The sequence below is a fragment of the Callospermophilus lateralis genome, chromosome 6 (assembly GCF_048772815.1).
Source record: "Callospermophilus lateralis isolate mCalLat2 chromosome 6, mCalLat2.hap1, whole genome shotgun sequence".
NCBI classification, from domain to species: domain Eukaryota; kingdom Metazoa; phylum Chordata; class Mammalia; order Rodentia; family Sciuridae; genus Callospermophilus; species Callospermophilus lateralis.
Genome location: NC_135310.1, coordinates 18,407,663 through 18,551,841, shown reverse-complemented (window position 1 = coordinate 18,551,841; position 144,179 = coordinate 18,407,663). Strand labels below are relative to the sequence as shown.

At 45.9% G+C, this 144,179-nt stretch overlaps 1 long non-coding RNA gene and 1 pseudogene across 2 annotated transcripts; both read left to right on the top strand.

Annotated features, from left to right (window-relative positions):
- Positions 1 to 48,118: 48,118 nt before the first annotated feature.
- Positions 48,119 to 74,870, top strand: LOC143637796 (protein unc-93 homolog A-like; annotated as a pseudogene).
- A 2,056-nt stretch (positions 74,871 to 76,926) lies between these two features.
- On the top strand, positions 76,927 to 143,362 carry LOC143641770 (uncharacterized). Of its 2 annotated transcripts, XR_013155495.1 has the most exons (4): positions 76,927 to 76,998; positions 142,027 to 142,143; positions 142,238 to 142,316; positions 143,258 to 143,362. It is a non-coding gene; the product is annotated as an uncharacterized LOC143641770 (long non-coding RNA). The 2 variants fall into 2 exon arrangements; XR_013155494.1 differs by lacking the exon at positions 76,927 to 76,998 and having other exon boundaries at positions 141,316 to 142,143.
- Positions 143,363 to 144,179: the final 817 nt, after the last annotated feature.

Here is a 144,179-nt window from a genome sequence, read left to right as displayed (position 1 = left end):
ACGTAGTCACTACACAACACGATAAGAGAAAACATGAAGCTATCCTGAAGATTTTAGTGTACATACACACACAATACAAACCATAAACAATGTTCATTTGGCATGGGAATCTCCCACATTTCCACAAATGAGGAGAAAAATTCTATCAGAATCTGATCACTTTTCATTCTCATCCCTGCACCCACCCTAGTTCATCCACCAACTTTTACCTGATGCCTGTTACTATAGCAACCTTCTAGGTGGTCTCTCACTTCATTGGACTGTGACCTTTATTTTAAGAAGCAGAGTCAGGGCAAGCTTTTTTGAGATATTTGCATACCATCTGATGTTCACAAACATAAAACTGGCCCTTTTACAATGTTCAATTCAGTATGTTCTTGGGTATATTCACAGAGTTGTGCATCTGGTTTTGCTACTTAATTCGACAACATTTTTATCATTACGAGAAACTGAGGCCAAATCTCTAATGGAACTCACATATTCACCCCCTCCCTGTAGCACCTGGCAACCAGTAATCTACTTTGTCTCAATGCTTTTGTCTATTCTAGACATTTCATATAAATGGAATCATACAATAAGTTGGTTTTGTGATTGACTTCCTTCACTTAGTGAAACTGTGACTTTGATTTGTATTTTCCAAATACTAATGATATTAAACATCTTTTCATGTGATTATTAATGACTAATGTATCCTCTTTGGAGAAATGTCTAGATCTTTTGTGTATTGGGTAATTTATCTTGTTGACTTTTAAAAGACTTCATATATATTCTGGATACAAGTTTCTCAGCAGATCTATGATTTAATAAAGAATAATAAAATTATGGAATTTAAAATAAAGAATTATGAAATTATGGCATTTGCCTGTAAATGGATGAAAATGGAGAATATCCTGCTAAGTGAAGATTTAGAGAGACAAGGGTCAAATGTTTTCCCTCATATGTGGAAGATACAGAGAAATAAGCGAAAGGAGATGGTGAGGAGGATCAGGTATCAAAACAATACAGGAAAGATCAGTGGAGTAGAAGGAGATAGGGAGGGAGGGGGGACAGGAAAGGGAGGAAATTCAGAATTAAGTTAACACAATCATGTTATATGCATGTATAAATGTAACACAGGGAACTTCTCTTTTATGTGTTTGGAAAACATCAACCATGGATGGTAAATGGGTGAGTATGGGGAGGTTCAATGGAGGGGGAGTAGGGGAAGGGGGAAAATAGGGACCAAATTGGAGTGGGTCAGATTCCCTGCATGTGTGATTGTGTTGGGATGAATCCAGCTACCATGTATAACTAAAATGCCCTAAGAAAAATAAAAAAGAAAGGATTTTGAAATTTACAGAGATATGTAAGTTTAACCTGCTTTAAACATTATATAAAGTCTGCTCTCAAGGTCACCAGTATTGTCTATAAGTTCATTGGTGATGATTGCTAAAGGCTGTGGTCTATGGTAGAAGTTGGATTTCAGAACTGGGGTCCCAGTAGTAAAGGAGAATAAAAATGCTGATAACATAGACTCCAAATAGGCAATGAACAGGTGGAAGAAAAGTGTGTGCAATGGTGCAGACACTGAAAAAGGAGGAAGTCAGCCAGGGACCTGACACTCAGGGAGCTAAACCCGGGGTTGAGAGATCACAGGGAACCTCATGGCAAAGTACCTGGGCAGGCAACTCAGATTCTGCCTGATTTCAAGAAGTGAAGCAAACCCAAGGATGGACAATCAGGCGGCTGAGTGTTGATACCCACTCAAAGTCTGGTTATTGGCTCAGTTTCCAGACCTGGGTCATGTCTCAGAGCCCGAATTCATTCCTAGGAGGAGAGGCCTGGCTCCTATCAGGAGGGACCCTTCAACCCCAGAGCCAGTTCAGTTTCCCTTTTCAGCCTGTCCCACAAGGCCATATGCCCATTCACATGGGACTCTGCATAGAGAGAGAGAGAGAGAGAGAGAGAGAGAGAGAGAGCATTCATTCATCCTGGAGACAGTGTGAGCTGACCTCATGTCCAGGCATCTGAAGCATCACCATGGCCCCATGGTACTGACAAAGGTGCATGTGGGGCCAGGAAAGAATGAACCTGTCCCAGGTTCTGCTCATAGGGGTCATTTCAAATTCCCTGAATTTGTAATAGAAATGAACAATCATGGGCTTGGTGGGTCACATGTGGAGTTAGAGCTACCCTAGTAGAGAAGGCCAAGGAATCTTCTGACACTGTCTCCCCCATTTCCCAGATACTATATTTAAATAATATCTCATCCTAGAGAACTCATGGAGATTTGTACCAATCTAAAACCTTGAAAGACACATGTAGTTCAACTTTATCCTTTCCAATGTTATTTCCAGCCCAGACCCTGGAATTTTCTGTAAAGGGCTTGCTATTACATATTTTAGGCTTTGCAGTCCTTGTTACAACCACTCAACTCTGCTCTTGTAGCTCAAAAGCAGCCATACTAACATACATTCCTACCAATCTTGTATATGTTTTCTTTTCCCCTCTCCTGCCCCTGTACATCCTCACTGGCTTTAATTGTGATTTTGTACTTGATGCTTGCCATTCTAGTTGGAGATAAAATCATTGTGTAGTTTTTCATATATTTCCTGCTCATCTGTGCTTTTTTTTTTTTTTTTTTTTTTGAGAAACATGTTTATTTCATTTGCCCACTTATCGGCTGGGTTATTTGGAAGTCATGTATTTGGGAAATTAGGAATGAAACTACCATATGATCCAGTTATCCCATTCTTTGGTATTTATCCAAAAGAATTAAGCGAGTATACAATAGAGATAAAGGAATATCTATGTTTATAGCAGCACAATTGACCATAGCCAAATCAGTGACCCAGCCTAATTTTCTGTCAACAGACAAATGGGTAAAGTAAATGTATATATACACCATGGACTTTTATTCGGTTCCTAAGGAAGAACAAAATTATATTGTTTGAGAAAAATGGATGGAACTGAAGAGGACCATGTTAAGTGAAATAAACCAGACTCAGAAAGTTTGGGTTCATACATTTTCTCTCATATGTAGAGACCAAAGAAAAAAAAGGAAACAACAACAACAACAACAAATATCATGAAAATAGAAAGGAGACCAAAAGTGTAGAGAAATAGGATGAAGGATTGGGAGGAAGGGAGGAAAGGGATCCTACTCAGAATTGCTTTATCTATTCTGGTTCTTTTACTCTTCCAGATGAATATTATGTCTGTCCCCCAACACAGTTTTATGAAGGTTGTCATTCATATTTCAACGGGGGATTTCATCAAGTGTAGATCACTTTTGCAAAATTGGCCATTTTGACAATATTAGTTCTGCCTATTCATCTTCTAAGGTCTTCCATCAACCCCGGATCTGGTGTATGTAGCCTACCACTGAGCTACATCCCTGTTCCTATTATGGATAATTACAATGCACTAATTAAAAAATAAAAAATATGGGCTTGGGATACAGCTTACTTAGTCGCGTGCTTGCCTCGCATGTACAAGGCCCTGGGTTCAATCCCCAGCACTACACACACACACACACACACACACACACACACACACACAAACAATTTAAAGAAAATTCTATTTTTTCACATTACTCTTGTTATTTGTCAAAAATACAAATGCATCTCAGATGTACTTTATGACAAATGAATAATTCTCTAGTAGAAGAATTTACCATACTTTAGTTAACTGTTCTCTTACTGATTGGAATAGGAATATTTCAAATGTAAGAAATCCTTTTGTGATATTTATCATTTTAATTTAATTCCCTATTTTTATTGGTGCATTATAGTTGTACATAATGGTCGCATTTGTTGTTACATATTTGTAAACACACAATATAGCAACAGAATTTGGCCAATATAATTCCTGTGTATTTCCACTTTCTCTCCTTCATCCCAGGAGCAGTGCAGGATCCTGGCAGCTGTCAGAGCCCAAGTCCGAGGCCCCGCCCCCAGCAGCACCCAATTCCTGAGTCTGGGTGTAGCTTCCTCTATTTGTCACCATCCTCCCTCCCCGCCCGCCACAGCGCACGCCCTCCTGCTGCCTGGGCCCTGGTGTCCCAGCTGAATTGTTGTTCAGATCTCTGTGGTGGCAGAATCTCCACTTCCTGCACGGAGGTAGCACTGGGGACCTATTCTACTGATCTCCCTTTGATTTTCATGAGATACCTCCCCCCACCTTTCTTTCCCTTGAAAAGAAAATTCTAAAAAGTAGATATCCCATGAACTTGGAAGGGACTGGACCTGCCACTGTGACTCAGGACGACTTGTGATAGAGACTTCTGTGCTGGGCCAAGGGGCCTTGAGGAGTTCAGGGCAATTCCTCCCTGGAAACGCAGGACACCGCCCCTGGAGTCCAGAAGTGAATGCCACCCGCAGCGGGAAAAGGCACACCCTTTCATAGTGGCTCTTTCCTGCTCCTGGGCCTCTAGACGCTCTAACCCCCCTCCCCCTCCAAGGAGTGAAGACAGAAGTGGCATCCGGGACCTGTACCAACCCTTCTTCCTCTCTACTGCCATCTCGCTCCCTCCCATCCCTCTTGCCCCTGGTGACTGGACAGACACCCGCACCCGAGGTCTTGCAGATGACCCTAGGAGCAAGGGCCTGGTGACTTTCTGTTCACTCCCCACCATCTGGGCAGCAGGGAGGGCTGGAAAAGCCCCAGGATCCTCTGGGACCTCCTGCTCCTGTGGCCCAGGGTCCCATGGAGCCCTGTGGAGGGGTATTGCACACGCACCCTCTGAAGCCCAGTCCCACTGATGATCCCGCACACTGGGACACTTAGGAAGTGCAGCCAAGAGCGTGGTATGTCCCAGTGACTGGGAAGGGCAGTGAGGACCTGCCCACCTCGGAGGCCTCCCCACCTCTCTGCCCAGGGAGTTGTCCTCTCTGGCCACAGATGCACCAGGGCGCCCTGGAGCCCAACCAAGGCCTCTGAACGAGTGAAAGACCTAGGCCTCCCCCGCGGAGCCCTTGCCTTCTACCTAGTGCAGACTGCAGGACACCCAAAGCCACCAGGGCGGACTGAGGAGCTGACCCTCGCGTTCCTGCTGGCCAGGGAGTGGGGGCCTGCCCTGTCTCTGTCTGTGTCCCACCTTCCCTACTGCCAAGCCCCGGCTGCCAGTGGAGGTCCCGTCCCTTGCTGTGCACAAGTCACCACGCCTGAGGCACTGAAGCAAGGAACCCAAGATCCTGTTCAAAAGTCTAGGTCTCCAAAGTAAGGACTCTGGCCATGAAGGGTGCCAGTGGTCCTGGGCTGAGCTCCAAGATGGACAAGCTCAGCGGGCTGGAGCCTCAGCCTCAGCAGGTCCCATGTGCAGGAGGGAGACCTGTCTTCACCTGGGAGCAGGGAACCCCAATTGCTTCCTTAACCTGCCCTGCCCACTTGCTCCTGGGGCCGGCAAGATTGGCAGCAGGCCATCTCAGATGGCCAACAGAAGAGGAGATGGAAGACAGGTCTGGTGGTGGTGGCTGCCTTCCAGCTGGTTACCTGCCCTGCGACACTCCCAGCAATCCCTGTGTGTGCACCTGGACTCCTCGCAGTGGGCACTGTGCCCGCCCACAGGAGCCGAGCCTCGGCAGTTCTGCTGAAAGGCCTCGACTTGGGCTGAGCCTGGCTGAGGGCCTCCCGTGACTCATCCCCGCTCACCCCACTCGTCCACCTCACAGGAGTGTGCTCCATGGTACACACACATGCTGAAGACCTGTGAGCTGGTCCCTAAGGTGTGGGCAGCTCACGGTATGGACCTTGAGCCTCAATCAGAAGGACAAAGGTCCTGAGCTGCTGGCTGTGTTCACACTGCGGGCTCTGGCCCCCTGCAGGGGCGGCCTCCGGGGGGCCTGGCGCGGTATCACCAGGGCTTTGATTCACTCTTCGCTTTGAGGCCTGGGGAGTCCCTAACCAGCAGGAAGCCGAGCACCTCTGGGCCACGAGGGAGAAGCACCCCGTCCTACAGCATGTGCGGGTTCCCCTGCCCACTGTGACTGGCCACCTCCTTCCTGGGGAGCCGCCCCGGCACTCCAGGCCCTACCCTCAGGTCCTTGAAATCAGGCTGCATCTGCACAGGCACCCGCCTTGGCCCCGTAACTGTCACACTCCCCACATGACAGAGCCCAGCAGGCTGAGCGGGCAGCTCTGTGTGTCATCTGAATGTGTGGGTGCACAGAAATGTACACCTCACACACGCATGTGAGCACCACCCACCTTAGACCACAGGCTCACACGTCACACATGCACATACCTCAGGCCACACACGACCACACCACACGAGCACACACCACAGGCCACGCATGGACACACCACACGTACACATGCCACACGCCACAGGCATCGCACAGACACACCTCACACCGCACACTCAGCACACTGCACACTACCGACCACCCACTTTGCAGCACACGTGCACACACCACACACACTGACACACCCAACACCCTGTCTGTGGTTGTCCGCCCAGAGCCTGACCCCAGAAGCCCAGCAACAACGGGGGGGGGGGGGGGTGGAAGGAGCAGGGGGGCCTGAAGGTGGGACGGCAGCACTGCTCACCTCTGACCACGCTGAGGCCGAAGAAGCGGGCCTCCCGGAGGCCCAGCACACTGCACACCTGCTGGAACAGCTCCCGCGCCGTGGCCCTCACCTGCAACAGGGGCAGTGCTCAGGGCGTCCAGGACTGCCCTGGACAGGCTCAGGGGACCCCGCTTCAGGACGTGAGCAGTGGCTTGTGCTCAGGGCCAGGGTCACTCACAACCCCACAGAGCTGCTTGGGAGAGGGAGGTAGAGGGGTGCGCCTGGATTGGACAGAGCACCCTCCACCCTCCCCATAATGTGCACCACCTGGGGGCCCGCCTGCTAGATCCTCCTTACCCCACAAAAGCATGGCCCTGACCACCCGGGAATGGGCATCTGTGGGTGGGGAAGACACCTGATGTTCAGGGGAGGGGGCCGAGGAGGGGCTGACAACACTCAGGAACACACTGCCTGCCCAGCGCTCTGCAGATCTAACTAGCAGTCCCCGTGCACAGTCTGAGCCGGGCCCTGGGCCCCTGAGGACATGTTTCACTGTGCAGTCTGTGCCTCGGCCAGCTTAGCCATTGGGCACACGACTCCTACAGCTGGCCCTGGGGGATCCTACACTGCACCCCCAGACACCACTGGGCAGGCCTCACGCCCAGGGCCAGTGTCCATGCTGCTGCCCAGGAGGGTGCTTTCCTCTGCGCGCAGGTGAGGCCTCTCTTTATGGCACGTCCTGCGGTCTGCTTCATGTGGTCCCAGCATGGCTCCCTGACGGACACTTCACAGCGATCTCCTCAAACCCCTGGTCCCGTGCCAACCCCTTATGCCTATTTATTGACTCCAAGCCTACAGAAGCTCCCGTGCTGGCCTAGGTGATGTCCCTGCTCCAATCCGACCTTGAGCTTCCTGCGTGGAATCCTCTCAGATGCCACCGTGTACGCGGGCGGACAACACCGTGGCACCTCAGCCACTGCTTCTGCTCAACTTCCTGACAGACTCGGCTCCAGGCTGGCAGTGCTGTCCTCACCCCTGTGCCTCTCGGCCGGGGGACAGCCACACATCTCCTGCTGGTGACTCAGAGACACCGTGTGTGCCAGCTGGCTATGGTAGAGGTGTGTGGCGGTGGCCCCGGGCCCCTGTGAGGCCCCTGACCTGGCCTCCACTAGAAACCCAGAGCCCCGTGGCCTGGCCGTCTGCTACCTGTGCCTCTGTGTCACCGGAGCGGCACGGCCTGTTCCTGCTTTTGGATGACAAGTTACCGAAAGGTTGGCTCATTAGCATCAGTTAACGTGGTGAGGGCCACCGGGACTGGGACGTGCACTGGGAAGGTCTTCTCAGCCCACGCTCTTCTAATGACTGCAGTGGAGCCACACACAGGGGGACATGGACGCCCATGATGGCTCCCATGGTCCACAGTGCCTGGCTCGCACCTGAGGGCTGGCCACCTGTGTCCTTACCAAGCAGAGGGCCCGACTGGGCGGGTAAGAGCAGGAGACACCCCTCCGGAGCCAGAGGGTGGTAGGGAGGGGAGGTAGGAGCAGGAGACACCCCTCCGGAGCTCCATGAAGCCCGAGCGTGACCTCACACTGTGTTCTGGGTGCAGCCTCCCGCTGAATCTCACAGTACAGCTCAGGGAGGGAAACAGGTAGAAGACGCCCTGGTCACACAGGAGGAGGCCCCAGCACGTCCACTGCAGGCCTCAGAGGGCCCCAGGACCCTGACATCCCCTCCTCAGGTGGGACCCCAGTGCTTGGGGCACTGCCACAAACCTAAGTGCCAGCACTTCCTACGGAAACGCAGCCCCAGGCAGACACCAGGTTCCCAGGGGACCCGAACCGTCATGTCCCAGCCCGTCACTGCCTCAGAGAGCACCAAGCTGTCCACAAGGAGACTCAACAAATTCCCCCTGGAGGGACCTGTCACTCTGTCAGACACCTGCATTTCAATCCCCATTTTCACCATTCACACTTACAAAGGTGGAAGGACTGCTCCTGGTCCAGCTAAAAGCTGGGAGCTGACAGCTTCTTCCTGCTCAGACGGCCTGAGGAAGAGCCTCCCCTAGGCCGCCGCGGCTCGCCCAGAGGGCCCCAGAAGGAAGCCAACCGCAGGGACCCTGGACCTGGACCAGTGAGTGCCTGGATTAGTTCAGGGCCCGAGCCCGGACACTTCCCTTCCTCCCCAGGGCAGGGAATGGGGAAGGGCTGGGTCTGCAGCAAACTGCATGACCCTGCTGTCCCTCAGGTCACAGTGACCTGAGGACCATGACCTGGCCACACTGCCCCGTGATGGGCGGCAGGGGGGAGCTGCAGGCGTCGAGACTGCATCCACCCAGGATGCCAAAGTCCTCACAGAAGGGTCACGCGCTGGCTGGAGGTCATCTGTGCCAAGGAGACGGCCTGCTCCTTAGTGTCCCTCTCAGACCCTAAATGCCAGGACGTGACCAGGTTGTGCAGAGCTACAGGGTCCCCAGCGACTTCTGGCAGCCTTCCGCTCCTCTGTGTGGTTTCACAACCTGAAGTTTGATCCAAAGCCGTCTGTGGAGGCTGTGGCCGGGGTCCCTGGACCACGCCGGCTCTGTCCTGCGGGCCAGGCCTCCTCTGGGGCCGGCAAGCGCTGCTCCTAGCTTAGTTCTCTCACCAGACGCTCTCTTGAGGGGAATCTGGTAACTCTGGTGACTTTGGGCACAGCCCTTGGCGCTGACCTCAGATGGAAGGGGAGGGGCTTTCTATCAGCCAGTGAGGGCGTCCCCACTTCTGAGGGTGACAATGTGATCCATCATCCCCAGGGGGATGGTCCAGCCATGAGGGTCCTCACCAAGTGGAGGGGGAGGCCGAAGGGTGGGGCGGAGGTTGCAGAATGGGAAGAGAGGCAGGGGTCCCGGGGGAAGAGGCCCTGCCCGTGACAGTCACAGCCGGATGACGATGCAGGGATTTCAGAGGGGCCCTGGAGTGAAAACTCGGAGAAGCCAACATTTCACTAAAGCCCAGTGTGGAGGACAGGGCAGGACCGGAGGGCGGCAGGGCGGGGGGGCACGCAGAGCCACCCAGGGCCTCCAGAGGGAGGCCGCTGTCCCGGGTGAACTGTGCCACCAGTTTCCTGCTCCCGAGGCACCGTTTCTTCATCGGCCTTTCCAGTCCAGCTTCTCCCACAGGAGGGACACCCAGGGATCAGACAGGTACCCTGGGACAAAGTCAACCCAGGGAGGCATGGATGCTGTGGGAGGGCCAGGCAGCCCAGGACTCTGGATGCTAAAGGGGACTGGGCAGCTCTCAGCCCCAGCATGCTACAGTGGCCCGCATCATAGTGAAGTGGTCATTTGATGTCTCCTCTAGTCCAGGTGCCCCCAGTGCATAGCTCCTTCTGTCCCCATATCACTCTCTGGACATGTGGTTCCCACTGTCCCCCAGTCACCCTCTGGACACACAACCCAACTGTTCTCCTGGCCACCCCCTGGGCATATGCCCTGCTCACCCCTACTGCCAGCCGCAGCTGCTTCTGGGCGGGCAGCAGCACGAGGACATCCCTGTGCTCTGAGGTCATCTTGCTGTCCCCAGGGTTGGCTCCACTGGGCTGCGTACAAGCCTCTCTCAGGACCAGCCTCTGCTGGCCAAGCTCCTGTAGGGGAGAGGAGTCAGGGTTGTCCAGGGGGAGTGAGCGGCTGGAGCCCCGCCTCCTCTGGGTGGCATCTCTGCACCACCGTCTCTGGTCTCCCCTGGTCATCAGCTCAGGTGGACACTGGCCCTCCCACTCCCAGCTGTGCCTTCTGTGCTGGTGTCTCTGGCACTCGCCATAAAGGGCCAGGAACTTGGTGGCTGTGCAGGACAAGGGTCAGGCTGTGAGCTGGGCGTGTGGAGGATGACTGGATGCACGGTCCTGTGGCCACCTCACTGTACCTGGGCAGGGGCAGCTCCACTCCAAGCCATAGACAGGGACCACTGTGTGGCCCCTATAGGAAGGGCCAGGACCCCTGCACCACAAGACGTCTCCTGCAGCTCTCAGAGGACAGAGGGGCCACACAGACCCCTGGACATAGACTCCAGAACCAGGGTGGCCCCTGGTCACTGGAGCAGCAGGAGGGCCAGGAGGACAAGAGGCAATGGGAGAGGAACGTGCCCCAGTCCCAGGACAACACCTCCTGCTTGTACTGGCCCCAGAGCCAGGAACGTGCTGGAGTCACAGCTCCTGGAGGGACCTTGCCGCTGGGCCCTTTCTGTTCCGCTAGCTGGGAGCTGAGGACTCCTCTGGCCAGAGCCAGCTCATCGGCCCCCTGCAGCAGGCCGGGACAGCTGGAAGTGGGCCATGGCAGGCACATTGAGGGTGTGGACTCTCAGAAGCCAGCAGTGGGACCTCTGCCATCAGTCTGAGGCACCGTGGACTCTCCAGGCACTAGCAGGGGCCCCCGGAGGCCACTGGCCGGGGCAGCCAACACTGGGGGCATTTCAGGTCCAGGAGATTTTGGACCCATGGGCCTGGCTTGGGGACCTCTGTCCTCAGCCAGGGTTGGGGGCCTCTTTCCCGTCCCTGAGTCTCAGGACCTCCTTGGAGAAGTCCCTCTTCCTGATCCCGAGAGGCTGCTGGTGGAGGAACCCAGGAGGGCCCTAAGGGGCAGCTGGCTGGTCTCAGGAGGTCCACACTCCAGCACCCTCAGGGCTATCCAGGGCTTTGGAAGATTAGCAGGCCCAGGGACAGGGGGCTCCACCTCATGTCTGCCCACCGCCCCCTGCACTCAGGCTGAGCCCTCCCCCGGGGCTGCTTTCTCTGCAGGGTAATGCGAGGCTCCTTGTCACAGGAGAGCACGCGTCCCTTCAGCCAAGGCCAACTGCTCCGGAAGGTGGACACTGGGTTCTGATCCTCACTTCAGGCTAACTGCTGGCTGGATGCTGGTCAGGAGGTGGACGGACGCCTGCCGCAGCATCACAGAGGAAGCAGCTACTGTCTTCCTGCAGTGTCTGAGCACAGGAGGCCCCCGAGGCTGTGGGACACAGGAGGTAGTGATGGGGAGAGAGCCAGGACGGCTGGGCGGGGGTGGTCGACGGCCACGGAGCCTTGTGGTGGGTGTGGGTGCCCATGTGTCATAGGTGGTGTCTTCTCCGAGCCAAAAGGAAGAGAAACATGTGTCGTCACTGATAAACGATCCATGGACCCCAGCACAGTGGCATGTCTCAGGCCCAGAACCCAGAGCTGCACGGGCTACCCAGAATGCCCTGCAGCCCAGCAACACCTCTGAGGGACAGTCAGGGGACACTTCATCAAGAAGACAACAGCTTTCTGTCCTTTGAGAAAACAGAAACATGGCAAGATACCCCAAATCCACAGCACTTGTAGGTACAGTTAGTTGGCCTTGCTATCTGCAGGAACGGGTTCCACACACTGCCCAGAGCCCCAAGTTGGTGACATTCAAGCTCCTTGCTTAAAATGGCACTCATTTTGTGAATAACTAATCACTTTGAGGTGACTTATTTTTTTTTTAAAGAGAGAGTGAGAGAGGAGAGAGAGAGAAAGAGAGAGAATTTTTTGATATTTATTTTTTAGTTATTGGCGGACACAACATCTTTGTTTGTACGTGGTGCTGAGAATCGAACCCGGGGCCGCAGCATGCCAGGCAAGCGCGCTACCACTTGAGCCACATCCCCAGCCCCTGAGGTGACTTGTAATGCCTGATGCAGAGTGACTGTGCCGATAGCTGGGACCGCAGGGCTAGGAAGAGAGGCCAGGAAGCCTCCACCTCCCGGCCAAACGCAGTGCTTCCCAAATATCCTTGATCCAAACTTGGCTGGTGCACAGATGTGGGGCCACAGGAGCCCCGTGCTGACGGGGTGCACTGACCCCTGGACTCTTGTTCAGTTACTGGCCACGGCTGGGATTTCAGGTGTGAGGGGCTCCACATGGAGATGCCAAGGCAGATGCCAGGCCTCTTTCCAGACGGGCACTCAGTCCTCCTCCACCCAGTTCTCCCTTCTTCTGGACAGTGGTGTCATCTGGTAGATGGGCTTGCTGAGAATGTTCTAGAACTCAAGCTTCTCAGTTCTTTACGTCCATGAGGGATAGGCTTTGAAAAAGCAACACGGGAATACCTTTCAGAAAGACAAAGGAAGGGGGTGCTCTGAACTCCCGTGGCGGACTGAGACTGCCATGCCAAGAGGGCAGCAGCCAACAGGACAGGTCACATGTGGGGACTGCACTAACCAGGTGCCCTAACCTGAGCCGGACAACCTCGCAGGTCCATAAGGCTCCATGGGGGCATCTGCGGGTGGGCTCCGACTCCCACGCGCCTCCCTTGGACCCTCCGGGCTGGGCAGGACCTTCCAGAAGGGTGCAGGAGCCCCGGGCTGGGGAGTCCTCAATCTTCAGTCCTGAGTCGCGGCTCACGTTTGGGGCTGGGGACGAGGTTGCCGCAGGAAAGAGCCACCCAGGGACTGTGCCGGCGCCATGGGCAGGGCCCGGTGTTTGTCTCCTGCCTACACAGACCTGATCAGGCCCCTCGGCCCCAGTGACAACCCAAGGTCCCACGAGCAGGACGGGCCCCCCACAGCCCTGGCTGTCCTGCCCCTGGAGCTGCCTCTGCCTTTCTAACTGACCGCGGTGGCAGGGCTGGGAGAGGTCCCACAGGGGTCAGCCCTGCTGTGGACAGAGGTCAGCAGGTGTGGCATTCACATCCCTGTTCACCTGGCTGGCCACCCTCCTTCCCTGCAGGTGGGAGTGCCGTGGGCAGGACCTGTCCCCACAGGACAGGGACTGCAGAGCCACTGAGGGGCCAGCTCCTCTCCTGGACCTACAGAAGACAGGGTCTGCCTCCAGGAACCATGCCAAGTGACAGAGAGCCCAGGTCACCTGCCACTCGGGTGGCACTTAAGTGTCCAGGCATCTGGACCCATCACTAGGGGTGGAATGGGTGCCTGGTCAGAGGGCAGCATTTTCTAAGGGGTGGAGGAAGGCAGCAGCTGTCTGCTATAGGCACCAGGGCAGCCATGTCTGAGAGAGGCGGGCGGCTGTGAGGCTGAGCACATCGGAGTGTCCGAGAGGCCAAGGGAGGAGGACGAGAACTCTCGCTTGCTGCCATGTCCTTGCTTACAGAGACAGGGCACGGGGACTCTGGGACTGGCATTCAAGACCTGAGGACAGGGTGTGGGGTCCCTGGGCAGCATGGGGACCTGAGGACCAGGGTGGACCCTGGCCTGGACTGGCCCTCCTGACCCTCTCCCCTGGAGTCATGCTCTGGGCTGTGTCATCTACGCGGGTGGAGCAGGACCTGTCCCAGCCCCACCCCTCCCGTCTCGGCCTCGGGATCCTGTGCCCAGGCCCCTCCTCCCCCACAGGCTTTCGGGGGGCACCCGGAGTGCAGGCTTTGGCCTCCTGGAAAGAAGCCGAGGGGTGGCAGGGCGGGAGCAGTGGAGAGCAGGGCCAGCTGGCTCCAGGGAGGATCAGCCCCTGCCCTCCCAAGTCCTTTATTGCTGGTCTCAGCTCAGGGACTTTCCCCTGTCAGCCCAGAGGGCAGATTCTTGGAATTCTCTGCCTGCTGGGTCCTGGCACCCCAGGTGTGACCCAGGCTGCAGCAGCTGTTAACTGGGGGCGTTAACCCAGAAAGAAGATACACGTGGTGTGGACAGGCGGCCCACGATGGGTGCCCACTCTGAGAGACCAGAGGGCCAGAGCACATGAGGCTTGCAGACAGACAGCCGGACAGACAGGGCCCTCTGGGTGCCGGGCTGCCCACACCTGCACACACACACCTGTCATGCCAGCCTTCAACGCTTTGTACAAGTCCCACACTTTCACACGCACAGGTTACCTGAACAGACACCCGTCCACCCACCATTCGCTGGTGTCCATCCTGGGAAGCTGCCGGCCACTCCCGTCCTCCCATTTACAGGACCCAGAGCTGTGGCTCAGGAGAAAGACACATTTTGGAAAGTAAGATACATTTGGCCAAAGCTGCCTGATGCCAGGGAATAGGGGTGGAGGGGCGTCCAGCCTGCGAGCTGGTGCCGGGCTCAGCGGGGGACCTGTGGCCAGCACACTGCATGTACACTACTGTGGTCACTGTGGTCATGCTCAGCAGGGATGGCGGGGCCCTGAGCCGCTGCACCTGAGTCCCTCAGCTGTGTGCAGATCCCACACTGCCTGTGCGTCCTGTGTCACAGTCCTTGGGACAGGGTCATGGGAAAACCCATTGTAGTTTTCCGAGAGACCCTGTTTGTATGGCACTGGGCAGCTCCTGTAGCCCTCGCACCTGGAGGGGCCAGCCTCAGGAATGTGGCCAAGAGGAGCCCTAGGGCCTTTCCTGAAAGGGAGGATGGGGTGGGGCATTGCTGTCAGCACTGTTTAGGGCCATGCACCGGGACAATAAAAGTAGACTGGCTCTTGATGCCTTTCACTGTCGTCTCTGCAAAGTGGGCCCCTGATGGCACAGGGTGACCCTCCTGAAACCCGAGGCATGTTTGCAGGGAGGGGAGGGAGGCAGGCCGCTCCCCACTCAGGTTCATTAGGAGTAGGCTCTGCCCCCGTGCTGAACCCAAAGCTCCTGGCCATGACGCCAGAGCCTGTGAGCAAGACACCTGCTCCCACAGGGGCTGCAGTCACACCATCCTCAGCAACCTGCATGCCTCCATTTATCCAAGAGCTATTTCCTGGGCTGCTGATGAACTCTAGGCACTGTCCTTGCCCCTGGGAGTCCACCACAGGCCTGCACAGGGGACCCTGATGGTGCCACTTTCCAAGCACATCAGCACCTCCCAGCCATGCTACCACCTGCATGTCCACCAGGGCCCACCCGGCCGTCTCCAGCCTGCACTGTGGCTTCAGGGACTCCTCTCCTCCATCCTCAGCATGCAGTCGGGGGCTACAGCTGCACCAGCCCCCAGGCCTCTGCCTGCTCCAGGCAGCAGTAGTGTCAAGGCCAAAACACCACTTGGTCCAGAACTTCTGACCAGGTTCCTAGATCTCTGTGTAAGCAAATCTTGGGGCCAAGAGGCCGAAGAGTCTCTTGGACAGTTCAGAGACTGCTCACCAAGCCTGCATTGGGAACAGAGTGAGTGTGCTCTGGACCTCACAACTGGATTCTCTGAACAGCCACCCTGTCCGGTCCTTGCTAAGTCTACCTTGTGCTCGTCCTGCTTCACTTACAGAGGAAGGAGAGTTCCACAGCAGGAGGAAACCTGCACACTCCTGTGACATGCCCGGGCCCTGGTAGGCAGCTGAGAGTCCTCAGAGATGGTGACCCATCTGATCCACAAGAGGGAGCGGAGAGCAAGTCACACACTGCCATCTTCCCATGATTCTAGTGTTAGAGCAAGCTGTGAGTCCAGCCCTTACCCAGCTGCCAGGGAGGGATAGCGAAGGACTTACAGATGGGCCTTTAAACCCCGCTGTCATTCAGCTGTATTCCATTATCTCTAAGTTGGCACTGTCCCCAGCAATGGCTGCTGGCCGCATGTTGCTCTTGAACGTTTGCAATTGGTCCAAGTTGAGATGCATGTAAATGGAACAGATTTTGAAGATTCCGTATGAAAACAGATCGTAGAATGTTGTTGTTTATGTTAAGATATTGCTACGTGTTGAATGGTAGTATACTGTATTTCTATTGAACTGTGCCCTAAAAGCAGAGAGACACTCAAACCAACCTGAACACTGGGGGCCAGGGCCATGTGGTGGCAGCAGAGACTGCAGTGACCTGTTTACAAGCCAAGGGCTTTCAGGAAGAGCCGGTGGCCATCCGAAGCCATGAAACGAGGAAGGGAGTCCACCTAGGGACAGACGGGTCCATCTCCCTCAGTATTTTAAAGGTTTATTGACCAGGCTTCTGGGTTTTAATAAAACGGGATTTCACAAACTCTTAATTTAGAATAGTAAGTGGAAAATAGTAAAAATAGATTTCTACTAGAGAAAACTTCTGAGTCTGCAAATAATATTTTGAAAAGAGGGAGACATTGATGGGGGTTGTGGTGGGGGGGGACAGAGAAAGAGAGGGAGAGGGAGGGAGAGAGAGAGAGAGAGAGGGAGAGAACGAGAACACTCTGCAAGGTCAGGTGGCCTCGATGGCCAAGACTAGTTCTCATGGACTGGGCGCCTGGGGTGGAGCAGTGGAGACTGTGGCCATTCTGACAGGTCTGAGGATGCAGGCCCAAGGTCCAGGTCCTCTGTGCGCAGTGCGGAAGTGGGCAGCTTGGCCAAGCTGCAGGGATGGTGAGGGCACTGCTCAAATTGGGAAGGGAGGTGGTCACCCTTCAGATTCTGGGAAACCAACCACAGTTTCCGGTTCTTTAAGTTACTGTCCTGGGAGAAGCCTTGCTTTGACCTCACAGATGCAAACTATAATTGGTGGCACATGGCATTAGTCTCCTGTCGCTGCTGTGACAAAGGACCCCAAATCAGGTGGCTTAAAGCAGCGGGAGTACACACCCCTGTGTGCTGCAGGCAGGAGTGGGGTCAGGCTGTGGTGAGGCGCGCTCCCTGCCAGGTCCTCAGGAGGATGCTCCTCACCGCCTCGGGTGTCTTGATCGTAGTCTCCTCCCTCGTCCCAGGACCAAGGCCTTCTGTGTCTCTTTCCCCCCGACAGGGATGCTGTCGCATTGGACAAAAGGCCACCCTGGGTCAGTGCCCTCACCCTAAGTGATCACGTCCAGGAAGGGCCTGTTCTGAAGTCCTGGGATGGCTTGCTGGTACAGGGTCAAGAGTCGGCGGGGGGCAGGCTAGAGGGGAAAGGCCCATTTTTGATTTCCCTCATTTTCAGGCTCACAGCAGAAATTTGTCAGCAGTACCACAAGTCAGGTGCCCCCATATCTCCCAGGCCACGTGGACGTTTGACAGGATTTTCTAGGAATGGACCTGGCTTCTGGCCAGCTGAGCTGAGCGGTCAGCTGTCAGAGGATTCCATGGCTAGTGGATGGCTCCGGAGCTGGCGGCTCCTTGGTTGTGATAGGGGTACCGCCTTCACCTCTTCAGTTGGCCCATAGGATAGGTGGCATAGGGTGACACTGCCAGCTGAGAATGACGTCATCAACACCATCAGATCCCAGCAAGTGCCCAGGTGCAAAGGCAAGGTTCCAAGTGAAACTCCAGTTCTGCGCTCAGGGGCCGAGGTGGGCTCCAGAGTGGCCGTGTGGGGAAGGCAGCCTCATTGTCCTGCCACAGAGAGGAGCGTCAGGCTGAGGCCGGGTCTGAGCTTCCGTGGGACTCAGAAACAAGCCAGATGGAGCTCACCTCCAGCCTCGTGTCCAGAGCAGAAAGCTTGTCTCAGGCGTCCCCAGGAGACTGACCGACTCCTCCACCAGGACACGGAGTCTCACAGGCTCAGGACTTAACCGCCACTGTCCGTGAGAGACGGCAGGAGTGGGCCCACAATCCCCCTGGCTGCAACCAGGGTCCAGGTTCCTTCCCGCAGGCCTCTGGCAGACACACACAGGTACTTGGTATCAACCCTTCTATTAATTGGGCTAATTTTCACAAGTTTGCTCCGAGGCCTTCAGAGGTTAGCAGGGTGTCTTGCACAGAACGTGCTCGCCCAAATGGCCCCAGGAGGCTCTTGCTTCTTAAAAATATTCTTTTTGCCCTAGCTGTCTTTCCCCCACTGTTAGCCTGTGGGTAATCAGCACCTCTCCTCTCCCCTCTTCACCTCCCCTTCTACTCTGCTGCCGCCTGGCAAATCAACCCAGGAAGGCCATCGAGCTGGACCTGAGGTGGGGTTTGGCTCTGAGCAAACGACCAGCTGCGTTTGGCTGTGTGAAATGAACACCCTTCATGTTAAAAAGGCTTCTGGACTATGTCTTATTCTCGGCTGAGTGCTGGGGGCTGCGCTTGCCCAAGGGCAGAGGGCATGATGTTGGCCGGCATTGGACTCCCCCAGCCCATGCCAGCCCGTGCTCTTTCCAGGCCAGCAGCAATGTTTTCAGTGCGACCATTTGCTCTGCTGCACCCAGCAAAGGGGCACCGTCCCAATCCCAGGGGCTCGATCGTTTCAACACAAGAATCCTGGCAAGAAATAACGCAGTGCTGGGCTCTTGGTTCATTGTACCATCAGGGAGAAATCTGGAGGAAGCGAGATGGAAAGTAGCAGGGGAACCTACCTAGATTTGTCACAGAAAATGAAACTTGGACCCTGGTCTGTAAATGAGTCCCCAGTCTTGTTCATCAATGTAGAAATCACACAGACAGCTGTTAGGGGCTGCAACAGGGTCCAGTTCCTTCCCGCAGGCCTCTGGCAGACACAAACAACCTGGGCGTTGGTCAGCTTCACGTGGCCACACAGGCACCTGAGACAATCACTTATTTTGGCTCAGCTCTGGAAGTTGCGGTCATGACCAGTGGGCCCCACGGCTCTGTCCCTGTGGCCAGGCAACCCTTCCCCCATAAGCTCAGGGCAGAGCAAAACTGCTGGCCTCACACAAAACAGCAGAGCAGGGGCAGGGCCCCAGATCCCCCAGGGACCTAAAGACCTGCCAACTGGCCCCCTAAATGTCCCCCACCTCCAGACACCATGCTGGGGACCAAGCCTTTAACACTAGATTTCTTGGGGGACACAGGATCCAGACAATGGCACCCAGAGAGGGCTCCTCACAGGACTCAGTCAGGGATAGTCACCAGGGCGCCTGGGCGGGGTGGAGGGGGCGCATCGCCAGCTGGGTGGCTGCAGACCCTGGACAGCCATCAGGATTCGAGCTGACCTCCCCAGGCCTTGCTTTCGGGCTCTGGCAAGACAGCTATGGACTTGTGTGGCGATGCACCCATGCTCCTCTGGAGACTGAGGACAGGAGGCTGCAGGCTCCACATGGCCCAGATTACACCTCCACCCACCTTCAGCGTTTTCTGTTCAGCTCTAATCTGGCACGCTGCTTCCAATAGAACGAACATTATACAAAGTTCAGCAGGAAGCAGACTTCAACATCCACAGTGCCCTGAGAATCAAGGAAAGATTATGAAATTATTTTAAGAAAAGGAAAGGACTATGTTTAAAAATATTATTAATATTAATAACATTATTGCTATTATTATTATTTTGAGCAACTTGTAAAATGTCATATTGAAGCCAGTAAACCAAGAAGTGAATTTAAAGAACGCTAATGAAAGCAAGACATTTTTATAACATATTATAAAATATGACTTTGAGTTTCTTACCGTGACTAAAATTAAAATTTTCTATTTTCCTGAGTTTAGTGATCTAGCCTGTATACTTCATGCAGAAAGACTTTGTATGTCGTAATAATGGGGCCAGCGGTCACCACCCTGAAATAGACAGCCTTCTAATCTGAAGCAGAATCATCAAAATAAATTGGCCAATAATCTAAGATAATCATAAAATATCAAATCAGCTAAAAAGACATTACGACTGCGAAATAAAAACAGGAAACCACAGGAGAGAGCCAGTTGTGGGGCATGAACTCTCAGGAGCGGAGGCAGAGGAGCTGGGAGGCACGTGGTTGGAGGAGGAGTGAAAGCCCCCTCTGAGGCAGCAGGAAGGAGCAGAGAAAGAAAGTCACCTGAGAAAACCAAGACCAAGGGCGGATGGGAGAGCTCATGGCGAGGGCCCCGCAGGGCCAGGTTCCAGGAGTCCCCAGAAGAATGACTTTAAAAGAGTGACATAGGTGAACTATTTTGGAATCAAACATCTTGAGGCCTCTGGTTGACAGTAGGGGTGGGCCAGAGACAGCAGTGAGGTCACACCGGCTGTCACCGTGGAACAAGAGCATGTCACAGGCCTGGGGAGGCCACAGCTTCCTGGAGGAGGTTTAGCTTCAGGGATAGCCCCGGCAGCTGTGGGGGCTCCCCCGTGGGTGTCCACCGCCTGTGGCAGCCTCCCTGGAGCCCAAGGAGGACGGGAGTCTGCGCTGGGGAGGTGCCTCACGGCCCGCGTCTGTCCAGCCTGCTGGCCTCCTTGTCCTGGCACCCCACCCCCCTGTGATGTGGCCTCAGAGTGACCTTGGCATGCAGGGTCTGGCTCAGGCTCAAGCCCCCAGTGCTACCTGGAGCGTGGCTGCCACGTGGCCAGGGGCAGGTGGAGAGTGGCCCGCGGGTTACAGCCTCTGCTCCCGTTATTCCACCAACATCAGCCTCACAGTCCCGGCTGGTTGCCGGGGCAGGATATTGTGGTCCCCCATGTGCTCTGGGTGACAGCTGGGTGCCAGGGGCAGCATGAGGGACACCCACAAGAGGCCCCGTGTGTGCTGCCCTTGTCTGCACCACAGAGAGGGGCCCCACCTCAGTGGCCCTGACTCAGGGGTGCTCTTTGGAAAGCTGGACAATTCAGAGGGGTGGGGTGGCTCCAAAGGACCAAGGTCCCCCTCACCAGCTTCCCCAGCTGACATGGCCCCACGTGTGGACGTGCCTGCTGACCCTGGGCCCGGCAGGAGAGGCTCCTGGACCAGTTGGACCTGCGGGGAGAGCGGTGGAAGACCCGGCCAGTGAGTCCGATGCTTTCCACGATGACAAGGTCATCAGGCTCCGCGAGCTCCGGAAGCACTGGGTCCCCCCTTGCATAGCCCACGTGGGCCCCTCTCCCCCCAGCGCTTGAGTGCAGCTCAGTGACCCAGAGAAATCCCTGCAGTTGGCTGAAGTCAAGTCAGAGCAATGTGATGAGGTCAAGGGCAGGGCAGGGCAGAACAGAGGCTCCACCACTCTGGAGGAGACCGTCCCTGACTGAGGACAGTGACATCCGCGCCCTCCCCCTCAGTGGCTGATTCCTGACTCCACAGGCTCTGCAGGGGGCTTTGGCCAAACAAACAAAAACCTCTCAGCCTTTGCTGGGAGTCCACCTGGGCCTGGGCGTGATGGGCCGGGAAGCTGTGGGTCTGGGAAGGACACCTGTGCTCGGCGCTTTGGTGTCCTGAGGTTCCTTTCAGGTGCCCTCGCCTGGCTGGGCTCCTCCTTGCGCCTCCTTGGCCCTTCTTACGTCTATCCTGCAGCTCCTGCTTCCGCCTCCTTGGCCCTTCTTACGTCTATCCTGCAGCTCCTGCTTATGCCTCCTTGGCCCTTCTTACGTCTATCCTGCAGCCTGGTGGCTCGGGGATCATGGCCCTGCAGCCCCAGTTCCCAGGTGGAGGCTGGGGTCACTCTACCCCAGAGTGGGCTGCAAGGCCAGCAGAGGCTCGTCCTCCTCCAGTCTCCCCTCGTGAAATGAGAGGGGCAAGCAGAGCCTGAGGAGGCTGGATGGTGCTGCCGGGCCTCCACTCCCAGCCTCCACTCCCAGCCTCCACTCCCAGGTGGTCTGCCCTCTGCCATGTGGGGACACACCACACCTCCTAGGAGTATCTGCCGCAGGATTCATATGGAAGTTTCTGGGGAGAAAGAATGGCACCCTTGTTACCCCAGGACTGTCCCCTGCCCAGGGAACCCCAACACCACCTGTATGACGCACAGACTCAGCACAGGGATGCTCCCAAGGGAACCGACGAGGGTGAGGGTAGGAACAGGGAAGCTTCTGGAAAGTGAGCTTCAGGCTCTCGGGCTGGGCCCCAAGGAGGTGAGGAGAAGGCAGGTGTCTCATTCCCAGACACAGGGGCCTGGGGCAGGTGCCTCGGGAGCTGCAGTTGCTGGGGCCCCACTGCCGAGGGCCCTTGCTCTGCGTGGGGTTGGTGGCCTTTCCCCAAATCTGGACTAAAAGGAAGGGGGCTGATGGGAAGGAACATTCTACTGTTCATTCCACTGCTGCATTGAACCCCCTAGCTCTGACCAGGCCCTGCAGAAGAGGTGCATTGGTGGAAGTCAGAGGCGAGATGACCAGTGCGCAGTACTGGTCACATGCTGAATCTGTCCCCGGATTCATGTGCTGAAGTCCCAGTCCAGAGCTCCTCGGAATGTAGCCTTGCAAGGCAAATTAGGCAAAAAGGGTCATTAGGTAAACTGAGGTCACTTGAGTGGCCTTGAACCAGCGGCTGGTGTCCTCATGGAAGGGTGACTTACGGTCGTCCACGGCCCAGAGGCCCTCAGAAGGAACCAGCCCTGTTGGCACCTTGGTCTCCACTTCCAGCCTCCGGGACCTTGAGGAATGGTTTGTATGACTGGAAACACTGTCTGTTGGTGTTCTGTTAGGGACACCTAGTGGACCAGCACAGTCCTATTTGGGGACAAGCTGGCAATTGCAAAGAGCCATTAAAATGTCCACACTCTGACACACCAATCCACTTCTGGATATTTATCCTCAGCAAATAACATAACGAAACCTTTAAAAAATTACATACACAAAGATGCTCATGAAATTGAAGTTTCTAAGGCAGTAATAAACTTGCTAACAGTGGGAACATTATGTAGTTACAGTATAAAAGAGCAATGGAACATCATGCAGTGTTTAGAATTAAAATATGAGGACAATGGCTCAGGATGAAGGTTGAAAGTCATGCATAACAATTGCAAGGGAAAGGGGCACAGCTGGATTCTGCACACGCCTAGCTGTCGTTAAAGTTATGTGAAAATGTGTTCACAGAGAGTGAAGAGCTGACAGACCCAGGCCAAATAATGTTGGGAAAAAATGTGGTAGTTTTATTTCCTTAAAAACTTCTTATTTTATAGAAGTTTCTCATATACAAAACTGTTTTTATAAAGTGGAATAAAAATGGAGTCAAACCAGGTGCAGTGTCGACGCCTGTGATCCCAGCAGCCCGGGGGGCAGAGGCAGGAGGCTTGTGAATTCAAAGCCATGTTGGCAAAAGCAAGTTGCTAAGCAACTCAGTGAGACCCTGTCTCTACATAAATACAAAAAGAAAAAAAAAAATAGGTTTGGCGGTGTGGCTCAGTGGTTGAGTGCCCCTGAGTTCAATCCCCAGTACCAAAAAAATAAAAATAAAAAACCTGAGTCAAGAGGATTCCTCAGAACTGTCTATGGAGCTGTGTCCTGTTGGCTTGTGTGCACATGTGCTTGCAGATAAGCCCCTGTGAACAGAGCACACACGAGCACATGCACACCTGTCATGAGTATATGTGCATGCATTCTTGCACATGGACACACACATGCACATGTAACACACTCACTCACATGCACATGACTGTATGTGCATGCACTCCCATGCATGCACCCACATGCACTTGATTCCTGCACAGGTGCATGCACATGCATGGACACATACACACATGTATGCCCTGTACACATGCCTGCTGTAGACTGTACATTTGTGTACAGTAATGTGCTTTTAAAACCCTTCAGTGTATTCAAAGAACAATCTACTATGACTCTGTCCAGATTATGAGTGCGGCTCATTGTGGGACAGTGCTTTAATCCAGTAACTTAAAGTAACAGGACAAGGCTTGACATTGTGTGGTTATTTGTCACCTGATCTACAGCTACTTGTGAAGGTTTCAAATGTTTTCTGATACAAGCATCTGGCAGAGTTGGAAGAGAAGGACACTCTCCTCAACAGAAGACTCTTTTAGCCAGGTGACATCATCTGGAGAGTGAGGTACCTGCTATGGACACTTTGAAGTTCAGGAGGAACTGTGTTTATGACCGTGACCGACCAGCCGTCACCCGGTCCTGGAGCTTCTAGAAAGGCCATCAAATGTGAGAAAGAAGTCCTGGCACCACCACTGGGAGGAAGAATCCAGACTGTAGACGGTTGCAGGCAATATGATCACTCCGTCACTCAGCTGGGCAGGAAGCTCCAGGGTCTACCTCTTCACACAAACAGCCTGGAGGTGCACAGAGTTTCTGATTTTAAAAATCAATTTTAAAAAATGTTGCAAGAAACAAGCAGATGAAAACAACCCTGGGAAGGCTGGAGGAGACAGGGACAGGGACGGGCCACGGTCGCTGTGGGAGGACCCTGCAGCTGCAGCCCGTGGAAGGCTGAAGAGGTCTCTGGCACGTGCTCCTGCCCCCTGTGGAGAAGCAGGTCCCAGATGCAGACCAGACTGACCCGTGAGGACACAGAACCTTTGGAGCATATGAAAGGTAGGTTCTTCCTTCACACTCTCCACCAAAACAAATGCCACGAAGTACAGAATGCAAAGCTGCACAGCAGTGGCCCAGTGGTTGACAGTGCTACCCACATCTCAAGTCTCAACACCTGCTTACCCAGATGTTTACACAGAAGAATGCACGCTGCACTGTGATTTGAAGATTATGAGATTAAGAATTTGGAAAACCATTTATGGCTGACAATGTAGAATTGGTTTGAAAACATTGCATTGCATCAAGACAACAGACTATTTTTGAAGATCGTAAAAACTATTTTAGAATGTTTTTTTCCACATGTGAGTTTTTTTTTTGTTATGTAAAGGTACAGGATACAAAACTATATAATATTGTCCAAACTTTATCTTTGGTAAATGGAAAGAAATACATTAAGATGTTAACAATAAAAATTAGAACTAAAAATTCTGTTTTCTGCATTACATTTTTAATAAAAAGTTGTGACTGCCAAACAAGTTCTCTTTCCGGTGAATGGCTTGCTGTTTAGAAAATAATTAATTCCTTTGGGCTTAAACACGTGATGGCCTTCCATCTAAAATTCTCTGAGTTTGTTAGAGCAAGCAAGTTGCTCTCAAATGGAAATGTGGCGTGTTGACTCGAAGTCCTCCTGCTTGACTCCTGCAGACCCACAGCCACGGCCAGCGCATGGCAGCACACGCCTCATCATGCTTGAGGCTGGCAGCTCAGGTTGGAGAAATCCGCCGGGCACAGTCCCAGCCTGGCGCTCAAGGGGGCTGTCTCTGCAATGTGCCAGAATGTGCTCCTGCAAGTATTTGCTGGTGAGAAATGGATGGGGGATCATCAGGTCTTTCCTGCAATCCCAGGTTGGCAGAGGCGTGGTTGGTGTGATTTGTATTTACCAGGGCCGGATTTCCCACGTCTCAGAATTTTGTATTTATGCAGATACAAGCTTTGACACAAAATGCTGAATCTGCTTTGATTCTGTGACTGTTGGTGTTTCTTGGGTGTGATCTGAGGCCTGCAGACCTAAGAAGTGGGGTGGGGGGCTGCAAGGGGCCCCTGCCCCAGCCCCAGCCTCTGGGGGTTGGCTGGCCTCCTGGGTGACCTTGGTCTCTAGAAGTGTCCCTCGAGCTCGGCGTCCACCTGCACATGGTGTGTGTGTGTATCCATTCTTCCTTCCTCTTTCCATAAGGACACAGGCCAGGTTGGTTGGGACCCACACTCCGGAAGTGTGACCCCAGCTTAACTAGTTACATTTGCACTGAAGCTGTTTCCAAATAAGGTCACGTTCTGAGGTACTGGAGGTCAGAACCTCAACGTTTGAATGTTGGGAGGACCCAATTTCATCCAGAATAGTGGTTTTTCAAAAGTTTTTGGTAAAATTAGATTAAATAAATGAGAAATGAGTAAAAATGTTTACTTTAAAAGACTATCCTTCAGTCTGAGATGGTGTCTTTTCTTGCAATTTGTTCCAAGGAGATGGATGCTGTGGCACACACCTATAATCCCAGTGACTCAGGAGGCTGAGGCAGGAGGATCACAAGTTCAAAGCCAGCCTCAGCAATTTAGCAAGACCCTGTCTCAAAATTTAAAAGATAAAAAGTACTGGGGGTGTGGCTCAGTGGTAAAGTGTGCCTGGGTTCAATCCCCAGTACCAATAAATAAATAAATTTAATTTAACTTAATTTCAAAACTTTCTCTAAGGTGCTTACGTTGGCAGTAATACCTTCTAAAGCTCTAATGTCCCTCTTTGGTAAAGTGAAAGCTGCCAGGTTTATGCCCCCTCCCGAGGGGGACAAAGGACAGTCAGTGTAGGTGGTGAATGGTTGGGTCAGGAAGATGGGGGTGGGGATGAGTCAAGAGGACATAAAATGCTGAAACCAGCAGAGCTGCCCCCCCCCCACCTTTGCAAGGTTACTGCTCCAGGGAGTGGCCCTCCCCAGGAGCTGTTCAGGAAGCACCTCCTGTGGCCCCTGCCAGCCTCTGGGCAGATGAGCAGCACCTGGGAGGCTTTTCCCTTCTGACCTCCCAGGCAAGGAAAGGGGAGGAGGGGCTCAAGAAGAGAGGCTAAAGGGGCAGGAGGCCCACTCCCCAGCACCAGCCTGGTCCCCTCCTCTGCAGGGGGTCTCCGTCCCTCCCTGCTCTGTCCTGCTATCCTAACCCTCTGCTCTCGCCTCGGTGTTTCTCCGGTGTTCAATCTCCAACTGGGGGAACAGTCCGGACTCTGATTTATCCTCAACACTGTACCATCCCTGGTTTCACTCCCCTCTTCTTATTTTGTGGCCCTTGGCTTTACATAGTCTGGGAGCCTGAGTTGGGGACTGAGGGCCTTGGGCAGCACAGCCAGCAGAGCCAGGCAGGACGGCAAAGGTTTTGATTCAGGGCTGTGCTGTGTAGGCGACCTGTCCCCTCCCCCAGAGTTCAGACCTTAATAGTTTGCAAACCTCCATTCCATTACCACGGAAGCACACTGCAGCCCTGCACGCGCAGGCTGTCTGGTTTTGCCATCACATCCCACCCCCTGATTTTGAGATCCTTTTATACCCTTTTAAGGGTTTTTGTAACTTCAGTCTCAGAGGCAAAGCCCTGGAGCATGCAGAGCACCCAAGGCTGTGCAGGTGGCCCACGCCTGGGGCAGATCTGGGCAGGACTTCTGCATCAGGTTCTGGTGCAGAACTGGCGGCAGGTGCCGCCCCCTGGTGGCTGCTGCAGGCATGCCCAGCAGTAGGAGCTCACAGCTGACCAGGGCTCCCAGGGAATCCTGGAGATTTGATCTGGACTCAGTGGCCGGTGGGCAAGGAGCCAGCACTGCCTGGAGATGTGGTGCCCTGTGGCCACAGTGCCAATGACCATGTCCCAGGGAAGCCTGGCTCACAGATGCCAAGCCAGCAGTCAAGTGGGGTCTCATGGAGCACTCCCCCCAGCTCCTCCATCATCCTCATCTCCAGCCCTTTATTTCCAGAAGGTGCTCCCTGCCTCTGAAAGGGACCTTCACAGAAGGCTCTCCTCAAAGCAGCCCTGTGGGCCGGGGAGGGGCAGAAGTGCAGGGCCCTGCCTGGGTGGCTGAGCTCCGTCAGCAGGATTGCCGCCCTCCGCCTGTTCCTGCCACAGCCCTTCGCTTTCCATGGCTCAATTGACAGTGGGACTCCACGCGACCAGTGCACAAAGTCCTGCCGTGGCACAGACTCAAGTCCCAGGGACTTCAAGGCCCTAGGCATCCCCCCAACACTGAGGGCCCTGGGGAGCCACCTTGGACCCCAGGAGTGAAGCCTCCCGCAGGGAAGGGCCCTGCAGCTTCAGGAAAGAGCCTGTGGTGCGTCTGCCAGGGGCTGCCACCACTGAGACTCCCACGAGGCATGATGCCCTGCTGAGTCGCTCCTGGACCAGGACTGAGCAGGCAGCAGGAGTCCTGGTGTGGACTCTCCCACACTCGGGCAGAGCCGCCCCATCCCCTCCCCGCTGGGTCTCCCATTAGAAGCTGGGTGGTGTGTTTCTGAAGAACCCAAGAATTCCTGGATGCCCACGGCCTCCCTGGGGGACGTTTCCTTACTGTCCTCCTGAAGACCGAAGGCTGGCCTTGTGATACACTCCAGGTGGACATGGGCTCCATCTGGGCTGCAGACACCATGTGGTGTCCCTGAAGAGCCCCGAGTGCTGGTGGTGGAGCCGAGCAGCACACGTGACCCCCTCCATCCCAGGGTGGATGTGATCCTGCAGAGCCACGGGGGCGTGAGTCTGGCTGCACCACCTGCCCTGTGCCATGAGCAGCGCTGGGCCTTCTCTTACCTGCTCTTTTGTCCTGTGAATGTATGCTGACATGCATGTGTGCATGTGTGTACATGTGTGTGCATATAGATGCTTTCACAGCTATGAGTGTGCATATTATGTGTACTGACATGAATGTGCATTGTGCAGATCCACCTCCTGGAGTATGTGTGTGCTTGTATACGTGCACAGCAACATGTGTGTGCCTGTATATACTTACATTAGGTCTGCCAGTCTGCTCTCACAGTCCCAACAAGAAGTGACAAGTTTGTATTCCTTGACATCAGCATGGAACCTAGCATCTGTAGACAATTGCCAAGTATCATTCACAGCAGATCACATTATATGGGTTTGTCTCGATCCTCGACAACCTGCATCAGGGTTCAGCTCTTCAATTTCATGGCGTATCTATCTGTTGAGATCAGCAAGGACCAACCAGCTGTGAGCAAAGCAGGTGCCAGGTCTCCTTCAGCTCACAGCCTGTTGGGGGACACATCCCTCTGCTGCTTTCCCTTGGAGAGCTCCGCCCCTTTGCCTCACTGCACAGTGTCACCCTTTGGTCGGAAGCAGCAGAGACCAGGACACAGTGGAAAGAGGACATGGAGGACCTGCACCCACACAACTTCCCTTCAGCGCCAGGTGTGCTGGGGCCGTGGCAGCTTCCTGGGCCAGTGGGGCCTGCTGAGAGGACCTGGCAGCCACGGGGAACTGGCGGCCATGGGCTGGGGCTCACAGGATGCTTCCCTCCCAAGGCCAACGTCAGCAGTGTCTCCCCAGAGTGCCTGTCCCTCCTGCACCCTGGCTCTTGTCACCAACCACAGCGAGGAGGTAGGTTGCCCTGCCTCGTGGGGAGGCATTGAGAACACGGGAATGCCCGTGAGGTGCAGAGGCACTGCGTGACTGGACGCCTTACATGAGGAGGCACAGGACCGTCCTCAGTGAAGGAGCTCTGAGCCGCGTGTCCTCGCAGAGACTGCTCAGAGGGCGGTCCACAGGATGCAGGAAGCAGCACTCCATGGTGGTTAGCCGGGGAAACTGGTGAGGTGGTTGAGACCAAAGCCAGGAGCACCCAGAAGGCACGCTGACACCTTCCATCTCAAGTGGTGAGAGGCACCGAGCCTCAAAAGCCGACAGAGGTCCAGCCATGCTGTGTGGCCTGGGGGAGGCACATGAGTACCGGGCAGGCCTGGCCCAGTCCTGAGGATGGGAAGCTCAGCACACCCCCTTTACTAAGCCCGGCTGGTGCGGCTTCTGCCCAGGCTCCTGTGAGACGCTGGCCTTCACAGCCTTGCTCTGCCCTGAGCTCAGAGCCAGGAGAGGGTGGAAACTGGGTGCAGTGAGAGGCTCCTCTGTGCAGGGGGGAGACCAGGTGCTGAGCCAGGGCAGGGCGGCAAGGGCTGGGCAGAGCTCCGGAGGGGCCTGCAGGCTGGAGACACCTGGAGAAGAGCACCCTAGGAGAGGGCCTTCCCTGCAGGTGAATGCACACACCACCTTCCCCCAGGAAGGCGGGCGCTCCCAGAGCATGACTGACAGGCGGGGCGGGCTCTGCTCCCTGCTTAGCTGCACAAGGCCACTCCTACAAGAGGAATTGCAAGACCTTCTCTCAGTGTCTCTCGTCAAGAGACAGAGGGCCATGGAGTTGAAGAGCTGAACCTTACACAGATTGACAGGGATTGAGATAAACCTGTTAGCGATAGACTTGCTACTGATGGAAGTTGGTGATTGTCTACAAATGCCAAGCTCCTCACAGTGATGTCAAGGAGCACAAGCTTGTCACTTCTGGTGGGACTTTGAGAGCAGATTGGCAGGCCTGAGAGGACCATCTGATCAGTGTGGCACTCAGGATGCCCTTGGTGTCCCCACCAGCTCATCTCCATCTACCCCTTGCCTGTGCTTGAGCCTTGATCCAGACGGGAACGCTTATTCACTCGGCAAACACGGCCGTGAGTGGTGGGAGCACCAGGGGCTGGAGAAGCTGTGGTCTGTCCTAAGTAGCTGGAGTGGGACGTGGCTGGAGGGGCCACCATCCAGAAGACCGAGGGCACAAAAATGTAACTTCTTCTGTAGGCTACCTACAGAATTACTTCCCTTGCACCTCCACGCCTTGCAAATCCGGGACAGGGCTTGTTTTCCAATCTGCTCTTTCCTGTCAAGGACAGCCATGCATTCTGACCCAGAGACCGTCTCCGGGAATGCAGCCACCAGGGTGGCATCCTGCCCCTGGGTACCAAGTGGTGGTGCCCAACACAGGGAGGACCCCGCCAGCCCACGGTGAGCCAGAGGCTGACAGACACGACAGCTCAATTTTTTTTATTTGAATTTCAGCAAATTATCAACCTTTGAAAGGAACCCAGTGAATGCTGAATGTTTTATCTCTTTGACATTTGTCTCCAGTTTGTGCATATTATTATTTAGGTGTGTGCAAGTGTCCGCGTCGACATTTTCCCATTTACCTTGCGTAGGACTTGGTTTCTGAGCGTGTCTGCCGGCCCGTCAGTGTGAATGACTTTACTGCTGTGTCATGCAGAGCCGGCTGAGCCGCAGTGACTTGGGTTTTGAAATGAAGTCCATCATCATTCAGGAAGTGTTTGGAGGGGGCTGGTGGCCCTGTGCTGGGGCCTTCCTGCATCTTTCTCTGCCATCAGCCACGCAGTCCTGTAGGACGGCCTCTGCACTGGGCTCTTTAACTGTCTGTTTTCTTGCATCCAATCCATCTTTTGTGGTATCGTGTTTTCTCGTTGCCTAGGAAGCTAAAGGGGCATTGTTTCAGGGAACCGAGTAGATGTGGGCTGTTGTCCCCTCCGTGTCCCCTGCCAGGTGGAAGGGGGCTGCCTCTATCTGAGGAGACCCTCTGCTGTAGCTGGCGGGCTCATTAAGGGTTTTCCCAGGCCACACCACAAAAGATGGCTGGGGAGACAAAGGCAAGCTGCAGGCCTTTGTCCCAGGGAGCCCGGCTGGGCTGGGAGCCTCCCAGCTGCCTCAGCAGAGCCCCTGAAGTCTATTGTGCTGGGAGTCAGGGAAGGACAGCCAGGGAGGAGAGGGCTCCCAGGTTCAAGTTTGTCCAATTAGGAATGTCCAGTGGGCCCTCGTATTTACACAATGAGAGTTAAATTTTTCTTGGATTGGCAAGAAGGAGGGAAAGCAAAAGTTTAATCTCTGGGGAGAGGGCGTGAGAGGAAGTGGAGGGTGGCACCTTGGACAGTCCTTTGTCTGCAAAAGCAGGAGGGTGGCCAGGGGCTGGGCAGTGGCTCCTTGGAGCCCTTGTGGTGCAGGCTGGTTGGCCTCTCGACTCCCTGTGTCCAGGGCAATCTGGTCCTAATCCTGCGTTTGCCAGTCCAGGCTGGGGCTTGCTCATCAGGCAGCCCAGGGGCTGGCCCAGAGCCTCTTGGGCCTGCATGACTTGCAGACGCATAGACGGCGTCCCTGGGAGAGCATGGCCACCCAACAGTCCTGACGGATCCAACCCGCACACTTGGTACTTGTCACTTATTAGGTCCTCTGTGGTCTCGTTCAGCGGTGCCCTGGGCCTGCTGTGTACTTTTCAGGTCTTACTCTTATTTTATTAAAATCTTTCTTAAGCATGTTTTTATGCCATTGTGAGGGTTTTCTTAACATTTCTTTTGCATTTCTGGCACTGCAGGGTTCAGCGACACAACAGAGGTTTGCTATTTTGGCCTCATATCCTGCAGCTTTGCTCAGTGTTACTGACCTTGGGTTCTTGTGGAAAGAAGCCTTCAACCCAGCACCTTTACTGAGGGTCCAGCTCAGGGCAGAAGGGGTCAGCCTTGGGGGGCAGAGACCGCAGCCTGGCTCAGGCCGAGGGAGGTGTGCAGTTTGCGGCATCTAGGCAGACAGGAGCTCATCCCTGGAGGTCGTCACACTCCCGGGCTCCAGCTGCCCTGCCTCTTCCTGCCCCTGGGCCTCACCACTCAGGGGTGCTGCTGTGTACTGCTGGGTGACGGTGCCACGCCCACGTTGGTCCCTTGCCACCTGGTGCTGCCCTCAGTCTGGGAATCCCTGACATTGCTGCCTTTAGAGCTGGCACTTCTGTGGACCACACGGTGGCAGAAGGATGAGTGACCTTCCCAGCCGCCCGTCTCCCAGGGCCTCACTCCAGGAGCCTCACTCCCAGAGGCCTGGGGGCCCGGAACCTTCCGACGCCCCATGCTCTGGTGTGGCTGGGAGCCGGCTTGCTCTTTCTCTGCCCTGAGGTGTTCACCCCTCGGTCCCCAGGGGCCGTTTGACATGGGGGTCCCCGAATGTGCTGAAGTTACCTGATAGCTCCAGGAGCTTTGGCCCTTCCTTAGGATGTTCTAACCTTCCTTCAAGACATTTGCAAGGAGACAGCTGTCCTTCTGACCCGGTGCTTTCCTCGCTCCTCTTGTGGCTTGCGTGGCTGCCTGCAGGCGGTGAGGACAGCACCTGCTTGTCCAGGCTCCGGGAAAGCTGCTCCTGGAGACAGCTCTGTCTGCAAGCTGCTTACAGACGCCCCTTCCAGGCGCCTTTGATCCCTGGTGAGCTGAGAGGTGCCGTTGATGTACTCACCCACGGTGTCAGACGTGTTTTCCTGGATCTGCTGGGGGCACACATGTTCTCTTACTCTCTTATTACGGAGAGGTGTATTATTTGCTCTTCATACATCAAACCAAATGTGGAATCAACACCACGGACCACTGCTCTGGTTTCCGGAGTCTTCTGTGATGAGGGTTAGGAATGGACCCAGCAGAAGCATGGTCTGGAGACAGGAATTTCAAGGTGCCGGGGTCCCCTCCCTGTGTCCTTGCTCCTGGCGGCTGCCAGCGGTCCTCGTCCTCGGCTTCTTTGTCTCCCAGACACAGGGCTTTGTCTCTTCCTCTGCCCTGAGTGGCCCTCACAGGGTTCTCTGTCTTCCATGATGTCCTCTGCATCTCTCCGCCTCTTACAGGGACACCAGGTGTCCTGGATTTAGGTCCCACCTCCCTCCAGAGTGACCCAATCACATAGGTAAAAACCCACAGTCCCCAATCCTGGGGATTACAACGTATCTGTCTTGGGGACACAATACAGCCCACAACAGCCAAGACACAGTGCCTTTTTTGCATGGTATGGGGTCCAGTTTTCAAACAGCTGGTTGACAATTTATGCATCTGTGCTCACAGGGATGTGGGTTTCTGACTTTGCTGTCTTGTAACGTGGATGGGGCTGGTCCAGACACATGGCCAGCTTCAATACTGCTCCGTTTATACCCAAAGGACTTCAGGGATGCAATCACATCAATGTTTATAGCAGCCCAATTCACAACAGCTAAACTATGGAACCAACCTAGGTGCCCTTCAGTGGATGAATGGATAAAGAAATGTGGCATATATACACGATGGCATATTACTCAGTAATAAAAGAGAATAAAACCATGGCATTTGCAGGTAAACGGATGGAATTGGAGCATATGATGCTAAGTAAAGGAAGCCAGTCCCAAAAAACCAAATGCCAAATGTTTTCTCTGATATGTGGATGCTGATCCATAGTGGGGACGCGGTGGGGGGAGGGGGAGCATGGGAGGAATGGAGGAACTCTAGATAGGGCCAAGGGGAGGGAGAGGAATGGAGGGGAAAGGGGGAAGGAAAGACGGTGGAGTGAGGTGGACATCATTGCCCTGGGTACATGTATGAAGACACAAACGGTGTGACTCTGTGTCCAACCAGAGACATGGACATTGTGCTCTGTGTGTGTACTATGAACTGAAATGCCTTCTGCTGTCATGTATAACAAATTAGAATAAATAAAATTTTTAAAAAAAGAAAGAAAGAGAAAAGGAATCACTGTGTGAGGCTCATGCCGCTCAGGGCATGTTTTGAAAACACTGAGAAGTGGAAAAAGAATGGAATTTGCAGCTGGATTCCAATTCTATCTACATCTCTGGGAGTCTTATTTTTCATGTAGGTGGTAGATTTCATTGAGTAATCATTTTTGTTTTTGGAAAAAGTGCCTGTGCGGCAGTAAGCTGTTTTTCTTTGCTCTCAATGTCAAACAATAATTTGGCTGAGTGTAAAATTCTCGTATTGCCATTCTTTCCCTCGAAATCTCTCTAATCACAGTTTCCGAATTGAGTGCTGCCCTTAGGACTTCTGATTCTCTCTCCTCTCCTGGTCACCCCTCCCTCACAGGAGGACCACAGCCTTACCTTCTACCTGGACTGAAGACGATTTTCCAGTTGGATCTGTGTGTGTGTCTCTCTGCAGTGCTCTGCCTCAGCCATCCACAGGAGGACCCAGCCTCTGCTGGCGTTAGGGACCCCCCAGCCATCCACAGGAGGACCCGGCCTCTGCTGGCATTAGGGACCCCCACCCCCAGCCACACCTGGCCTGCCCTCTCCAAGCTCTGTCTGCTCTGCGTTGCCAAGTATGGCCACACTCGTGCTTTCTGACAAGCCACCCCAGCCTCTGGCATGACCAAAAGCATGAGCTGCCTGGTCCCCTCGGGCCGTGGGCTTGGGTTGGTGACTCCCTGCTCCTCGGTGTCTCCAGCTGCTGCCCGCAGGGACAGTGGCCAGGTCCTCCTCGAGGCATTCAAAGCGGAGGAGAGACCGAGACATCCTTTAAGCCCAATCTGGAGCACACTGGCCCCCACCCTGTCCACCCTTCTCACAGGGCCAAGATCAGCAAGGATGGGAGCAGGAATTACACTCTGGCTCCAGTTAGGGAGCCAAAGTCACCCGGCCCAGGGTGTGGGGCAGGGAGGGCCTGGAGCCAGGTGTGTCTACCCATGCGCAAGATGGACAGTGGGCTTCCTGGTTGATCCCCCACTCTCTCCCATCATTGCATCTGGCCATTTTCTAATTCACCAATTTGATTTTCACAGACAAGAATAAAAATAACCTTTAAACCAGGAACAACTGTTGAGCTCACTAATAATTAAAAATACAAATCACAACATGCAAAATCTGACTGTCGACTCCATGCAGAGCATGGGGAGGGGACCCGTCCTGACTGCTGGGGACGCTGAGCAGGTGCATCTTGGCAGGGTGCCGCTGAGTCAGCCTGAGGGGCACGGTGTCCCCATCTCTCCCACAAATGGGTGCCCACTGGCCCATGCCATGGCTCAGCACTGGAATTTTTCAGAGCAGCAGGCTGGCCTGACCCTCCGCTGGCAGGCTAGAGCTGAGCTGCCCGCAGGGAGACCCAGTCAGCCTCAGTGCCATGGGCACTCGACAGTGTCAAGCCCTGGTCAAGCATGAGGTACAACAGGTCCTGGCTCTGGAGGAATCCAGAAACGTAGGATGCAGCCTCTCGCTCATGTTTGCCACGAGTCGTATCAGGGTGGCAATAGTTGGATACATTGGGCTACATAAAATGTGCCGTTGAGTTAACTTCTGCTGTTTCTTCTTGCTTTCCCCAAGGTGCCTTCTAGAAGAAGCCCGTGTGCAATCCCGTGTGCAAACGTGGCTGGCGTGAGCTCTGCTGGCCACGGCTGACCTGAGCCGCAGCCCCTGCAGTGCTCGGGCGCAGACCAAGCCATTCCTGGGGTTTGGGTTCTAACCAACGAGGCCACCACATGGCACTTACTCGCCCGACCCCTTATCGTGTTTCTTGTTCATGTTTACAATGACGCGTGGACTTCCGTCTGTTGTTGAGTGGAGAGAGAAGGTGACAGTGTGAGCGCTTACTCTCCTGCAAGGACTTCCTGCAGCACCTGCCGGGCAGGGACGCCCAAGGCCAGGAGGGCTCCCCTTCCTTCTCGGGTGCCAAGGGCTCCCAAAGCCAGTGCATCCCAGGAAGATCCAAGCCAGATCCCAGACCCTCTGAGACCCCTTTATGACTGCAGTGTGTCCTGACTCTCAGCCTCACTAACGTGAAGCCGTTTTCTGGGGCAGGGGCAGGTGGGGAAGACGCTGAGCCCCCTGGGCTTGGTGAGTCAGAGCAGGCTGCCCTGCTGCTCCCCAGGACAGAGCTGTGGCCAGCACTTGCCTCCTGCGCCTCCCCAGCTGGCTCGTCATCTCCAGAGTTCTCAGAGACTCACGTCCTGCTGAAACTGTCACATTCCCGCACTGATAGTGGGCATTCCAGTGACCAGCAATGGCAGCAGCCTCCAGACCACCCCATGTGGGCCAGCGTGGGGTGACCATTCTTGTTCATGGCATGGGCTGCCCCTGGACTCTACCCTCTGAGCACCTGCCCCTTGCATAGATGCCTGGGAGCGCCATGGCTGTGCTGCCCAGCCACTTGGTCTGGACATGGAGCGGGACAGGATGACATCAGCTTTGACTTCCAAAGACACAGGGCACCCATTCTGACCCTGCTGGTATTAGGGCACATTCTTCATGACCCAAATTCCCTCCTGGGACATGACTGAAAGGAGGAAACAGGACCAGAAAAATCAAATGACTTATCCATAGAAAATGGATGCTCGGTCTTGCCTGTAATTAAAAAAAAAATGTGAAGTAAGCAAGCGGCTACCTCTTTTCATGTAGTGGAGTGGCTGTCTTGAAGATGCTGCTGATGGGCGTCACCCAGCCCAGCCCCATTGACCTGGAGGAAGTCAGCGTGACCTCCAGAGGACGAGTGGTCACTGGTCCAAGTCGAGTGTTGGACCTGCTCAGCAACCCATGCACTCCTGTGATTTCTTCTGTGGCACCTGCACATGTTTTCAAAACTGCTGTGGGCTTGTATATGCTCACATTTTGTTTAGATTTGCTGGAAACAATTTACCTGCTGATAAGAGAGGGTGGGGACCCGGTAAATCGCTACTGCCTTACAATGAGGTGAATCTGCCTGTAATCGTGTTGACAAGTGGCCAAGACTCTTATTTAATTCACACCATGAATACCAGGGGAAAACGTGTTGGGTAATTCCACTGGTATCCGAGACTCTGCTTCTGAGTTAAGAAAGACACAACCAGAGACAGAGGAAGGGCCAGGGATCGGGTCTTGGCACCCCCTCTGCTCAGAAACCAGCAGGGTTCAAGGTCTTCCCAGGCTTCCAGGGGCTTCTGTGACAAACCTGTCGTGAACCTGAAAGCGCTGTCATTCACCTGGACGGAGCACCTCGGCGTCCCTCCAAGTGTCAGGTCTTACTACTAACACCTGTTTAGTAGCTGTTCCACACGCCATGGAGTCACTAGGGCAGGCACAGCCTGAGGACTGCTGTCCTACACACCATGGAGTCACTAGGGCAGGCACAGCCTGAGAGCTGCTGTCCTACACACCATGGAGTCACCAGGGCAGGCACAGCCTGAGAACTGCTGTCCTACACACCATGGAGTCACTAGGGCAGGCACAGCCTGAGGACTGCTGTCCTACACACCATGGAGTCACTAGGGCAGGCACAGCCTGAGGACTGCTGTTCTACACACCATGGAGTCACCAGGGCAGGCACAGCCTGAGGACTGCTGTCCTACACACCATGGAGTCACCAGGGCAGGCACAGCCTGAGGACTGCTGTCCTGCACACCATGGAGTCCCTCAGGGTCGGGCACGGCCTGCTCTCCACACCCCTGCTTACCTCTCCAGTCCCCAATCTGTCTTCCTACCCCGACTCCCATGCCTGCCTTGCAACCTGCTGTGCTGACTGTGTCATGTGCTCTGGGAGCTGTGCCTCTCTGGCCCCTCTGCTGTCCCCTACCTTTCTCTGCTGGGGATACCCTCCTCATTCCAGCCAGCATTCCTCAGCTTTATGCAGGTTTTTCTCCCAGGTGCTGCCCCCACATCTCCTCTCACATCCTTCTGACCGACACAATTGCACCTGTACACGCTCTGTCAAGGTGTCTGTGCCATGACACAAAACCCCGTTAACCATCCAAATCTCTCCGTCAACTGTGAGCCAAGAGGCCAGGACCATGCCTGTTCACAGCTTTGTCTCTGGTTCTGGTCCAGCTCCCACTACCACGGGCACCTGATACCTAATTGCTCCAAGAACCAATAACAGCACTCAGGAAGCAGGTCCGAGGCCGCCAAGGTTCCCACAGAAAGGCCCAGGGGGTCCAGAGTCAGTGTCCACAGCAGCTCCCATTCAGCGTCCCTGGGGGAAGCCCAGCAAGGACAGCACTGCCGTGTTCTGCCTCACCTCGAGCCCCGAGGAAGGGAGCCAGCCTTCTATGAACCGAGACCTCTGAAACGGTGAGCCCCCAAGTGAACTTTTCCTCCTGTGAGATTGTTTTTCTCAGGTCTTTCCGTCACAGCAGCAAAAACTGGCTAAAGCACCCTCCGTGCTGACCCACACCCCACCTCCGCGGGCCGGTCCTGTGCTGGGCTGCTGACCTTGGTCAGCCCTCTGCGGTCCTTGGGCTCACACTGCGCCTTCCCCCCAGCAGACGTGGGGTGCTCCTGGTTTAGAGAAAGGCTGGAGCAGCCCCCAGAGGAGAAACGGCCTCACCCCAGCGGCACTGACGGCGGAGGCTGCTGTCCTCCCCTGTGAAAGGAGACCGAGGCCTTGGTGGCCTCTCCCTGGGAGTCCTGCACAAGGGCAGAGGGGCCAGGAGACTTTGATGGGGATGGCCCTTGATGGGAGCATCCACTTTGCTTAAACCTCTCGGGTAGGGCTGGCGTGATTCAGAGGGTGATCTAGAGTCCAGGGGCGGGAAGGCCCAGGGCACCAGCTGTGAGGACGTGGTTTCCTCTGGTCCTGCCAGTTTCAGGAGGTCAAATGCTCTAGTCCCCACCAGCTGACCATGAGACAAGGGACGGGACCTGGAGGGCCTGGGTCTAGCCTCGACCCAAGGGGTCACCCGGGTGTCCACTGGGGGCAGGAGAGCCTCAGTGAGCAGCTTGGGGAGGCCGTTCCTTGGGGTGAGTCTTTCCTGGAACACAGAAGCGGGTGTGAGACTGGGAAATGAGTGGTGGGGGGATCTCACGATGGCCACGTTTCTTAGAGCAAGACGTCAACATGGCCGGCGAGCAGCAACGCAGGTCACGGTACACGTTCAGGGACGGGGGCTTGAGCGTTGGTTTTCTTGCTCCCCACATGTCAGCAGAAGTGGGCGCCACACATGAAAGTGGGGGGGTGAGGGGGCCAGGTGTGTTGGAGGTTGCCAGGAGGGTACTGTGCCACAATCCCAGCCCTGAACTTCCCCCTCACTCCCCAGCATTGCCGGGCAGCTAGAGAGGGCCGTGGAACACGCCAGAATGGAGACGGGCCTGCACGCGTGTATGGCACACACACACACACGCACACACACACATACATACACACACACACACATACACATACACACATACACATACACACACACACATACACACGTGCACACACACACATACACACACACATACACACACGCACACACACATACACACACGCACACACACATACACACATACACATACACACACGCACACACACATACACACACGCACACACACATACACACATACACATACACACATACACACACACGCACACACGCACACACATGCACACACACATACGCACACACACATACACACAATACACACACGCACACACACACATACACACATACACACACGGACACACACACACATACACACATACACACACGGACACACACATACACACACACACCTACACACACACGCACGCACACACATGCACACACACATACACACACGCACATACACACACGCACACACATACACACACACATACACACACACAGACATACACACACATACACACACACATACACACACACACACACACACACCTTGGTGTTCCTTCGTTGCTGCTGGGTTTGCAGGATCACAGAGTCTAGGTAACAGACCCCTCGTGATGCTCAAAGAGAAATGATACCCTCCCAGCTATCGAAAGAGGTTAGTCATGAGAAAGAACTTTCCAAAGCAAAATCCATAAAAGGTGCTGGAAGGACAGTCATTTAGAAAATTTTCAAAGATGAATTGACTCCTTGTCTCAGCAAATGATTTCACAGAATCTCACAGAACGTCAACTGCCCGGGGAACCGGAAGCTCACAGATGCAGGCGTCTGTGCTTCCACTACCAGCAACGAGCAATTGCCGCATCCCAGCGAGTGCAGGCTCAGGGCCGCGCTGAGGTCCCAGGCGCCTGGCTGCCCACCCTGGATCACACCCTCCCTGGCCTGCGGTCCTGCCGAGCAGCCCTCCAGGCTCCCCAGACCTGCAGACGGAGTGGGTTTCAAGAGAAGAGCAGGGACCGCCTCTGACTCTCACAGAGCTGCCCTGGAGGCACGCGGATGTGAACTGATGTTACGGAACAGGCCTTTCCATGGGCCATGAAGAGTCTCGAGCTCCCCAGAGACTGTACAGCAGTCAGTGACACACTGCAGGCTCTCGGTGAAGACCTGATGCGTCAACAAGTCCAGATGTCAGACCCACAAAATGAAAGTCAGCCTGAATGCAGGGGAAGGTTATTTGGAATCGACTTTAAAATGCCTTGCAGGATGGGGAGGGGCGCCTAAGGGGAGGAGCGCAGTGGGAAGGCTGGAGTGTCCACCTGCCCGCTGGGCCCTTGCTACCCTTCTGTTTCACACAGCAGAGCTCAGTCTGCCCAGTCGAGGGGTCAGAAGCTCTTGGGCCTCAACACCATCTCAGCAACTGAACACAGTGGGCAGGAGGAACACGGGTCTGGGGATTGCACCCCAGCCACACCCCCAGGCTGAGTGCTCGGTGCAGGTGGGCCCATGAGGTGCTGCCCAGCTCAGTGGGCGAGAACACCTGGGCCTGGCTACGCGGCTCTGGCCTGTCTTGGCGAGCACAGCCTGGGCTGGCGTAACCCAGGACGAAGGCAAACACCACCCCCCTCACCTCCCGAGCACAGGACTCCCTTCCTCCTGGGAGTCACACTCCTGCCGGTTCTCAGGCACCAGTCAGCCTGATCTTCTCCACAGCTGACGGCCCCTTCCCTGGCCAGTGTGTGGGAAGGCCAGGTGTCGGGTTGCCTGTTCCTAAGAAGGGCAGCTGGTAGCAGCCTGGAAGCCCTGCAGGCTCAGGTTGAGGGCAGGGCCACAGCTTGCTCTTGTCACAGGCCACCAGTGTCTAGGACACAGAGTTCCGGTCCTGTGCACCCCTGGTCTGCCCAGGTCTCTGCTGGGGCTTGTCCAGGGTCCCAGGACCTTCTTTCCAGCTTCTCAGAAACAGACCAGGTCAAACAGAGTTGCCCATCCAGAGGGGAAGCTGGCCTGAGCCCCAGTGAGTACTGACCAGTGTCGCGGCTGCAGAACCCCCTGCCCCAAAGGCACGGCTAACAAGGCCTGCGAGGGGGAGAGCGGGGTTGGGGGCCACCCACCCAGAGCACAGGCCAGTGCCCAAGCTGCAGGGCTGCTCTTCCCATTCCCATTTGCTGAGAAAGCCCAGGCAGAATCAGGGTAACCAGAAGTAAGTCGGTGTTTTTCTTTGAGTTTTAGAGTTCTACATAAGAGAATTTCTTTATAAAAGTTTCTTCTCAATTTTTGTTTCTTCTTAAGATTAGATGTTCTTCTTAGAAGTGTAGAAATCACATACAGGTGTAACAAATACAAAGTACACATGCCCCTTTCCTGTCGTCCCGAGGAGGGCCTGGTGTGAGTCCACTGAGAGTCATGTGTGTAGGTGTCCACCCATTGTGTGCTCACTCACGTCCTCCCATGCACACTGTCTACAATTAGTGCATCACGTGTGTGCACGTATCGAATTACAGCACATCACTTTACATTATGCATATGATTCTTCATGAAAGTGGGCAGGTCCTACATTTTATTTAATAGAAGCCTTTCTAAAACTTCTGCCTAGGTTAGTTACATGAAGCCCTTTCCCAGACTACCTTTCTGCAACCTGCCCCAATCCCTCCCCAGGGAGAGTTCTGGGCTTCCAGTCCAAGGGCACCCCACAGAGCTGCACTCAACAAACAGGCCTGGCCGCTTGCTGACACAAGCAGGTCTCCGGCACAGTGTGGGAAGAGCCGGTCATTCCAGTAGTGCATCAGGCTCAAGCCTAGAAGACACCTCGCTGTCCTTCTCCAAGACTCAAGAGCTGAGCACCCCAAGAGTGACCCTGAGGAAGGAAGGTGGCAACTCAGCCAGGTAAGTAACACAGGGCACACCAACCTGTGTGCGTACAGAGCGCAAGGCCAATGGTATTTGGCTTTCCTCCTGCAAAGCACAAGATCATCTCTGGAGCTTTGACAACACCACTTAACCTCACTGCAGCTTGATGGGAAGCACCTGGAAGACTCCCTCCTGTGCCCTGTCCAGGCAGATCAGAAAGGTAGCAGCCCTTGGCTGAGCCTCAGCTCCAGCTTCTTGCTGGTGGACTGCACCTTATTCAAAACAGAGCCTCCCCTCCTGTTAGCAGCATGAGCTCTGCTGGTGCAGAACAGGCTTTCAGTTCCCGTTGGTGGAAAAGCAGTCCTCCTGCGTCCACCCTGGACAAGCTCTGCATGGCAGAGCTGCTCTCCATGGCTGGGTGGTGGTCTGCCCACTGTGTGGATGGAGAAGTGTCCATTGTGCCCACTGTGTGGATTGGGGAGTGTCCATTGTGCCCACTGTGTGGATGGGCGTGTGCACCCTGGTGGTGTTGCCTGTTTTGTTCTTGGTCTAGCACTTGCCGTCTTCTCAGTTTGTGTGGCTTCTGTTGCTCATTTGTTTACAGCCTGTTCTCTCCCCTAGAATTCAGCCACGTGAGACGGGGGCCCTGGCCATCCTGTGGGTGGGTCCACTACCATAGGTGGGCAGCAGTACCCGGCCCAGGCAGGCCCCGTGAATACGGCGGGCACTGCAGGAGTCAGTTCCACATCTAAGGCAGTGGGGGGCTCATTGGAAAGGGGAAAGGAGCCATGCACTGGGAGAGCAGAGTGTGTGCGTGTGTATGAGTCTGTGTGTATGAGTGTGTGTGTATGAGTATGTGTATGAGTGTGTGCGTGTTTGTGTGTGCGTGTGCATGTGTTTGTGTGTGTGCGCACGCGTGTGTGTGTGTGTGTGTGTGAGTGTGTGTGTGGGTATGAGTGTGTGTGTGAATGAGTGTCCCAATCCAGGGCCCTCCGTCACCCCTGGAGTGAGAGTGAAGCAGTTACGGTTTCCTGAACTGTGGCTGCTGCGCTGGGGGAGAGGAGGCAGGGTTCAGACGCCCCCCACTCTGGAACCCAGAGGTGCCTCAGCAGGTGGGATGCTGTGCCGGGGGCTGGGCAGCCTGGCTGGTGGTTAGTGGGGACTCAAATGTCCCCAGAGGAGGTGTGTGCTAAGGACCCTTCAGAGAAAGGAAGCTCAAGAATCCCAGGACAAGAGAGCTCTGAGGTTGTGGGCCGGGAGCTGCCCCTAAGAGTGGAGAGGGTCAGCAGCTTCTGCTCTTGTCCTGAGCGGTCCCTGCCCTCTGCGGGATGTGGAATTAGGGGCTTCAGAGAGCAACACAGCCTTCTTGTCCCAAACCCCTTCCCCAGTTGGAGGCTTTGCCTCACTGAGGACAAACGCTGGTCCAGTGAACCCTCCACCCACTCAGGAGGTATCTGAACAGTTGGGTGCCAGCTGTCACGGCCACACATGCCCATGGGGGTCCAGTCTGGCACCGACCTGTCCTGGGATCATGGGTGCTTTGGAATAACAGCTAAGAGAAAACCTTTCTGCTCACCATGGCTGTGCTAGTACCAGTGGCTCTTCCCCAAGGTTGCCCAGGCCCTGAGTGCAGCCCTCTCCCAGTGCGACAGCTGCTCAGGACACAGCCATCGCCCCTCCCTGTGCTTGCAAGTGCCATCCTCTGCAGGTCAGAGTCAGATGAGGGCTAGGGGACTTCAGAGGTACATGTCAGGAACACTGAGGCTGATCGGCTTCTGTGCGCGCTCTCCTGGGCAGAGCTGGCCACTCACGGCACTTCCCTGAAATTCAGAGCTCTCCCCAGCTTCTTGGCAGGAAGCCTGCTGAGTTAAGCAGAGATCTCTACCACTGGACTCCTGGGAGCAGCCGGCTACCAGTGGTGGCAAACAGTGGCACCTAGCCGTGAAGTTGGTACCAGTCTTGGAAACTGGGGTGGGTCCTCATTCCCCCCAGTGTTGAAGATAGACCCCCAAGAATCACAGGGGCGAGCATGGAAAGCCAGTTTTATTTAAGAAACAGACAAACCAGAGATAGAGAGCAGGAGAGAAGTGAGGGCCCAGCTGGCTGCCCCTGAGAGGAGTCTGACTTGCCCCTTTGTGGGTCCCAGATTTCCGGTCCACCCTCCTCCTCTTTCTGTCTGCCTGTGTGCCCAAGACAGGGGAAGAAGAGCCAGGGGGAATCATCAGCCACTCCTTGTGCTGGGAGGTGCGGCTGGATCTCCAGGGGGTCAGCAGCTGTTGGGGTGGGGGAGTGGATCCCGAGGTTAGTGGTTAGCAACCCATTTCCTTTCTTTGGGATGAGCTACCTGTCCTTTGATCTGTTATCCAACATTCAAGGCCTCGGAAGTCCTTTCTGTTCCATCCCAGGTACTGGAACTCCCCTGGATGCCAGTTTCCAGGAGTGGGGTGATTGTGGGTACCTTGGGTCATCTGTGTCAATCTCTTCGGTCTTGTGTAGGGTAGCCCTGGTGCAGGGTCCCAGCTCCTGGGCACACTCTGCCCATAATGCTGGAGTGGCATGGAAGCCAAGACAGCTTCTAGGTGCCCAGGTCTGCCATTCCCTTCCCTGTTCAAGCACATGTCTGTGGGGCTGCTGCTGCAGATGAGGGCCGTTGTCAGGGTCTGGGAAGACACGAGGAAGCCAGTGGGTGACCATGTCTAAACCTGCCTCAGGGATCTGGGGTGCTGGAGGCTTCTGTGGTAAGGAGCCTCCCAGAAGGTAAAGACGCTGCGCACTCTTAAAATCCCCCCAAACCGAAAACACAGCCTCTTCAACAAATGGTGCTGGGAACAGTGGAAATCCATCTGCAACAAAACGAAATTAAACCCCTATCTCTCAGCATGCACAGAACTTAACTCAAAATGGATCAGGGACCTAGGGAAAAAATCAGAGACTCTTCGTCTATTAAAAGAAAAAGTAGTACTCATGTGGCATTAGGCCCCAACTTCCTTAATACGACTCCTTTGGCACAAGAATTAAAAATCAAGAGGCAATAAATGGGATGGACTCAAACTAAAAAGTTTCTTCTCAGCAAAAGAAACAATCTGTGAGGTGAATAGAGAGCCTACATCTTGGGAGAAAAATCTTTACCCCTCACACATCAGATAGACCACTAAACTCTAGGGTATATAAAGAACTCAAAAAGCTAAACATCAAAAAAACAAATAACCCAATCAATAAATGGGCCAAGGACCTGAACAGACACTTCTTAGAAGATGATGTATAATCAAGCAATAAACATATGAAAAAATGTTTAACATCTCTAGCAATTAGAGAAATGCAAATCAAAACCACTCTAAGATACCATCTCCAGTCAGAATGGCAGCTATTATGAAGACAAACAACAATAAGTGTTGGCAAGGATGTGGGGAAAAGGCACACTCATACACTGCTGGTGGAACTGCAAATTGGTGCAGCCAATATGGACAGCAGTATGGAGGAGATTCCTTGGAAAACTGGGATTGGAACCACCATTTGACCCAGCTATCCCTCTCCTCAGTCTATACCCAAAGGACTTAAAAACAGCATACTACAGGGACACAGCCACATCAATGTTTATAGCAGCACAATTCACAATAGCTAAACTGTGGAACCAACCTAGATGCCCTTCAGTAGATGAATGGATAAAAAGTGACGTATATACACAATGGAATGTTACTCAGCAATAAAAGAGAATAAAATCATGGCATTTGCAGGTAAATGGATGGAGTTAGAGAAGATAATGCTAAATGGAGTTAGCCAATCCCCAAAAAACCAAACGCCGAATGCTTTCTCTGATATAAGGAGGCTGATGAATAGTGAGGTAGGAGAGGGAGCATGAGAGGAATAGACAAACTATAGATAGGGCAGAGGGTGGGAGGGGAAGGGCCGGAGCATAGAGTTAGAAATGATGGTGGAATGAGATGGACATTATTATCCAAAGTACATGTATAAAGACATGAATTGGTGTGAATATACATTGTATACAACCTGAGATATGAAAAATTGTGCTCTATATGTGCAGTAAGAATTGCAATGCACTCTGCTGTTACATATGAATAAAAAATAATCTTAAAAGTCTCTCCAAACCTCCATGAAGCAGGGCCTGGGGTGAGGTGGTGAAGAGGCTCATGTGACCAAAGTAGTGATGTCGGAAGTGAGTTCCCAGCTAGGGGACAGGACAGGGAGGGGGAAGCTTGCAAAGACCGAAACAGGAGGCCAAGGGGATTCTGCATGGCGTAAAACGCGTCAGGAGTCCCAGGTCCTCCGTGGGGAGCTGGGAAGCAGCTGCTGAAGATGCTCCCAGGGCTGGTGGCCCATCCAGAAGATGGTCGGGGTCAACCTGAGCAGCCAGGCCAGAGAGCAGCAGTAGCAGAAGACAAGGTCAGAAGTCGTCCAGTACCAAGGACAAGTGCCCTGTGCATAAGATACACAGGCCAGAGTCGAAGCCACTGAGGTGGCTTACAAAACTGAAAAGAAGGTCAAAGTTCATTAACTGATTACAAGGCTGAGGTGGAAAGTCCATGTGATGCTGAGTATTGTTACTTTTTCCAGAACTAGGGCCTGAACCAAAGGTGCCTTACCACTGAGCCACATCCCAGCTCTTTTTAATGTTTTTCTCTTTGAGACAAGTTCTCACTAATGGCTGAGGGCCTCGCTAAGTTGCTGAGTCTGGCTTTGACCTGGTGATCCTCCTGCCTCCGCTTCCCGAGCCGCTGGGATTGCAGGTGTGCCACGGCGCCCAGCTGCTGCAGGGACTTTCTGAATTTCTGCAGCCTCCCTTTTCAAGGGAGGTCGAGGTGCAGAGAGGACATGGCCACCTGAGAACGCCCACCAGGGGGAATGGTTGAGCCTTTCCAGGGTCAGGCCCTGTGCACCATGCTGCTCTCAGTTCTGCACGAGCAGCGTCACCCACATGTGCTCCACATACTTATTATTTCATCAAACTTTCATTGTCATCAGACTAAGCTTCCAGCACCTCATCCCCTTGACTGAGGGTCATAGTTTTCAGATGGTGGCTTCCCTCAACAGTTGCCACCACATGTCCCTGACCAACGCTGGAAGGTTCACTTCATAGATCCACACTAGGTAGAGGTGACCAGGGTCACAGAGCTTTGGGAACAGTCCGCAAGCATCTAGCTTTACTAACAAATGAGTAGCAAAGGGATTTTTCCAGCTTTGGCTCTGAGGTTTGGGGCAGACTTGCCCTCTCCAATTCAGTAACTGCTGTTTGAATTTTAATTAACTAAATAAAATGCAGCTCTGAGTTCCGTGTCACAGCTCCACCTGCTGCAGGTCAGGAGCTCAGCTGTTGCATGTGGCCAGTGACTGCTGACCCGACCAGCACTGCTCGAGAAGGGACATGTCCAACCCCTTGGCTGAAGCTGTGTCCTGTGTGTAACAGGTCTTAGATTTCTTAGATAGTTAGAAGAGTGCTGTGTGGATGAAATGGGCCCATTGGGGTGCTCTGCATGTTGTAAAGAGTCCTACTCATGGAATCTTCTTAAATGGCCTCAACAGTGTAAGATCATTGGGTCTTTGCAATGCCAAGGCTAGGCCTGGGGTGTCCTCATATCAGCTCCTTTTCAGAAGTTGAACTCGGTGCCTTGGGGTTGACATTTATGCTTTGCTTTTTAGGACAGAAGAACCTTCCACATTCAGCACTGTTGACAACTTCTTTCCAGGTAGAAGGTAGGTAACATGCACATGTAGAATAGGAAGTGTATCACTTTGCCATGAGATCACACCTATCCAAAGTAATGTGAAAGTGCCATCGTGTACCGGCTGAGAAGAGCCACCCGCACTGCCTCAGAGGAAGGGGTCGAGGTGAGATGCAGGAAGGTAAATGAGTAACACACCCTGGTGCTCCGGGGCCCAGTGTGACCAAGTTCATTAACTAGTAGCAGCCTTGACGGCTAGCACACTGTGACTCAGAGGGAGGACGGCACCCTGGCTCAGGTGGCTTCCCTGTGCCGACTTGCTTCTTGCAGGGAGCTCCACCTCTATGTGCCCACTGCCAGTGGACCCTGAGCCGGCACCATGGAGAGAAGCCTGAGGAACGTCCTCGTGGTCTCCTTTGGATTCCTCCTCCTCTTCACAGCCTATGGAGGTCTGCAGAACCTGCAGGTAGGTGTGGGCCTTGGAACATGACCTTGACCTCTAAGCTTGTCCTGCCTCCAGAGCCACAGGCAACAGATAGTGCAAGGCCATTTCTTTTGTCAATGCACCCTAGACTCTCTTCACCCCGTGCCTCTGAATTCTCCAGAACAGACTGTGTTTTAATACAAACCTGACAGCGTCAGTCCTACTTACATTTCCACGGGCTGTACACTGTGTGACCCTTGGACAAGCAGAGCCAGTGTCTCGAGAGAGTGCTTTAGAGGACGATTTGCCTTTGGTGGTCAGAAGGAGACACAAGAAAAATCCTGAATTCCATGGCTCCCTGCCCCTGGCTTTGTGCTCTGTGCAGAAATAACAATCTATCAAACCTTGCTAGACCTCATCGATCCCATGCTGCCTTTAAGCAAAAGTGTGAACCTGGGCAGAACAGTCTTCCTTCTGAACTACTGATGGACTGCTTCCTCCTGAGTCCGAGTCATACAAAACCCCATGGTTTCCAGAAGGCTCTGGTGCTGGTGCCATGGACCTGGGTTGAGTCGACATGACTTCAAGTCTGATCTTTCACTGGCAGTTAGACCTTCAGAGAGTTCCATGGACTGGCAGGAGGCAGGCCATCGCTGTCCCTGAGAGCAGTTTGCTCAGTGTTGCACCTTGTGGCCAGGGCTGTCATACAATGACACCGTTTTGGAACTTCTGGTGATGACCACAGTCTCCCATGGTTTGTCAACCAGGTCAAGAAGTAGCCTCCTACTGCATGCCCAGTATTGAACCAGAGTTCAGTACTGCTCCAGCGCTGCAGGAGGATCGGCAGAAGGGCCCTCTGCTTCCACGCAGAAGGAGGCCTTCCAGCAGCTTCTCTTGGTCCTCCTCCCAGGTGCTGAGGCTGGCGGGTGTCCCCACCTCCACACTTACAGGGAGCAGGGTGCCCGTGCCTGCTGTTGACAGGCTGCTGGCCTTACGCCACTTACCTGCAGTGTCCTTAGCACAAGAGGGCCTGTTGCTAGGTTGGGGACCTGAGGTGGCCTTGAGCCCACAGGTCCTCGCACCCACACCCCTCCCCTGCCTATTCCTCCCCCTCCTTGACAGGCCGGTCTTGTTTCCACAGAGCAGCCTCTACAGTGAGGACGGCATGGGGGTGGCGACGCTCGGCACGCTCTACGGCGCTGTCCTACTGTCCTCCATGTTCCTTCCACCCATTCTCATCAAGAGATGTGGCTGCAAGTGGACCATTGTTGGCTCCATGTGCTGCTACGTGGCCTTCTCCCTGGGCAACTTCTACGCCAGCTGGTATCCGCCCTCCCGCCCACCCACCTCCTGGTTTGCAGGACTCTGGTGGCACCTGACTGCGCTCCTCTGTGCTGGTCCCTTCAGGTTCTGCGGGAGGCTGACTGGCAGCCCCCTCCCCACTTTCCCACCTGGACTTCCCTGCCTTCCCGAAGGCTCCCTCTCTTCCTCCTGACCTCCAGTGCTGACCTCTTCCTGGGATCTGTCCACGGCCCTCAGCTTCCCTTGCACCCCACGGGCTCCATGGCCCCAGTAATGGCAGGAAGAACCTCAACCTTCAGTTGAGGAGGGTGAGTCTGGGAGGCGTGGCCAGGATCAAGGGCAGGGATGCAGGGGCCACCCATTGCTTTCTGCAGGTTCACCTTGATCCCCACCTCCATCTAGCTGGGGCTGGGAGCGGCCCCCCTGTGGTCTGCTCAGTGCACCTACCTCACGGTCCTGGGGAACACGCATGCACAGGAAGTGGGCGAGCTCGGCGAGGACGTGGTGAACCAGTACTTCGGCATCTTCTTCCTCATCTTCCAGTCCTCTGGGGTGTGGGGCAACTTGATCTCCTTTCTGGTGTTTGGGCAGACTCCCACTCAAGGTAAGGGAAGAACAGGGTGTCCCTGGTGACCTCCAAGAGGGCGGACAGCACGTAGGCACTTGCCCTTGTTCCCAGAGGAGGCCCTCAGCTGGCCCCAGCTGCAGAGTCACATGCGGACCCTGCTCCTCCAAGGACAGTCAGGGTCTGAAGATCCATCTCCACACGTTGCCCCCTCCCAGGGAGCAAGGGTCCATGGAGTCATGGCTTCCTTGGGGGCAAAGAACAGGTTTGCCTGACTATTTCCTATGGAATTAATCCATGGGCAGCTTTTTAAAGTTCTGTGGCCAGTCCTACCTGTAACAAGAGGTGCACTCATGGCGGAGCCCTGCGTCACCTGCCTTAAGTGTCCCTTGCCCAGCCGTGATGTGGAACGTGACTTGCACACCACCGTGTGGAGGATCTCAGTCTGGCCAGAGGAGTTGGGCAGGAGCCGGCCCTGGGGGAAAGGCTCTGGCCTCTTGGTGCTGTCGGGTTGACCCTGTCCTGCAGCCTGGCCCAGCTCCTGCTCTCCCAGGTAGAGCCCAGCTTTGGGAAGCTGTAGCCAAACCTCCTGCTCTTTCCAGAGCACCATCATCACTGGCTACTGGCATCCCCACAGGGAAACCACAGGGGCTTGGTTCTTGCTGTCCCCCAGCAGGGAGGGCTACGTCTGGGCCCTGGCGAGTGCAGCAGCAGGCTCACTGGACATTCAGGCCTGGGAGCTGAGGGCAGGAACCCAGGGCACACATCCTCAGGGCCAGCGGGGTTTCCGCACCCACTGCCTGGTGCCCTCAGCTCTCACGGCCTTCCGTCCCTGTGCTGCACGTCTCGCCAGACAGTGCTGCGAGGTCACTGTCACGAGGCTGTGCCATGCAGACCCTGGACACCGACTGCGGTGCGTTAGGAGAGGGCACGATGTAGCCAGGCCCACGCTGCGTGTGCTCTTCCCTGTCTCGGCAGAAAGCGGATTTGACCCTCTCCCTCCCTGATGAGGGGTCTTGAGATCAGGGTGTGCCTAAGGGTGAACGTGCCCTGGTCCTTGTCAAACAGCTGGGTCCTTCCACGTCCTGCCTCAGAGGCTCCACCACCCTGCGCCCTGTTCCCATTCCGACGCCCAGGACTCTCTATCACCAGGACTCTCATAGGCTGTTTGCTCCTTGCCGCAGTCCGGCTGCAGCAGAATAAGCGGGCGGGGGGTGGGTGGGGGGGGTGGTGGTGACGAATGACTTGTGTACGTTGATGGAGCAGGAATATGAGCCGTTTATTGTAGGATAACAGAGGTATTTATACATTTTACGCAGCTTATCTTAATTAGCATAAACTAGATACAGCAGTCAACCAATCAGGAATCTCCACACTTAATGGCTCGCTTTTGTTACTTTACAAACCACTCCCTCTGGCATTTGGCCAGGAGCCATCCAGACTTGTTTACAGACTTTAACATTTCTCTCGCAAAATAACAGGTGCCAATCTGACTTGTTTACAGACCTTAACACTCCTGACCCCACAGAGGCCACCCCAGAGGAGCACCCCAAGTCTTGTGGGGCCAACGACTGCCTGATGGCCACAGCACCCACCAACAGCACCCACCGCCCCTCCCAGGAGCTGATCTACACACTGCTGGGCATCTACACCGGTACGTGTCCTGAGCCCAAGAGAGTCCCACGAAGGCCAAGCCCAGCCTCTTCCTGGGTTGAAGAGCACCTTCCCAGCTCCTAAGTGGTCCGTCTCCGTTCAGCACCCCTGCCCTGTGTGGTCTGGAGGTCTTCAGGGGCTTCTCTTTGGAAAGCAGGCCTGTGGGCCAGCGCTACCCTGCAGGGTGCCCGTGACATTTAAATCTCTTCTCATCCCCAGAGCCCCATGCACTGGCCATCAGCCACATTCCAACCAATTAAATCCCACAGTCTGTTTCTAAGGCTCCCTAGCCACACTTGGCCAGCTCACTGGCCACAGCCAGCTCACTAGGCGAGCAGCTACCACAGACCCCATCCAGGGGACCAAGGCATTGAGGACCAACTCCATCCAGGTGACCCTGAAAGGCCAGGAAGGGTTGATGGAGGTGCGACTGGGGGGACACTGTGGGCTGTCTGAGACAGGTGGTCAGACTGGTCAAGGCTACTGTGAAAGACCCAAGGACAAGGGCAGATCTGTTTCCTGGGCAGATTTTCATATCCACCTGATGTGGGGATGCAGGAAAGCTGGGTGGTGACCAGCCAGCAGGGAGCCACAACCCAGAGGAGCAGCGAGGGCCACAGGCAGCATCTGGACAGTGAGGACAAGACCAGTGGGTGTGTGTGCAGACACAGGGAGAAGTGGCTGAGGCCAACCAGCCTGCAGGCATTTGGCTTGATGGGGCAGGTGACCCTTCAGAGTGTACAGGGGACCAGATACAGGAGAGGGTCTGGGGGCATCTAGGGGCCAAGTTTGAGATCTCAGGAGGAGATGAGTTTTTAGGGAGGAAGAAGCAGGAAGGACTTCAGGGAGGACGGTCCATAGCCTGGGCGACTCAGTGCTCACAGGCTGGCCAGGGCATGGGAGCCCTGCAGAAGACGGAAGAGCAAACGGGGAGTCAGAGCACACAAGAGAGCAGAAGCAGCAGGGAGTGGGTGTGAGAGGGTCAGAGGGACCAAGAGCCTGGAGGTTCAGGAGCATGGCTGGACAGCAGAGACTGGTGACCCTCCAAGGTGTCTGAGGCCCGATGAGTGGCTGGGAAGGAGAGTGGAGGGTGTGGAGGGAGTCGGTGAGGAGCGGGCTGTGGCCTGTGCTTTCCCGTGGGTTCCCAGGTTCTGTGGGTCTGGTGCTGGGGACAGGGGTAGAGGTCAGCCAGGCCTGCGCTTTCCGCTTTCCCTGCATTTCCTTCCCTGTCCCCCACGGGAGCAGGTAGGCCCAGCTCACGGCAGTGTCCAGGCTGAGCTGAGATCACGTCCCTGCTCTGCACTCTCTAGTTGGACAACCAAGAGCAGAGACCATGGCTCCAGGACTCCAGACCTGGGGTGAACACCCTGAGAGATGGATCTGGGAGTGGACATTAGGCTCCTGGCATCCCCTGGTCTCAAGAAACTGCTCGTTCTGTCTTCACCCGGGGAAGGCCAGAGACGTGGGTCAGTCAACGGTAAGGGCAGCAGGTGGTAGCAGGATGTGGCCACAGGCCGAGTGCTGACCCAGATCTAGACGAGTGGCACAGACCACAGGAGACCACCTCGGCGCGTCCGTGGCTCGCGGCCCTCCTTCCCTCCTGCCCTGCACGGGTGGCACCCTCAGGCTATCCTTCAAGTCCTCCTTTGCCTTAGCCCCAGGTGCTGCTCATTAGATACTTGGCACCTGCAGAGCACTGTGACTTAGTGACCTCAGGCTCCCTGACCTTGTACTCATGAAGTAGTTTCTGGCAGCCAGTTTCTTTAGGGCGAGAGCGTTACCTGCACAACATCCCCCACCGCCTTGAGGGAACTGGGTCACATGGTGTCTGCACACACCTGGCTCCTAGCAAAGGTGTGTGGCTTCTGCATGCTGACCTGCCTCTCCCAAGCTCCCGTCTCCGCAGAGGAGAGGAAACCATGATTTCCCCCTGATTCACACGCAGCCAGACTCCAGGCTTCCTCTGGAGGGGCCTGTTCAGCTGGGGATGCCAGGGAGCTCCTGTGCCCCACACCCAGCTGTCAGTTGGGCGAGAGGTGAAGGCCCTGACGTGGCTGGTGAGGGCTGGTCAGCTGCAGAGCTCGGTGAGCCTCCCCAGTGCCCCTTGGTTATGAAAGGGGAGGGGTGGCGAGGTCAGAGAGACGGAGACGAATCCTTCACACCAACTTCAAGGAGGGCAGGTCTGAGATACTCGCCCTGGGAAGGAGTCCTTGCAAAGTGTTCTGAGGGCCAGCGGTGCCAGGAGGAAGGGAAAGACCAGACTCCCTCCGTCTAGCCTGTGCCACCCACACGGGGTCATCCCTGTTGCCAGAAAGCCTAGAACCAGCTGGGAGTGAAAGGGACTCTGTGGAGAGACACCACCTGCAGCAGCTTGGCCCCACCCAGAGCAGGGCTGAGGCACAGGAGGGCGGGCCAGGGGCAGGCGGGGAGGAGGGGACTCATTGGCTCCTGAGGCCTGGCACCTGGGGGTCCAGGATGCTCCCTCGGAGCGGATCCCATCACTGTTAGAAACAGCAGTATACACAGCAGCCCGCTGACGTGGTTCAGATAAAAGGCTGTGCAGCCCCTCAGCACTGTCCCTCCGCCCCAGTCTGCTTCTCTCCAGTCCTTCAGGGCACATAGGGACTAAATCCCCATGTCCCCCTTGCTGAGCACGGGTGGCGCATGGTCAGCACCTGGCTCAGCACTTGCTTTGTCTCTTCTTTACTGATCTTGGTGGCCTCTTCCACCTGGGTAATAGAGTTCTGTCCTTATCCCCTGCAGCGAACGTGACCCACTGTGATGGCATCCACTCCATTTAACCAGTTCCCACCAAAGTATTTTAGGTAAAAGATTCAAAATAAACACGAGTGTAGCACATGGTACCCTGATGGGACTTGTTTTCCTAAAAAGTCTGCTGTCGGTAGACATTGCTGCAGGAATTCAGACAGACGGTGGCCTGTTGTGTCTCCTGTGCCCGTGAAGACAGTGCGGGTCCATGGCAGGTTCCCCGTGGAAGCCTGGAGGCCCCACGTTGACCACGAGCAACATGTGTGTCTGTGTGGCTAGGCACGTGGGGTCCCAGGCTTGGCTGAGGTCTGGTGTGTCTGACGGCACCTGCGTCTAGACTGGGAGAACCTGTGGGAAGGCAGGAAGCAGTTGGGTGAGTCCTGTCCACACTGAAGCTCCCTGCCCCTCTGCCCCTTTCAGCGATTGGCGTCCTGGCCATCCTGCTGACAGCCATGTTTCTGGAAGCCACAGAGGACAGTGAATCCCAGAACGAGGCCGAGACGAAGCCACCACGCCTTGGGTCCACCTTACTGTCAACCTTCAAGCTCTTCAGGGACAAGTGCCTGTGCCTCCTGACCCTGCTGCCGATGTACAGTGGACTGCAGCAGGGGTTCCTCTCTGGAGAGTACACCAGGGTAGGCCCTGCAGAAGCTCATGCAGTCACCGCCCGACTGATGCCCCTGCCCCGTCTGCACCTGAAGGGACACAGGGTCCCAGGGCCACCTACCCAGGTCCAGGGTGGGAACAGCCCACAGAGGTGCTGGCCCTGGCAGGGCTGAGTGTGTGACTCAGCCCCAAGTACCTTCAGACCCACAGGCCCTCTCAGGTCCTGGGTGGGAGTTGACATCCCTGTCCCCACCACACTCTGGGCATTATGTAACCTTGAGAGGGCTACAATCAAGGCTGGACTGGCTAGTCTGGGTCACCTAGGCCTGCCCTCCAGGGCTTGGTCCTCCTGCCTCATTCCCACCACCCCGCCTCCCTGGCTGAGCTGCCTACCAGCACCATTGGGGCAGCTGCCCATTCAGACTGAATTTCAGATCAAGGACAAGCATCCTTGAGGGATGAGTGTGCCACAGAACTGTCTGGTGTGGTGAATTGCGTGTGTCAGTGCTATACGGAGGGCAGTCTCCGGTGTGGAGGGAGGGTCTCGAAGGTTCCAAAGAGGCAAACAGGACAACCCAAAGTCCACTTGGCCTTTGGACACCCCAAAGCCATTAGGGCTGTCTGTGCCCCAGCCCAGGTGAGCAGTCTCCATGTGGGCTGCCGTCAGCCCGGCCCTTCTCCTGGGTGTCTGCCTTGGTCCTGCCCAGGATGGCAGTGTGTGCTGAGGGTGCCCAGGGACTTCCTGTGACTGGCAGGGCAGCATCTCAGCTCCTGGCCTCTCCTGCTAGACCCCCATTTTCAAACCATCTTCTTCTGTCTTTAGGGCCAGTAGGAAGTGATGGGGTTGGTGGACGATTGTCCCTCCCAGTGCCGTGGGTCGATGCCTAGACGGTGACACCGGGCACAGAACGGGGAGGACTCCACGTAGAAGTCTGTCCACTCGCTCTCTTTTCAGCTGTGACCCTGGGGGGGATGTCCCTACGGTCACGAGTGTCGTCCCCTGTGCTGGGCCTGCAGACAGGAGTGTGCCTGCTGTCCCAGGGCCAGTGGTTCTCAGCAGCACAGGGAGTTGGGGCTGGAGCCACAGAGGAGCGTGGGCCCTGCTGACGGCCCCCTGTGCTTCCTGCAGTCCTTCGTCACCTGCGTCCTGGGCATCCAGTTTGTGGGCTACGTGATGATCTGCTTCTCTGCGTCCACTGCGCTCTGCTCTCTGTTGTTTGGGAGGCTCTCCCACTACACGGGCAGGAGAGCCATCTACGTGCTGGGTAGGTGGCCCCCTCCCAGTTCGGCAGTGGAAGGGGGGGACTGCTCAGACAGGGGGTGGGGACTGATGGCACAGGTGCCACCCAGTAGCTCGGAGGCCCAGGAGCTCCGTAGAAACATTTGACCAGGGGCCCTAGGCTCACCCTCATGAGAAGCCCCTCTGCAGTCACTGAGTCTAAGTCCCCTCAGCTTAGGAGCCACCTGAGGTCCAGAGAAGACAGCCTATAACCCCCCAGGCTGAGGCAGCTGCAGTCCACGGGACAGGTTCTCTGAGGCAGGTTTGGAGCCCAGAGGTCCACCCGGATCAGGTCGCACAATGCCCCAGCTTGCTCAAGAGACCTGCGGTCCCCTCACACTGTGGTGACGGCTAAGCAGGGGGCAGAGGAGGAAATGTGGCTCCTCTGCTGGGGTCTAAGCACTGCGTGTCCTGGCCCCTCCCTCTGTCCCAGGTGCAGCCACCTACCTCTCCTGCATCTTGGCCCTCCTGCTGTGGCGTCCACGCTCCTCCCAGATGGCAGTGTTCTTCCTGCTCCCGGCCTCTGGGGCATGGGGGACGCTGTCTGGCAGACGCAGAACAATGGTGAGTGAGCAGAGCCCAGCCCCTTGGCCCCCTCGCTCAGTCACTGGGCAGATGGCAGGGGAGAGGACAGCCGCTGGTGTGGCCGCCAGACCCCAGCCAGCCCAAGGCTCCGTCAGAGGCCAGGTGCTTGCGTGGGGGAAGGGAGAGGGAGCCCGGACTGTGAGGGCTTCTCACCGAGCTCTGGGTCTGCAGTATGTGTCTGAGTGTCTGTTCAGCTCCAGCTGTGCAGGGTGAGCCACCTGCATGGCCTGGTGGTCCCTGGGTGACCAGAAGCTGAGCAGAGGGGGAGGAGGAGAGAGGCCTGCAGGGTTTAGAGAGTGGGCCAGATACAGGCACCAGATCACAGGATGGGTGACCTTGACGCCAGGCCATGGGAAATGGTGAGGCAGACACTGGTGGTCCCGCCCCCCACCCCGGCACAGATGTGGGACAGGACCAGAATGCCAAGGAGAGGTGACAGGGTCCAGGTGCAGCCCCACAGAGCTGTCCCCAGGGACCCCTGATGTACTTGGGGGACTGGTGACTGGGAGGAAGTAGAACACCCATGATGATGGCAGGAGTCACAGGCCTCAGTCCTCATCCAGTTCGGTGGCAGGACTGGGGTCGGGGGAAGCAGCGTGGAGAGTGGAAATTTAACTCGGCCCCCACCCCCACGGTTATGGAGGGAGCCATGGCCCAGGCAGTGGAGCCCTGACCCAGACAGTGGAGCCCTGACCCAGACAGTGGAGCCCTGACCCAGACAGTGGAGCCCTGACCCAGACAGTGGTGCCCTGACCCAGACAGTGGACCCCTGACCCAGACAGTGGTGCCCTGACCCAGACAGTGGTGTCCTGACCCAGACAGTGGTGTCCTGACCCAGACAGTGGTGCCCTGACCCAGACAGTGGAGCCCTGACCCAGACAGTGGAGCCCTGACCCAGACAGTGGTGTGCTGACCCAGACAGTGGAGCCCTGATCCAGACAGTGGTGTCCTGACCCAGACAGTGGAGCCCTGACCCAGACAGTGGTGTCCTGACCCAGACAGTGGAGCCCTGACCCAGACAGTGGAGCCCTGACCCAGACAGTGGTGTGCTGACCCAGACAGTGGAGCCCTGACCCAGACAGTGGTGTGCTGACCCAGACAGTGGAGCCCTGACCCAGACACTGGAGCCCTGACCCAGACAGTGGTGTCCTGACCCAGACAGTGGAGCCCTGACCCAGACAGTGGTGTCCTGACCCAGACAGTGGAGCCCTGACCCAGACACTGGAGCCCTGACCCAGACAGTGGTGTCCTGACCCAGACAGTGGTGTGCTGACCCAGACAGTGGTGTGCTGACCCAGACAGTGGTGTCCTGACCCAGACAGTGGTGTCCTGACCCAGACAGTGGAGCCCTGACCCAGACAGTGGTGTCCTGACCCAGACAGTGGTGTGCTGACCCAGACAGTGGTGTGCTGACCCAGACAGTGGAGCCCTGACCCAGACAGTGGTGCGCTGACCCAGACAGTGGTGTCCTGACCCAGACAGTGGTGTCCTGACCCAGACAGTGGTGTGCTGACCCAGGCAGTAGAGCCCTGACCCAGGCAGTAGTGCTGGCGAGGCTCCCGGGAAGTGGCAGCTGAGGTCAGGGGTGTGGGCCTCTGTGCAGTTGGATGACTCTGCTTCCTGCAGAGAGAATGAGCAGGTTTGCAGGGAGGGCACTCGGGAGAGCAGGAAGCAGATGTTCTTGGGCGATGGGGGTGGGAGCAGGGGTGTATGTCTGGCTGGTGGTTGAAAAGGGCAGGGAGCCCTCTGGCCTGCATTTCCACCTCAGGGAAGGAGGGTGCCCCAAGCAGACAGCACTGTGTCTGCAGATCTTGCAGTGATGGGATCACAGGGCCCCTTGGAGGGACATGGCTCAGAAAAGCCCTGTCAAGGGAAGACCTTGAGATGGCACTGTTCCACCCTTACCCAGGAGACGCTGGGGCATTAGAAATTCAATAAAGAAAATCTGCAAACCAGCTACACCCCAGTGTGCCAGGTAGGGGACGGCTTTCCCCTGACACTTGGTATAAAAGTACACAGTCCCCTCAGATCCTGGACTGGACCCCAGGACAGGTCCTTTCCCATGACCCAAATGTTCTTCCTGTTCACGGAGCAGCTTCAATGCCAGCCCTGGGCTTCGGAGCTGGTCTCCTGACCCTCCCTACGACCTCAGTGGAGGCAGTGACTTTGGTGAAACCTGCACCACAGAGACAAATGTGATTTACTGAGTGACATAATCATGTCACATCTAAATTTTTAAATTTTTACTTTGAGACAGGGTCTCAGTAGGTTGCTCACAGCCTCTCTAAGTGGCCGAGGCTGGCTGTGAACCTACAATCCCCCTGTTTCAGCCTCCTGAGCCACTGGGATTACAGGCATGTGCCGCCACACCTGGCAGGAGCATCCTCTAAAATACTTCTGCACTCCAAGTCAAGGAAGGAACTGGCTAAACAGCTCCACAGCTTCCATACTGTCACTCCCTAGATGTTTAACAGGATTGTAGTGAGAATGTTTGCATTTTTCCTCCCTGAGGCACACAAACAATTGTGCTAATTCCTTTCTTTATATTGACATAGAACATACTCTCAGGCAAAAAAAAAAAAAGTCAAAATTGGGCAAAGTTACTAAGAGCCCAGGCATAACAAATGCTGAAGTCCAGTGAATGACTAGAACAAGGGACCCTTGGATAAGGGGTAGTTTCAGGTGGAATGACTTCTGTATTTTGTAGTAGGGTACATTGTTTTCTTTTCCAAACACGTAACTCCTAGGGGAGAACAGTTATTCTCATGTACTTGGTGATGTCTCCCGGAGTGTGTTTGCAGGTAGCCGTCGTGGCCAGGAGAGGCATTTTAACTCTGGGTCTCTGCTGCTGGCTCCCCTGAGCTCCCCTGAGCTCCCCAGACCTTGCCCTGCTCTAGAAGGCACAGCCCCCCATCCAAGGTGGTGCATAGCTATATTCCCAGCATCTCAGGAGGCTGAGGCAGGAGGATCACCAGCTCAAGGCAGCCTCAGCATCTCAGCAACACCCTGTCACAGGGCTTGGGAAGACCCAACTTCTCCATGCTGGTGGGGACTCCCCTCTGCGTGGGAATATCAGGAGAGGGGGAGGAGCAGGGGGAGGGGGAGGGCTGGCAGAGAGACTAGAATGTGTCTAGGCAGGAGGGGGAGGGAGGTGTCGAGGCTGTCAGGATGGCCTCGTGCATACTGGGAAGGCTCTGTGGCAGCTCAGGGGCTAAGGGTGGTCTTTGTGAAGAGGGTGGGAGAAGCAGCAGGCTGGGCGGAGCTGGACAGTGACCTGGAGACACTGGGGCAGGTCCTCATGTCATCTTATAAGCTGGCCTCCCAGAGGCACCTGCTCCTCTGTCCTGTCCCAGAGATGGGATTCTAGCAGACCTCATGTAGGTGTGTCCAAAATCACACCCAGAGGGACAGGAAGCTGAGTGGCTGACTTTCATCTGCAAGCTTTTATCAGACTGCGTGAGTTTGCAGCAGCTGCCAGTCCCACCGTAGCCAGGGGACTTGACAGCACTCACGTTTGTGGGGGCCTGAGTTGGACAGCCAGTGTGGTCAGGGCTGCTGCCCGCTGAGGCCCGTCTCTGAGCTTGCAGATGGCCTCCCTCCCCATGTCCTCAAAGTGATACTTCTGGGAGTCTGTGGCCTGATTTCCTCTGCTGTAAGGACACTGCCCATATCTGATTAGGGCTACCTAGGTGGTCTCATTGAACTTAGTAATCTCTGCCAAGACCCTGTCTCCAAATAGGAGCACACTCTGAGCTACTTGGGTTAGGACTTCAAAATAAGGATCCTGGGAGAGGTTAAGTGGTCCCAGCCCTGGGAAGACAACGTAGTCTCCATCCACCTAGTCAGGCCCTTCTGATCTATACCAGCCCCGTGGGGCCCTTAATCAGCACCGGTCCTGTGAGGCCACTTTAATGAGGCTTTCCTGGATTCGTATTGATCAATCTACCCCCATCCTACCAGGACACCGTGACCTATCCCCATCCAGGGAGCCACGTTACCCCATCCCAATCCTCGGCAGCCTTTCTCATCAGCACCGTCCTGTGAGGACCTCCTATCCACACGAGCTCCTTCACCAGGCCAGGGGCCTTCCACCCCGGATCTGTTGGTGGAATTCTTCTGCTCTAAGTTCTCAGGATAACCCCCAAACATGTCTACTTCTGTGTGACCATTAAGAATGAGATCATGCCAGGCGGGGTGGCGCACCTCTGTGATCCCAGTGGCTTGAGAGGCTGAGGCAGGAGGATCGCAAGTTCAAAGCCAGCCTCAGCAGAAGTGAGGTGTTTAGCAACTCAGTGAGACCCTGTGTCTAAATAAGATCAAAATAGGGCTGGGAAGTGGCTCAGGGGTTGAGTGTCCGAGAGTTCAATCCCTGGTTACCTCCCTCCAAAAAAATAAAATAAAACTTTCATAGAATAAATAAAAAAAACACTTAAGATGTTAAGAAAAAGAGTGACTTAAAGGGAAAAATCCTCCAAGGATTGGAATGAAAATCCCAGATGTAGGAGTCGCCTTACTGCTGCCCTCTGAAAACTCAGCGCTTCGCTCCTGGCTTGGCCAGCTCCTCAGCAGCTTCCCAGAAGGTCCCTGAGTGAAGCAGCCAGGCTGGGCCCGGCCTCGCTGCCTCCTGGCTGGGGAGGGTGCTGTCCCTGGCCAGGCCTGGCTGTGCAGCCCCCTCTGTCGGCTGGGGTTCCTGGTCTGTAGGGAGGGCTGGTCGGAAAGTCCAGTTCTGAGGGGACTGGGCAGCGGCAGAGCGCTCTGTCGCCGACGTCCTCCTGGCGCTGGGTCGGCGCAGGTTTTCACGCCGCCTCCCCTTGCAGCTCTCTTTGGCACCCTGTTCGAGAGGAACAAGGAAGCGGCTTTCGCCAGTTATCGCATGTGGGAGGCCCTGGGCTTCGTCGCCGCCTTCGGCTACAGCTCCTTTCTCTGTGTCAGTGTCAAGCTCTACATCCTGCTGGGCGTCCTGGCAGTGGCCATGGTCTCCTACGGGACTGTTGAGTACCTGGAATCCAGGAGCCCGGTCAAGACCCTCACGGCCACACAGACCAGCCAAGCAGTGGAGGAAGAGACGGGGAAAGCGATGTGACAGCAGTGGGCCATGGTGAGGGACTTCCACCACCCGAGTTCCAAAGGGGTGCGGCGAGCCAGCTGAACGCAGGGAGGCAGCCTCCTGAGCCCACAGAGGGTCTCCACATTCACATGGCAGATTCAGCACTTGCTTCCTGTCCGATGCTTATCTCCCAGAGGCTCGCACACCATCAGGAACCGGGCCGCCCTGAACAGGGCCATGCACACACCTGGACCTCCTGGGTAAAGAGGTGCTGGACTGCATTGCACCTGCAGTGCAAGGGGTTTTGACCTCCGCCTGGATAGAAAGGTGCAGCTCTGGGGGTGGGCGTCACCTGATGGGGTTGAATCACACCCCCTGTGGGTTGTCAGCCTATCCTTTGCCCTTTTGTGGATAGAATGTTCCATGGGTTAGCCCCCCCCATTAATAAAACCCGGGTTTGAGGCAGGCTCCCACTCTGTCTTGCCTGTCTTGCCTCCTTGGTGGGAGCTGGGTCAGAGAGGCCATCGCTGAACCCAAAGAAAGAGATTTCTCTGTCATTGCGTCGTGCCAGCCCAGTTCACCTGCAGGACCCTGAATGTTTAGTCGTGTGTTGTGACAACCGGGGAAGTGACTGGGCGTGCTGCAGACCAGTGGAATCATCCAGAATGCCTCCAACTGGGCAGGGACAGAGGACCTTGCCATGCCTGAGCTGGGCACACAGGTGTCTGTCACTCCTTCCTGGGTGCACTGTCCCTTACGTGTCTCCTCCTTGCCGCGGGCAATGCTGTCCACACTCTCTCCACACTGTCCTTCTTGGTCCCAGTGGTCCTGTGTCCTTTCACCTTTGCCCAGGCCCCGCCCCCTGCCCCCTTGAATTTGTGCCCGGGCTCCAGGTGCCCTCTGTGCAGACGGCTCACCACGCCATCACACACGGTTGGCAGGAGCGTCTCCAGTGGAACTCGGCGTCCCAGCGTGTAGTGTGCCCTCCAGCAGCTGCCACGCCATGGCAAGTGGAGAGAAGGCCATCCCAAGAGCCCTGATGCGTTCCAGCCACGGGCTCCCTGCATCCATGGTCCCCTCCCCAGTGCTCCCTGAGCCCCGTGACAGACGGTGGCCTCTGTCTGCAGATGAAACAAGGGCAGATGCTGGGGTGGACCTTCCTTCTCCAGCCAGCACTGGCCAAGAGGGCACAGGCAAATAAATACATCCTGCACTGCCACACGGGACGTTCATGGCCCCTGGAGTGTCACTTTGCCCCAAGCTGAGCTTGGCACCCCCCCTGCAGAATTCCCCGTGTCCCTCGTGTCCGGGAGGCAGAGCTCTTCCTGCTGTCTCCAGGCTCAGCCTGGCTCTGCCACCTGCCGTGAGCTGTGGTTCCCTCTCCTCTGGCCCGTGGGGTGGCCTCGGACTCCCTGCTCCCTGCAGGGCCCCTCTGCTCACTTCCTGCCCGCCTGCCCTCTCACTGGTCTTACACCTACCATTTTCCCTGCAACCTGGGCTACTAAACAAGAGGATCGTGCTACAGCCCAAGCCCACGGAGGGCTCTCCTGTCCACCGCTCACCGTCTGGACTCCTGCCCAGGAAGCACCAGGTCTGAGTGATCAGATGCTCCCTTAGGCCAAACCCGGCCAAACCTCATCCTCAGAATTTCTCTTAGACGTTTTTTCCTTCCCTCCCAGCACCTCTGCTCTCCCCTTTCAGCCATCCCTTGCAGGCCCCCCCACGCACCCTCATTTGTAAGGTCCCTGACTGACCGTGGCTCCTACACGTGGAGCTTGGTCGGGAGGAGCCGAATCTGGCAGCCTGACTTGTCAATCCTCGCCTAAGGGACGCTCGGGGAGCCCACAGACACGTCTGATGCTCTGGGCGGCCTGTCGTGAGCTGAGTGAGCCTCATGGGTGGACGGACATGGCCTGGAGGATGAAGCCGAGAGGGGTCAGTCCTGCTGCTGGAGGCCACCCCCTACTCTCCCTGAGCCTAGGATGGTGCTGGACAGTGCTCCCTCCCACACACTTCACTCAATGACCCAGAGTGGACATTGGAAAATCAGGAGGAGATATGCAGAGAAGCCCAGTCTCTAACAGCAACTTAAAATTATAAATAACATAGCTAACATATATAAAATTAACATCATAGCTCCTCTTGCCTTAGCCTCCCACATTGCTGGGATTACAGGCAAGCACCACCATGCCCAGAGAGGTAAGCAGCTTTCCTTTGCCATGTCTACCCCACCATGAAGTGCAGCCTCACCACAGGTACAAAAGCAATTGAGCCAATCTTTACTCTGTATAAAGTTATTACCTCAGGTATTTAAATAACGACTGAGAACTAACATTACTGGCAATCAAAGTATGCACTAACAGGATGAATGGCAGGAATAAAACAAAAATAAACAGACTTAGAGGTCATTTCTAGGTTTCTTTCCTGGAAAGTCCAAAGGTATAGAAACAAACTATGAAGGGAGAGAAGAAGAAAAACCAAAAAGTGAAAAATGATAATACTGTCATTTTGAACTATTTGAATGCTTCAACTTTGCATATATTGTAATCTACGGTAAGAGCATTTGTATCTTCTTTTTTAAAAATATTCTTTATATGCTTCAATGGTTTTCTTAGTGATAGGTAACTATGAGGCACACAATAAATATTTGGTGAATAAATGAGCAATGTCAATTTTTACTGACTTATCATTTTATTAATATCTCTTTTATTTAAAAATGTCTATAAATCTTGACACTTATAATATAACCTAACTCAATTAGCAAAAGTTGAGAAGACTAACAATATCAAATATTGGAGAGGAGAAGGATCAACTGCAATGCATACATGACAGAAAGAGTAAATCAAAATGACCACTTTGGAAATGAGTATGGTCAACTGCAATGATAAGTTTTTGATGTGCATTATGTGGTATATGTTTTATATCTTAAATATATGTTACACCTAGTCTTATGTAGCAATTATTATTTTTAGTGATTATAAAGCAAAAATGTTCAAAAAAATTTGTAGGCTGATTCTTAAGTGTGTTACAGCATGGGATTCAGATTTTTGCTTTTTATCCTATTATACAGCCTACAAATAACTTTTTAAGGGGAAAAAACACTGAGTTATACATAGACAAAATTTGTAGGTCCTACCCTAGAGAAATGGCAATGTTAATAACAACTAATAGCATCATATGACAGTGGGACATTCAAGATTATAACGACTTTGCTGGATTCATTTCTTGTTTTTACTTCATTAACTTTTTTTCCTCATCAAAGTACTCTGAACAATGAACTTAGTTTGTCCAGCATATGGGAAGAATTAGACAAAAAATCTTTTATTTCACATTGTCATGCCCCAAACAATCTTTTTGTTTAGCCAGAATACTGGCTTTGTCCTCAAATTTACCAGGGACAAGCAGAGGGGGTGGTTTGTGACAAATATCAATTCAAGTGTTTTTGTTTAGTTTTTCTATGTAATTTTGCAGCATTTTTCTTTCTCTTTTTTTAGCAATTTCATTACAAAGAACTTTTCTAGAACTTTATGTGGTCTGCTTGTGACACAAAACATTTGCTCTTTGACTCAGTGTGATCAGCCGAAACTATTGACCTAGATATTGAGCCAATTATTTCTCATCTCCTTTTAAGAGGTTTTGTCACTAAGCTATAAGGTCCATCTAATTCACCTTCCTGGAGTGTCCTAGCCCATGAGCCATTATACCTGCCAAGCTTTCTTTGTATATCCATCTGTCTCCCTTAGGAAATCACTCAATGATAACATTTCACTATCATATCACATGAAAAGCAAAGCTGTTTTTAACAATGTAACACTTTTAGTGGCAATGATCATCACATCCATGAACTTTAAATATCCATTTTTCTCTTATAAATGTAAGTTTTGTGTCCTCACATTCTTTGGGTGATATCTGAAGATTTTTATGTTCCTAAAATCAGTGAATAGCTGAGAAAAACATTTTCCAACAATACAAATCTGCCATAGTTACTTAGGAATTAAAAGAAATTCAGAGAAATTTCTACTTTATTAACATATCAAAAAAAATTTTTATTCACTGTAGGAAAGAAATCAATACAAGAATTGCAAAGAAATCTAGCAAGTAGAAGTTTACCTAGAAATGTAAATATTCTAAATGTCTTAGAGAGTCCTGTTTCTTATAATTTCTATGCCCTGCTCCCACCATCATCTCTCGCTTTGTCTCATTCAAATGACAGAAGTAAAGTGAAGATATTAATTCTACAAGTTAACAAATGAAAAGTCAATAAATGTTTCCTGAATAATATAGTAGGATTAAAAAAAACAAAAATCTGAATCCCATGAAGGAACATGCTTAAGAATCATAATTTTCTTTAAGAAATCCTGCCATGAAGATTCCTATCTCTAGCATCTCTGTAACCAATGATCATTTAGCCTCCAAAAATAGAAAATGCATCACCACCAAGGGAGGCCTATTCCATCATTAGCCAGCTCTACTGGTTAGAAAATTATGTTAGAATTCAATTTACTACTTTGTAGCTTTCCTACATTTGCTCTGTGTCTATTAGAACAACAAGCCCATCCTTAGATTTACTTAAGGATTTTTAATGCCTGTTTAAAATATCCCCTTAGGGGATGGGGATACAGTTCAGTGGTAAAGCATTTGCTTAACATGTGCTAGGCCCTGAATACCATCTCCAGCACTGCAAAAAATTAAAATATCCCCTGTTACTTTTTTACTTCACTAAAACATTTCCCAGAAGATAATTTTCAGGTTTTTTTCTCCAAAGAGGTTTCCAAGTTTTCCTACAGCATAGCATTTTGTCAGTGTAACACTAAAAATATGGTACTCAGAAGCAGATGTAATATTTTGGATGTTAGCCATTTTATATACCATAGACTTTAAATTTCTATTACTGCAACCAAACACAATTCTAACGCTTGTATAATTCAAGGATTGTTCATTTAGCAAATATTTATCACTGGGCATGGTGGTGCATGCCGGTAATCTCAGAAACTCAGGAGGCTGAGGTAGGAGGATCACAAGTTTGAGGGCAACCTCATCAACTTAGTGAAGCCCAAAGCAACTTAACAAGACTCCATCTCAAAATTAAAAGGGCTGTGGTATAGCTCCATAGTTGTAAAACCCCTGGGTTCAATGCACAGTATAAAAAAATGATTCACCAAGTACCTACTAAATGCTAAGTTTTAGCTAGGCCTTGGGAATTTAAAATCAAAGAAGGCTTCCTTCCTTCCCTCCTACAGCTGCATTGCCCTATTAACTCATGAGGGTTTATGATTAGTACTTCTGCATATGTATTTCTGCAAGCTGATCACTACCTCTATCCATTGCTATGCAGAGAAATTTACTCCCAAACTGTGAAGTTCACTGACTTTAATCACAATGTTCCTTTTTTAATGGGAAATTTTTATTCTCCTTTTCCAAACTATATAGTCTGCTTGTTATCCCTTTCAACTTGTATGAGGATGAGAAAAAAAGTTCTATTTTTTTTTTTCTTGAATGGCCTTTGCAAATAGGACATTTGGGACAGACACCTCTCTGCTCTCCTTAAGTCATGGTGGGCACAATGGTTATTACCAGATCAGAACACATCACTGCTGTCACTCACCCAACATAGTATCAGTTGCTTCACAAATCATATCAAGGGCTTCACCAAGCATACCAAGAGCTTTACTCAGGATGCACTGTGAGCATATTTTTCTGATTTACCACGTTAAAGATTCCATTATGAATGAATATAAGGTTTCTTATGTCTTGTTCTCAGTAAACTCATATTGTGATGTCAAGTTCTCCAAAGTTCTTCTAAATACTCACAAATGTTTTATTACTTCACTCTATAATTTTTCTAGGTATTGAGATTATGTTTTCAGGTCTATTGTTTCCAAGTTCCCTCTTTTTATCTTCTGGAAATTAAGCCATTGATTCACAGATTTCTGTCACTTTTCATCCCCCATCCTTCCCCTTTCTCCCAATTAGCAAGAAAATAATGATTCTTCCTATGGAACTAGGCACTTACTAATGCTAAAAATGAAGACAGGCTCACAGTGAGAACAGAAATGACTGAAAGGAGATGCTTCTGCATGGTCACACCTGAGGTTTTCAGATTCCTTTCAGTTCCCTTATGATTCTTCAAATGAAAGACTACTTACTAGTACTTAATGGTAGTTCAATGACTGAAGAAGACAAGATTGAAGTGCCTCTGGTTGCATAAAAGAAATACATCACAGCATGGTGGTGAATGTCTGTAATCCCATACGTTTGGGAATCTGAGGCAGGGAGATCACAAGTTCAAAGTCAGCCTCTGCAACTTAATGAAGCCCTAAGCAACCTATCAAGACTTTGTCTCAAAATAAAAATAAAAAGGGCTGGGAATGTGACTCAGTGGGTAAATACACCTGGATTGAAAGAAAGAAAGAAAGAAGGAAGGAAGGAAGGAAAGAAGGAAGGAAGGAAGAGATTGATTTTCGACATACTTTTAATATGTGCATGAATCTCACCTGAGGATCCTGTTTAAACTGCAGATCCTAGATCAGTGGGTATGTGATAAGCCCAAGAATCTGCCTTTCTGATGATCTTGTAAGTTGATGCCCAGATTTTTACCCACAGACTACACAATGGAGTAGTTATGGGATATGGACAGCCTCTCAAAGCTGGAAAACATGAGGACCGAGTATTTATTTATTTATTTATTTATTTATTTTGATACTGGGGATTAAACCCAAAGGTGCTTAACCACTGAAGTACATCCACAGCCCTTATTTATATTTTATTTAGAGACAGGGTCTAGCTAAATTGCTAAGCTGGCTTGGAACCTGCAATCTTCCTTCTTCATCCTCCTGAGCTGCTGGGACTACAAGCAGAACCCAGTTTTCTTCCACAGCCTACACAAAGGAATGCAGTCCTACTTATATCTTGATTTTAGCTCAATGAGACTCATTTCATACTTCTACTGAATTGTAAAATAACATATTTGAGTTGTTTTAATCCAATATATGTGGTAATTTGTTATAGAAGCAATAGAAAACTAATAGATTCTCCATACCACATGTTTTTACTGAATAAAGAGCTAACTCAAATTGTCTACATAATATCATGAGTTTCTCTTTTTAAAAATTAGATAAGATTTGAGTGAAACTTTTGTCCTCTGAATTGCTACTTTATTTTCAAGCTTCAAAACTATAAGGAAACTCATTTTATGTAAGAGTCAGTGGTGCATGTGTATGACAATATAATATACTTTATTGCACTAACTGAGCATCTGGAATTTGTTTAAAAAGTACTCAAAATTAGTGGTTTTCATTTTTATTTTAGAGTAAGATTTACTACTTAAACTAATTAAGTAGAGTCGACTTTTAAGTGTGAAATTTTGTTGGTTTTTTATGTGTTCAGAATGTGTCACCATTAGTGCTTTTAAAAAAAACTAATTGAAAACCTATAAAATGATTTTTTTTTGTTAAAATTTTTCTCCTTGTGGTATTTAAAGAAAGTTCTGCCACATTTACCACCAAAATAAGTTTAAATGTCAGCATAATAACTTTTTAATAAACTCTAAATTAGTTATAATCTTGGTTGAAAGGAATCAGTACAAATATTGCAATGAAAAACATCAGGAATTGGGCCCCATACATGCACAATCTTTAAACTCTCAGAGAAGGGGGAAGGGATGTCAATAAAAGTATTCTGAAATTTTATGTTTCTAAATAATGGAAGTTTCATTATGCAACAAAGTGAAAATTACCTAAAAATAAGTGCACATAATTTAATGACAAAATCTCTGCATCTCAAGTATGAAGTTGCTAAAGAATATAAAAATATGTTGATATAAAGATAAAGACTTATAAATGAGCTTAATCTATTCAGATATAGTGGCCTCTTCTTTCTACAACATTCAACAACCTCTGTTCTAGAAAGTTGACTCCAGGAAGCAACAGGACTAATTTCCAATGTAAAATGTTCAACAATAAAGAATATCACACTGTTTTCATCCTCCAGTGGGAGAGGAGATCAGAAAAAAAATGTGAGATCAGAATGAGAAGAGCCTCAGTAGATACCTAAATGGAAAGAAAATCAGGGAAGGGTTCCAGTATCACAATAAAACAATAGTTAAAGCAGCATGGAACTTTCATCATAAGAAGGTTTGAAGTTGCAAACAACAGAAACCAACACCGACTTTGCGAAAATGGGTATTATTTGAGAACTTACAATGTTGTTCACAATTCTTTGCATTGGAGAGCAGGAGGAAATGAGGGCAACAAAGCAAGGCCAACTTCCAGAACCATCCATAAAAGTCACCACTGCTTCTGTCACTAAAGGTTGGAGACAGGTCTGCCATAGCTTTTGGCACTGAACATCGAAAGCCATAGTAATATTGTAGTAAAACCATAGTAACACTGCTAGAAACAGTATTACTGCCACTTCTGCTGACACTATTCATCTCCAAAATGGATTTTCCCCAAATCTTACTCCTTTGAATCAGTAACTTCTTATGCAAAATCAAAAGAGGTTATCATTCCAACCAGACTGGCAGTCATCAAAAACACAAATAATAATTAATGTTGACAAGGATAGGGGAGGAAATGAACTCTTAAACATAGTTGGTAGGAATACAAATTAGAACAAGTGTGGAGGTTCCTCAAAAAACTAAAAATAAAATTACCATGTGATCCAGTTATACCAATCCAGACATTTACACAAAAGAATCAAAGTTAGCATACTTTACAGATACATGCATACCTATGTTTATAGTGGTACAATTCAGAATAACCATGATATGAAATTAGTCTAGATATCTGTGAAGAAATGAATATATAAAGAAAATATGATGTATATATACATAATGGTGTTTAATTCAACTGTAAAGAAGAATTAAATCCTGTCATTTACAAGAAAATGGATGGATATGAAGACCATCGTGCTAAGCAAAATGTCAGATTCAAAAGTATTATATATTTTCTCCCATATGAGAAATTTAAAGGAAGAGGTGAAGGGGGACATCATGAATGTAAAAGGGAAACTAACTGTAGAGAAAGGGGAGGTATAAGGGAGAGTAAAAGGTGGTAGTAGGAAATTCATCTGAGCAAACTATGTTATAAGCATTATGAATATGCCACAATGAAATGCAATATTCTGAATAATTAATATGAAACATGAAAAAAGTTAGAAGAGGTTCTGTATTTGTCTAGGTTGTAGAATAAAGGTTATGTGCTCACATCATATATCTCTGGGGATACAAATATCAAGTATGAGAATATCTATTATACAAGACAGATTCTATCTGTCACCAACACTAGAGTTATCCCCTTGTTATCCACAGGGTTGGCTTCCAGGACACCTCTATACACACAATCCCACCTTCATGCCCCCTGTGGAGCCCAAAATTTGTAGATGTTCAAGGCCCTTATATAACATGGCATAATATTTGCATATAACCTATGCACATCCTCCTGGACATTTAAATCATCTTTAGATTATTCATAGTACTTAATGCAATGAAAATGCTATCAAAGTAGCTGTTATCCTGTGTTGTATGGGAAATAATAACAAGGAAAAATGTCATTATATATTTGGTATAGATACAATTTTCCTTTTTCCGAATATTTTCTATGTGTAGTTGATTGAATCCACAGATGTGAAAGGCCTACTGTAAGATATGGAGGGCCTACTGCAATTATGTGTGGAATCCCAGAAATATAAAGGGACTTAAAGTGTTGGTCAACCCTAGCCTCTCAAAAAAGGTATTATCCATTACAAGCAATCTGAATTAAATGAAAAGAAGCATGGGATTCAGTTAGTGTTGCTTTCCTTCAAATTAGCTACAAGTTTTTGGAGTAAGAGATGGTGAAAAGACTCCTTCTACTTTTCCACTGACTCATTCTTACACTCACTACCTGAAGTACAAGAACATCAGATTGTACCTATGTGTCAACCCCCGTGATGATTCTGAATACAAGATTAAGTATAATAACAATTACGGATTTACTGAATATTAGTAGATTTTTTTTTTTTATTTTTAAGAGCACAAATAAAAATTTTACTATCTATCTTTATGGTAAAAAATAACAAAAAAAGGGCTGGGGTTGTGGCTCAGTGGTAGAGCACTTGCCTAGCATGTGTGAGGCACTGGGTTCAATTCTCAGCACCACATAAAAATAAACAAATAAAATAAAGGCATTGTGTCCATCTACAACTCAAAAAAAATTTTTTCAAATAACAAAAAATTATAAATTAATTATGACAGTATCTTTAGCATACAATTTTGGTGCATTGTCTTCTCCATTTAATGGTTTATGAAAATATTGAAAAACACTGTTAGTTGCTTATAAAATTCTTTTATTCCATCTTCATAAACAACTTTATGAGGAAAATGGAACAGACTTGTTGCAGTTAGAGACTTGCTGAGGATTACACAAACATAGCAGAACTAAGGCCTCACCCAATTATATCTTAATTTCAAGTTCCAACTCCTAATTCCAAAGTTCAGCACTGATTAAAACGTGCTATAGGGAAGCCCAGCAAAGTTTATCTTTCCCATTTTGTTTGATTCATTATTCTCTCCTAAGTATTAAAATTAATTATATCAAAACTTTAGGGGGAAAAAAGTCTGAAATTGCAACTGGAAGTACTTACATAATTGTAAACCCCTGTGAGCTTTTTGAGACCTTGGAAAATATTTTTGTAGAATTCCTATCTAAATAATTTGACTTCAAATAAATTATAGAGGGCTGGGGATGTGGTTTAGTTGTCAAGCACTCCTGGGCTCAGTCTTCAGCATCAAATTAATTAATTAATTGCAGATCTAATAGGTCACTGTAAAATTAGCAAGGTATTGATGAAGATTATAATAATGGGTAGAAAAGAAGTATTTGTGTGTTTATTATCTAGTCATGTGAAGTCTCACATTGTCCAGATGTCACCTCTTACTGTTCAGAGCTATGAACCATCCTCTTATGTTCTTTGTTCTCAACTGTGCTAATTTCACTATCTCCTACTGTGAGACTGTTATTATCCAATGTCATGGCTCATCAGAACCTGTTTGTGTTGAAACAATGCACATCTTACCTATGCAGCTCCCTAATACTATTTGCTGAATGCTGGTTACATCATTACTGATGATTCCGAAATATCCCTCATACTGCCCATGGATATTTTCATCCAGCTGCTGATTTTTCTTCTCAAAGAATAATGATGATTAACAAATATTGTCTTATACAGAGGAGGAAGGAAATCTGGACAATACTTCATTTATGGGCCACATTAAATTTATCTTTCAGAATCTTACAAAATATATGCAGAACAGCACATCGTCTAGTAACGTTGACTGCATGGTGCCCTCCTCATACCACCTCACCAAGAAAGACAAGGAAGGGACCCATGGGTGAAATGAGAAGAATGTTCATATTTAAACAGGAATATGAATCCTATATCCCTCATGGCTTAAGACCAACCCAAGAGAGCATATTCTGGCAGCACTAACATTGCATAAAGATCTCAGAATCCCTGAAGATTGCACAATGCATAGTTATAAGCCTGAAAAGGAGTGGGGTTGGCCACCCTGGGTGCCATTGATGGGGATGGGGAAGTATGGGGAAGGAAGCCTGCAAACCCACCCTACTACTAGTTGTTTACTTTTGTACTTTTTTTGCCTTTTTGCTGCCTCATCTATGTCATTATACCTGACTTAAACTCTAAAGAGAATTTATATGAGTGAGGAGTCCTGAAAGTCACGAATTCTCTGTAAATACATCTACTCTGGTCTTGGTAAATTTGAGGATATTATGTGACAATTTTTCCTAGTTCTTTTGACCCTCAGTTTAAATATCTGTTCCTCTGGTTGAATTACATCTAAAATTTAGCAACTGATTAATATCTTGCAATGGTCATTGTTTTGACAAATGCCTGTATGATGCTGCCTCAAAAGCAAATTACTAGTTAAACAAAGTATTGGATAAAATACAAAAATAAAGAAACACAATCTCCTAAGTATTTGCTGAGTAATCTTGCGGTCGCCGGGCCTGCCAGCCTAGCTGAGCGCCCCGCGGGGCTGGGTGGGGGGGGCGGGCTGAGAGCTACTGCGCCTGCGTGGTGGGCGGTCTCGGGGAGCAACCGCCGCCTGCACCGCCTGCGCCAGGCACCGCCTGCCCCGGCACCGCCTCGGACCGGCACCGCCTGCGCAGCCACCGCCTCCGACCGGCACCACCTGCACGGCACCGCCTGCGCCGCCACCGCCTCCGACCGGCACAGCCTGCCCCGGCACCGCCTCCGACTGGCACCGCCTCCGACCGGCACCGCCTGCACCGGGCACCGCCTGCGCCTGGCACCGCCTCCGACCGGCAACGCCTCCGACCGGCACCGCCTGCCCCGGCACCACCTGCCCCGGCACCGCCTCCGACCGGCACCGCCTGCCCCGCACCGCCTGGCACCGCCTGCCCCGGCACCGCGCTGCGTTCCGCCTCCGGTTAACATGGAGGCAGAGCTGGAACGTGCGGCTTTCCTCAGCAAGCTGTGGAGGAAGCCCACAGCAAGGAGCCAGGTATGGTCGGGGCACCGCGGCCTCCAAACCGCCTCCCCCCTCCCTCCCGCGGGGTTGTCTCTCGCGGGCCCGCGGCGCTCAGCGGCTGTGAGGCACCACGCGGCCTTGGCGCAGCCTCTGGAGGAGCCTGGTGTTGCTCAGGAGGGGCCTGGGCCCAGCGGCACCGTGCGCTCCCCGCGGGCCTCGGTGGGGGAGGGGCGGCCCGTAACGGTCCCGCCGGGTCGCGTTCCAACCGGCCCCGCGCAGCCTAGGCAGAGGAGGTACCTAGGGCGCGGGAGCCACGTTATTGCCCACTCGTCCTCCATCGGCTTGGGGAGGGATAGGAATCGGAGATCCCGGCCGGGTCTGGGCGCGGGGTTGGCTGGGGCAATCTGAACCCTAGGACGTGACCCCCGCACACACCCCGCGCGTTGCATCTGGGATCTTTTATGAGGAGAGCTGTCAGGGGAGTAGGTAGACGTTCAAACGCAGGCTGTGGCTCATCAATGGCTTTTTCAAACATTAAATAGAAAATGGCAACGTATTCTTGGAATCGGGCCATTTGTGTAATGTATATGGTGTAGAAGTGTGTTTAAGGTTTTTTTTTTTTTATTTTGCCATGAATAGCAGATAATACATTTAAGAAGGAATGATAGATCATCCCCGCGATTTCCTGTTTATTGCATTAAGGCGCCGGTTTCCGGGGCTCCCGGACCCGCTTATTCCTGGGGGTCGACGGGGTTGGCCTGGGCCCCCGCTCCGCCCGCGCCGCCGCTGCGCTTTGTCTGCCGTGCACCCAGCTTCTGGGAGCGGCGGGCAGACATGGTGGCGGCGGCTGCCCCTCCTTGGCCCTGGCATGTCGCGGCCTCCCCTGCGCTTCCCGCCTAGCTGCTGCTGAGCTGCGGCCCTGGGGCGGCGATGGGGTCGTGCCGGGGCAGCGGGGACTCTGTGGGCGCTTGAAGGCGGGCCGTGGGCGGAAGAGGGAAGGAGGCAGGCGCCGCCCAGCCTCGGCGCCCGCCGCCCCTGGCCCGCCAGCCCCATTGTCTCTGTGGCCTGATGGTCCCGCCGGCCTCTACTGAGCGGGAAGGGCCGACTGGCCCTGTCGCTCTGTGCTGTGGGGTCCGCGGAGCTGGAAGGCTGTCGGGACGTGGTGGGAGCGGCAGAATTGGACAGGGTTAAAGGGAGAGCTCAGCTGGTGCCGGGCAGGGCCGCCAGGGCTACAGCCTGGGCCACGGGGACTCGAGTCCTGAGGGGAGGAAGCCTGCGGTTCTGAATGTTCGGGACTTCTGCCCCAGAGACTTCGTCGCCGGGACTTAGGAGAACAGATTCGGGACAGATATTGAGATTTTTGCCAGGTCATCTCTGCCTGGGCACAGTTAATCGGTGTGATATTTAGTGAATTTGGTTGAAGCTGTCCAACTGTGTTGAATCAGCGTGCCTAGTCTCAAGGGTGCATCGTGAAAACTGAAACCAAAGGGATGATTCTGGCCTGCTTTGTGTGTTGTCCCACTTCAAGCTTGTTTTCAGTACACAAATGTTTGATTCAAAGCTGATTGGACTGTGGCGAGCAGAGATCTGTTCAAAGGAGGGCAGAGAGCACAGTACTTCTGAAGGGGGCTTGATAATGTGGAATTATTTTCTCTCTCCGGACACTGGGTTGCTGGTTGAATTCAGGCAAGTGTTACTTTCTGAAGTATAATTTTAATCTGCAAACAAGTTTCATGTAGTCGGTGGATCATCCTTGTAGACTGCCATCCCGAAATTAAAAACTCATTCTAATTTATCATGCAGAAGTTGGTGCTCAGAAATTCTTTTTTGCTCGTGTTTTAAATCACGTAAAAACACACCCAGCTTGGTTTAAATTTCTTCTGCCATATTTTGACACTTCCACTTTCAGGCTCAGACTTTAAGGAAACTGAAGACGGCTGTATCTTGTTTTTGTAAAAAACAAACAAACAAACAAACAAAAAAACAACAAACTGACTCCACGTTAACACAGTGACATATTAGGCAAGCATGACATTGTTTTGTATTTCTGCAGATCTTTTTAATGCTTGATTAATGGAACACCGCTGGTTGTGGTATCATACCACATAACATCTGGAAAACTCCACTTCTGTCTCCCTCCTTTTTTAACACAGAAGTGTGTTATTCCTGTCTGTTTTCACTGTGAAAGTCATATAAGGATACTATCCAATACACATTTTAAAAATCAAAAAAAAAAAAAAAAGAAGGAATGATTCTGGAGTTGTGTTGATAGTTGTCATTCCTGTATTATTGAACCAGCTTTCTGGTCTCATAAAAATACATATCATACTGAAAACAAACACAGTTAAGTTCTCTAGGTTTGTGTTTTTTAATTCTCTAGTATTCTTAATTAAAGATACTGGGGTTTGGTTTTCTGACTAAATCTTTTTATTTATTTTATTTTTTTTTAAATTATAATAGTGAGAATGAGTCCCTTTGGAAGGAGGTGTCTGAATTAAGAGCAAAGCATGCAAAGCAGCAACAAGTTATTTGAAAGGTAAGAAGCTCTTTTCCTTGTGACTATCATTTGCATTTGTTTAATGAGTAATGTGTGTAACACAAAAAACCTCTGTTGAGTAGTTAGTAATTGATCTTAGTTTTTTATGTATTAAGTACACAAAAGTAAAATTTTGAAGACTACCAAATTAAGCCAAGTGTTATATATCCTTTTTAACAACAGCAGAAACATTTCTCATAGATAATGATGGTTGTTCTATACTCTCATATAATATCTCATTAGCTTTTACCTGGCATAACAATTTTGAGATACTTTATTCTTGGGAGCTTAATTAATACACTAGCCAATTTCTTACCTCTTTTTATTATTATTATTATTATTATTATTATTATAAAACAGTCTGTGTTTTGTGGGAGATTTCCCCTTACTTTTTACTATAATATTCATAGTTAATTTTTAAATAATTTGACCCAATTAAGAATTCAAAAAGATTTTTCAGTGGATGCCATTATTAGTTTCTGCATAAAATCGTAATATAATGATTACCATAATAAAATAAAATCATTAACATAATGCTGTAAAATGACTCTTAGATTTTATATTGAACCTAAAATGTGTTCTTCTGATTTAATGTTTGCATATCAACTTTCATTTGTTAATAAGAGATGAAATATAAAAATAATTAAGGCAGCTATTTTTTACTTATGAGTAAATGGACTCTAAGCTGCAGGTTTTTTAATGGGAAGATGGGGGAGAGCTTCAGCTTGTTCCTATTTGGAAGGCCCTTGAACTAAAAATAGGTCTGTGACTGACAGGATCTGGGTCTAGTGGAGCAAACTTAGAGCAGAAATAAATAGTAATTGCAGCCTTTGGTCTGTAGTCAAAATAGATTCTTCTTCTTTTTTTTTTTTAATCAGTGTGCAAATGAAGGTTGAATATAGGAGAATTCAAATCTAAGTGTTTAGTTTAAATATGTGTTTTAAACATTTTTATTGGGGTCTCTAATGCATACCCCTTTTAAGAATATCTGATATAAAAGAAGACATGTATTTTAATATGTACTTTAATATTTTTCAGAAAACACAATTTTGATTAAATATTAACTTAAAATACACCTTCATCTGTAGGGTTTTTTTTTTAAACAAGAATTATTAGTATAATAGTTACATTGAATTTCAGTTTTTCATGAACACTAATATTTTTTCATCAAATTTATATTTAAATATATGTGTATTGGTGAGTGGATTTGCCTAATGACCTCCAGGCGATGAATTTCCCTCTTAAAACTGCTTTCATTGTGTCCCATAGATTCCGATAAGTTGTGTCTGTATTTTCATTTATCTCTAAGAATTTTTTGATTTCCTCCTTTATGTCTTCTGTAACCCCTTGATCATTCAGTAACATATTGTTCATTTTCCATGTGATATAGGATTTTCCCTTCCTTCTTTTATCATTGATTTCCAGTTTCATTCCATTATGATCAGATAAAATGCATGGTATTATCTCCACCCCTTTATATTTACTGAGGGTTGCCCTATGGCATAATATATGGTCTCTTTTTGAGAAGGATCCATGTGCTGCTGAGAAAAAAGTATATCCACTTGATGATGGTTGATATATTCTATATATGTCAGTTAAGTTTAGGTTATTGATTGTGATATTGAGATCTATAATTTCTTTATTCAACTTTTGTTTGGAGGATCTGTCCAATGGTGAGAGAGGTGTGTTGAAGTCACCCATAATTATTGTGTTGTGGTCTATTTGATTCTTGAACTTGAGGAGAATTTGTTTTATGAACCTCACAGCACCATTATTTGGTGCATAAATATTGATAATTGTTACATCTTGTTGGTGAATGGTTCCTTTTAACAGTATATAATGTCCTTCCTTATCCCTTTGGATTAACTTAGTCTTGAAGTCGATTTTATTCTATATGAGGATGGCCACCCCTGCTTGCTTGCGAGGACCGTGTGCGTGGTATATTTTTTTCCCAGCCTTTCACCTTCAGCCTGTGTATGTCTTTTCCAGTCAGATGTGTCTCCTGGAGGCAGCATATTGTTGGATTTGTTTTTTTAATCCATGTTACCAGCCTACGTCGCTTTATTGGAGAGTTTAAACCATTAATGTTTAGAGTTTCTATTGATATATAGTTTGTACTTCCAGCCATGTTTGATTATTTATCTCTCTCTCTCTTTTTTTTTTAATTTAGTTTGTTTCTCCATGATTAGCTTTCCCCTCTCCGTCTGTCTTTACTGAGGTACTTCCCACTGTTGGCTTTGGTTATTGTTTTTCATTTCTTTCTCGTGTAGTGTTTTGCTCAAGATGCTTTGCAATGCTGGTTTTCTGGCTGCAAATTCTTTTAGCTTTTGTTTATCATGAAAGATTTTTCTTTCGTTGTCATACCTGAAGCTTAATTTTGCTGGATACAGAATACTTGGTTGGCAACCATTGACTTTCAGTGTTTGAAATACGTTGTTCCAGGATCTTCTCGCTTTCAGCGTCTGTGATGAAGAATCCGTTCTTAACCTTATTGGTTTACCCCTGAATGTAATCTGCCTCCTTTCTCTTTTAGCTTTTAATATTTTCTCTTTGTTCTGTATATTGGATATCTTCATAACAATGTGTCTTGGCGTTGGTCTACTGTGATTTTGTATGGTCGGTGTCCTGTATGCATCTACAATTTGTATATCTGTTTCCTTTTTTATTTCTGGAAAGTTTTCTGTAATTATTTCATGTAGCAGGTTACTCATTCCCTTGGTTTGAATTTCTATTCCTTCCTTTATCCCAATGACTCTTAAATTTGGTTTTTTTATGTTATCCCATATCTCTTGGATGTTTCTCTCGTGATTTTTAACCAGCCTATCTGAGTTGGCTAGACTCTTTTCAAGATGATATATTTTGTCTTCATTATCTGATGTTCTGGCTTCTACTTGCTTCACTCTATTAGTGATACTCTCATTTGAGTTTTTAATTTGGTTTATAATTTCCTTCATTTCTAAGATTATTGTTTGATTCTTTTTTATAATCTCTATCTTCTGATAAAGATGCTTAACTTCTTCTTTTATCTGTTTATGTAATTCATTCTCAATGTGTTCTTTCGCTGCTTGAATTTGCTGTCTCATATCCTCGTTAAGGTTCCATTCCATCTGTCTAAGGTATTCCTTGAGTTCTTTATATGACCATTTTTTCTGATGACTCTATATCCTCCTGAATATTTAGGCTGTCCTGCATTTTTTGTACTCCTTTTCTTCCTTGCTTTTTCATGCTGCTCATGTTGCTTCTTGTTCTGTTTGACTGCTGAGTTACTCTTTACTCCTATTAATTTATTTGATGTAATTCCCGGCAGGCCTCCTTTCAGCGAAATTTTGCTAGAAGTTTCTCAGCAGGTCACATGTAGGTGTATGAATGGGTTTCTCTGATCCCGTTACTGCGGAGGCATTGAAAGTGCTGCCTCCTCGCCGGCCACCATGTTGGGTCCTCACATAGCAATACTTATTTGTTTCATGTGATATTATGGACATTTTTATATTACTTATTCAATTCTTCTATGTGGACCAATCTCATTTTAATTGTGGTATAGAATTTCAAAATACAGGCAAACACTAATCTATGCTCTTCCTATTAATAGCTTTAAGTTTTTTTGCTACTGAAAATAGTGCTACAATGAATGTTTTTATAAACAGAACTTTCTGTATAAATAGTATGGCTTCCTAGAGATATTATTGTTAGATCAAAGAGTCTATGCTTTCATACTTTTTATTAATTATGCCAAATTTTCCTCCAAAGAACTTGTATCAGTTTGTCAACCCACCATCAATTAGTAAGTGCTACTTTCCACATTTGCACTTTCAGTGAATATTATTAGTTTTTTATAAAGTGATACATGAAAACATCACATTCTTTATATATTTTTATAAGTACATTATAGTTATACATACTATTTTGGTTCATTTTTATAATTATACATGCATGGAATACAATTTGCTTCATTTAAGTCCCCAGTGCTTACCCCTCTCTTTTCTTTGTCCCACTATCCCCTTCCTCTACTCCACTGATCTCCCTTCTATTTTTATTGTATTCTTCATATCCACTTTTTTCCCCTTATTTTAACTTCCCCATATGAGAGAAAACATTCAACCCTTGACTTTTTGAGTCTGGTTTATTTCACTTAGTGTGTTGTTCTCCAGTTTTATCTATTTACCAGAGAATGCTACAATTTCATTCTTTTTTATGGCTAAATAGGACTTCATTGTATATAGATGCCACATTTTCTTCATCCATTCATCTGCAGACAGGCACCTGGGCCGGTTTCATAACTTGACTACTGTGAACTGCACTGTTACAAACATTGAAGTTTGGCTTGAAACACTAGAGTATACTGATTTCAGTTCTTTAGAAATATTAAGGAGTAAGGTAGCTGGGTCTTGTGGTGGTTCCATTGCTAGTTCTTTGAAAATCTCCATACTTCTTTCCGGAGTAGTTGTAGTTATTTGAAGTCCCACCAACAGTGCATAAGTGTACCTTTTCCCCACATTTTCACCAGCATTTATTATTATTTGTATTTATGATGACATTCTGACTGGAGTGAGATGAAATCTCAATGAAGTTTTGATTTGTATTTTTCTGATTTCTAGAGATGTTGAACATCTTTTTCATATATTTGTTAGCCATTTGTATTTCTTATTTTGTAAAGTACCTGTTTAGTTCTTTTGCCCATTTGTTAATTGATTGTTTTTTGGTGTTTTTTTTTTTTTTGAGTTCTTCATATATTCAGATTATTAATCCCCTATTAGAGGAGCAGCTGGCAGAGATTTCCCATTCAGCAGGCTCTCTCTTCATGCTCTTAATTGTTTCCTTTGATGTGCAGAAGCTTTAGTTTGTATCTATTTGATTAATAGTTAAGTTGAAGGAGCTATAAAGAATTAATTTAGGAACAGTAAGGGGAAGGGGGGATGGGGCAACAGCAACATTCAGTTTTCAAAGTATAGTAGTTAAGGTAATGTTTAGCTGGAAAAGGCGACCCCCAAATACAAAAGCTTAAATAGTTTGTAAGCTCTCTGTCTCAGCCCCTCCCCCTCCCTCCTTCAACCCTTCTCCCTCCCCTCCCTTCTTCAACCCCTCTCCTTTTTTTTTTCTCTCTTTCCCTCTGTCCCCCCTCCCCTACTCCCTGCCCCCCCCCCCACATCTCTATCTCTATTTCTATCTCTTCTTTCATGAAACCTTGACCAGTCTGCACTGGTAGGCCAGCTGTATTCCTGTGGCTATGTAGGGACTCACATAGCATTTGTAACCTCTTGTGTATTACCCTTATCTGCAGGGTGGAAGATGGGTTTCTGCATAGCTATACAAGTTTGTCTGTAGGATAGACCTACCTAAAAGAGAAAATGTTAAGTATGATTTCCAGCTAGATGTCTATAAATAGATTTTAGTGATGGAGTTTAGGACACACTACCCCAAAATACAGCTTTTGGCATTTGAGAAAACAGCAGAACCAGGCAAGCCAGTCTGACTTCCTTCCACCTTTCCTTCTGAAGCAGTTTATAAAAGAATTCTCTGCTCTTCCTCTAAAATAGATCATAAGAACCTCAATCTAGAGTGGTCTTTCCTATGCCTAAAAGAGAGGAAGGTCATAGAAAAAAATCTCAACAAAAGTGCAGGCCTTCGTAAGGTTTCCCCCAAGTTGTCTTACCATTAGATCATACCATTTTTGCTTTCAATCGTATTTCTGTACAATTGTCCATAAAAATCACTTTTCCTTTATCTTTGGGTCTTAATTTCTGAAGGGGCTCATGAAAAATAAAACTATATTAAATAAATATTTAAGTTTTTCTCTTGTTAATCTTTTTTTTTTCCAGGGGTCTTGGCAAAAAATTTTGCAATGAAAAAGGAAACAAATCTTTTCTCCGTGCATTAACAACTTTCCATAGTGAAAACAATGCTCCAGAAATCTGCTTCTCAAATGGAGATGGTTTCTTGTCCCCAAATTCAGTGGCTTCATATAGCATCTCCAGAGACTGAGAAAAAAACATTTTGTCATGTTAATAGTTTCTATGCTAGGAAACTGAGGCTATGATAATTTTCACCAGTCGATATATTCCAATATATTTGGAATAGTTGCCACAATTATTGAAAGTTTTGGGTAATTCATAATAATTCTGTAAGATCCATATAAACTTATTACTAGGGGCTGACTTGCATAGTCCTTCTTCAGGAAATTCCTAGGTCTGCAAACTTGAGTGGGAGGCTACAAATTGTGAACTCTCCCTTTGGTGATTCCAGTTATATTTCTGTTAACCTGACATATATTTTTTTCCAATTACACAGACCAAGTAATAGTTGTCAGCTGCCCATCTACTCTTATTCTGTAGAATTGTCATTAAACAACCAGATGTCTGCAGGTCAAAACATTGACTGCCATCCACCTCTATGGCTAATTATGGTAATTGCAACCACCTTTGCTTTGAAGGTTAAGCATTACCACATGGCCTTTCCCACTCCAAAATTATTCCCATTAAAGTGAGAGATCCTAATAAAAAGTTAGCATCCCACTTTTATTTTCAATTCACTGAAGAAAGCTAACATAGATAGAGCTTTTCTAGGATAGTGTCTCCTATATTACCCTGAGAGATTGTCTGTTTTCTGGCAATTCCTGATGGACATGTTGTCTATAATAAATCTACCTGGAGGTTCTCAATTCTCTAAGCTATTGGATACCTTCTTTCACATAAGAACAAGGAAGTTTTAGCATCTTCACATCATGAAATATTGGTTTTCTTTGAATCCAGGATTGAGTAACCAACAAAGGAAAACACTAGAGATGCTTAAAACTGTTTTGGATGGTACACTAAATTCAGAATACTGGGTAAGTATATCTCCATGGAAAATTTGGCTCAGTTCTTCAATATGTTTTATCTATTCCAGTTTAACTCTTTTAGAAAACATTCCTACACAATTCATCAGGTTCCTGATGATGCAATTTTGAAAGATTTTTTCAATCCTAATAGGCATACTTTGTTTCCTCTGGAAATAGGCTTAGTAATTTTCCAACTGATGGATGCTGGGATCTAGCTTTCTTGAGAGCTGATGGAGATGGGTCTTCAGAAGATCTGGTATTTCTTTGTGAGTCAGAATACCAAATGAGGTCATTGAAGCATCTTTATGTATATAAAGGTTATTTTTTTATTTTAATTTTTTTTAGTTGTAAATGGATCTTTTATTTTATTTTATTTTATTTTATTTATGTATTTATAATGAGGTGCTGAGGATGGAACCCAGGGCCTCACACCAGGCAAGAGTTGTGGCTCTACCACTGAACCACAACTCCAGCCTCTAAGATTATTTTTCTTATACAGGGAAGAGAGGCTACTTCTTCATGCAAAATGATCTTGGGTTGATGTGGGAAATTAAAGTTCACATTTTCAAATCAACCTAGATATCTTCATCCCAAGTCTCACAGTGCAACCTCTCAACCAATGCTCTGACTTTATTAAAAGGGCCTTGTTAGTGTTGTGTGTTTACCAAATGTAGCAATTCTACCACTGGCACAATTATATTTTTGGCAAATTCTCAGTCATGTCTGTCCTGTAGTTATTAATATAAATGGATTCTTTTGAGGTCATTATAGGAGTTTTATAGTTTTCTACTAAAGCTTTGGTTTTTAAAGTAAGTTCTTCCACTTATCCTTTTTGTTTTTTACTTCCTCTTTTTTAGGTTAAGGTCTCCAGAATAGTCATAAACAGTCACGCCTACAGTCTTTTTATTTAAAGTCAAAATTTTTTTATATTGTTTAAAAGTCAATGGATATTTATTTTATTTATTTATATGTGGTGCTGAGAATTAAAACCAGTACCTCACACATGCTAGGCAAGCATTCTACCCCTGAGCCATAATCCCAACACTACTCCTACAGTCTTTTAAATTCTTATATTGCCATAGAAACCAAATGCAAAATGTATGATATCTGGCCTTCTGTGCCATGTGGACACTGGTAATATCTGAGTAATTCTTACATCATGGCATAGCATTTTCTTTGAAGAAGAGCATGCATTTATCAAATAATTTAACAAACACAGTCTCAGAATACCAAATTGAGGATCTACTTTGTGTGGTTATTTTTGGTATTAAGTCCTTTATCAGTCAGAATCCCTATGGGAAACAGAATTTTACTCAGATGGTTTAAATGAAGAAGCTTTAATAATGGATTACTTATGAATATGTGTATAGGGTGTCAGGATAGTAAGTCATCCATAGACAAAGGTCAGTAGGAATGCATACCACTTACCAAAGAGTGACCTTTTGATCCAGAAGAGCCCAATGAGAACTATAATTATAAAGAGGAGGCTGCCTTGTGGAAGGCTTGGTTTTGAAAGGTTGGAGCTATTACTAATACACCTGCCAAGGCATGTACTCAACAGGGAACAAATACCCTGACCTCTCTCCTCACATATCCCAATCTTTTGTGAGTGATTCCTCAACTAAGCTGAAGTGAATGTTAACCAATAAGGGAAAACAGGAGATGTGCTCCCTGGGGGTCAGCCTTCTGTTGACAGAAAGAGGCAAGAGAAGGGAAAGATGGAGGGACATGGGGTGGGGAGAACTACAGTAAAATAGCTATCAACAAAGGTAGCTATCTCACATGTCATCTCATTTTATCCTTGTATGACTGGTATCAGTTTCCCCACATTTTATACAGAAAATTCATTAGTCAACTTCTTTTTACTATAACAAAATACCTGAAACAGCATACAGGATTTATTATGGCTCATGGTTCTGGAGGTTCATATCCAAAATTGATCAGTTCCTAATGTGAAAATTTTTAATTTCTGGAGAAAATGGCACATAATGATGTAAGCGTATGCTGAAGTAAGTGTTAATATCTCAAGGTGAGAAGCAGAAGGAAAGATGACAGGTTGAGGTCAGAACAGTGACTCAAATGGCTCCCATGAAACATTACTTCTTGAAGATCCATATCCCCTCCCAACACTATCGCTCTGGAAACCAAGCTTTGACCCCTTGGGGACCTTCATCATCCAAACTATAGCAAAAAGTGAGGGTTAAACTGGCTAAGTTATTTAAGATCACATACCTAGTAAATGGTCAAGTCAAGAAGGAAACCAGATTTGTCTAGTACATAGTTATATATCTTTCTCTGCTTTACCATATCATGACTTCAATATTTGGTGTTGACCATGGAAATTAAGGATAATGGAAATTGATGAAGTTGGAGATAGAAAGGCAAAAACAAAACTTATACTTTTAACATTCTTGAAACAAATAATTTTAAATTTTTCTGTGTGTGTGGTGGTGCTGGGGATTGAACCCAGTACCTCAAGCATACTAGGTTAGCACTCTACTGCTGAGTTATATTCCCAGTCCAACACTTATTTTCTTAATAGAACTTATCACAACCTGAAATTGTTGACAAATTTATCATCTTTTTTCTTCACTAGAATGTAAGGTTCATGAAGGTTTTGTTTTTCTCCATTTTTGCTATAATAAAAAACGCTTGCTAAACTGAAAAGAAAATGAATAAGTAAATGAAAGGGTAAAAACATATGCATCTTTCTTTAGACACGTTAGAGCATAGAATTATATCCTAATATTTTAATTTGCAAATAAGCTTGAAAACCATCCAACTTTTCCTTAGTATTTCCTGGAAAAGAGATATCAAGTATATAGGTATCTATTCCCTTGTTAAACCATCAGTAATAATAGTTATACCTATACAAAAGACAGTTGATTCTGGTTTTGTTCCAACTTTTGGCCTCAATAATAGCAAAGATAATAACCGGACTGCAGTTATCTTTTAAAAACTTACTAAGAAACATCAAATAATCATTATCTCCATTATTTAAGATAGAAACCTTTTATTTTTTTTTCAATTTTTCTTCATATAAACAAGTTTCCAATTAAGTCATCTTTTTGAATGTCTTTTTTCTGTGTATAGTTCAAATTTTTAATAGTTTTCTTAAATTGTTAAAAGTTGAGGACATAACCTTAATGTAGTACTTCACACTGACTTATCAAGAACAAATTAGGATAATTGTCTCCTTTATTTGAGGAAACAGCTTTCTATTAATAAATGTTTCAGTAAAAATAATTATCTATTCATAGTCATATTCTGTTGTTGATTCAAATTGAAAAGAGAACTAAACAGGCCTGTAGGTCTTAAGAGGAATCATAGATTTGTGCCTGCTTTCATGAATTCCTCTAAGCCACCTTGAGAATGTGCTTTGTGTAGCTTCTGGATTTAGGAGTATGTGTATTCATACAGAGTCCACTTGAAACGATATAAGGCTGGGACCAAGCACAGCCCAACTTCAGCTTGCAGCAGTCACCCCAGACAAACCACAGACACAAGGAAGGAAAAGCAAATACTTTGGGCTACAATGCATTAAACTTCCGTATAGTTTGTTCTAGTCACTATAGCTGATTATGGAGTTACCTTGGATTTGGGGAACAAAATACATGCCAAAAGAAGAGATAAGAAAAAACAAAGTTTAGAGTGATGTCAGGATAGATGCACAGGAAAAAACCTCTCTTTTTAAAAGTTGAGAGAGGATGAAAGTCATTAATAGAAACCAGTGTTCCCTTTGCCTTCAGTTCCTGGAAATCTCTCAAACACTGGATTAAATTCATAGTTATCTACCCATACTAAAATTTTAGTGTTTAGGGTGTCCATTAATGTGACTAGGAAATAAAAGCTATCTAGAGGCAGAGGAATAGTCTATTTTTCCTAAAGAACATTTGAGAAATGAAGGGTGGGCATGCATGGGCTGTGATTCAGTCCGCATGAATCACTCCTTCTGGTGAAAGTCTGTGTGCCCCTCAATCAGGTTTCCATGTTAGAGATCCATTTACAGATTATAGTGTATCTGGTTTTTATATTCCAATCACATGCCATGGAAAAACAATATAAACTTGGAAAAGAAATAAAAGGAAAAGATCTTGTCTTGGGAAAAAAAAAAAAGTTTTCTGCACTGTACTGTGAGAAACCTTCACTGTGAGTTATCTATTTGTTCCCATCCTGACAGGAGAAGCTGAATGGAAGATCTAATCCACTATTTTTAAAACTGGGAAATTAGAAAGTTACTGGTCAATGCTTTCATGGATGTATAGCTAAGGAGAAATAAATTCAGTTATATTCTTTAACTCCTGCCTCCCCCCAAGAGTGATGGCTCTAATTTAGTGTGACCTGCTGTCAGCTCAGGAAATTTCCACCTTGAGATTTTCCTAGCAGAGTCAAAATCAGTCACAGTCAGAAAAAGAAAAAGATTGTTTTTATGAGAGTGCCTGAAACTGCATTTAAATTCTGTCTTAAAAAGTTGCAAAGTGCTTGGCTAATGATTTTCCATAGTGTCATTTTTAAACTATTTTGGCATGCTCTATGAATAGTACATACATTTACTGTTCAAAAACTAATAAAAAAGCATTATAATTCTTGGAATAGAGTGTCTTTGAGAAAGCAAAAATCTATCCCAGGATGCAGACATTATCCAGCTTATTAGGGTGACAGATAGGCCTGTATAGACCCTGGCAGAGCAATAGATTAGGAATAAAACAGGAAACAGGCTGGTCTCTCAGGCAAAATAATGATATGGGTTCCAGGTGGAAGGAACACTGGGTGGGTTTTGGAAATGTCTCCACACCTTTCCCCAGCTGAGTTAATAATACATTCTCCAAAGATGTTCTTTCTATACAATTCTGGGGCTAATATAAGAAGAGTCTCAGGATCCATCTATTCTCTTTTTATTTATTCCCCCTGGTTCTGGAAGACTGTCCAAGGAAGCCCTGTAAAGTAGCAAAGACAACCATTTTGGTGAAGGAGTTGTAAAGGAGATATAAATTCATTATTAATTACATGGTGGTATGATTTGGATCTGGCATGTCCCCCAAGGCTCACGTGTTAAGGGCTTATTCCCCCACTGCAGCAATATTTGGGGTAGAGATTTGGGAAAGTGACTGGATCATAATGGTTTTGACCTCATCAGTGAATTAATCTAATGCAAGATTCACATTTGATGGCATTATTGGGAGGTGGTAGAAACTGTAGGAGGTAGGACCTAGTTGGAAGATGTAGGTCACTGAGGATATGCCCTGGAATGGTATATCTTGTTTCTGGCCCTTACTCTTTCTCTCTCTCTCAATTTTTTTTTTAATATATAAAGACAAGAGCTAATGGTCTTTGGTGGTAATGTGTGTGTGTGTGTGTGTGTGTGTGTGTGTGTGCGCGCGCGCATGAGGATCAAGAGTACTGGTGGTGGAGAGATGTGGAATGTGCATTCAGTAGGTTACTTACTTTTTGAGTCATTATACATAATTAAACTGGCAGTTTATGCAGTTTATGCAGCTATATGCAACCTGAAACTCTCTCAATGTTGGGCATGGGCATTAAGATACAGCTCCCAGCTACTTGTATCATCACAAGGGCAAACAACCAATACTCTGTAGTGTATTGTGTTGCTAAGCTTGACTGTTGGTAGATGCATTGTATTAAATACTTTGTCTTATGATGAGAAGATTTTAAACTTATGATGGATTTCTCAGGAAGCGATTTCATTGTAAATCAGGGGGCCTTTGTACATGGAAAATTATATGAGGAATTGGGAAGTGTAAGGGAAGGTACCAAAATGATATATCCTGATGGTACTCTACAGTGTAAAGATTTCAGGAAGGAGCAACTGAAGGAAGGAGATGAACAAGGAATCTGATAAAGAAATTCAGTAAGAAAAAAAAATGAGGATTTGAACCAAGTCAGTAGAAATGAACATTAAGATGTTGCCAATGAGATGAGACGACAATGAGAAAGGAAGGACTCTTGGGCTTCTTGTTTGAATATCAAGGGAAACACAGAACACAGGAGGAAGAACAGACTGTGAGAATGAGGGTATTGGAGGAGCTCAAGAGATATCTTTGTACAGTGTAGTTTCATGTGTCTATGGCATAGCCAACTGGAATTATTTATAGGAAATGAAATGTATGACGTTGGAATTTAGGGAAGTGATAGGATATGGCCAAAAAGAAATGCATGCCTCTTTGAATTGATCATCAGGTAATTAAGAAGGAAATGGCTTGTTAAGGATATTTACCTTCTTAGGAAATGTAAAATAACTAATATTAGGGCCCAAGCATCATATATGGAATGAGCTAGTAAAGAGGAGACTGGGGAAAATGTCAGGGAAGGAGAATTTTAAGGTGAAGCCAATTTCAGAGAAGATGGGAAGACATCTGTTTTATATCAAGAAACAGGAGGTCATCCAAAAGATCTGCTAAGAACAATACAATTTTGTTTTTCTTTGATGAGCAAGGAGATCAAGTGTCGGTGTAAGATCTATGTCATGCTTTCATTCACTGAACTTCCCAGACTAGTAGTTATAATTCCAAACTTCCCATTTCAAATCTGTTCATTCCAAGAACATAAATAAGAAGTGTGTCAAAAAAGAATGTAAGAGACTAGGGAAGCTTGGTGGCGCACACCTGTAATCCCAGCAGCTCAGGAGGCTAAGGCAGGAGGATGGTGAGTTCAAAGCCAGACTCAGCAAAAGTAAAGTGCTAAGCAATTCAGTAAGACCCTCTCTCTAAATAAAATACAAAATAGGGCTGGGAATGTGACTCAGTGTTTGGGGGGGTATTATTGCCTTAAGATTAAATAAACAGCATTAAAGAGATTCCGTGTGTGTGTATGTGTGTGTGTGTGTGTGTGAAGACAAAGAAAACATTATATATTAGACAAAGATTATTCACAAATATCCTAAGGAAATTTACTAGCAGCTTGGAAAAAAAATTTTAACTCTTAACCTTATATATTATGTCCACATTAATTTAGATGATTAGAAACCTTAAATTTCTTTTAAAGTATAGAAATTAGAAAAAAGTATAAAGGTAAATAAATGATTGGCTAATTTTAGAATTTTTAAGTATATCCAAAGGTCAAAATCAGTGAAAGAAGCCAAATGAAAAAAAATACTTTTAAACAAATAACTTCATGAAATGTATATCAAAAGAGTTAGTTAACATTTTCAAACAAATTTTGAAAAAATAACATATTAGAAAAAAATCTAAGAAATAGTACAAATGGAGTTAAAACGTCATCAATAGAAGAGGATTTGTAGAAGATGGTGGAATAAGACATCTGAATTATAGCACCTTCTAAATTCATACACCGAAGCCCTAAGCCTCAGTGGGATACATTGGAGATATATTTGGATATATAGTTTAGAAGAGATCATTATGAGATTAGTATTCTTATTTACAAAAAAAAAAAAAAATAGACACTAGAGAGCTTGCTCTTTTCCTTCATCACATGAGAGAATAATCTGTAAGCCAGAAGGAGTCCTCAAGAGTGCTTGACTGTACTGGCACCCTTATCTCAAACTTCCAGTCTCCAGATTACATGAAAATTTGTTTATTAAGCCACACAGTTTAGGCATTTTAGTATAGCAGACCAAGCAGCTAATACAGAAGAAATTTAAAACAGCCCTCTGTGCTGTATTAGTGAAATCATGAATTTGTTTGTTACTGTGCAACATACGAATACATTTTAAAACAATTTATTGAACACTTTATTTTATATTTTCTTCAAAAAGCAAAGCAGAGTATGTCACCAGGGTATTCTGGAGACCATCCACTCTAAGGAGATTATTTCCATGTTATATTTATAAAGGCTTTAAAAACCACAAATTGTTATTTTGAAAGATTTTCACTCCTCAACTTTCTAAATTGTACCTGATGTGAAGATAAACAATCACTCCCAGGATTGCTTCAAAAAGAAAAATATTGGAAAGTAGTGAAACCAGTCACTATATTGGGGTTTTCTATTTCTTGATCATTTTAGCATGGTATATGTTAAAATAAAAATATTTCATTTATCTATAGAGCATGTTCAGTAGAAGGCCAAACTATTGTAATCTGAGATTCTGTGGTGATAGTCTCACTTGTAGTGTGTCACAAAGAATTACTTTAAAAAATTCTAATAACTATATTACTTACTTATTTTTAGACATGACAAAATAGATACTTCAAACGAGACTTCATTTGTATGAAAATGTAAAATACATAAGATATTTACCATTAAATAAAGTCAAGCATATTGTGAGGAGGGAAATGAACATTCTTTTTTTTTTTTTTTTTTTTTAAGTTTGCAAAGTTGATTCAGAAGAAATTTTTGTCCTTCTAAGAGATGTTTTTGGTAAGAAAACTGGGTTATCACCAAACATTGAAATAATATTATGAAAAGGGTTGACAGCTCTGATAATTCAGAAAAAGATAAATTCCTCAAAAATATTCAGCAGTCTGTTGAGATGCTGGTTCTTGTGGATGAGAATCCTAGGTTACTCAAGTGTGGCACCCTAGCCTATCAGTGCTAATTCATCTCTTCAATCAGTATGTATTTTTTGAATGATTAACAGGTGTTTTGGTACTACTAAGACAGAAGAAGTAGGCTGGGAAAAGTAAAAAAGCCCCAGATAGCTTAAAAGAAGGCGTTTAAATTGACAGAGGAGACTAGAATTTTATTCCCTACCCTGGTAGAAAACTACTATCTATTTGGGGACTGTGTGGTTTTAATGATCATTGTGTAATTGAATTCAAGTGTATTAACTGATTTCTTATTTCGAATACTGAAATCAAATAACTGTTTAAGAGATAAATATATTCAAAGTACACTGAAAATGCCATTTGCTGATTTTATTTTTTATTGACATTGTTACCTAAATATTCTGCACTTGGTCTGCTTTATAAAATTTCTCCTCAAAAATTAAGGTAATCTCAGATTTACCTCTGAGTCACCCTACCTTTTACATAAAATTTATTCTAAATTTTGGTAGAAGAGGTCTTGAATTATGCATCCTACCCATAGAAAAAGGATCTCAAAGTCCTCTTTTACTTTTGTATTCTCCCAGATTCTTTTAGTCCAAGCTGGTGTGGTTCTTTTAGAAAACTTCAAAAGTTTTGTATGTCAGTTTGTAATAGAATCCTTTATTTAATTCACCCAGAAAACTCTTTAAAATAAATCCTTGTTTCTTGCAATCTTTGTAAGCCTGCAGAAGGAACATCACCTCTAAGATTCTCAGATATCCTACTGTGTAGTCACAGAGGTAGGATAGACATGACCTTAAGATCCTTACAGGGGCTTTTGCCTCTGAAAGGATCTGTGAGATGTCCTTTTTAGTTATTTGGGAGTCTTCATATGAACTTCATCTTTTTTTTCTGTTTAATTATTTATTTATTCTAATTTGTTATACATGATAGCAGAATGCAATTCATTTCATATTACACATACAGAGCACAATTTTTTCAAGTCGTTGATTGTACACAAAGTATTTTCACACCATTCGTGTCTTCATACATGTGCTTCAGGTAATGATGTCTAACTCATTCCACCATCATTCCTACTACCTTCTCCCCTCCATTTCCCTTCCTCCCCTTTGCCATATGTAAAGTTCCTCCATTTCTCCCATGCTCCCCCCACATCGTCATTATGAGTTTCATATCAAAGAAATCATTAGGTCTTTGGTTTGGGGGATTGGCTTGCTTCACTTTGCATTATATTTTCCAACTTCATCCATTTATTGGCAAATGCCATTATTTTATATTCAATGTTGAGTAATGTTTATTGTGTGTATATAAACCAATGTTTCCTTATCCATTAATCTACTGAAGGGCATCTAGGTTGATTCCAGAGCTATTGTGACTTGTGCTGCTATAAATATTGATGTGGCTGTGTCCCTGTAGTATTTTGTTTTTAAGTCCTTTGGGTATAAAGCAAGGAGTGAGATAGCTGGGTTGAATGGTGCACATAAACTTAATCGTTAAACTATGTTTTCCTTCACTATCTGAATTTGATCTTTGTCCAAAGCCATTTCTTAATTTTAGAATCATTTGCTCTCAGAGAAAAAAACCTGAAAAAATTAAGTTATTAATTTATTTTAAAACTTACAAGACTTGGCATCTTTAGATTAAATGGTTTATTCCTTATCTTCTTTTTTTCTACAACATAATTATTGTAGACAGCAAGAAGTCAGATGATATTTTCGATACTCCTCCTGTTACTATGATATTCTCATTTATAATGTTAAATTGCATAAGCATGATTCATTTTTTATATTGATCTTTTTGAAAGCACAAAATTTTGATGTTGTTGAACAAGCCTACTTTGTTTTGATTTAATAACATTAATAACCATTTTACTTTTAATTTATCTTGAGCTATATATTATTGTCTTTTTTTTCTGAGTTATCTCCCTCAGAGCATTTAGTTAAAAAATTTCAGTGGGAAACCATTTTGTCACACTACTTATTTATTTTAATAGTTTATAAATATAATTCTCCAATTTTGAGATTACCAAAACAAATTTGTAACTTTTAATTTTTATTGCACTGTTGAGAATGTGATATTTATCAAATGTTTCTTACAAAGAAAACTTCTAGGTACATAAAATACATTTAATAAATTGAAAAACTTGCAGATAAATTACACTGTATTATATTCTAGTCCATATCATTTTTTAAAGCATTCAAATTTGACAGCTCAGCCAATAATGTTTAATTTTCATTTGAACTTTTTAAAATTGATTTTTAATTTATATATAACAGCAGAATGAATTAGAATTTATATTATACATATAGAGCATAAATTTTTCATATCTATGGTTGTATGCAAAGTTTATTCACTCCAATTCATATTTTCATACATGTACTTTGAATAATAATTACCATCACCTTAATTTCCATAAAACAAATTACTTGTAAAACTTGTAAAAATATTAATAGTATTTCTTAGGTCAACAAATGTTGCATACAATACAGGATAGTAGTGCAAAGAAAAGGGAGGTCTTAGAAACAAACTGTCTAGTTTTGAATCTTAACTAAGTTATTATTCATAACTTGATCTTGGGTAGATTTCTTGATTTTCCTAATCTGAAGTTAATTCATCTGTAGAGCTCAGTGTCATTGTAAAAATTAACTATAGTGAATATAAAATGCCTGGCACTTTATAGCTTGTAGCTCTTATGCTTTTTCTAAGTTCTCACAATAGGTACAGCACTTTAAAATCATGTGTTATATTTACCTGGAATTTAAGCCTCTGGTTCTTTTGCTCTCGTAATGTAGACATAGAATGTGCAACTATATAGGGCCAATATTATTACCTTACTCCAAAAGTATACTTTTAACATTGACAACGTTCTTGGTACTATCTTAGTAAAGGACATCGTGAGACACAAACAGACATAAGTTCTGTCCAATTAGAAAACTAATTTAGAAGAAAGAATGAATAAGTGAATAACTAGATGAATAAGTACATATTTTAGAATATACTCTACTCAAAATGTACAATTATTGCAAGAAAGCAGAACTGAAATGCTTGCTTTGCAATAGATTGTCCAAAAAGAGTCTGAGTAAATGAAATATCATCTGTTTCTTGAAGCATTAAGTATGCTTAGCAGGTAAATTATGAAGAAATTTGCAGTTGTAGGCAAAGAAAACTGATGTCTGAACTGTATCAGGAAAGAGTTTTTTCTGCATTGACAAACTGAAACAAGACTGGTGGATTGGGACGTCAGAATAAAGGGAGGCAGATCTGAGATCCCAGTGGAGGCGGGAGAGTGGAAAAGACAAGGCATCAAAGGCATTTAGAGTAGCTCAGGTTTAATTTTTTTTTTTTTTCTGGTATATAGGATTGAACCTAGGGGCATTAAACACTGAGTCACATTCGCAACCCTTTTTTAACTTTTTCTTTTGAGACAGGGTCTTTCTAACTTGTATAAAGACTCACAAAATCGCTGAGGCTTTCTTTGAACTCCTGATGATCCTGTCTCTAAATAAAATACCAAACAGTGAGATCCTGTCTCTAATAAAATACCAAACAGGGCTGGGGGCGTGGGTCCAGAGTCCCTGATTCAATCCCTAATAGCCACTCCCCCCGAAAAAAAGACATCTGCTCTCTTATCTATTATGTAAATGCTTAGTATAGTGACATAAATGTTATCTGTTGTTGTTTAAACAGTATAAAGGATACATAAATTTTGGCTTCTATCTCAGAGCTGAGAGTGTTAATCTGTAATCCAAATAGAAAGGTGGACAAAAGACAGGTGAAGGGTAACTTGCAGTTGGTGGCCCAGGTGGCTCCACAGAAAGGTGAATTGGATCACGAGGTCAAACCTCATCAGTGGATCAATCCACTGATGGGTTTATAATTTGACAGGATTATTGGGAGTTGGTAAAAACTGTAGGCAGTAGGGCATACATTTGTTACCAACTCCCAATGGGAGGGTAGGTCATTGGAGTTGATTCCCTAGAAGGGGACATCTCATTCCTCAGATCTTTCTTTCCCTCACTGGATTTTTTTTTTTTGTTGTTGTTGTTGTTTTTTTTTTGGTTTTTTTTTTTTTTTTATCTCTATGAGATATGCAGCTCTGTTTTGAAGCCAGGCTCCCTGGCTTGTTGATGTTCATTTTCTCCTGGTGTCTTTAAATATTCTTTCCCTTATACACATCTATATTCAAATTTCACCTTATAAGATTTCCAATCCTAGCAAATTAGAAGTCATCCTAATAATCTCCTGTTAATTTAATCCTCTCTTTAAAATGTTCTCTCCAAATACAGATACCTTCAGAGGCACTGGGGATTAGAACCCCAACATATTAATTTGGGGCAGGGACACTCTTCAGCTTATCCCAGAAGAATTTTTCTGATTATCAAATCTGAAATGGGAAAGAAAAAAAAAAAAGTACTCTAAAGGTAACTGATAAAACCGTTATGTGCAATGTGTGGGGCTGGTTAGTTATTATGTAACAAAGACATGCAAATACATACATAGAGTACACAATAGATACAACCATTTTCATTAGCCAAAAGCACATCGCCTTATTTAGAGAAAATGATAGAGCAAATGAACAAAATGTCCTGAGTAACTTTTATGTATAGACCATTGCTTTCAACTACTATCTCTCCGTCTTTCTCTTGCTTTTTCTTTTCTAGTCATGAATTTGAATTATCAAGAAAATATTTAAAATAGTTCAGAGAGTTAACCCTTCTGAACCACAGAGATCATTTCTTTTTTTTTTTAATTTTTAAGGAAACATTAAGCATTTTACAATTTTGTCTCTGTCTACTCTATTTTAAGTCTCTTAAGAGCATCAAATATATTTTATGTGTCATGGACTCCAAGAGTCTTACACAGTGCTAGCTTAGTAAAGACACATGAGTGCTAGTAAATATTGGTTGGATAAAATGATGAATAATTTCAGATAAGTTAAGTGAGTCATTCAGGAGAATTATCAGGAGATTTCAAAACACAATTTTGATTGCTTTCAGGTGAGCATTTGATTCCCCTACACTGTTTACTTACATTGAATTTTTGAGTCAGTAGTTTTCTTTGTGTTATGAACTAAAAGTGAAAAGGAGAATAAAGAGAAGTCACTTGAACAATTAATCCTATATAAAGACATGTGCTTAGTCATCTTTTCTTACTTTCCGACTATAATTATTATGATATTATTATTATTATTGTTGTTATTATTATTATTATTATTATTATTATTATTATTATTATTATTACTGGTGCTGGGCATTGAACCCAGGGCCTTGTGCATGATAGGCAAGCACTGTACCAGGTGAGCTATATCCCCAGCCACTTTCTGATTATTATAACCATATTCATTACATGATATTATTCTATACAGATTTACCCAGAAAAAAAAATTATAATCCTTTCCATTGTATTCTACTACAACTATAATCTTACTTATTATTTTAAAATTTGAAAAATGTTATGTAATTGTCTGTTTCACTTTGTTTGAGAAATTTATATGATTTGTATCTTTGGCAATTTGAAAGTGATTCTTAAATTTTACTCATAATCATTAACTATAGAATGGTATATATGCATTGTAATTTTATTCTATACACTTCCTAGGGTATCTTGCTAAAGGGTCCTCTGTAGGAAAACTAACATTTAATTTTAAAATGCTCTTACTACTTGAAGAAATCACTTGGTGCTTGGCAATAGCACTCGGTACCTATGAATATAGTTAAAATAAGAAGACATATAGTTTTTTTGAAGACGATATAAAGATGACTATAACGATCTGAAAAGATGTTGGAAATCATTAGCATTAGGGAGATGCAATCTGAGACCATCTTGAGGCATCATCACACTTCATAGGTTAAACAAAGATAACCAAAGTGGTAATACCAGATACAGATGATACAGGACGCAGAGAAACTGGATCTCTCATACCTTGCTGGTGAATACTGAGAATGGTACAGCCACTCTGAAAACAGGTCACTAGTTTCTTAAACAAGTAAACCTACCCTTATCACAGGGCCCAGCTCTGACTCTGGTGGATGTTTATTCCAATAAAAAGGAATGAAATGTTCACCCATGCAGCAACTCAGGTGAATCCCAAGGATATCATGCTGCATGGAAAAAGGCCAATCTCAAAAAGTCATATAGTGCATGATTCCATTCATAAAACATTCTTGAGATGACAAAATTATGGAGAGGGAGAAAAAGTTAGTGGATAGTGATGGGGGTGGTGTTGGCAGTGATGTTGTAAAAGGGTAGCAAGAGGGAGGAGAACTGGAGGACATTATATTAAGCAAAACAAGTCAGGCACAGAAAGACAAATACTGCCTGTTCACACTTACATGTGGAAACTAAAGGTGATCTCAAAGAAGTACAAGAAAGAATAGTGGTAACAGAGCCTGGGAGAGGTGTGTGTGGGTGTGTAGGCAGAGAATGATTAATAGGTGCAGGGGTGCAGATGGATGGAATGACTCCTTATTTTGTGTAACATGTAGGATAACTACGGCTCACAATAAGTAATATTTCAGAACAGCTAATAATGAGAATTTTGAATGTTCCCCACACAAAGAATTGGCATGTCCTCTGTGAGAGATATGCCCATGACATGATTATTATACATTGTATTTATATATTGAAATGCCACTGTATACATATATTACATGCTATGATTACCATATGTAAACTCCACACATACACACAGACATACACACAACAGAAAATAGAAAGTGGAAAGAGAAATTTTAGTGATAATGGAATAGTTCTCTATCTGGTTTGTATTGGTCACTACACAGATGATACAATATCGTAGAACTACAACACATTGTTCTAACATTGGTTGGTCTTCCTAGTTTTGATATTGCACTACAGTTGTATAAGAAGAAACCATTGGGGAAACCGAGTGGAAGGTACATAGTACTGTTCTATACTTCCTTGAACACTTTCTGTGACTCTATAATTTTTCAAAACAACAAAATCCCTTCACTTATTTCTTCCCATCTTGAATTGAGTTCTAAAAGAGGCAATACACTATTTTCTCTTTCTTTCCTCAATGCAATTTTCCATTATTTTATGTTACCATTGTTACGTTCTGGTGGGTTTCAAAACTCACTAGATTGAGCTTTCTCAGCAATGTTTTCTGCTTTTGTAACAGTAAATACAATGTTATGAAGAAAAAGTTTTGCAATCTCTGTACTCAAGCATAAGGCTAATTAATACACAGAACATAGTATGTTCATTCAGGAAACAGATATGCTTACATAGAAGGAAAATTTATTTTTAAGATAAACATTCAAAATATTGTATCAAATAGCTGAAGTAGTGATAGCTATCTATTTTTAGAAATATATAAATCCTCACTTTTGACAAGTTGGTTATACTCAAGACATTACCAAATTGTAACTTGCTTTCATATTCTATATCACATATTTAATGTGAACAGAAAAATAAACAGGAATAAATTTTCAATTTATTCCCCAATCAAATGAAACACTATACAATGAAATGCTTTGCATTTTCATTTGTTGCACAGATGTGTCTGGAAGAAACTTGACTTGAAATCTGGGATATCTAGCCATCAATTATTCTCAGTGTGATACAGAGGATATACTTTTTAACTACTATTTTTACTGCTAAAGGATCCTTGAAAGCACTATTCAGGGATGATTGGGAAAATTTTTGAAATAAACAGTGAGATATTTATCCACTAGAGATACTTGGCTTAGGTCACAAGTTTAGAGAATAAACTATCAACTGTATACCAAGAAATCTAATTAATTTATGATTTTTCCTTATAAAGCCTAAGGGATCACCTTATTTGTCAAAATTCTTTCAGTCTCTCACAAAAACTAAAAAATCAACATCCCAAGGAGAATTCTGATAGAACACTTAAATTGTTAAACATTTCTGCATATGAACATTTGCTCTAAAAAGATTTTTATACTTCTCTCTCTGTATAGATTTGTTAAATGCCTTTATGAGATAAAATATAAAAAAGTGTTCCTGTAAGAAACTTTTTAAAACTTATTAAGGCCCCTTTCTATATAATAAAGCAACGTTTATATTATTACTTTTATCATCTTCAATTCTTGGCAATTCTTATGTGCAGAAGTATACATTTTAGCAAAACTATTTCAACAAATACTTTTCCTTTTAGCTTCAAGGGTATTATATACTTTACATGGAGCTTAAAGTGCTGTATTGTTCTTGGAGCTGTTTTTCAGTCTTTCTTTTCATGATATGATATGCCCCTTAATAAATTCCATGAGAACAAAGCTCCAGAGTCCATAATCCTGAGGATGAAGTGGCCTGTATGGGGGATATTCAAGATGAAGTTGCTATTAATTCTGTACCCAAACCATCAAATTCCTTTAGAAGCATTAATCCTGAATATGAAAGGAGAAGAAATGTGTTGCCATGTGACAATACTATTCTTGTAGCCAAGGTGAGCTAAGGTCCTAGGCCAAAGACTACTGTGGTTTAGCCTTCCTTAGTGTGGCTCAGCCTTGCTCACTGTAAGTGCCACCTCCAGCTTCATATGCTCCCTGTGCTCAGCACTGGCCTACTCTTGTATAAAAAAATAAAAGCTGCATTTAGCCCTAAGCCTTACATAAAATAGAAAATGTATTTCTTAACTTAGTGACCCAGATTTCCTTTCAATGGGAAGGAGAATATCATCCCTTTCTTACTGGTTAATGGAAATTGCCAGGTAAAGTATGTATAATCACTCAAAAATCCTGAAGTAATTAAACTACTGAATGGACATTCCACATCTCTCCACCACCACTACTCTTAATCCTCATGCACACACACACATTACCGCCAAAGACCATTAGCTCATGTCTTTATGTAACCAGCCCTAGCTAAGAGCTGAGATTGGCACTGCGAAATAGATAGAAATATTGGTTTGAAGTCCTGTTGCTTTGGCATTTTCCAGAACATCTTAAAATGTCAGTGGTGAATATATGTTCAAATATTGTTGTCTGGCAAGTTGCCCAGAGCTCCAAAAATAAGATAGAATAAGTCCACATTTCATTAGTTACTGTGAAAGTTCCATCAAGCTTATCAGTTGGTTCTTAAGTCCCATTAGTTAAAGTCACCTGACTAGTTTTTCAGTTGTCAACTCTATCATTGTCCTTGCCTGAAGACCACAAGGTGTGTGTCAACACAGATGGACCCAAGGATTCAATGAAGCACTCCCTCTGCTTGTCAATGAGAGGAACTCTCTGTGGCTCCCACACACATCCTCAGGTGGATGGGCACTCCAGGATTCCATACCCTCATTTGCTTATTCATCTTGATCTGATTTTGTTCTGTATACACATAAATGACTTGGAAACTCTCAGCGTGGCTGCTAGAGAAGTAAATCAAAGGGCTTCCTAAGCCTGAATCCAACTTAGGTCTTTAGAAGCAACAATTGAACCTCTTTCTCTTGCTCTACCAGGATAGGAAGGATACAGCACTATTTCCAACCAGTTCCCTAATTAAAATACCTTCAGAGTTGTCATTGTTTTTTAAAGTAGTTACTAAGCTGACTAAATAAGATTACATAGACTCAGCATCTCTAGGAAACCATAACAGGTAGAATATGGAGTTAGAAATGTTATTTTTAGCCCATATATTACAGCAAGAGATTAGCACTTGTGAAATTAGATTGTTGAAAAACTGCCTCATGAGGTTACTGAATTTCTTTATAGACCCGAAGATACATGAATCTCTGCACATACACAGATGAAAGTCCACACATTTTTTGTTAGGACAGTCATTTTGCATAAGATTCATTGGTATCTAAAACTCAAATTCAAATTCATTATGTGTTTGTGCCACTGGTGATTTGAATGACTTTGTGATCAATCTCAATTGCATAGGTTTAAAAAAAGATTGTTTATATGATTTTTGATTGTTTGTTTAGGTATGGGATTAAACCCAGGGATGCTTAACCACTGAGCCACATTCCCAGTTGTATTTATTTTATTTTGTTACAGAGTGTCTGTAAATTGCTGAGGCTGGCTTGGAACCCCTGGAATTAAAGGAATCTGTCACCACACCCTGCTAAGTTTACAAGATTTTTTTTTTTTAATCCATGTCCTCATAAGACTAAGCCTTGATAAACAGGTAAAAAGTCCGATAGATAGGCACAAACTATTTTTAAAATAGTTTTCCTAAAGATCAGATTATTTTGAAGTTATAGAAATCATATTATTCTTTTTGTTTCTTTTAGTAACATCATTGTTTGGTGCATTACAATTGTTCAAAATAACGGCCTTTGTTATTACACATTGGTACCTTCACATAACCTAATTTGGGTTATTAGATTTCCCAGTACCTTCTCTTACTCCTCCCTCTCCTCATGTCTGGAAATCACTTATTATCATCCCTGAGAAGGACATGAACAAAGGAAATAAATTGCTGGATGACAGTTCTTCAGTGCCAAGGATCATTCAAAGTATCACCTACAGTGCATTGCTCCAAAATTGGGGGCAGAGAAGAGGAAGCTACTCTGGTTAACTGTTGCAGGGTTTGATCAGTTCAATGGATTTTGGTCTTTGTTATATTTTGCCTGTCCCAGATAAAAGTTTTTCAAATGGACAAGCTAACCAGAAAAGCTGCTCCAGTCCCTTCTGTCCAGTCTAGTCTTTCTTACTCTAAGCAAATCATCCTAATGTTCCTCCCCAGCAACTGAGGAAACAAAGACTTATGATAGACATGAAAGAAAACTCCATTTTTTTATTTCATTTGATACTCACTCCATGTCCATAAACTACTAAAGTGTTAGGGTCTGTAAACAAGTCAGGATGGCGCCTGGCAATTTGCCAGAGGGAGTGGTTTGTGAAGGAACGCCAGGGAGCCTTTAAGTGTGGAGATTCCTTATTGGTTGACTGCTGTATCTAGTTTATGTTAATTAAGATAAGCTGTGTGGAATGTATATATACCCCTCCTGTCCTACAATAAACAGCTCCCACTCCTGCTGTATCCATGTACACAAGTTGCTCCTCACACCCCGGTTATTTTGCTGCAGCCGGACTGTGGCACTAAAGGTTTGCAATAAATCATCTCAAATACTATTTCATCTGTGCTCATAAAAAGTAGACACATTTTAATTGTTGGAACCTTTTACCTCTCTTGGGACCGAGGCCATTATTGGTTGGTGGCTGAGGTGGCCTCATGGGTTCTTCCAGAGCATTTCCGTATACATGACCTGGCTGGATTGGTGTTCGCAGGCTTTTAGCCTCTGCATGGGCTTTTGACCTTAGTGCTGCCTAATGGTTGAATCTGAAATCTTCCTAGGCCCCTTAGTGATAGTGACGTACCTGCCCCTTCTTCGTTCTTCCTACTGTCTCTTCCTACTCCCTCCTTCTATCACTATAGAAACTTGTCCCTGACAAAATAAAGTTGAGACTGTTGCACCTTCTTGGTTGACTCCTCTCCCGACTCAGTGTGATTGTGGGCCAGGTTGGGTGGCAGGCCAGGTTGAGATACTTACCCTCTAGCTCAGCCCAGGAGAAGCTAGTGTGCTTCACTACCTCTGTCAGAGGGTGGTTCCCACAGCTGGTGCCTTGGAGAGGACAGGCTGATCCTGCCTGCCTCCCGTGTACCCTTTGTCACAGGGAGCGACATTAATGTGAGACCAAATCAAATCCAGGGATAGACATTAATAGAATATCTCAAATAAGTATTTAATAAAAAGGCTAGCAAATTCAGGGTCTTTAATGAAACTTTAATAAAATTTATGAGACAAGGAAACTGAAAGCACAATATTTTCTTAGGAACTTTTCTGTTTGGTGTTATCTTCTTTACAACATAGAAGCTTTTCCTAAGAATGCAGGGAGTATGAAATTTCTAAGGCTCTCTTGCTGTTTTCGCCATTAAACCCCTGTCTTAAAAATCTTGAATCTATATTAATCTTTGTAATTTTCTGGCTACCTATATAACATATTTTTCTCAAGCATGCAGTGAGGTCGCTGTTTCCAAGAGCTCTTCAATTCTGAAATATAAGAAGTGTGTTTCCAGGCATTGAAACCCAAAGGCTCACCTAGACACAATGGAGTGAGCAGAATACATAAAAATCTCTCCTGACAAATCTGAACTCTGCTTTTCCCAACCATGTGAAGTCTATTGGAAGAAGATTCCAAGTAATTTGGCACGTCGAAGCAAAATATATACTTTGATATTCTTCTCAGGAGTAAGCCATGTTATGTTGCAGGAAAGCAGATTTTAGTGCTGAATTTCTGATTGTATCCCCCCAAAAGTTTTTCCAGGCATATCATGCAAGAATGTAACCTCCAAAAAATAAATTATAAAGGGAGAAAATTGGACTTCAGAAGGCTGGATAATATTTGCATGTTCATGCATTTTACCACACATCAGACCTTCTTCCTTCTTCCTTGCTCTGATGTGAAGCATGTGCTTTCATTTTTCATTTTGGCTTAACATGTTATCACTTAATAATAATTCAGTAAATTTACTTAGAACAAGAAAGTCACCTAATGACTCATGTCTTAGGGATGGTTTCAAAAAAAATTAATTGTGCATTTTGTACCATAGAGTATTCCCAGTGTTTCCTAGAATTGTTGCAACCGATGCTGGAAGCTTCGAAATAGAGCAGAAGGCATAAGGTCTGTGGCTTGTGACCCTTCCCAAAGTATGTAAGATCGGTAGACATTGAATGCAAACAAAAAACTATGCATCATTGAAGTTTTTCCTGTCACTAAAATGCTAGCAGAGCTCAAGGAATTGTGAGTCCCTTTTTCTATAGTACAGGAAAAATAAGAAATTTCAAGACTTGAGTTACCTACAATTTCTGAGAACGTACCTTGGTACTTAGAAGGTTCTCAACTTAAAAACACAAAAAAAGAAATGTCATCATTTTCCATAGCATTTGGAAACTTTCCATAGGTTGGAAACTTTACTATCAGAGGTCATCAGTTCTCAGATATTTATATGTTTTGAATACTTAGCCAATCTGACTTTGGGATGCATCTTCCAGTTGTTGTCTCAGTGATTTTGTTCATGCCTAACAACTGATGGCATCTTAATTTGGGTAAAATAATGTAAATGTTAAGGTGAAATTTAGAAATAAGAAAGGAAAAGCTGATATGGGTAGCTACTGGGTGTTTTGTCTTCCTTTTTTTTATTTTTGTAAAGTGAAACAAAAGATAAACCAAAAGTTTCTATCTTAAGTTAGGTAAAATCAAAGAGGAGAAAAAAGAAGATAATATAGCTAATACTTCACTGCCACCTGTAATTTCTAAAACAACTAAGAGCATTTTTATTAAAATTAACTTTGTTGACATGTATATTAAATTATAGAGTAAATATTAAATAATTCAATCTATATTATATTATTTAAATTTACTTTGTTAAATTGTATTAATTTAAATGAAATTTAATGAATTTTTAAATATAAATCATACTATAATTCAAGTTAATAAACAATATCAGTTAATAAAATAAATGTAAATCAAACAATAGTATTAATAAAAGAAATTTAAACAATACTAATTAATAAAGTAAATTTAAATTTGATTAATTTATATTAAATGATAATATAATTTATATTTAAAAATATATTAAATTTAATGTAAGTTAATTTTAATAAAAATGTTCTGAGTGGTTTTAGAGACGACAGGTGTCAGAGAAGTATGTGCTATGCAATCTGCTTTTTCTCTTCTCTGATTTCACCTACTTAAGATAGAAACTTTTGATTCATCTTTTACCTTAATTTATCAAAAGTTTGTAGCTACTACTATTTTAAGCTTTTCATCTTTCAAAAACTGTTGTTAGCTTATTTCTCTCCCCAACTTGTGTTGATCTACTGTTGTATAAAATGTGTTTATAAGAATTATTGTAGGGCCCCCAATAGTATGTAGATAAACAGTCCAGATATTTAATGATGCATTCTTACTAATTAACTTTTGCATTGGCAATGGATCATGTGATCCCACTTTGGGGTTGACTCATAAAAATACTCTTCCTTCTGGACATATTTAACATCTGGAAAACTGGATTAATGTGAAGTGACTTTTCTGTAGAAGTGGAAATAAGCAAAATGGATAGGGGTCATAGAATTGGGATTCAAAGCATCTTAGAATTTATCCACTAAGCTTCATGTTTAGGTCCTCCCCGTTGGAATTTTCCCTTGGTAGTTGTACAATGTTATCTTGGATAAAATAAATATTCTCAACTTTTTGCAACATTATATTTGGTTTTCATGTACTCTAAATCTGAGACCTCCTTCTTATGGGTTGGATTGTTCTTGTTTCCTGTAATTACATGTATCATTTTTATCTTAATGCCATTAAATTTAAGAAATATTATTCTTTTTTTAAAAAAAGAGGTTGGAACTAATGGTTCAAGAATGCTGCTCTGTACAGTTGCTCACAAAATTACATCAGAATTGATGACTGGTGATGATTAACTGCTACATTGGAACAAAATTCTATAAACAAAAAGTGCTACAAAAAACAAAACAAATTTTTAAAAAAGTACTATGGCAAAAAATCACAACAACAAGAACTCAAAAAATAAAATAAAATGCCTAGTACCTCTACACTTACATACACCCGCTTTTTTGCTTTCTCTTACTGACACCACCATGATCTTTATGCAACAACTGCTCCATTTTGTCCTTTGGAATGTCCAGAATGCTCCCCATCAACTGCAATACTTCAAGACGTTTGCCTTTTGGTGCCTTGAAATGACCGATAAAAAGGTTTCTCATGAGGACCTTGTCTAGTTTTCCTTCTGTGCTGTTGACCAAAGTGGACAATTTCTGTTGTGCGTGGTCCAACATTTCTTTTCGGAGCTCGTTTTGTTTTTTCAGTTCTTCCATCTCTTCTTCCTTGAGATCTAAGTCTTCTCTCAGTTTGGAAGCAGAATCCAACATAGCACTTGCTTCATGCAAACGTTCCTGCAATGATGATACTTCTCCTTCTAGCTTTTCGGCCTTGTTCTTCCATTCAGCTACCAACTGTTTTTCTTTGGCTAGTTCAGCAGAATGCATAGCTTTCTCTTCTTCTTGGGAGTGTTCTAGAACCCTTTGCAGGTTACTTGATGACAGGGCACACTGCCTTACTCGTTCCTGGCAGAGCGAAAGCTGCAGTGCATTCTCATCCCTCTGTTGAGAGACCAGACTCAACTGTTCCTGCAGGGACTCTATCTGCACACTGGCTTGATGACTTGCCTTAGAAGATGTAGCTAGCTCTTCCTCCAAGAGTGTGACTTTCTGTCTCAGTTGAATCTCTTTGTCTTCCGCAGCCAATATTTCCTGGGCGTAAGACTCTTCTGATTCCAAGAGCTGGCTGCGTAGCCTTTCTAGCTCCCGGTTTAGGCGTAATTCTTGGTCCTGTAAGTGTTGAACCTCTTTTGTTCTTAGGATTTTTACTTTGGTCTCTTGAAAAATATCAGAATTCAATGTTTGAGCATCTCCTCTTTCTCCAGGCAACTGGGCTTTTATTTTTTCAATAGTTGTCTGCAAGTTCTTAATCTCCTCCTCTTTGTCTAAAAGTAACTGGCTATGCGCAGCATTCATCTGCTCATATTGGTACTTCAATTCATCCATTTCCTCCTTCTGCTCCTGTAAAGACTGAAGTAGTTGCATTTTACGCTGGTTTTGATTTTCAATTATATTCAGATGGTCTTGAATTTCATCTTCCAGATGATTTTTGACTATATTCAGTTGAGATACCTCCAATTCTAGTTCTGTGATAGCATCAAGAGCTTTCGGCTCAGCCACTGGTACAGCTTGATTTTGCTGTTCCCTAAGTGTTTCCAGTTCGAATTGCAGATAGTTGTTTTCTGCTTTCATGTAGGTAAGATTTCTGTCCTTTCTTTCAATGACTTGCCTTAAAGTTTCATTTTCTCTTAAGGCCTGAGAACACTTATCTAAATCCTTTTGTAGTTCTGAATTTTTTTCTTCGAGTTTTTCAATAAAAACTTCTTTCTCATTTAGGACTTGTTTCAATTGCTCCTCGTCTTCTATATAAGATGCCAAAATTTCCTCCATTTCTTTTTCATCAGCAGTCATTTGCTCAATATTCTTTTTGAGTCCTGCTATTTCAAAGTCCTTCTCTTGATTGAGTTGCACTACACACTCGTGTTTCAGCTGTAAGGCAGAGGTATTCAAATGATGTGCATTGGAGAGTTCCTGAATAGTCTGCCTGTGATTATTTGCTTCTTCCAACAGTCTTTTTTCTGCCTGGTGAAGTTTGGCTTCTATCTCTTCTTTGTCTCTTTTTAGAGTCTCCATGATAGTGTCTTTTTCTTGAGAGATTTGATTGTTAGCAGCAATAGATTCTTCCAACTTACGCCTTACATCTTCACGTGCTAAAATCAACATTTCATTTTCTGTTTTGAGATCAATAGCAACTTTCTTTAAATTTTCATTGAGATGTTCTACTTCAGAAAGATTTTGCCTTAAGTAGCCAATTTCAGCTTCCCGTTCTTTAAGCATGTCATCCTTACAATGACTGTTAGAGTCTTCATTCAGAGAACTTCGGTACTTACTCTTAAATCCAGACAGCTCATCTTCAATTTGTCTAATGGGACCCTTAAGCCCAAGGTTTTCCTGCTGGATGTTTAAGCTATTTTTTTGTGACTGATTTAGCTGGTCTACTAAATCTTCTACTTTACCTTCAAGCTTCTGCTTGGTTAAATGCAAATCACTGAGGCTCTGTGCATTCCCAGTCAACTTCTCCTTCTGCACATGCAACTCTTGGGATATGTTCATTTGATCATCCTCAAGTTGATGAACTCTCTTTTTTTCATCATCTAGTTCTTGTTCCAACTTCTTGATGACAAGGTCTCCTTCATTTTGTTGTTTGGATAGCTCATCTTTTATCAAAATCATGTGCTTTGTAGCTTCCTGATTCGGATGATCCAGTTCTTCTAACTCAGCTATCAGCATTTTCTTTTCATTGATAGTCTCATTCAGTTCTTCCTCCTTTGCCTTCAAGTGAACTTGTAAGTCTAGTAATCGTACATTCAAATTCATGTCTGTTGAAGCTCTGTTTTTCATGACTTGATGGTCACAGCTCAATTTTGACAGTGACATCTGAAGTTCCTCTTTTTCTTGACTCAATGATGACTTCTCTTTTTCTAAAGCTTCAACATGCATTTTAAGTTTCAGATTGTCTTCAGCAAGACGGTTATCCTGGTTTAAGCCATTTAGTCTCATGATTTCCTTCTCAGCATCAGCCAGGGCTTGTTTTAGCCTGAACACTTCTTCCACTGCTGAACTCGGAGGAAGGATTTTTCCCTTTTCTGCCACAGTAGAACTCTGCTCCAAAACTGACATTTCATGCTGATCATCTATGTCTGGACTTTGGTTTGGTTGAAGAGTCTTGATAGCATTTTGTACTTTGCAGATTTCACTTGTGTCAGAATGATATTTTCCCTGAGCCTCAGCAATCTGCCTCGAGTGACCAACTTCAGGTTCATATCTTGCAACTTTAATTGACAATCTGCTTGTTTCTTGTCGTGATAAAATTATGTCACTAAAATCCATGTCATCATCAAGGAAGGCGGAAAAATGACTACTGATCCCGGAACCGAATGGAGCCAGAGCAGTTGTTGTTGGTACGCCACCAGCTCCTGAAGGTACCCATTGAGCAGCTGCCTGTAGTTGAAACACTTGATTTTGCAGTACAATCTGTCTTGCTTTAAGATGGCGGCTGATCTCTACCTCTTTCTGTTGCAGTTGATTTTGGTAACTTACAGACTGATGGTTTATTTGCAGCTCTGATGCTTCATGCTTTTCTTCCAGATCAGTACAATCCTTTTTCAGTCTTTCATTCTCACATCTTAGTGTGGAATCAGTAGTTTCCATTTCCTCTTCCCAGCAATGATGTAATGCTGCTTCTGGGTCTCCTAAGTCATCCAGAAGTATTTCCCTGGTGAAGCTGGAGATATGGCCAGTGAGGGAAGCCAAGCTGCTCCCCACCTGACCCAAGAAGTGGCCCAAGCCTGAGACCAGGCCTCCAAACCAGGACGACATCGCCGCCACTTCAGTGATCCATGGGACCAGCTCCAAACACCGCGTCCATCACCGTCCACTTCTCTGCCCCGAACGTCCTCCAGCGTTGCTAGGGTCAATTATGACCCAAGCGCTCAGAATTCCTCACAGCGCGAGGTTCCTGGGGCTCCACCAATACCAACCATCCCTCCCTGCCTCTAAACTCAGAAGCCGGTCCTGGGCTTTGACCGGGGGCTGGCAGCCAGTAGCACACTCACCCCCTGCAGGGCCTCTGCTTCTTCCCTGCACTTGCCTGTCAGCTATTGGCTCACAGGATTGGGCAGGGTTGGCTGGGAGGAGCTAGAGATACAGGAAAGTGTCCTAGTTTGAGTCCAAAGGCACTCCCACGAAGAATCAATGTTGTAGTTGAAATCCAAAGGTAGTTCACTGGACAGTTCCCTCTTGTCTGGGAGAGGTGGATTTTTTGTTGCTTTCAGTTGCATTCAGTTGACAAGGTGAGGTCTCGCTCCATTACAGAACGCAATCTATTTAATTAAAAGTCCCCGATTCAAAAGTAAATCTCACCCCAAAACACCAGAGTAATTACCAGAGTAATATTTGGCCAAATATGTGAGCATCATAGCTCAGATGGTTAATTTTATTTAACATATAAAATTAACCATCACAAAGTCTTAATCATTCTCAGAATTCAGATTATAATATGGATTAAATGTCACTAAAGAACCATCTTTACCCTTTCCAAAAATAATTTTTTGCTCTTAATCTATAAATGTTTGAGTTCATTTTAACATTATATGGTCCTTGTAAGTTCTGATTGAAGTTCATTTAAGTGCTCAAAAATTCCACTTCAATTGCACTTAAGAAACTTTGCTTTTGAGCCAAAAGGTTGATGTTCACTTAACCTATTGTTGTTTATCAATGCCAAATATAATCCAGGTTTGAACAGTGCAGAGTGAAATAAAAAGTTGAGAAATTTTCTACTATGGAGGAACAATCCTAAATTTAAATCCCATACCTAAAGTTAAGGATCAGAAGGAGTTAAGATAAGGCCCTGCTTTCCAAGGTGTTTAAATTCCAACAAGTTAATGAAGAGGCAGTTTTGTAGAGTTGGGGACAAAGCAAAGAGATGAAGCACATGGGATGTAACAGGCATACCAATTGGGACCAAAGCAATTTTGGAGCTAAACTGACAGAATGCATTTATAAAACCTCTCTCACTTGCAAGAGTTGAAGAGTAAATGAGAACATAGTGTGTAGTTCTCACCTGATGGCTGGTGCAGAGAAAGTGGCCAACAAATAGAGCCTGCTGCCATTTTGTTCATATTTGCTTTTTGTTTTGTTTAGGATCATTTTCCTTATTACCCTTTAGAAGGGGTTTGGGTTTGCTCCCATTACTCTCTTCCCAGAGCCCATATTCAGGAAACTCTTTTCCTTGAGCTCTTCTTTCTATATGTGTATTCAGGGAGCAAATACTCAAGGTGGCAGAAATAAAATTTTAAGAAGGAAGAATTTTAGGAAAATTAATGGTTAAATAGATTCTAAGGATTATATTAATCACCTCATAATGTCTCTTGCCTTCAAGATAGAGCCAGTAGACATAATTCCTCAGATTGCTATCAGAAACTAGTGACTGCATTTGTGTCTTGTGCTAGAAAAGGAAATCTTCTTTGTCTTTCTTATTCATCTCCAAATCTGAGAGAGAAATCAGGCCTGTATTAGTCAATCTTTCTTCATAAAAGACTAATATAAAAATTTAAGCCCCTTTCAGCATCTGCTGAAGTTGAGAATCCACGCTATATCCCAGCTGTGTCTACTGTTGAAGAAGCCATCAACAATACCAAGTATCCTTTTCTCCCTTTTGACCATTCCTCCTGTGTGTGTGTGTGTGTGGTGGGGGTGTTTGTGTTTGGGTGTCGGTGTGTGTGTGTGTGTTTTAGAAGCCACTACATAAAAAAAAAAAAATAAAGATGTTGTGTCCAATAAAGGCTAAATAATAAATATTTTTTTAAAAAAGAATTTAAAATGTCCATAAATGTTATAAAAACTGTGAAATTAGATGCTTTCACATCTAGTGACTTTTATAACTAGGACAAAGAATTAAATGTAGTTCTGCTGTGTATAAAATGATCAAAATAAATCACCAATATCATAAAGAAAGTTAAGTCTTGCCTATGTGGAAGCGATTGTTAAAGTCATGAGGATGGAGGATTTCACTGAGAAAAGAAAACACAGGGAGGAAAAGGAAGCTTCAGTTTTTCAATTGCTTATTATGTTTCAGCATTGGTTTGTTCTTTCCTAGACAGTATTTTATTTATTTAGTATAAAAATTTGGGGGGAATATTTAGTAGAAGAACTGGAAGAAAAAAAAAGAGGAGAAGGATTTGAAGAAGAAAGAACATGAGAGGAGAAATGGATAAAGAAAAATCATGATATTGTTTGTGATTAAGGCAAAAGGAAAGAGGATGGGGGCAAAGGTTGGTGTACGTGGTCAGATGCTGCATGAGGGGCACATTGAGAATGAAACCTGAGGAAGTTGGTTATTGATGATCTTTGTGGTTCATGGGGAGTGAAAGTGGGATTTCAAGGTAGTCAGGATGAGCTGCTCAAAGGTTCAAGTCAGCATTCAACAAAGATAGTGCCTTTTCCTTCATATCCCCTTCATGCTACAGAACAAGACCTACTTCCCCTCATACTTTATCTCTTGTAACTTTCTCCTTGTGGTCTTCTGTCTCATTTCCTTCCATGTTTCTCTCTCTGTAAAAGAGGACCCTTGGATCCTGGATCCTCATTAAGCACATATTTATAAAATCCATTCATATACTGAATGCTGAAAAGGGAACAATGAAGTATTTTCTTTTCTAGTAGTTCTGAATATTTTCTTTATGTCAGAGACTCTTCCCTTTTATATATGTATAAATTGGTGATTTTGAAAAAATAATATGTCATTTAAATTTAATCTGTGAAAAATCACTAGTTCAAGACAAGTGTTAATTCTTACCTTGAGAGTTTTTGTTGATGTACATTAAGGTAGTCAGTAATTGATATATGGTTGGGTTATCTCCTGTTTTGCATTGATTTCATGGGTTTATCATGGAACTTTTTCTTAGGCAGATATACTTTATACTGATGCATTACATTTTCTTTGATTTTTCTTTCCTAATATTTATAATCTAGTGGGTGCTAGGTTTTTATATCATTTCTTTCTTGCTTCTATTGCCAAACTGCTTATTAAAATACAGGCTAAAAAAAATAATGTTATAATAAGAGTGGAATGAGTCTATTGTTTTTCTGAAAATCTTTCTAAGTTGTTCTCTTGGTTTCTGTTTCAATTTACAGCCACAGAAACTAAACAAACAACACCTCTCTAGGGAAGACAGGGATGTAACACACACAATGCTTATGGCCCTGTGAGACACATTTAGATTATTAGGCAGGTGAAGAAAGGTCTTAAAGGGAAAGGTTGATTTTTTCCCATTTCTGTCTTGCACAGTAAGACAATGACAGCTCTTTGTGTGATTTTATAGTGTACAAATGTTCCAGTAGACTAGTCACTGATTTAATCAATCATCCAGATGTTTAATCAAACATTCAGATATTTTTGTCAACTCTATGTGAAATAATTTAATGCCCCAAAGTGACTTGTTATTATAATGTATAGAAGAATTGAACTATGGAAAGTATTGAATAGAACCCTTCCATACAACCTTAACAAAGAAATAGAAACTAACACACACCCATCAATTCTTATGGTCATGCTTATTTACAGTGATAATTTGAACTCAACAAAATTTGTTTTGTTCACAGAATCTAAGTCTTTAGTATAAGGTGATATTTTGAATATTTCTTCAGTTGTATAAATTGGAAAAATAATGTGAATTAGTAATTATATTTTATGTCTGTCTTACTGTAAATCAAGTTCAAAGCATGAAATGTCACTTTAATTTTTATGAAACAAATTACTTGTAAAACTTGTAAAAATATTAATAGTATTTCTTAGGTCAACAAATGTTGCATACAATACAGGATAGTAGTGCAAAGAATATGGAGGTCTTAGAAACAAACCATCTAGTTTTGAATCTCAACTAAGTTATTATTCATAACTTGATCTTGGGTAGATTTCTTGACTTTCCTAATCTGAAGTTAATTCATCTGTAGAGCTCAGTGTCATTGTAAAAATTAACTATAGTGAATATAAAATGCCTGGCACTTTATAGCTTGTAGCTCTTATGCTTTTTCTAAGTTCTCACAATAGGAACAGTGCTTTAAAATCATGTGTTCTATTTATCTGGAAAATAAGCCTCATAGTGTTCCTTTGCTCTCCTAAAGTATACATAGAATGTGCAACTCTATAGGGCCAATATTATTACCTTACTCCAAAAGTATACTTTTAACACTGACAAGGTTCTTGGTACTATCTCAGCAAAGGAATTCGTGAGGAACAAACAGACATAAGTTCTGTCCAATTAGAAAACTAATTTAGAAGAAAGAATAAATAAGTGAATAACTAGATGAATAAGTACATATTTTAAAATATACTCTACTCAAAATGTACAATTATTGCAAGAAAGCAGAACTGAAATGCTTGCTTTGCAATAGATTATCCAAAAAGAGTCTGAGTAAATGAAATATCATCTGTTTCTTGCAGCATTAAGTATGCTTAGCAGGTAAATTATGAAGAAATTTACAGTTCTAGGCAAAGAAAACTGATGTGTGAACTGTATCAGGAAAGAGTTTTTTCTTCATTGACAAACTGAAACAAGACGGGTGGATTGGGACGTCAGAATAAAGGGAGGCAGATCTGAGATCCCAGTGGAGGCGGGAGAGTGGAAAAGACAAGGCATCAAAGGCATTTAGAGTAGCTCAGGTTTAATTTTTTTTTCTGGTATATAGGATTGAACCTAGGGGCATTAAACACTGAGTCACATTCGCAACCCTTTTTTAACTTTTTCTTTTGAGACAGGGTCTTTCTAACTTGTATAAAGACTCACAAAATCGCTGAGGCTTTCTTTGAACTCCTGATGATCCTGTCTCTAAATAAAATACCAAACAGTGAGATCCTGTCTCTAAATAAAATACCAAACAGGGCTGGGGATGTGGGTCCAGAGTCCCTGATTCAATCCCTAATAGCCACTCCCCCCCCAAAAAAAAGACATCTGCTCTCTTATCTATTATGTAAATGCTTAGTATAGTGACATAAATGTTATCTGTTGTTGTTTAAACAGTATAAAGGATACATAAATTTTGGCTTCTATCTCAGAGCTGAGAGTGTTAATCTGTAATCCAAATAGACAGGTGGACAAAAGACAGGTGAAGGGTAACTTGCAGTTGGTGGCCCAGGTGGCTCCACAGAAAGGTGAATTGGATCATGAGGTCAAACCTCATCAGTGGATCAATCCACTGATGGGTTTATAATTTGACAGGATTATTGGGAGTTGGTAAAAACTGTAGGCAGTAGGGCATACATTTGTTACCAACTCCCAATGGGAGGGTAGGTCATTGGAGTTGATTCCCTAGAAGGGGACATCTCATTCCTCAGATCTTTCTTTCCCTCACTGGTGGTTTTTTTTTTTTTTTTTTTTTTTTGTTTTGTTTTGTTTTGTTTTGTTTTTATCTCTATGAGATAAGCAGCTCTGTTTTGAAGCCAGGCTCCCTGGCTTGTTGATTTTCATTTTCTCCTGGTGTCTTTAAATATTCTTTCTCTTATACACATCTATATTCAAATTTCACCTTATACGATTTCCAATCCTAGCAAATTAGAAGTCATCCTAATAATCTCGTGTTAATTTAATCCTCTCTTTAAAATGTTCTCTCCAAATACAGATACCTTCAGAGGCACTGGGGATTAGAACCCCAACATATTAATTTGGGGCAGGGACACTCTTCAGCTTATCCCAGAAGAATTTTTCTGATTATCAAATCTCAAATGGGAAAGAAAAAAAAAAAAGTACTCTAAAGGTAACTGATAAAACCATTATGTGCAATGTGTGGGGCTGGTTAGTTATTAAGTAACAAAGACATGCAAATACATACATAGAGTACACAATAGATACAACCATTTTCATTAGCCAAAAGCACATCGCCTTATTTAGAGAAAATGATAGAGCAAATGAACAAAATGTCCTGAGTAACTTTTATGTATAGACCATTGCTTTCAACTACTATCTCTCCGTCTTTCTCTTGCTTTCTCTTTTCTAGTCATGAATTTGAATTATCAAGAAAATATTTAAAATAGTTCAGAGAGTTAACCCTTCTGAACCACAGAGATCATTTCTTTTTTTTAAATTTTTAAGGAAACATTAAGCATCTTACAATTTTGTCTCTGTCTACTCTATTTTAAGTCTCTTAAGAGCATCAAATATATTTTATGTGTCATGGACTCCAAGAGTCTTACACAGTGCTAGCTTAGTAAAGACACATGAGTGCTAGTAAATATTGGTTGGATAAAATGATGAATAATTTCAGATAAGTTAAGTCAGTCATTCAGGAGAATTATCAGGAGATTTCAAAACACAATTTTGATTGCTTTCAGGTGAGCATTTGATTCCCCTACACTGTTTGCTTACATTGAATTTTTGAGTCAGTAGTTTTCTTTGTGTTATGAACTAAAAGTGAAAAGGAGAATAAAGAGAAGTCACTTGAACAATTAATCCTATATAAAGACATGTGCTTAGTCATCTTTTCTTACTTTCCGACTATAATTATTATGATATTATTATTATTATTATTATTATTATTATTATTATCATTATTATTACTGGTGCTGGGCATTGAACCCAGGGCCTTGTGCATGATAGGCAAGCACTGTACCAGGTGAGCTATATCCCCAGCCACTTTCTGATTATTATAACCATATTCATTACATGATATTTTTCTATACAGATTTACCCAGAAAAAAAAATTATAATCCTTTCCATTGTATTCTACTACAACTATAATCTTACCTATTATTTTAAAATTTGAAAAATGTTATGTAATTGTCTGTTTCACTTTGTTTGAGAAATTTATATGATTTGTATCTTTGGCAATTTGAAAGTGATTCTTAAATTTTACTCATAATCATTAACTATAGAATGGTATATATGCATTGTAATTTTATTCTATACACTTCCTAGGGTATCTTGCTAAAGGGTCCTCTGTAGGAAAACTAACATTTAATTTAAAAATGCTCTTACTAGTTGAAGAAATCACTTGGTGCTTGGCAATAGCACTTGGTACCTATGAATATAGTTAAAATAAGAAGACATATAGTTTTTTTGAAGACGATATAAAGATGACTATAACAATCTGAAAAGATGTTGGAAATCATTAGCATTAGGGAGATGCAATCTGAGACCATCTTGAGGCATCATCACACTTCACAGGTTAAACAAAGAAAACCAAAGTGGTAATACCAGATACAGATGATACAGGACGCAGAGAAACTGGATCTCTCATACCTTGCTGGTGAATACTGAGAATGGTACAGCCACTCTGAAAACAGGTCACTAGTTTCTTAAACAAGTAAACCTACCCTTATCACAGGGCCCAGCTTTGACTCTGGTGGATGTTTATTCCAATAAAAAGGAATGAAATGTTCACCCATGCAGCAAATCAGGTGAATCCCAAGGATATCATGCTGCATGGAAAAAGGCCAATCTCAAAAAGTCATATAGTGCATGATTCCATTCATAAAACATTCTTGAGATGACAAAATTATGGAGAGGGAGAAAAAGTTAGTGGATAGTGATGGGGGTGGTGTTGGCAGTGATGTTGTAAAAGGGTAGCAAGAGGGAGGAGAACTGGAGGACATTATATTAAGCAAAACAAGTCAGGCACAGAAAGACAAATACTGCCTGTTCACACTTACATGTGGAAACTAAAGGTGATCTCAAAGAAGTACAAGAAAGAATAGTGGTAACAGAGCCTGGGAGAGGTGTGTGTGGGTGTGTAGGCAGAGAATGATTAATAGGTGCAGGGGTGCAGATGGATGGAATGACTCCTTATTTTGTGTAACATGTAGGATAACTACGGCTCACAATAAGTAATATTTCAGAACAGCTAATAATGAGAATTTTGAATGTTCCCCACACAAAGAATTGGCATGTCCTCTGTGAGAGATATGCCCATGACATGATTATTATACATTGTATTTATATATTGAAATGCCACTGTATACATATATTACATGCTATGATTACCATATGTAAACTCTACACATCACACAACAGAAAATAGAAAGTGGAAAGAGAAATTTTAGTGGTAATGGAATAGTTCTCTATCTGGTTTGTATTGGTCACTACACAGATGATACAATGTCATAGAACTACAACACATTGTTCTAACATTGGTTGGTCTTCCTAGTTTTGATATTGCACTACAGTTGTATAAGAAGAAACCATTGGGGAAACCGAGTGGAAGGTACATAGTACTGTTCTATACTTCCTTGAACACTTTCTGTGACTCTATAATTTTTCAAAACAACAAAATCCCTTCACTTATTTCTTCCCATCTTGAATTGAGTTCTAAAAGAGGCAATACACTATTTTCTCTTTCTTTCCTCAATGCAATTTTCCATTATTTTATGTTACCATTGTTACGTTCTGGTGGGTTTCAAAACTCACTAGATTGAGCTTTCTCAGCAATGTTTTCTGCTTTTGTAACAGTAAATACAATGTTATGAAGAAAAAGTTTTGCAATCTCTGTACTCAAGCATAAGGCTAATTAATACACAGAACATAGTATGTTCATTCAGGAGACAGATATGCTTACATAGAAGGAAAATTTATTTTTAAGATAAACATTCAAAATATTGTATCAAATAGCTGAAGTAGTGATAGCTATCTATTTTTAGAAATATATAAATCCTGGCTTTTGACAAGTTGGTTATACTCAAGACATTACCAAATTGTAACTTGCTTTCATATTCTATATCACATATTTAATGTGAACAGAAAAGTAAACAGGAATAAATTTTCAATTTATTCCCCAATCAAATGAAACACTATACAATGAAATGCTTTGCATTTTCATTTGTTGCACAGATGTGTCTGGAAGAAACTTGACTTGAAATCTGAGATATCTAGCCATCAATTATTCTCAGTGTGATACAGAGGATATACTTTTTAACTACTATTTTTACTGCTAAAGGATCCTTGAAAGCACTATTCAGGGATGATTGGGAAAATTTTTGAAATAAACAGTGAGATATTTATCCACTAGAGATACTTGGCTTAGGTCACAAGTTTAGAGAATAAACTATCAACTGTATACCAAGAAATCTAATTAATTTATGATTTTTCCTTATAAAGCCTAAGGGATCACCTTATTTGTCAAAATTCTTTCAGTCTCTCACAAAAACTAAAAAATCAACATCCCAAGGAGAATTCTGATAGAACACTTAAATTGTTAAACATTTCTGCATATGAACATTTGCTCTAAAAAGATTTTTATACTTCTCTCTCTGTAGATATTTGTTAAATGTCTTTATGAGATATAATATAAAAAGTGTTCCTGTAAGAAACTTTTTAAAACTTATTAAGGCCCCTTTCTATATAATAAAGCAACGTTTATATTATTACTTTTATCATCTTCAATTCTTGGCTATTCTTATGTGCAGAAGTATACATTTTAGCAAAACTATTTCAACAAATACTTTTCCTTTTAGCTTCAAGGGTATTATATACTTTACATGGAGCTTAAAGTGCTGTATTGTTCTTGGAGCTGTTTTTCAGTCTTTCTTTTCATGATATGATATGCCCCTTAATAAATTCCATGAGAACAAAGCTCCAGAGTCCATAATCCTGAGGATGAAGTGGCCTGTATGGGGGATATTCAAGATGAAGTTGCTATTAATTCTGTACCCAAACCATCAAATTCCTTTAGAAGCATTAATCCTGAATATGAAAGGAGAAGAAATGTGTTGCCATGTGACAATACTATTCTTGTAGCCAAGGTGAGCTAAGGTCCTAGGCCAAAGACTACTGTGGTTTAGCCTTCCTTAGTGTGGCTCAGCCTTGCTCACTGTAAGTGCCACCTCCAGCTTCATATGCTCCCTGTGCTCAGCACTGGCCTACTCTTGTATAAAAAAATAAAAGCTGCATTTAGCCCTAAGCCTTACATAAAATAGAAAATGTATTTCTTAACTTAGTGACCCAGATTTCCTTTCAATGGGAAGGAGAATATCATCCCTTTCTTACTGGTTAATGGAAATTGCCAGGTAAAGTATGTATAATCACTCAAAAATCCTGAAGTAATTAAACTACTGAATGGACATTCCACATCTCTCCACCACCACTACTCTTAATCCTCATGCACACACACACATTACCGCCAAAGACCATTAGCTCATGTCTTTATGTAACCAGCCCTAGCTAAGAGCTGAGATTGGCACTGCGAAATAGATAGAAATATTGGTTTGAAGTCCTGTTGCTTTGGCATTTTCCAGAACATCTTAAAATGTCAGTGGTGAATATATGTTCAAATATTGTTGTCTGGCAAGTTGCCCAGAGCTCCAAAAATAAGATAGAATAAGTCCACATTTCATTAGTTACTGTGAAAGTTCCATCAAGCTTATCAGTTGGTTCTTAAGTCCCATTAGTTAAAGTCACCTGACTAGTTTTTCAGTTGTCAACTCTATCATTGTCCTTGCCTGAAGACCACAAGGTGTGTGTCAACACAGATGGACCCAAGGATTCAGTGAAGCACTCCCTCTGCTTGTCAATGAGAGGAACTCTCTGTGGCTCCCACACACATCCTCAGGTGGATGGGCACTCCAGGATTCCATACCCTCATTTGCTTATTCATCTTGATCTGATTTTGTTCTGTATACACATAAATGACTTGGAAACTCTCAGCGTGGCTGCTAGAGAAGTAAATCAAAGGGCTTCCTAAGCCTGAATCCAACTTAGGTCTTTAGAAGCAACAATTGAACCTCTTTCTCTTGCTCTACCAGGATAGGAAGGATACAGCACTATTTCCAACCAGTTCCCTAATTAAAATACCTTCAGAGTTGTCATTGTTTTTTAAAGTAGTTACTAAGCTGACTAAATAAGATTACATAGACTCAGCATCTCTAGGAAACCATAACAGGTAGAATATGGAGTTAGAAATGTTATTTTTAGCCCATATATTACAGCAAGAGATTAGCACTTGTGAAATTAGATTGTTGAAAAACTGCCTCATGAGGTTACTGAATTTCTTTATAGACCCGAAGATACATGAATCTCTGCACATACACAGATGAAAGTCCACACATTTTTTGTTAGGACAGTCATTTTGCATAAGATTCATTGGTATCTAAAACTCAAATTCAAATTCATTATGTGTTTGTGCCACTGGTGATTTGAATGACTTTGTGATCAATCTCAATTGCATAGGTTTAAAAAAAGATTGTTTATATGATTTTTGTTTGTTTGTTTAGGTATGGGATTAAACCCAGGGATGCTTAACCACTGAGCCACATTCCCAGTTGTATTTATTTTATTTTGTTACAGAGTGTCTGTAAATTGCTGAGGCTGGCTTGGAACCCCTGGAATTAAAGGAATCTGTCACCACACCCTGCTAAGTTTACAAGATTTTTTTTTTTTTTAATCCATGTCCTCATAAGACTAAGCCTTGATAAACAGGTAAAAAGTCCAATAGATAGGCACAAACTATTTTTAAAATAGTTTTCCTAAAGATCAGATTATTTTGAAGTTATAGAAATCATATTATTCTTTTTGTTTCTTTTAGTAACATCATTGTTTGGTGCATTACAATTGTTCAAAATAACGGCCTTTGTTATTACACATTGGTACCTTCACATAACCTAATTTGGGTTATTAGATTTCCCAGTACCTTCTCTTACTCCTCCCTCTCCTCATGTCTGGAAATCACTTATTATCATCCCTGAGAAGGACATGAACAAAGGAAATAAATTGCTGGATGACAGTTCTTCAGTGCCAAGGATCATTCAAAGTATCACCTACAGTGCATTGCTCCAAAATTGGGGGCAGAGAAGAGGAAGCTACTCTGGTTAACTGTTGCAGGGTTTGATCAGTTCAATGGATTTTGGTCTTTGTTATATTTTGCCTGTCCCAGATAAAAGTTTTTCAAATGGACAAGCTAACCAGAAAAGCTGCTCCAGTCCCTTCTGTCCAGTCTAGTCTTTCTTACTCTAAGCAAATCATCCTAATGTTCCTCCCCAGCAACTGAGGAAACAAAGACTTATGATAGACATGAAAGAAAACTCCATTTTTTTATATCATTTGATACTCACTCCATGTCCATAAACTACTAAAGTGTTAGGGTCTGTAAACAAGTCAGGATGGCGCCTGGCATTTTGCCAGAGGGAGTGGTTTGTGAAGGAACGCCAGGGAGCCTTTAAGTGTGGAGATTCCTTATTGGTTGACTGCTGTATCTAGTTTATGTTAATTAAGATAAGCTGTGTGGAATGTATATATACCCCTCCTGTCCTACAATAAACAGCTCCCACTCCTGCTGTATCCATGTACACAAGTTGCTCCTCACACCCCGGTTATTTTGCTGCAGCCGGACTGTGGCACTAAAGGTTTGCAATAAATCATCTCAAATACTATTTCATCTGTGCTCATAAAAAGTAGACACATTTTAATTGTTGGAACCTTTTACCTCTCTTGGGACCGAGGCCATTATTGGTTGGTGGCTGAGGTGGCCTCATGGGTTCTTCCAGAGCATTTCCGTATACATGACCTGGCTGGATTGGTGTTCGCAGGCTTTTAGCCTCTGCATGGGCTTTTGACCTTAGTGCTGCCTAATGGTTGAATCTGAAATCTTCCTAGGCCCCTTAGTGATAGTGACGTACCTGCCCCTTCTTCGTTCTTCCTACTGTCTCTTCCTACTCCCTCCTTCTATCACTATAGAAACTTGTCCCTGACAAAATAAAGTTGAGACTGTTGCACCTTCTTGGTTGACTCCTCTCCCGACTCAGTGTGATTGTGGGCCAGGTTGGGTGGCAGGCCAGGTTGAGATACTTACCCTCTAGCTCAGCCCAGGAGAAGCTAGTGTGCTTCACTACCTCTGTCAGAGGGTGGTTCCCACAGCTGGTGCCTTGGAGAGGACAGGCTGATCCTGCCTGCCTCCCGTGTACCCTTTGTCACAGGGAGCGACATTAATGTGAGACCAAATCAAATCCAGGGATAGACATTAATAGAATATCTCAAATAAGTATTTAATAAAAAGGCTAGCAAATTCAGGGTCTTTAATGAAACTTTAATAAAATTTATGAGACAAGGAAACTGAAAGCACAATATTTTCTTAGGAACTTTTCTGTTTGGTGTTATCTTCTTTACAACATAGAAGCTTTTCCTAAGAATGCAGGGAGTATGAAATTTCTAAGGCTCTCTTGCTGTTTTCGCCATTAAACCCCTGTCTTAAAAATCTTGAATCTATATTAATCTTTGTAATTTTCTGGCTACCTATATAACATATTTTTCTCAAGCATGCAGTGAGGTCGCTGTTTCCAAGAGCTCTTCAATTCTGAAATATAAGAAGTGTGTTTCCAGGCATTGAAACCCAAAGGCTCACCTAGACACAATGGAGTGAGCAGAATACATAAAAATCTCTCCTGACAAATCTGAACTCTGCTTTTCCCAACCATGTGAAGTCTATTGGAAGAAGATTCCAAGTAATTTGGCACGTCGAAGCAAAATATATACTTTGATATTCTTCTCAGGAGTAAGCCATGTTATGTTGCAGGAAAGCAGATTTTAGTGCTGAATTTCTGATTGTATCCCCCCAAAAGTTTTTCCAGGCATATCATGCAAGAATGTAACCTCCAAAAAATAAATTATAAAGGGAGAAAATTGGACTTCAGAAGGCTGGATAATATTTGCATGTTCATGCATTTTACCACACATCAGACCTTCTTCCTTCTTCCTTGCTCTGATGTGAAGCATGTGCTTTCATTTTTCATTTTGGCTTAACATGTTATCACTTAATAATAATTCAGTAAATTTACTTAGAACAAGAAAGTCACCTAATGACTCATGTCTTAGGGATGGTTTCAAAAAAAATTAATTGTGCATTTTGTACCATAGAGTATTCCCAGTGTTTCCTAGAATTGTTGCAACCGATGCTGGAAGCTTCGAAATAGAGCAGAAGGCATAAGGTCTGTGGCTTGTGACCCTTCCCAAAGTATGTAAGATCGGTAGACATTGAATGCAAACAAAAAACTATGCATCATTGAAGTTTTTCCTGTCACTAAAATGCTAGCAGAGCTCAAGGAATTGTGAGTCCCTTTTTCTATAGTACAGGAAAAATAAGAAATTTCAAGACTTGAGTTACCTACAATTTCTGAGAACGTACCTTGGTACTTAGAAGGTTCTCAACTTAAAAACACAAAAAAAGAAATGTCATCATTTTCCATAGCATTTGGAAACTTTCCATAGGTTGGAAACTTTACTATCAGAGGTCATCAGTTCTCAGATATTTATATGTTTTGAATACTTAGCCAATCTGACTTTGGGATGCATCTTCCAGTTGTTGTCTCAGTGATTTTGTTCATGCCTAACAACTGATGGCATCTTAATTTGGGTAAAATAATGTAAATGTTAAGGTGAAATTTAGAAATAAGAAAGGAAAAGCTGATATGGGTAGCTACTGGGTGTTTTGTCTTCCTTTTTTTTATTTTTGTAAAGTGAAACAAAAGATAAACCAAAAGTTTCTATCTTAAGTTAGGTAAAATCAAAGAGGAGAAAAAAGAAGATAATATAGCTAATACTTCACTGCCACCTGTAATTTCTAAAACAACTAAGAGCATTTTTATTAAAATTAACTTTGTTGACATGTATATTAAATTATAGAGTAAATATTAAATAATTCAATCTATATTATATTATTTAAATTTACTTTGTTAAATTGTATTAATTTAAATGAAATTTAATGAATTTTTAAATATAAATCATACTATAATTCAAGTTAATAAACAATATCAGTTAATAAAATAAATGTAAATCAAACAATAGTATTAATAAAAGAAATTTAAACAATACTAATTAATAAAGTAAATTTAAATTTGATTAATTTATATTAAATGATAATATAATTTATATTTAAAAATATATTAAATTTAATGTAAGTTAATTTTAATAAAAATGTTCTGAGTGGTTTTAGAGACGACAGGTGTCAGAGAAGTATGTGCTATGCAATCTGCTTTTTCTCTTCTCTGATTTCACCTACTTAAGATAGAAACTTTTGATTCATCTTTTACCTTAATTTATCAAAAGTTTGTAACTACTACTATTTTAAGCTTTTCATCTTTCAAAAACTGTTGTTAGCTTATTTCTCTCCCCAACTTGTGTTGATCTACTGTTGTATAAAATGTGTTTATAAGAATTATTGTAGGGCCCCCAATAGTATGTAGATAAACAGTCCAGATATTTAATGATGCATTCTTACTAATTAACTTTTGCATTGGCAATGGATCATGTGATCCCACTTTGGGGTTGACTCATAAAAATACTCTTCCTTCTGGACATATTTAACATCTGGAAAACTGGATTAATGTGAAGTGACTTTTCTGTAGAAGTGGAAATAAGCAAAATGGATAGGGGTCATAGAATTGGGATTCAAAGCATCTTAGAATTTATCCACTAAGCTTCATGTTTAGGTCCTCCCCGTTGGAATTTTCCCTTGGTAGTTGTACAATGTTATCTTGGATAAAATAAATATTCTCAACTTTTTGCAACATTATATTTGGTTTTCATGTACTCTAAATCTGAGACCTCCTTCTTATGGGTTGGATTGTTCTTGTTTCCTGTAATTACATGTATCATTTTTATCTTAATGCCATTAAATTTAAGAAATATTATTCTTTTTTTAAAAAAAGAGGTTGGAACTAATGGTTCAAGAATGCTGCTCTGTACAGTTGCTCACAAAATTACATCAGAATTGATGACTGGTGATGATTAACTGCTACATTGGAACAAAATTCTATAAACAAAAAGTGCTACAAAAAACAAAACAAATTTTTAAAAAAGTACTATGGCAAAAAATCACAACAACAAGAACTCAAAAAATAAAATAAAATGCCTAGTACCTCTACACTTACATACACCCGCTTTTTTGCTTTCTCTTACTGACACCACCATGATCTTTATGCAACAACTGCTCCATTTTGTCCTTTGGAATGTCCAGAATGCTCCCCATCAACTGCAATACTTCAAGACGTTTGCCTTTTGGTGCCTTGAAATGACCGATAAAAAGGTTTCTCATGAGGACCTTGTCTAGTTTTCCTTCTGTGCTGTTGACCAAAGTGGACAATTTCTGTTGTGCGTGGTCCAACATTTCTTTTCGGAGCTCGTTTTGTTTTTTCAGTTCTTCCATCTCTTCTTCCTTGAGATCTAAGTCTTCTCTCAGTTTGGAAGCAGAATCCAACATAGCACTTGCTTCATGCAAACGTTCCTGCAATGATGATACTTCTCCTTCTAGCTTTTCGGCCTTGTTCTTCCATTCAGCTACCAACTGTTTTTCTTTGGCTAGTTCAGCAGAATGCATAGCTTTCTCTTCTTCTTGGGAGTGTTCTAGAACCCTTTGCAGGTTACTTGATGACAGGGCACACTGCCTTACTCGTTCCTGGCAGAGCGAAAGCTGCAGTGCATTCTCATCCCTCTGTTGAGAGACCAGACTCAACTGTTCCTGCAGGGACTCTATCTGCACACTGGCTTGATGACTTGCCTTAGAAGATGTAGCTAGCTCTTCCTCCAAGAGTGTGACTTTCTGTCTCAGTTGAATCTCTTTGTCTTCCGCAGCCAATATTTCCTGGGCGTAAGACTCTTCTGATTCCAAGAGCTGGCTGCGAAGCCTTTCTAGCTCCCGGTTTAGGCGTAATTCTTGGTCCTGTAAGTGTTGAACCTCTTTTGTTCTTAGGATTTTTACTTTGGTCTCTTGAAAAATATCAGAATTCAATGTTTGAGCATCTCCTCTTTCTCCAGGCAACTGGGCTTTTATTTTTTCAATAGTTGTCTGCAAGTTCTTAATCTCCTCCTCTTTGTCTAAAAGTAACTGGCTATGCGCAGCATTCATCTGCTCATATTGGTACTTCAATTCATCCATTTCCTCCTTCTGCTCCTGTAAAGACTGAAGTAGTTGCATTTTACGCTCGTTTTGATTTTCAATTATATTCAGATGGTCTTGAATTTCATCTTCCAGATGATTTTTGACTATATTCAGTTGAGATACCTCCAATTCTAGTTCTGTGATAGCATCAAGAGCTTTCGGCTCAGCCACTGGTACAGCTTGATTTTGCTGTTCCCTAAGTGTTTCCAGTTCGAATTGCAGATAGTTGTTTTCTGCTTTCATGTAGGTAAGATTTCTGTCCTTTCTTTCAATGACTTGCCTTAAAGTTTCATTTTCTCTTAAGGCCTGAGAACACTTATCTAAATCCTTTTGTAGTTCTGAATTTTTTTCTTCGAGTTTTTCAATAAAAACTTCTTTCTCATTTAGGACTTGTTTCAATTGCTCCTCGTCTTCTATATAAGATGCCAAAATTTCCTCCATTTCTTTTTCATCAGCAGTCATTTGCTCAATATTCTTTTTGAGTCCTGCTATTTCAGAGTCCTTCTCTTGATTGAGTTGCACTACACACTCGTGTTTCAGCTGTAAGGCAGAGGTATTCAAATGATGTGCATTGGAGAGTTCCTGGATAGTCTGCCTGTGATTATTTGCTTCTTCCAACAGTCTTTTTTCTGCCTGGTGAAGTTTGGCTTCTATCTCTTCTTTGTCTCTTTTTAGAGTCTCCATGATAGTGTCTTTTTCTTGAGAGATTTGATTGTTAGCAGCAATAGATTCTTCCAACTTACGCCTTACATCTTCATGTGCTAAAATCAACATTTCATTTTCTGTTTTGAGATCAATAGCAACTTTCTTTAAATTTTCATTGAGCTGTTCTACTTCAGAAAGATTTTGCCTTAAGTTGCCAATTTCTGCTTCCCGTTCTTTAAGCATGTCATCCTTACAATGACTGTTAGAGTCTTCATTCAGAGAACTTCGGTACTTACTCTTAAATCCAGACAGCTCATCTTCAATTTGTCTAATGGGATCCTTAAGCCCAAGGTTTTCCTGCTGGATGTTTAAACTATTTTTTGGTGACTGATTTAGCTGATCTACTAAATCTTCTACTTTACCTTCAAGCTTCTGCTTGGTTAAATGCAAATCACTGAGGCTCTGTGCATTCCCAGTCAACTTCTCCTTCTGCACATGCAACTCTTGGGATATGTTCATTTGATCATCCTCAAGTTGATGAACTCTCTTTTTTTCATCATCTAGTTCTTGTTCCAACTTCTTGATGACAAGGTCTCCTTCATTTTGTTGTTTGGATAGCTCATCTTTTATCAAAATCATGTGCTTTGTAGCTTCCTGATTCGGATGATCCAGTTCTTCTAACTCAGCTATCAGCATTTTCTTTTCATTGATAGTCTCATTCAGTTCTTCCTCCTTTGCCTTCAAGTGAACTTGTAAGTCTAGTAATCGTACATTCAAATTCATGTCTGTTGAAGCTCTGTTTTTCATGACTTGATGGTCACAGCTCAATTTTGACAGTGACATCTGAAGTTCCTCTTTTTCTTGACTCAATGATGACTTCTCTTTTTCTAAAGCTTCAACATGCATTTTAAGTTTCAGATTGTCTTCAGCAAGACGGTTATCCTGGTTTAAGCCATTTAGTCTCATGATTTCCTTCTCAGCATCAGCCAGGGCTTGTTTTAGCCTGAACACTTCTTCCACTGCTGAACTCGGAGGAAGGATTTTTCCCTTTTCTGCCACAGTAGAACTCTGCTCCAAAACTGACATTTCATGCTGATGATCATCTATGTCTGGACTTTGGTTTGGTTGAAGAGTCTTGATAGCATTTTGTACTTTGCAGATTTCACTTGTGTCAGAATGATATTTTCCCTGAGCCTCAGCAATCTGCCTCGAGTGACCAACTTCAGGTTCATATCTCGCAACTTTAATTGACAATCTGCTTGTTTCTTGTCGTGATAAAATTATGTCACTAAAATCCATGTCATCATCACGGAAGGCGGAAAAATGACTACTGATCCCGGAACCGAATGGAGCCAGAGCAGTTGTTGTTGGTACGCCACCAGCTCCTGAAGGTACCCATTGAGCAGCTGCCTGTAGTTGAAACACTTGATTTTGCAGTACAATCTGTCTTGCTTTAAGATGGCGGCTGATCTCTACCTCTTTCTGTTGCAGTTGATTTTGGTAACTTACAGACTGATGGTTTATTTGCAGCTCTGATGCTTCATGCTTTTCTTCCAGATCAGTACAATACTTTTTCAGTCTTTCATTCTCACATCTTAGTGTGGAATCAGTAGTTTCCATTTCCTCTTCCCAGCAATGATGTAATGCTGCTTCTGGGTCTCCTAAGTCATCCAGAAGTATTTCCCTGGTGAAGCTGGAGATATGGCCAGTGAGGGAAGCCAAGCTGCTCCCCACCTGACCCAAGAAGTGGCCCAAGCCTGAGACCAGGCCTCCAAACCAGGACGACATCGCCGCCACTTCAGTGATCCATGGGACCAGCTCCAAACACCGCGTCCATCACCGTCCACTTCTCTGCCCCGAACGTCCTCCAGCGTTGCTAGGGTCAATTATGACCCAAGCGCTCAGAATTCCTCACAGCGCGAGGTTCCTGGGGCTCCACCAATACCAACCATCCCTCCCTGCCTCTAAACTCAGAAGCCGGTCCTGGGCTTTGACCGGGGGCTGGCAGCCAGTAGCACACTCACCCCCTGCAGGGCCTCTGCTTCTTCCCTGCACTTGCCTGTCAGCTATTGGCTCACAGGATTGGGCAGGGTTGGCTGGGAGGAGCTAGAGATACAGGAAAGTGTCCTAGTTTGAGTCCAAAGGCACTCCCACGAAGAATCAATGTTGTAGTTGAAATCCAAAGGTAGTTCACTGGACAGTTCCCTCTTGTCTGGGAGAGGTGGATTTTTTGTTGCTTTCAGTTGCATTCAGTTGACAAGGTGAGGTCTCGCTCCATTACAGAACGCAATCTATTTAATTAAAAGTCCCCGATTCAAAAGTAAATCTCACCCCAAAACACCAGAGTAATTACCAGAGTAATATTTGGCCAAATATGTGAGCATCATAGCTCAGATGGTTAATTTTATTTAACATATAAAATTAACCATCACAAAGTCTTAATCATTCTCAGAATTCAGATTATAATATGGATTAAATGTCACTAAAGAACCATCTTTACCCTTTCCAAAAATAATTTTTTGCTCTTAATCTATAAATGTTTGAGTTCATTTTAACATTATATGGTCCTTGTAAGTTCTGATTGAAGTTCATTTAAGTGCTCAAAAATTCCACTTCAATTGCACTTAAGAAACTTTGCTTTTGAGCCAAAAGGTTGATGTTCACTTAACCTATTGTTGTTTATCAATGCCAAATATAATCCAGGTTTGAACAGTGCAGAGTGAAATAAAAAGTTGAGAAATTTTCTACTATGGAGGAACAATCCTAAATTTAAATCCCATACCTAAAGTTAAGGATCAGAAGGAGTTAAGATAAGGCCCTGCTTTCCAAGGTGTTTAAATTCCAACAAGTTAATGAAGAGGCAGTTTTGTAGAGTTGGGGACAAAGCAAAGAGATGAAGCACATGGGATGTAACAGGCATACCAATTGGGACCAAAGCAATTTTGGAGCTAAACTGACAGAATGCATTTATAAAACCTCTCTCACTTGCAAGAGTTGAAGAGTAAATGAGAACATAGTGTGTAGTTCTCACCTGATGGCTGGTGCAGAGAAAGTGGCCAACAAATAGAGCCTGCTGCCATTTTGTTCATATTTGCTTTTTGTTTTGTTTAGGATCATTTTCCTTATTACCCTTTAGAAGGGGTTTGGGTTTGCTCCCATTACTCTCTTCCCAGAGCCCATATTCAGGAGACTCTTTTCCTTGAGCTCTTCTTTCTATATGTGTATTCAGGGAGCAAATACTCAAGGTGGCAGAAATAAAATTTTAAGAAGGAAGAATTTTAGGAAAATTAATGGTTAAATAGATTCTAAGGATTATATTAATCACCTCATAATGTCTCTTGCCTTCAAGATAGAGCCAGTAGACATAATTCCTCAGATTGCTATCAGAAACTAGTGACTGCATTTGTGTCTTGTGCTAGAAAAGGAAATCTTCTTTGTCTTTCTTATTCATCTCCAAATCTGAGAGAGAAATCAGGCCTGTATTAGTCAATCTTTCTTCATAAAAGACTAATATAAAAATTTAAGCCCCTTTCAGCATCTGCTGAAGTTGAGAATCCACGCTATATCCCAGCTGTGTCTACTGTTGAAGAAGCCATCAACAATACCGAGTATCCTTTTCTCCCTTTTGACCATTCCTCCTGTGTGTGCGTGTGTGTGTGTGTGGGGGGGGTGTTTGTGTTTGGGTGTCGGTGTGTGTGTGCGTTTTAGAAGCCACTACATAAAAAAAAAAAAATAAAGATGTTGTGTCCAATAAAGGCTAAATAATAAATATTTTTTTAAAAAAGAATTTAAAATGTCCATAAATGTTATAAAAACTGTGAAATTAGATGCTTTCACATCTAGTGACTTTTATAACTAGGACAGAGAATTAAATGTAGTTCTGCTGTGTATAAAATGATCAAAATAAATCACCAATATTATAAAGAAAGTTAAGTCTTGCCTATGTGGAAGCGATTGTTAAAGTCATGAGCATGGAGGATTTCACTGAGAAAAGAAAACATAGGGAGGAAAAGGAAGCTTCAGTTTTTCAATTGCTTATTATGTTTCAGCATTGGTTTGTTCTTTCCTAGACAGTATTTTATTTATTTAGTATAAAAATTTGGGAGGAATATCTAGTAGAAGAACTGGAAGAAGAAAAAAGAGGAGAAGGATTTGAAGAAGAAAGAACATGAGAGGAGAAATGGATAAAGAAAAATCATGATATTGTTTGTGATTAAGGCAAAAGGAAAGAGGATGGGGGCAAAGGTTGGTGTACGTGGTCAGATGCTGCATGAGGGGCACATTGAGGATGAAACCTGAGGAAGTTGGTTATTGATGATCTTTGTGGTTCATGGGGAGTGAAAGTGGGATTTCAAGGTAGTCAGGATGAGCTGCTCAAAGGTTCAAGTCAGCATTCAACAAAGATAGTGCCTTTTCCTTCATATCCCCTTCACGCTACAGAACAAGACCTACTTCCCCTCATACTTTATCTCTTGTAACTTTCTCCTTGTGGTCTTCTGTCTCATTTCCTTCCATGTTTCTCTCTCTGAAAAAGAGGACCCTTGGATCCTGGATCCTCATTAAGCACATATTTATAAAATCCATTCATATACTGAATGCTGAAAAGGGAACAATGAAGTATTTTCCTTTCTAGTAGTTCTGAATATTTTCTTTATGTCAGAGACTCTTCCCTTTTATATATGTATAAATTGGTGATTTTGAAAAAAAAATATGTCATTTAAATTTAATCTGTGAAAAATCACTAGTTCAAGACAAGTGTTAATTCTTACCTTGAGAGTTTTTGTTGATGTACATTAAGGTAGTCAGTAATTGATATATGGTTGGGTTATCTCCTGTTTTGCATTGATTTCATGGGTTTATCATGGAACTTTTTCTTAGGCAGATATACTTTATACTGATGCATTACATTTTCTTTGATTTTTCTTTCCTAATATTTATAATCTGGTGGGTGCTAGGTTTTTATATCATTTCTTTCTTGCTTCTATTGCCAAACTGCTTATTAAAATACAGGCTAAATGAAAATAATGTTATAATAAGAGTGGAATGAGTCTATTGTTTTTCTGAAAATCTTTTTAAGTTGTTCTCTTGGTTTCTGTTTCAATTTACAGCCACAGAAACTAAACAAACAACACCCCTCTAGGGAAGACAGGGATGTAACACGCACAATGCTTATGGCCCTGTGAGACACATTTAGATTATTAGGCAGGTGAAGAAAGGTCTTAAAGGGAAAGGTTGATTTTTTCCCATTTCTGTCTTGCACAGTAAGACAATGACAGCTCTTTGTGTGATTTTAAAGTGTGCAAATGTTCCAGTAGAGTAGTCACTGATTTAATCAATCATCCAGATGTTTAATCAAACATTCAGATATTTTTGTCAACTCTATGTGAAATAATTTAATGCCCCAAAGTGACTTGTTATTATAATGTATAGAAGAATTGAACTATGGAAAGTATTGAATAGAACCCTTCCATACAACCTTAACAAAGAAATAGAAACTAACACACACCCATCAATTCTTATGGTCATGCTTATTTACAGTGATAATTTGAACTCAACAAAATTTGTTTTGTTCACAGAATCTAAGTCTTTAGTATAAGGTGATATTTTGAATATTTCTTCAGTTGTATAAATTGGAAAAATAATGTGAATTAGTAATTATATTTTATGTCTGTCTTACTGTAAATCAAGTTCAAAGCATGAAATGTCACTTTAATTTTTATGAAACAAATTACTTGTAAAACTTGTAAAAATATTAATAGTATTTCTTAGGTCAACAAATGTTGCATACAATACAGGATAGTAGTGCAAAGAATATGGAGGTCTTAGAAACACACACAGAACAGCTGTATCAGACCAGAGGGCACCTTCAGGTCAGATTAGGGTCAGCCCAGGTATTTAAAGAACGTGGGAGTCTGTGAAGTCCCAAGAAAAAGAAAACTTGCCCATTTGGGCATCTCTCCATTTTCCTTCCCTGGGCGGTATGGAGAGAGAGGAGGAGATCATTTAGGGAGGAACTTACTGAGAGACAGAACCCTAGAGGACAAGAAAGGAGAAAACAGGCTTGAATGTCCCCTAGCAGCTTGGACTTCAGGTGACACCTTGTTTTTCTTCTTCTGTTCCCCCCACTTCATTGTCCCAAGTCACACAGAAGAGGAGGTCACACAAAACGCCCCCTGGCCGTGTCGCTGAGGGAAGCTTAGGAACTAAGAGGCTGAAGGCGCACCCATGTAACCTTGGCCCAGTTAGAGGTGCCATCCCAGGGGTGAACTGCCATTTCGCTGTACAAAGTCACCGGGAACTGCAGGTGAGGGCTCATTTGGACTCCAGCACACGCCGTGAAGCCGCAATAGTTCACACTCACACACACACTCAGGACTTCTAAACACTGTCTTCCACTGGGTTCCCCATACTGATAGCTCCCTCGTGGGAGCCCCTGATACTGATGGCTCCCAGCAGGTGGCACGGAGGTGACCAAGCTCCCCTTCCGTCCTACGGACAGGCCTGACTGAGGCCTCAGGTCCCAGGACTCATCTGTGTCCTGACCACTGTGGGGGCTGGTCCAACTCTCCAGGGAGTCCCCCAGGCGAAGGAGACCCCAAAGCTATCGGGTGCCGTCATCTCATTTGATTTGAGGGGCACTGCACACTCCGGCATAAGCAGCCAGCAACACCAGTGGCGCAAGGGGCCAGGGTGATTGTCACTTCCGGTCAGGGAACCAAAACATTGCAGGAAACAGACGGCAGAGAAACACCAGCAGCGCTGGGAGAGGAGAATCCAGACTCTGTTTCCCTCCAGCAGGCCCGGAGGGGAGCAGACTCCAGCTCTGAGCCCTGACCAGGCTCTCACAACATTTATAGGTCATTTGGCGTCATCTTGGACCCGTCCTGTCACTGGGGCTTTTGTCTTTTTAAAAAGTTCCCAGTCTGTGTGGCTGAAGGCCTTGTGGGGCCCCCAACATAGAGCACTCCCAGAGACAGCAGAAGGGCCCTTCCACAGGCTCCTTAGACCTGGAGGCCTGGCCCAGGGCTGTTTGCATATCAAGAGGGAGAAGGCAGACTCCAGGGTCAGTCATTTAGGCCCCTGGAGGAAGGCTGGGCGGAGGAGAGCTGACCCTTGCCGGCCCTGGTTTCTTAGGGTGTCTGCAGTTTCCTCTCACAGCCAGGTCTGGTTTCGCCGTCACTTCACCTGTGACCTGTCTCAGAGCTGGGGTGGCACAGGGGGCACAGATTGTGTGAAAGGGGAGAGACCTTCGCCCGGGAGGGTGCCTGAGCTCTCCTGGGATCAGTGAGGTGCAGGGACACTGGGTGCTGCACACAGACGTGTCTCTGCTCAGACTTCAGAGCCTGTAATGCAGCGGGAAGACTCAAGGCAGCTCTGGACCCCCGACCTTCCAGGGGGTGAAGTAAAGATCTCCACTGAGCTGGGTGTGGTGCCGCAGGTCTGTCATCCCAGTGACTCTGAAGGCTGAGGCAGGAGGGTCACAAATTCGAGGCCATCCCCAGAACTTAGCAAGACTCAGTCCCATGGAAATGGGACAGGGTCTGGGAGTCCGCCCGACAGCAGTCTCCGGTGCATGGCTCTTGGCTTAGAGGTGGTTGATCCCAGAGATGGTGACAGACCTCCGGGGTGGGAAGCAGGCCAGATGGGGGTCTGTGAAACTGGGCTTGGCAGGCAAGCAGAGGCATTTTCCACTTAAATTCCTTTGCTACCTTGTGTTTGTCAACAGATTTTCAAGATAAGTATTTCTCTTTTAAAACCTTTGCATTCATACAAATGTGCTCAAAATAGAAGCATGACTCAAAAACCAGGAATATTCCAAAATATTCTAACGCAATTATTCACAGACAACACGAGCCACCCCCCAAGCCCCTCAAATGTGCTCAGTACCAGTGGGAACGGATGTCCTGTGGATCCTTCCAGATCTGGGATCCTTTGCACATATGCCAGTGTGCCACGGCCGTGTGTGTGTGTCTCATGACTCCACAGCTGCTTGTCACTGGGCAGCACAACGACACCCATACCACGAGCAAGCACAAGTTATCAACTCTGCCGCTAGACGTGTGGTGGTGGCTGGTACCTTGTCCCCTACCCCTGTCACCAGCACTTTGCATTCCACACTTCCTATGCTGTGCTGCTGGTTCTTGGGCTACAGTCTCAGAAACGGAAGCCCAGGTCAGAGTTCTGCCCGTCTTTGCATCTTTCATGCATATTTCTGGACCACCCTCCCCAGACGTGACAACCTGTACCCCACCTTCTCAGCAGCACTGAGCAAGGTGATCCTAAACCCTGGGGCAAGATAGGAGGCCAGGCCGAGGGCAGACTCCTGTTTTGGCTTGTTCCCCTCTAAGGGGGAGACTCAGACACTTCCACTGTTACTCATCTTTCTTCTTTGGAAATCTGCTCCTTCACTGTCTCATTTTCTCTTGTGGTGTTGACAATCTCAGGCCTGGCAGCCCCAGCTAGGCCCCTGACTCCTGGGCATACACATGTCCATGCACAGCGGTGCTTGCTGGACCTGAGAATCATGGTGGGGGTCCTCAGGCTGCCCCCTCCCAGAGTCCCCTTGGCTGTCATGAGAGAACGATGTGAGCAACACTCATGCTTGAAGAGGACCTTTCTATGGCTCTGCCGAGGGTCCCAGCCCGTGTGCACGCCCTCTGTAGAAGTCAGATGCTTAACAAAAATTCAGTGTCTTTCCATCCTGCTTCCTCCCAGCAGGCCTGGGTGTGGTGTGGTGTGAGCCGTGGTGTGAGGTCTGGTCATGTGAGGTACAGGGGCCAAATCCTGGGAGCAAGGGATATTGCATGGTGAACCCCAGTAAAGCTCAGCAACCCCCAGGGCACAGGGAGACCTGAATGTTCCTGGTGAAGGTTTGTAGTGTGAATTAGGAACAGTCTCAAGGGACATCTCTGACGTCTCAGGAAATGTTCTGGGTTAGAAAATGGATCCTTCAACCCACCCCTTCAACTCCTGCAATGGAAACTGCCCAGTGGAGAATGCTCCTGGCCCACTCTTCCTCTACGGGGGGGGGGGGGGGTGGGGAGGTGGGGGGGGGTCGAGGGCACAAGGGTCGAGGTCAGTAAGTGGACTTGGTGGCCATCGTTCCTTGCCACATCTGTCCTGGGAGGGCTGAGGCTTCTTGCTCACTTGTCATCACAGGGTGGCCACAGGACATACCTGAGATAGGGCCACAGCAGCACCTGGCGTCACAGTGCCTGCCCCAGAGTTGGGGCTCATCTTCACCCTAGACCAGTGGCCACTTCAATCCACAGGAGATGGAGGGAACCAGGAGGGTCCCTTGGGTCCGCCCCTCCACTGGCCTGGCAGCCCAGGACCAGATGGATCCTCAGCTGTGCCTACTAGAACTTTGAAGAAGAACTAACGCCAGTCCTCAAATTATTCCACGAAACAGAAAGGGAGGGAACACTCCCGATTTCATCCTATTGTGGGAACTATAAAGTGCAGGGTCCACCTTCAGAATACAGTATTTAGGCGTAAACACAAAGGGATGCAAGAAAAGGAGGAGAAGTAGAGTGGAAAGTCACAAGCAGTCACCCTGGAGGGCAGGAGAGCCCAGCCCTGGAGGGCAGGAGGGGAGGGGGAAGGACGGCCGCCAACAAAGATAGACCCAGCAGTCAGGAAGACGCACGTCCCATGGCACTGACCCATGGGGAACCAGGGAGGGACCGGGCACTCAGGGAATGAAATCGATTGTTCCTGCTGTGGATGTGCCTGCTCCCCAGACGCCCAGTCTCACAAGATTGGCAGTAAAAAGCCTTGATTTGTGACCCTTGTGTCTCTCAGTCCATCCTTTGGGTTTGGGCAGGTGAGTGTGTCTAACATTATGAGGCCAATATCCTCCTGATACCCAAACCAGGCGAGGCACCTCAAGGAAAGATATCCCCAGGAAGGCATTTCAGACCATGTTCAGAAACACACTAAGAAGATCATACTCTTTGATCAAGTTGGTTTCATCCCAGGGATGCAAGGTTGTTTCAACATGCATCAGTAAAGATCATTCACCACATAAATAGAATTGAGGAAAATCAAATGATCATTTCCATCGGTTCAGAAGAAGCCTTCAACAACATCCAGCACCCACTCATGTTAAAAATGCTGAGAAACTGGGGATAGAAGAAACTTAGGTCAACATTATAATGGTCTGTACATCAAAGCCAAAGCCAACATATACTGAACAGAGAAAACTGAAAGCATTTCCTCTAGGATCAGGAGCAAGGCAAGGATGCCCACTCTCACCTCTTCCATTCAACAAAGTTCTGTAAACTCTAACCACAGCAATCAGGCAAGAGAGGGCGATAAAAGTGAAATAATAGAAAAAGAAGTCAAATCATCTCTGATGACATGATCCTGTATCTAGAAGACCCAAAAATATCTCACTGGAAGTCTTTCAGAGCTGATAGACGAGTCCAGCAGTGTAGCAAGATACAAGGTCAACACCCCTGAATCAATACATTTTCTATACTCCCAGAGTAATTCTGCTGAGAACGAAATCAGGAAAATCATCCCATTCATTATAACCCCCCAAAGCAACCACAATAGCAAAGTAATAAATCTAACCAAGGAGGTGAAGTAGTCTATCCTTAAAATAAGAGAACCCTGAAAAAGAAATTGAAAAAGTTGGAAAGACCTCCCCTCCCGTGCAGGATGAGTGTCAGTGTGCCATACTACCAAAACCAACACGCAGTTCCCATCAAAGCGCCCACGACCGTCTGCACAGAACTTGATAAACAGTCCTAAAGTTGACAAGGAAGACTGAAAAGACCCAGAACAGCGGAGCCATCCTGAGGTGGTTGGCGAGGCAGGAGGTGTCCCAACACCCGATCTCAGACTGTGACCAAGAGCACAGTGACAGAACCAGCATGGCCCGACACCAAAACAGACGTGAGTCAGTGGAATGGAGTGGAAGACAGAGCACACTCACACCGGTCCAGCCCTTGACATTCAACAAAGGGCCAAAAACATACGCTGAAGAAAAGACACCCTTTTAACAAACAGTGCTGGGAAAGCTGGGCATCCACATGCAGGAAAATGAGAGGATCCCAACTTCTCACCTGCAAAAAGCCAACTCAAAGTGGACCAAAGACTTAGGATCAGACCAGAAACACTGCGAGTGCTAAAAGAAAGTGATGGGCCCAGGAACCAACTTATTCATAAGACCCCTGAAGCTCAAGGAAAAAACCCCCAAGAATCAATAAGTAGGACAGCATCAAATAAAAACCTCCTGCACAGCCAAGGGACCAAGAGCACAAGAAAGCCCAGAATAGAGAAGCTCTTTGCCCACTGCCCTTCCAGACTACATGGGTGGCTCAAAAAGCAACACACAAAACCAACAATCCAACCAATAAATGGGCAAGAGGACTAAACAGAACTTCTCACATACAAGAAGACGTACAAATGGGCAAGAGACATACAAATAAATAAATAAATAAATAAATAAATGGAAAGTTCAGCATCCCTAGCAATTAGGAAAATGCAAATCAAAACTACACTGAGATTTTTATCTCACTCTAGCCAGAATGGCAGTCATAAAGAATACAAATGACAATAAATGATGATGGAGAAATGGGGAAGAAGGTACCCACCTACGTTGTTGGTGGCACCAAGCTATTCCACACCTCAGTACTTACCCAAAAGAACTAAAATCGGCATACTATAGAGATAACAGCCACTATAATGTCTGTATCAGAACAATCCACAATAACAGATTATGGAGCAAGCCCAGGTATCCATAGACAAACGTATAGAAACACAAATGGATAAAGAAATGGGATATATGTACACACAGTGGAGCTTTCCTCAGCCATCAAATAGAAATCACAGCATTTGCTGATAAATGGATGGAACTGGAGAAGAGCATGCTACCTGAAATGAGTCAGGCTGAGAAAGTCAAAGGTCAGACATTTTCTCTCATTGTATGGAAGCTAGAGAGAGAGGGAGGGAGGGAGAGAGAGAGAGACAGAGAGAGAGAGACAGAGAGAGAGAGAGAGAGAGAGAGAGAGAGAGAGAGAGAGAAACTGAAAAGGGGGATCTCATGAAAACAGAAGGGAGACTGATAAGAGTAGATCTCAAGGGGACTGGGGGAGGGAGGGAAGGACCTGGAGTGCCGGGGAACCAACGGTCCCACATTCAGCCTGGGTGACTGTGTCCCAGTGGACCCGTTGTGTGCACCGTTACAACGTACTGTTTTAAACATAATGATACAGAGGGAGATCAGTAGAGAAGGCTCAGGGGAGGGCAGGGGAGGAAAAGGGCGGATTGGGAGGGAGACTGACAGGACTAGGTTGTGTGCGTGCACACTGCTTTGCCTCCTGTGAGCAGCGTTCAAGGGCTGCAGTCTGCCTGGAAGAATCGGAACGGAAAGCTGCTAGCACTTCACGCTCATCCCCCGCGTTCACGTAGATGGAGGGGCAGCCCAGGTGTGCACCTGCAGGTGAAGGATAAGAAACACCTGGGAGCCCGGATGGACGTCATCAGCATCAAGACGCCCTGGATCCGACCCCAGTGCAGCACGGACGCCCGGCAGACGTCACCTCAGTGAGGGTGAGTGCTCAGGGAGTCTCAGGAGTCCTTCAGGCTGATCCAGGAGCTGAGGCTGGCTCCTGGCCTGGCGGGGACACTGCGACCTGCAGCCTGGGCTTCAGAGAGGCAGGGAGAGTGGGCTCTGGAGATCTAGCGGTGGGGCCTGCTCTTGTAGCACTGCAGCCCGTAAAACCATGCAGTGCGGGTACCAGGAGCAGAATGAGACAAAACCCCAAACAAGGAACCGGAGCAGAATGAGACAAAACCCCAAAGGCTGTGGGGTCCCTGTTTGTGCCACAGGGACTGTCTCCTCAGGGCCCGCCTGGTTTTGTTCTGCTTAGGCTTGTTTTGTCCAGCGTCCAGCAGGGGGCAGCCCCGACCTGCACACGTGCCCTGGCCTGAGCTGCAGGTCTGAGGAGGCTCCTCCTGGGGGCTGCTGTGGGCACAGGCTCTCTGCCAGGTCCCTGAGGGTCTCGGCCCGCGTCCTGCTCTAGTGAGCACCATTGCCCGGGATGCTACATGGAGCACTTTCTTGCACAGAGGACAACACGGCTCCCGGGCCGCCTCAGTGAGTTACAGGGGAAATCCACAGGAAGTCTGCTGAAGTTATGGTCGCCTCTCCTCTTTGGCCGACGAACGTAGAGTATTCACACGGAGATATTTCTTTTACTGTTATTCTGAAATAACAGTAAAAGTGTAGAAACCTCAAGGCAGGTGGGCTACTCCTTCTCTGGAGCCAGTGAAATGTCCAAGTGCTAATCTAATAAGCCTTCGTCCTACCCAGAAGTTAGGGCAGGGAAGCCACGCTCGCCCCGCCTGCCCGGCCATTGGGCAGGGTCCTGGCCTCCACCCAGGATGTGATGACCAACACAGAGGACTCTCAGAGACACGGAGGCTGCCAGCTGCCGGCCAGAGGTCCCCCCACTGTTGCCTTGGGAGCTGTTGGGTCTGGTCTCTTGGGACGGAGTCCCATCACTCGTAGGTCCGTGGAGCTTTCCAGTAGATCCCTGAAAAGCAGCACACCCTGCTATGAGAAAGGCCCCTCTGCAGCTCACAGCAGGCCCCAGAGGCTTCGCCCAGCACCCCCGCCCCCGCCTTCCCTCAGGGACTGAGCCACCCCCTGCACCTCCCTCCAGAGTGGGTGCTCCCTCTACTTGCCGCGTTCCCACCACGAGTGGTGAATTCTCCTACCTGTGGAAACTGGCTGTGTGGTTAGGGCCTGAGCCGTCTGGGAGAAGCTCCTGTTGATGCAGCAGGTAACGTGACTAGACGGTGAGAGCTGTGACCTGTCCTCCATCCCGGCTTGAGCCGGGTGGTGCTGAAGGCAGGTGGACTGGCTGGAGGTGGTGGCCCCGGGCTGTGCCCTGGAAGGGTGCGTCTCCCTTGTGCCCTTCCCCTGGGCCCCTCTGCTTCATGGCTTCCATGTCCTGAGCTGCTTTCCGCCATGATGTTCCACCTCACCTCCAGCCCAGAGCAGTGGAGTCGCCCATCCGTGGACTGAAACTCTGAAACCATGAGCCAAAATGAACTGTTCCTTTAATACTTGCTCTTGTCAGGTCCTTGGGTCGCAGTGACAAAGAGCTGACTAACACCTCTTGGGACAGTGATCACTGGGCTTTGAGCACGGCTTTCCCAGGACAGTGGCACAGTGAAGGTCCCTGGAGTGGACTCAGGTCAGCTCACGCTCCTAAGTACCCGGGGGATCTGGAGAGCCTGGTGTGAAGGAAGTGTGGCTTAGCTCAGACCGCGGCACTGTGTCCCGTGTAGGAGTGCCACCATCAGGACCCAGGTCCCTGCTGGGTGGAGGAGCCAGTCACTCTTCACGGTCTCTTTCCTCTTAGCCAAGGTAAGTGACAGGACTCTGGGGGACTTTGGTCACCCTACATGCAGCCCATGCCTCCTGAAGTCCCGGCAGTGGCTCTCATTACCTACTGTTCCACAGCTCAGGGACGTGCATCACTGGAGCCCTGGGCTTGAGTGGCTGGCCAACCACGTGGAGGGGGACAGAGGAGGAGGCCAAAGGACACTCCGTGGAGGGTGTGCAAGCGGGTGGGAGACAGGACAGGGAGCACAAGGATCCTGTTGGGATGGGAAGGTTTGGGTACAGCTCAGGCTGGGGGGAGAACTAGGGGAGCCCACGCACAAGTGGTGACATGAGAACTGGAAATGAGTGGGGGCTTCTCAGGGTGAGAGGGGAGGGGTTGTGCCAGGCAGAGGAGGAGCAAAGCTGATGCACAGAGTGGGCCCGGGAGTCTCCTGCAGCCACTGGAGCTACCGTGGGGAAGGGCAGCTCAGATAAGGCGGTGGGCAGCTGTAGCCACATGGCGACCACTGGTGCTGTGTCCCCTGGACATCCCCCGTCTAGCTATTCCAGGTTGTCTCACAGAGAGCCTTTGAGTTACAAGGACACACGCCCCTGTCAGTGTTATGGAAATTCTTGGGGATTAACAGCTGCCCTCAGAGCCAGGGGATGGTGCATCAGCCTTACTGATTGCCAGAGGGAGTTTGCGTGAGATGAAGTCAAGAGTCTCCGTCTAGAGTCCTTAGATGTGAGGTGTCCCCCAAACTCACGTGTGAGACGATGGAAGGTTAGGCTTGGGTTCTGAGAGACTTAACCCAGTCGGTGAAAGGATCCCTGATGGGATTAGCTGAGTGGTGACTGCAGGCTGCAGGAGGTGGGTCACTGGGGGTGACCCTTGGGAATACATATTTGGGAGCTGAACCTAGTCTCTCTCTGCTTCCTGATCATGTCCTGAGCCACTTCCCTCCGCGACACTCTTCTGCCAGGATGTCCTGCCTCACCCTGAGCCCAGGAATGGAGCCAGCTGTCTGAACACCTGAACCATGAGCCCCAGGTCAACTTTTCCTTCTGGTAGCTCTTCTTGTCAGGACTTTGGGTCGTAGCAGTGAGTACCTGACTAAGACCTCTCCAAATCTGCTACAAGCTTCAGGTAAGAACTTGCTGGAGTCATGACACGGCAACCTGCTTCTTCAGCTGTGCATGGAAATTCTCAGGGGAGAATATGGTGTACTCCTGGCTTAAGTCCCTAAAAACATCCTGCATTGGTGGCAAAAGTTCCAGGTTTCCGTGTGCCTGCTGAGGGGTGAATGTCTGAGACATCTTGCTCTTGGTTCTTACTGCAGATGGGTCTCAACCGTGTCCCACAAGTTAGATTTAGCCTGAATAAGGAGTAGCTTAGAAGGCCTCAGAAGCCATTGCTGCTCCAGGGCTAATGATCTACAAATAAACAGGTGCCTAAGGAGACGCACTTAGGCGCTTTTCAACTCTACCCACTTGGGCTTTGTGGCACGTAGGGAAGGCAGGGCCATGTGTCTCTCTTGTGCCTGATTTAAGTGCTTGCTGGATATGACAGAAGGATGCCCACCTGTTGGTCCTTCTGTGAGACGAGTTGGTGACCTTACGACTGTGTTAGTCAGCTTTAAGTTGCTGTGACAGAAATACCTGACAAGAACAGCCTATAGGGAAAGTCATTTTGGGCTCATGGTCTCAGCGGTCTCAGTCCATGGACAGCCAGCTCCAGTCCCTGGGGCTCGAGGTGAACATCATGGTGGAAGAGGGTGGTGGAGGCAAGCAGCTTAGGTCATGGCAGAGAGGAAGCAGAGAGAGACTATGGAGCCAGAGCCAAGGTAGGGTCCCCAAGGATACCCCGCCCCCTGCTCAGTGATGGCTTCCCCCGGCCATGCCGCA